Source organism: Neopelma chrysocephalum, unplaced genomic scaffold (genome assembly GCF_003984885.1).
Source record: "Neopelma chrysocephalum unplaced genomic scaffold, ASM398488v2 Primary Assembly neopelma1_71, whole genome shotgun sequence".
Classification (NCBI taxonomy): domain Eukaryota; kingdom Metazoa; phylum Chordata; class Aves; order Passeriformes; family Pipridae; genus Neopelma; species Neopelma chrysocephalum.
The window spans coordinates 15080237-15224415 of NW_020897731.1; the positions used below are offsets into that span (position 1 = coordinate 15080237).

General features: G+C 41.7%; 2 protein-coding genes and 1 long non-coding RNA gene across 17 annotated transcripts in view; 1 reads left to right on the forward strand and 2 right to left on the reverse strand.

Moving 5' to 3' along the window:
* Positions 1–9964: 9964 nt before the first annotated feature.
* Positions 9965–89827, reverse strand: RBM47 (RNA binding motif protein 47). 6 transcript variants are annotated; one of them, XM_027686566.1, is made up of 6 exons: positions 89726–89827; positions 89400–89542; positions 18655–19814; positions 16945–17151; positions 13196–13398; positions 9965–12808 (listed from the first exon to the last, which is right to left on the reverse strand). In XM_027686566.1, the coding sequence occupies exons 2-6, from the start codon at positions 89426–89428 to the stop codon at positions 12557–12559; spliced, it is 1851 nt and encodes a 616-aa protein (XP_027542367.1). In that variant the 5' UTR covers positions 89429–89542; positions 89726–89827; the 3' UTR covers positions 9965–12556. The 6 variants fall into 6 exon arrangements, with proteins under 6 accessions (XP_027542367.1, XP_027542368.1, XP_027542369.1 ...); XM_027686567.1 differs by lacking the exons at positions 89400–89542; positions 89726–89827 and adding an exon at positions 88427–88599; XM_027686568.1 differs by lacking the exons at positions 89400–89542; positions 89726–89827 and adding an exon at positions 54630–54713.
* Positions 89828–112817: 22990 nt separating this feature from the next.
* Positions 112818–126935, reverse strand: LOC113969266. Its single transcript, XR_003534798.1, has 4 exons — positions 124652–126935; positions 123527–123595; positions 116223–116316; positions 112818–116072 (listed from the first exon to the last, which is right to left on the reverse strand). It is a non-coding gene; the product is annotated as an uncharacterized LOC113969266 (long non-coding RNA).
* A 2037-nt stretch (positions 126936–128972) lies between these two features.
* The window catches only part of NSUN7 (NOP2/Sun RNA methyltransferase family member 7), a 21767-nt gene continuing 6560 nt past the window's right edge, over positions 128973–144179 (forward strand). For 3 of the 10 annotated variants that reach the window (XM_027686716.1, XM_027686715.1, XM_027686714.1), the window contains exons 1-9: positions 129272–133559; positions 133930–133988; positions 135363–135493; positions 136495–136647; positions 137892–138075; positions 139659–139869; positions 140490–140633; positions 141175–141276; positions 141805–141922. In XM_027686716.1, coding sequence (XP_027542517.1) covers positions 133247–133559; positions 133930–133988; positions 135363–135493; positions 136495–136647; positions 137892–138075; positions 139659–139869; positions 140490–140633; positions 141175–141276; positions 141805–141922 — 1415 coding nt within the window. In that variant the 5' untranslated portion in view covers positions 129272–133246. Of the gene's footprint in view, positions 129076–129271; positions 133560–133929; positions 133989–135345; positions 135494–136494; positions 136648–137891; positions 138076–139658; positions 139870–140489; positions 140634–141174; positions 141277–141804; positions 141923–144179 lie in introns of those variants that run through there. The other 7 variants (XM_027686713.1, XM_027686707.1, XM_027686710.1 and 4 more) reach the window with 7 other exon arrangements.

A 144179-nucleotide genomic window follows, 5' to 3' on the forward strand; every position in this document is an offset into this window, starting at 1 on the left:
ATTTTCAAAAGTGCTCAAGATGAGATTTTCAAGGACACATTGCTCTAAACTGAGTTTAGTGTCTCAAAAACAAGACAAATGAGGGCTAAATCTTCAGAATTGCAGAGGAGCTGCCGTTGGACGGGTCAGTTTGTCAGAATAACTACTAAAGTCTCCAAAAGTGAGTGTTCCTTCCCACAATGAGACATTATTCTCCTTCTATATTTCAGGCCCAGGAATGTGTAACTTAAATGGAAGCAACTGTATGACAGAAAGAAAGGGGAATGTATAAAGTATCTATGCAAAATAAAAAAGAAGAATGGCTGATTGAACTGCCTTCAGTTTTATTTGAGAGAGAGAGTACTTGTCTGTTGACAGTTACTAAATAAACAGGAAACCTGTTCATCTGCAGAAATCCCCTGAGCTGGAAGAGTCTGGAGGCCAAAGGAGTGCTGGGGCACCATAGATAAACTTGCCCTGTTCTTTCTCTTTCCTGGCTACTGACTTCTTCCAGTGCTGGACACTAAATCTTGGGTTAATCCTGCATCAGAGTCAGCACAGATGCCCGTAAATTCTAACACTGCATCTGCTAAAGAGAGGGAAAGATCTTCCCAGAGAATTAATGTATATCCTGTTAGGTTGCAAATGGTATAGAAACAAATCCATCACTCTGCTTCTTCTACACCATTCATCTTGGGCTACACTGAAATACCATCTTCTCTCTTAGCATTCCTTGTAGTAGCAAGCAAGTTGGGTGAATTCAAACCGCTTTGCAGTTTGGACTAAGCAAGTGTAGAAACAAAAGTTTAAGGTAGTGACAGTTGTCTCTGTTCTGGCAAAAAAATGCCTGTACTACATTGGACCAGAACAGTCATTGCATGAGGCTCCTTATAGTGGGAACATCCAACCAAAAATCAAAATTTCACACGAGTAGTCGCTTTGGCAACAGCCTGCTAGCAAGCTGTCATCCAGCAAGCTGCCAGGGTAAGTCTTCCTACCAAGTGGGGAGGTGTTGGCAGCTCAAACCCACAAGAGCAGAAGTAATGGGCCAGGTCTGCAGTACAAGGCTGACGCTACGGTTGCCCAATGCAGCACTGCTCACTGAATGTGTGTGTGTGTGTCTGTCCTGTTTGGGATGCAGCTCAAGTGGATGCCTCTGAACAGCTTTTTGGCAGAAATCTTACAATGGTTTGCCCAGCTTTATCATTTGCTAGTTCCTGTATCAGTTCATCCTTGATATGGAGCCTTTTATGTCAATTCAATATATCTATTTCTAGCTTTCATCAGTTTGAGCCTTTTATGCCAGCTGCTAGTTGTCCAAAAGTTGCTTTCTTACTAGAAAATTGTAATTACTATACTTACCCTTCAATTTGAGATATTAGTTCATTTGGACCTGGCTTTTATTTTTGACCAATAGATCCTATAACAGTCATCAAAAGCTTTTGTTCCGTCTGATCAAAGTGGAAAAATAAAATGTAGAGAATCACCTCCATTTTCCTTAGCATTCCTCTGCTTTTTGAGAAGAAGAGCCCTATTCCTTTTCTGTTTTCTCTTCTCCACCCTCTCAAGCCTCATCTACTATTAAATCCTATAGTTTGGGTTGCCATTATCTTCTTGGTATAAGCAAAGCCCTAATTACACCGAATTTCTGTACTAAAAGTACTGGGCAGCAGTGCCTTAGCCGCCCTGCTATTTCTGGAGTGAAACAGCTGCTTGAATAAAGCTGCCCTTTGTTTTCCTTGTTGACCTCTTGCAGGTTTTTCCACTCTGTCTTCACTTTTTTCTTCCCCCTTCTGGTTTCATTAAAAGAGTAGCTTTCATCTTTTGTTTCGGGAGGTGTGTGTTCCCATGTGCACATGGGCATGCTGGTCCTTTTGTGCTGCTTTCACGTCAAACTCAACAAAAGTGGAAAACTTGCAGGGAACAAGACGCGAGATCTCTAAGCCCCATCCAACCCCGCGACATCGTCCTGCCCATTACACCGGGGTTGTAATGTCAGACTGCAAGCAAAAACATTCTGGAAATGCACATAGGTACAACTTTGTCAGATAATGACTATACTTCCATCTCTTCTACTCATTTTGGGGCTTATCGATTAAGCAATTCATAAATAGCCAGCTAACAAGTAATTAAAAAAAAAAAAAGAAAAATTACTATTCTAGTAAGACTAGAATCAACAATGGGAAAATACAGGGGGATTCTAGGAAAACCTGTCAAGTTTGATTTATAAAAATGCTTTTAAGTTTATAATTGAACTATCAGAAGCCTGTTCTGAAATATCTTTGTGGCAGGCACGTTCTCTTTTTTTTCCCCAACATAATGTGTCGTGCCAGGATGTTTTAGTAGCCTCTTCTTAAAGACTTGTCATGAAATGTCATTGAGTTATGACTATTTAAGACTATTATATGTGATTGCTTATCTTATACACTTTCAGAGTGTTCCTAGGTTTTGTTAAAGTCAAATTTTGAAATGCTTCTTGGTAGGAATTTTCCATGGTTGTGCTAAGATGAGAAGAAAATACTTCTGCACAGGTGCAGTCTGATACACCGTTCAAATAAGACGCACAGAGGTGTGATGCCGCAGGAAGCCTGTTCATCCTTTATTTTTCATTAACACTTTTGTCTGTTCCCTATTTAAAGGCAACACAGCTTCTGGGGATCACAACGGTCAGGTCAGCTCTCCCTGCAGCTTTCCCCATTTCCAGACATGAAAATCCATTGCTCAAGTGAACTGGAGGTAAACCTCTTAAAGATGAGGAGGTGATTGTAGTGTCTGGGAGCACTGCCATCAGTAGGATCCTGAGATCACAGCAGGAGAAAGCTGGGGGGAGCAGCAGCTGGGGCAGGGCTGATATGTGGAAGGGCTACCAGTGCTTGATGCTTCTCTCACTGATGGCACTTGCTGCTGGCCTACAGCCCCTCCTAAGCATTGAGGAGATGTGTAATGCCATTGTGCAAGGAGCAGGAAAGACTAGGGAGTACGGATGAGAGGAGGTTGGTGGAGCAAACCCCAGGGGAAACACAGCTGGCATGGAATGTGGGACTGTTCTGGGCCCAAGAATTATCTTTTGAAAAAACAAGAATAAACGGGAGCAGGAGAGCTGCCAGTTAACAAAAAATGGCTCATAGAAGGAAATATTGGGGCTGAGTATCAGAAGGAACTTGATGGGAAGAGTCACAGTGCAATGTGGGATTGCCCAATTTCACGTACAAGATGTTCTCTGTGCCAAAGGTGGGGCTTTCACATTGCTCTGCCGCGCCACGCTCACCTGCCCAGGGCATCACTAGGTGTGCTTCTGCCACTGTGCCCTCACCATCCCCCTGTGGACGGAGGCAAGATGAGAGGGGAGCAGATGCCAGGCTGATCCTGCGGAGCTCTCTTGGGCTGCACAGCTCACCCCTCCGCCTCTGTCTGTGCCAGTGCAATGGTTCCTGTGGTGACGTGGCAGACCGCATCAGGAAGCTGAGCCTGGTTAAACACAAGTCCTTGCTCCTCCCCTTCGGCCCGTCCTGGCCAGTGGGGGCTGGTGCAGCCAGACCGGGCTGGCAGCAGCGGTTCTGCCAGTAGGTGCAGTTTGCAGGTGCCTGTGGTGTGTGGAGCACCTGCCATTGCTCTGGGCTGGTCAAAGCTGAGCCAGCTCCAGTTTGGAAACTTGGATGTCATACTCTCATAGCACCTGAGGTGAAAAGCCCTGCTTACCCTGTACAGCTGTCATGTTCCAAGGAATAGCAGCAGTGCCTTTACAAACGTACTTTTCAACTTCAGCTGTTATCTTGCTTAGACCAATGTTTCTATGGATCGAGCAGACTGTAGCAAAAAGATGTTTAAATAATCAGACTAATGTTGCTCTAAAGAAGATATTGGTATGTGTTAGCACGTGGGAGTGAAGCCAAACAGGAAAAAAAAAAACAGAAGAAAAAAGCCACAATTCTCAGAAATCAGCAAGTATGCCACCCTCAGCGCTGGAGAAGACAATCTCCAGTGCCTGGCAGTCTGACAACTGCTATCGCACCCGTCAGTCATTTGCGGGCAGTTCTCTGAGCAACCAGGAAAATCAGCGTGTCCCCTCCGGACCGCGCCGGGGGCGACTCATGTGCTGCAGAGTTTCTCGAATGTGTTCTGTCTCCATTAACATTTTGCCAGCCTGTGTCCTCATCTCAGCTGACAATGCTGATTAACCATTGCCTTGCCAAGGATGCCCCCTAGTCACGACCCAGCCTACACTGTCTCAGGGGCAGGGACTGCTCTTGTGCATGCTGGTCCCTGGAGGTGCTTCATAAGGAGCTGAGTGTACCCTGACCTCTGCCCCCATGCTCCTCTCCGGGATCATGTTCCCGATCCAGGGTGGAGGCAGACGTGTGCCTCTGGTTGATCTGAACCGGCTTTCCCTATCACAGCGCAGCGAGTGCCCTGCTCACCAGGCACCCAGCTGTCATTTCAACAGCCAGTAATATTCTGGAGATGAAGCAAAAGTTTTAAAGCTTGCTGCTTTCCAGAATGATATGACGCTAAATAACTTTCTGTGAGGGTAATTACTACTGCTTTAGCTCAAAAACCAATTGACTTTTGGAAGGTTGTTATTCATACTCCGGTTACAAAAGCAAATAGTGGGCAATTCTCACCTGCAATGAGCTGACATGTCCGTAAGTGCCACAGGCGGGGAGAAACAATGAAGCTCACTGAGTTTTCAAACTAGGGAAGGGTATTTGGTCACAAACAGCTGCCCTGTCCCAGCCCTCCCTATGTTAAACCACTCCGTTGCATTTTTTTTCCTCTTACGGGCAAATCATTTACTGTAATTTAATGATCACAACCACATGAAATTCACTTCCTTGTGGTAAAAAAAAAAAAAAAAAAAAAAAAAAAAAAAAGAAAATAGGATTAAATGTCTCAGTTTATCTTTCCACACAGATCACATGGCCAGAGCTGGTTGTAAAATGTTGAAAAACTAGTTTGAGGTGTAACCAGTGCCAAGTGCTGTATATTTCCGTATTCTCCCTCCCTTTCTATGGCTCACAAAGATGTCACAGAAAGACAAGGAAGTTTGTTTACTCAGGGAGTGTATTTTTTTTTTAATTTAAATTTAAAGTACCATTTATTACTCTTAAATCTAATCCTTTTAGACCTTGGTGGTGTTCTGGTCCCAACTCCGAAAGGAGCAGACTGAGAAAAACTTGTATGAAAGTTAAAATGTGTAACACAGTCACTTAATCAGAGTGATCACACATGCTGCAGGGAGGGGGTCCAGCTCTCGGTCACCCTGGTGAAATTAAGAAATGCTAGGTGAGCTCAGCAGGAGATTCTCGAGCAGCACATAGGCTTTTTTGAAAATAGGAACAGAGATCCCCGTGTTTTTGTGGTATCTGTTCACCCTTGGAGCCAGGTAGGGGGTTCAGGAAAAGGCAAGGTTGATGAACCTGGTGAAAACCTGCCTGCCAGAGGTGCTGAGGAGGTTGATGATTTGAATCAGCATGTGTGAATTTGGGTTCTGAGTAAGGGTGATGGGTATAAAGGAGTTTGGGACTCGAGAGAATACAGTGCCAAACAGGAGCTGATTTTTCTTCCCAACTACAAATTAGAGCAGATTTCCATGATTTCTTTTTCCAGGAGCAGTAGCTCATGTTGGCTATGCTGGAAGCAGCTCCTGGGGTTTCAATGTTCCAGTGCTCTGCCAAGCTCTCGGCAGCTGTACTGTTGCTACTTGGGTGCCAGCATTTCAGCTGCTAACCAGGATTGTGACCCTCTGTGTCCTGCATGAAGGTTGGTGAGCCAAGGGATCTGTCTGCCTGGAGTGAAGCCAAGCTTTAAGGGAATTATTTAGCTTATCCATGTGGCCAGAAAACCCTCCTGCATGGGACAGCAGCCGTAAAGTCAAAGACTCAAGAGACTCAGGATGCCCTGTGTACAGCCAGTGCATGCATAATAAGTTTAATAAGTAACCTCTTGCTATTGCATGCCCTGTTGAGTGCCTGTAAGACACCCTGGTCCATATCCTACAGATTTGTTACAGGACTGAGAATTGCTTGTGGTAGTTATTGCTTCAAAGTTTTGGAACAAAGGACCTGCTCTAAGGGTAGGCTGGTTTGCCTCTGACCAATTTAAATGCATCTTTCTCTCTGCTGGTTAGCTTGAAGTCACTCCTGTGGCTTGTGTAGGCTGTTTGCAGGGATTTATTTCAGCTTCATGAAGATATTCTGGCTTACCTGTGGCTTCCTGCTTCCCACCAGTGCATAGATTGCTGGCAGCAGCTGAGCTAAGGCTGAACTTCCGTGACATTGCAAAAACACACAAGGATGGGCTCAAAGTGCAACCTATATAGAAAAAATTACATGAGTGTGTTTGGAAAAAGGAAAAAAAAACAAACAAAAGCATATCTCACTTCAAAGTAAAAGTACAATGGTGTCAGCCAGAACATGAAAAGTGACCCAGCTTCCTTCAAGTGTAGCAACCACCTGCATGCAGAAGAGCAGGAACAATCAGGGTGGGCACCAGACCACAACCCAAGTTTGTGATCTTGTCTCTTCAAATGCCCTGGGGAAAGACAGCTGTGGGGAGTCCTGGGCAGATGGAGGTGAAGCCCCGGGGCCCAGCATGGGGCAGAACATAAACTGGTGCAACCTATATAGATGAAGACGTATGTCACTATGCTGGGAAGACACAACCATTTGGTGCACATGGGATGTGAGCACATCTGAACATTTTTTCCTATGAAGTTTTCTGATACAGACACAGTCCTTGACTGCTCACCTCCCACATGTGTGATCTGCAGTTTTGCCTGAGCAAGAACTGTGAGACAGAGCTTCTGTCTTCTTTGATTAGGAAACAAGTGAACTCCAGTCCTGGTCTTCTGTCTGGAGAAAAAAAATATCTGATCTAATTCATCAACTTGTCAGGAAATACTTCATGTGGAAATACTTCTACAGTACCAAATTTCTAAAACTTTCCATAGTCTCTTTCCTCTTTGGCAGCTTGAACAATCACAATTGCATGGCACAGCCTGCCTTTGTGCCAAGAGGGAAGGACTTGGTGCCACAAAACTGCCTTTTTTTATTCCCTAGCTTGCTGCTTCTCCCTGCAACACCCTTCCAACCATTTTGCTGACAGGCAGGACTTGGCCCTAAAACTCAGTCAAGTATGATTCAGCATTTAATTGACACACTGGAGCATAAACCCTGACTTTTGCTGGCTTTTAGATGCACAGCAGAGATATTTTCTCTTGTTATGAGGTAGGTCTGAAGTTTATTTATTTTACAGGTCAGCATGATGGTCCAGTTTTGTGGCTGATTGGCACACAGTAGGTGCTCAGGACCCTTCCAGACCAGACATGTTAGAGGTGTAACCCCAGCCACAGAGAGGGAGATGAGGTTCAGCATATACCTTTTTGAATGTATCAAAAGTGCATTTTGCGTATACTTTGAGCTCTAGTGTTTATATAAATGAGATGTTCCTATTTCAGAGTGGTGCTAATGCACTTGAATTTCTTGTTAATTTGTTCATATAGAGGTTGTATCACAGTTGGTGTTAATGGGTGGTGTTTCCTGAACCAAGTCAAAGATGGTTTTTAGCAGTTTAGGACAATACCAGCCAGGGAAGTGCACGCCTGCTCTTCAAGATCGTCAAGAAAGACATTCAAAAGGGAATGGGATCACCTTGGCAGCATTTTGAGTTGTCACAGTGCCTAAGGCCTCAGCAGAGCTCTTGACATTCCCAAGGCAGCAAGGTCAAGTTGAAAGAACAATTGCATTTCTCTGGTCTTGTGTATGTTAATATCCTGAGAATGTCTTGTATATTTCAACCTTACAATGAGTTAATCATTAATGAAAATTTTACAAAACTGAAGTCAGAAATCAGCAGTCTAGGAAAATAAAGAAATTATCTTGTGAAGTGTATCTTTAAAAAAACCCGTGTAGATTAATTTTAATCTGGGGTAGCTTGGATAAAGGGAAAAGGAAAGAGCCAGAAACACATTTCAGTGTGGCACAGTTCTTCATCTCACTTGGAAAGCGCTGCTTTTTGTGAAAGGCGTGCCTCATGTTTGAACACCTGTAAAGGGCCATGGTTTGCTGGGGATTTCTTTCTCATCCAAATGAATAATAGAATCATTAAGGTTGGAAAAGATGTCCAAGATCATTGAATCCTACCGCTAACCTAACACTGCTGTGTTCACTGATAAACCATGTCCCAGGTGGCACATCCACATGCTTTTTTAACACTTCCAGGGAATGGTGATTCCACCACTTCCATGGGCAGCCTGTTCCAATGCTTGACCACACTTTCAGTGAAGGAATTTTTCCTAATAACCAATTTAAATCCCCCCTGGCACAACTTGAGGCCATTTCTTTTTATCCTATTGCTTGTTACCTGGGAGAAAAGACCAACTCCCACCTCGCTACAACTTCCTTTCAGGTAATTGTAGAGAGCAATAAGGTCGCCCATGAGCCTCCTTTTCTCCAGGCTAAACAACCCCAGCTCCCTCAGCTGCTCCTCATAAGACTTGTGCTCCAGACCCTTCACCAGCTCTGTTGCCCTTCTCTGGACTTGGTCCAGTGCCTCATTGCCTTTCCTGTAGTGAAGGGCCCAAAACCGAGCACAGGATTCAAGGTGTGGCCTCACCAATGCCGAGTATAGGGGGAGGATGATCACTGCCCTGGTCCTGCTGGCCACACTATTTCTTATACAGGCCATTGACCTTTTTGACCACCTCCTGGGCACACTGGTGGCTCATGTTCAGCTCTGTTGACCAGCACCCCCAGGTCCTTTTCTGCTGGGCTGCATTCCAGCCACTCTGCCCCCAGACTGTAGCACTGCCTGAGGTTGTTGCAACCCAAGTTCAGGACTCAGCACTTCACCATGTTGAACCTGGTACTGTTGACCTTGGGCCATTGATCCAGCCTGTCCAGATCCCTCTGCAGAGTCTTCCTACTCTCCAGCAGATGAACACTCCTCCCTAACTTGGTGTCATCTGCAGACTGACTGAGGGTGAACTCAGTCCCTTCATTCAGGTCATCAACAAAGATATTAAACAGGACTGGACCCAACACGGAGCCTTGGGGAACACCACTTGTGACCAGCTGCCAGCAGAATGTAACTCCGTTCACCACCACTCTCTGTGCCTGACCATCCAGCCAGTTTTTTACACAGTGAAGAGTATGCCCCTTCATGTCATGGGAAACTAGTTTCTCCAGAAGAATGTTGTGGAAGACAGTGTCAAAGGCTTTACTAAAATCAAGGCAGACAACATCCACAGCCTTTCCCTCATACACTAAGTGTATGTACACTAAGGTCACCCCTGTTAGTTCCCTGGTTTCTCCTTCTGCCCTGTCTTGTACATGGATGTCAGATTTGATACCTTCCTGGCAAGTGGGACCTCTCTGGTTAGCAGGGATTCTGGAAAATGACATAAAGTCATTTACCTCTGCTGCCTCACACTGCTTTTCTCTCCAGAGTTGGTATCTGCAGAAAATTTTCTTGAGGTGGACTTTTACACCAAGGATACAGCCAGGGATTCTGGAGAGCTGCAAATACTGCCAAGAGGCACAGCTTAGCTTTCTGTGCATTTGAAGCAAGAAGCATGTTGAGATGAAAATGATGTGCCAGTCCCCAGTGCTCCTGCCCTGCAGTGAGGACATGCAACCGAGCTACAGGTGTTTGTGCACTGGGTAGATGGAAAGCACAGAGGGATGCCAGCTTCAGCTCCATCCACATCCAGGCATTGACTCTAAACTGGATGCAAAAAGAGATTTAGGCTGTTCAGAAGCTGCTGGAAGAATGGGGAGATATCCAGTATGCATGCTGAGAGGTCACTGTCCTCTGCAGGTGGTGGGGTGGGGGAGCCAATGGGATAGTTCATCTCTCCTCCCTGCAGGAGCTCATGGGGATCCCGACTGCAGTGTCCTGCTCACCTCCTGCCCCAAACACCCTCTTCCCAGCTCAGAGAAGAGCACAACCTTGGCAGAATGGGATGTTGCAATGAAATAACAGTCTCTGTTTTTAAAGAATGCTTTATTCACTACATCCTAGAAATGTACCGTAAATGGAGCAAGAACTAAATAAACTCAGAGGCTTCTGACAATACAGAGAACAGATATACAATAAAATATCTAAAATATCAGCTCTTTTGAGAATAAGGCACACTGGCTTTGTTTTATATATATATTTTTTTTTTCCTTAGACTAGTTTGTTCTTAACCTAGAGATGTTCACATTTCAAGTTATCAGACTTACCTCAGTAGTAGTGTACATGAAATGGTTTAGAAGAAAGTGTAAAGACAGGCATGGGCGGGAGGCTCAGCATGATCTGGCTGCCTGCATTCCCCAGGTCCTGCCTCCCTCCATCCCTGGGTACTCCCTGCTCCTGCCCTGACTAAGGCAGCACCCAGTGGTGGCCTGGGGCACATCAGGGTTTGCCCTTATTGGCTCCTTTCTCTTCCTGCTACCTCTGTGAGCAGCAGAACTCTTGTCCTGCTGGCAGAGAGGATTACTGGGAAGGAAGCCATCACCCTTCCTCCCTCCTCTGTGAGTCAGCTATGGCATGGGGCTGTAAGGAGGCCAGCAGAGGCCCAAAGTACTAGACTGCCTTTTCTTGCCTCCAGGGGTGTTTGTGTATGGCCCAAGGACCCATGGCTGAGCCATGGAAAGCCTTACCTGGAGGACTAGAGGATACAGTGCTGGCCTCCCCCTGGGGGCTTTTCCCTCCTGCTCCCCAGGCTTTGCCCATATCTCCTCCTCTTCCCCTACACAGGGGCAGGTCCTGGGGGCTGAGGTCTGGATGTGCTTTCAGATGGGCAGGTACAGACAATAAAAAGTATCCCAGGAAGGGGCGTGGAGGGGCAGAGTCCGACCTAATGGTTAACCTCACAGTGCTTTTGCTAACGGGTCGACAGGGTCAAGGGGGGCTCAGCTTGTCTGAGCAAGAGCACCTAAAATACAACTGCTCAATTTTGAGGCAAGCAGAAGAAGTCTATTAAAAAGGTCACTTAACTGAGCTGGATGCAGTCTGGAAGTGATTCAGTTTTCAAAATATACTCAATGCGAAACCCCTTTGGTAGGTACTTATACCACAAAAAGTAAAGGTACATTGTTTACTGACTCCCTGCTATGCACCTTGTATCACCAGAGCTGTGTTTGTAGAGATGATGCACTTCATACAAAGGGCAAGATATTTCTTTACCATTTTACTATGTTTTACATTCACTGCACTACTAAATAAAAGCCTTTAAACAGGCCACAAAACACTGCAATAATATATTTACTTCTTAATAAAACAAACTTTTTTATAATATCGCAATAAAAGGTTTTTGTTTTGTGGCAAACCACATACTATGTAAATTTGCAACATAAAATGACTTTAAAAATGTATATTTAAAGATATTTACAAGCTCTATGTCTTAAAATCATTGGGTCTAATCACTCCCACCCCTGATGTGCATGTACAACTCCAGTTGCAGAGAATGGAAATTAAAAGTGGAAGGGAGGCTGGGAGGGGGGCTAGCCCCTGTTTCACTAATTCTAGTATCACTACCACACCTAGTACCTTTGAAATTTCTCATGGAACATGATGGAGCAATAGGTAAGTAATGCTGAATATCGTCTCAGTGAGAGCATGGCTGCTCTTGCCGACAGCAGCATACATTCTTAGTCACTACAACATATACTTCAAAGAATAAAGTAAAGAGCATTGAAAAAGAGCCTAGGCTTTATACTGGATGAAGATCTAAGTCAAGACACCTTGCGTAAAATATCAGCTACTCATTTCTGCACATGCTCTAACTACAAGTAGCTTCAATAAATAGAAAATCCAGTTGTTAAGGAAAACTTGGAGCCTTTCCTTTGCTTAAGACAAGCCTGCAAATCACACTGTGAAGAGGTATGTGTGAGAAGGCTTTTTTTTCATTTTCTCTTTCTCCCAGTCAGTATTAGTTACTTGTGATTTCAAATAAGAAAGAGCAGATTGTATTAATGCCAGCACAAAACTGCAGAGGTCTTGCACATTTTTCAAATTGCACTTTCCAGTATAATTTTTAAATAAGATACTTGTTGTTTTTTTCTTAAAAAACAAAACAAAACAAAACAAAACACTAAGGTATGTATTCCTTAAATATTGAATATATTCTTCAAAATATATTGTTAAAACTTTCCCTAGCTGCTCAGGTGTGCTTTTTAATATATAGCTGATATATTATTAAAGGCACTACAAAATAGACATCTCTGGAGTGCAGAAATTACTAAAAAATAACCTTCATACCACAAATATATTGAAAATATAACTGCTAAAAAAAAGACCCTATGCAATCCCACTACAATGCGTATAAATGCATGTCAGCGGTGGGCTGGATGCATTGAGGTCCTTTGGAAATGTATGAATATAGGCCTGTTAAATTTTAAAAATAGCCTAAAAAAGTTAGTGAAACCTTCAAGCATAGAAAATATTTCAAACACATTTTTCTATGACATTCTTCACTTTCTGCATCGGTTTACCAAGCCCAAATATTTACTCTTTCGCAGACGGTTCTTTCTTCATAAATAGTAAAGTGTTCCTTCAGTGTGTGTTTCTCTGCCATCCTCCTCCGCTGGCAGTCTCAGTACGTCTGGTAGATGTCATGGATGGGCACCTGGATGGTGGCAGCTGGGAAAGCTGGGGGGATGTAGCCAGCGTATCCTCCATAGGCAGCAGCAGCAGCGGCAGCAGCGGCGTTCTTCTGTAGTGTGGCTATTGTTGCTGTTGCCGCAGCAGGTGCCGCGAATGGCACATAACTTGTCCCATAAATCCCGGCTGTGGGGATCCGCTGCACATTGGGAGCCATGGTGTACACTGGCGTGATGGGACGACCCTGAAAGGAAAGGGTAAAGACCTCAAAAGAAGTGCTTAATTTGTTGTTACATCTCGCTTCCACACTCTGAATTGCAAACCCCCTAGAAGGGAAGCAGATAATGGGGGGGTAGGCAGTGCATGCCCTCTTGATTGAGTTATGCCATCCCGGGAGGCTGTTCCCTCCCTTACAGTTTGGGTCCCCCATAGTGGGGAAAGCAGTTGCCCAATGTGCAGATGTCTAAGACAGGTCAGATGAACTGCAGGGCTGTTGGGCACCATAACATCCTCAACAGCATCTCCTGAACAGGGAGGGCAAGAGACTAGTCTTCCCCCCACACTGGGTATACATAGCAGGATGTATGGGAAACGGGATGTATGGGAAGCAGGACTTCCATGCTGAGCTCACCTGGAAGGGAGGAGGCGTTGAGACCGCTGGTATTACAGCTGCAGCTGCGGCTGCTGCGGCAGCTGCTGCACTAGCTGGGTCCTGCTGGACAGCTATAGGGTTGATGATGTGTTCAACAGTGTGGATTTTACCGTCTTCCATCATCTTGGCTGGTGGTGCAGCCTGAAACATGGAGTACTGGGCACCAATGGCAGGGATGGCCACTAGGAGAGACCAGACATACCAGATGCATTGGGAAAGAGTTTCCAGGACCTCATCTCAAAGAGCTCTCCCTCCCAGAAGTGCAAACTCTCCAGCAGTGGTCCTGTGCTGCTCTTACCAGGGCAACTAGCCTCATGTGCATGCAGGAGATCTGGAGCACCTCTGCCCTACCCATGGGTGGGAGCACCATGGCTGATGCATAGTAATGGGCTTGGTGCTAACTGCTTGGTCTGGAGTTTTCCCCCATGCTCCTGGCATGGATGTTTTAGGGCCAGAGTCCTGCTGGGCACTGGGAGCTGCGACCCGGATTTACACAGCCCCTTCTGACAACCTCTTGTCCTCCCCTTGACCAAGAGTGTGGCCTGAGCACAAGGATGGGTAGGAGTGTGTAGTATCCCAGTGGGGTCCCCACTCCAGCTGTTGAGATCAATAGGAAGAGCAGCTTCAGGACAGAAAAATGTGGTTTGTACTGCAGAAGTTACAGGCAGCAACTGGTCTGGTTTACATACTCTCCTTTGGCCAACTCTGTGAAATATCAGCTGATTTACTATTATGCATTTCCCATGACTAGCTTGGCTAAATATGTTTTATCCCATCTGTCTGCTACAAAATCCATCTATTTAATGAAACAAACAAAAAAAAGAAATTGTTCTTTGGAAGTCTCCATCATGCCAAAATTGGACACCATGAAATAATTTGAGCCACAGTCTTTCAGACAAAGGGAAAACACTCTGGTCTGAATGATAGTGTTCAGAGATGGTGAGTTTATATGTGGTTCAAAGCAGAGCTTTGTGGCATTGCTTAGGGAAGAAATGTGCTTTGCTAAGCATTTCCAATAATCACAATAATTGCACATGACCCAGCAACGTATGCTTGTAGCCCAGAAAGCCAGCTATATCATGGGCTGCATCAAAAGCAGCATGGCCAGCAGTTCAAGGGAGGTGATTCTGCCCTTTTACTCAGCTCTGGTGACTGTCCACGTGGAGTACTGTGTCCAGCTCTGGGGACATGAACCTGTTGGAGAACATTCCAGAGAATGTTCAGAGGGCTGGAGCACCTCTGCTGTGAAGTTAGACTGAGACAGTTGGGGTTGTTCAGCCTGGAGAAAAGAAGACTCTGGGAAGTCCTTATTGTAGTCTTTCAGTACTTAAAGGGGGCTTACATGAAAGACATTTTAGTAAGGCCTGTAGTGATAGGACAAGGGGTAACAGTTCTAAACTGCAAGAGAGTAGATTTAGATTTGATGTAAGGAAGGCATACTCTATGATGAGGGTGATGAGACTGTGGAACAGGTTGCCCAGAGAAGTTGTGGATGCCCAGTTATTGGAAATGTTCAAGTTCAGGTTGGATGAGTCTTTGAGCAACCTGAACTAGTGAAATACATCCCTGCCCATGGTAGGGACATTGGGTTAGTGGTCCAAAGCACTTCACTGGCACTTCATGTAGCATTCAGCTTGCAAGCCTTTTAACAAAGAAAACAAAGTAATCAATAAATAATAGGTGGTGGACTAAGAGGTGATGTTGGCACCTATGGGAGGTGCAGCCAGTAAATCAGAAATGAAGCCAAATATGCACATGGGTTTCTTTCAGTGCAATGAAACCTTGCAATGAGGAAGTGTGCAATTCTGTCTGCTGGAAGGACGTGCCCGAAAGCAGTACTCTTGTTTTGATCCTGGAGACTGCAACCAAGGAACTGATCAGGTATCTTTCCAGTAGAGATGTTTCCTCTGCGAGCAGAATACTATTTCCTCAAGCAGAGACCCCCACTCATGAGGTTTTCCAGTTCTCCTTTTACACCGAGTCCACCTGGTTAGCTCAAACCAGTTTTATTTCTGGTTTAAATATCTTGGATAATTTCTCACCAGGCAAAGGCAAAGAGTTCACATTGCTCCATTCTGCAGTAACCCCTAGCAGAAAAGCAGGAACAGGCAGCTGGGGTATTGGGGTGACCTTTCAGGAATTTTCTAACCATTTGCAAATGAGCTTTAAGATTGTTCTAGACAGTAGGTAGGAAACTTTGCAGAGTTGGTACATCTTTACTCCTCTGTTCTGGTAATGTGCTTTCACAGTCATACCTTCTTCATAAGAGAAGTAAGTCTTGCATGTGGTACCTCTCACTGGATCAGCTGATCTGGTTTGGGAAAACAGAACAGGTACTTCTGTGTTCAAAGGCTGTGCTGGAACCATACAAGTGGGGAAGGTCTGATAAAAAAAGTCTGAATCTTAACATGCTTAAAGCGTAGAAACATTTAGACTTGAGGTTCAAGCTTTTGTTTGGCAGTCAAATGAAATACAGACACCACTGATAGGTATTCATTTCAAAGATCACCTTTCAAACACACTTTAGCGATACCTGGAATTCCTGAAGTATCTCTGCAAACACACATAGCGGTAATATTTTCTGATTTTGAGTGGGTAGTTTTCTCAGGAAATCTGATCTGTCTTTGGAAATAGCTGTAATCTTAACAGCCTTCCTTTGTCTCTAGTCTTCTCACATTGTCTCACCCAGCTGTTATGAAGAAGTCTTCACAGCCTTGGACTTGATGATCTCAGAGGTCTTTTCCAACCCGGTTGATTCTATGATTCTGTGATTCATTAGATGCAAGCTGTAGTTTTCACTGACAGTATGGGTCATGTTTTGGGAAACCACGGTAGCTCTATTATTAAACACTGCTTAGATCCTGCAGTTACAGTTTACATGGAGAGGAATGAGGAGAAGACATGAGGACTTCAGTAAGGGGGTTTGTCCCCATCACCTGCAAGGACCTTCTTTCCAAGCTAATTTTCCAAATAAAAATCTTTCCAGACAGGATCCTGAGTTCTTGCAGATCTCCAGTCTTCTTCACCTGGGAATGGCAAGGGCTGAATAGTCAGCTGAGAAAGAGGCAGAAGGGGTCAACCCCTGCCCCAGCCCTTGGGCTGGCTTGCCACAGCCAGAAGAGATGAGGACTCTCCTGTATGCACTGTATCGCTGCAAGCTGGACCCTGAGGGGTCCTTGTATTACTCCTTTTCCATGCTGCTGATGGTGATGGAGGAGCTTGCCTCAGTCAAGGAATTTTCTGGAATGGGAAAGCCCCAGGTCTTTTTCTCAACCTCATAGCACTGGAGAAAAACAAATTTAACAGGGGAGAGTTCAGGCCTGGCTGGAAATCTAGGATAGGAATCTCCCAGGGTGCAATTAGCATTGAAGGCATTAAAAGAGAGGAAGATTGCTCTTAGAAACCATGCTCTAGTGTACATGACTAGATGGAGAGGAAAGTCTGCTTCCTCCTGAGGAGGTGGAAAAGGGGACGGGAGGGGTGGGCATTGCTTCAGCCCTTCTTTTCTTTGGCTTCAAGAGTTCCCAGATGATCCTGTCCCCTGTCCTGCCATGTGCTGCTTGTTTGAAGAAAGCCTGGCTAGAGCCAGGAGGCATCTAGCACTGGGGCCGTCCGCACCGCTGCAGTTGTTGTCTGGCCCTGGAGGAGCCCTTGCATGCCTGACAGAGAGCTTGGCGTGGGGACTTGCCCTCCACCCCTACTTTCCTCCCCTCCTTTCACATACTAACCTGCACCAGGCTTAATGGCCACCGGATTGACGGCTGGTAACTCCAAGTTGGGAACCAGCTCGTATCCTTTCTCTTGCTGTTTTCCTTTGCCTTCATGGTACCTGCTGTAGATTCCACGGCCAGCGGAGTATCCCCCCAGGTAGGAACCCCTGGGGCCCGGGGCTCTGTTGCCAGCTGCACCTCGCCCTCTGCCTCGTATGCTGCCTGCTTATGATAACAACATAGAAGAGGATGGTGAATAAAGGAGAGCAACAGCCCCACGGGGAGCATGATTGACCCCAGGCTGAGATCCAGAGGCACATGCTTAGAGATGTGGCTGTTGAAGTTAGCATGATCTGAGTCCTAGTGAACCTGCTTAGGAAAACAGAAGTGCCTTAGAAGCATCCAGTAAGCCTACGCTTGTTTTGCTTTTGATGTTTCTGAGCATTTATACTGGTGCTCATTTAAACTGTGCAACTCTTGTGGCAAGTGTTAAGGGTTCAATGCACTCAGCAGAGAGGATCCTCAAGGTGATTTCTGTGCATTAGGAACAGCTTCTGCTTTTAGCTGTCCTCCAGAGGAGACCCAATCTTTCAACTGGCCGCAACAGGACCCTGTGGAAATGGTACCTGGACCTTCTACCTGGCCTTTAACCAACTTTGTCCCACCACTTCATATATTTTTACTAGTGTTGTTTGTTTTCTCTCTATTTTATTAGAAATGTGAACACACCCCATCTCCAAAAATATTGCTTTTATTTATCTTGTTAACTCTACAAGTGTTACGACAGTACTTTGACTACTGCAGTATTAATGCACTCAATGATGGTCTAATTGAATATTTAGGCTATCAGTCAACTCCTTCATAGTGCATGGCAAGTACAAATCTGGAAATTGAGGAGAAGCTGAAATTCTTGATAGACTAGGGTTAAAAATGCTTCTTGGTTTACATAAGTACTTAAGAATATATTCATGCTAAACTGCCTGTTACGTGGAAATATACATCAAATTTCAGGAAACTCTAACTCCTGGAAGTACAGCGTAATTGTAATTATAGCACCAGTTATAGCTGATGGGTTTTTTATGAATAACAGATTTTTGGTTAATTTTTAATGACTGTAACTGATAACTAATGAAAGTATACACAATAAAAGAATTATTTTGCACTCACGTGATTCCTTTTGCTTGTAGCTCTCAAATTACTTTATAAAGGACACAGCATGACTGTCATTTTAATGCAGTGGGTAAACAATACCTAGAGAGCTCCTAGCAAAGGCTTTACCTGACATCCCTCCCTTTGGATGACCAGGTCATCATACCCACACTTCCAGAGCACTCTGTCATCATTGCTAAAACCTAGGATCCAGCTTCCTTCTTTGGAAGGAGACATCAGAAGCTGGAATCCTTAGACTTACTCAGAATTAGTACAGCACTCATAATACCCAGATCTCTCTCTTCCCCATCCCATGCTTGGTCCATTATCTCATTCTTAACCATATTTTTGATGCCTCCCTTCTACTAGCCTGTACGTTGCCAATTATTTATAGATAACTACAATTTGTATAGTCACAAATTACAGTGAGACCAAACAGAAATATGGCAAAAATACCTATAAAAGAGTATTTAAGAAAAAATTGCATAGCACCATCTGTCCTTTGGCTCAGGAAGACCTTGGGTTGCATCAGCCTGAGATCAAACCTGCCCATCATATCCCCTAATTGTGCTTACTAACCTTTCACAAAGTAATCTCTGTTGGGCCCAATCAAGGCATTGTATGGATATCCGTAATATGCTAGTGTGTACGGATCACAAGAGTAAACATAATTAGGTTGCTGAGTTACTTCGGACGTTGCTGCAGCCCCTCCTTTTGCTGCTTTCTGGTAGCGAGTGTATTGCTCCTTGTCTACCGGCTTGGCCAAGGTAACCTCCAGGCACGAGCCTTCCAGTTCGATACCGTTAAGGTTGTTCATGGCATGAATGGCATCTTCCCTGGTTGTGAAGTGCACAAAAGCGTAATCACGTATTTTTTTCACTCTCTCTACACAGCCAGGGTTAAACTGACCAAAGACCTTTTTAATGGTGTCCTCTGTGGTCTCAATCATTAAATTCCTTACATAGAGAATTTTAACAGTCTCCATGACATCTTCATCCACATCTATCTCTGGTTCTGCCCAGTCAACAGCAATCTGATGTCCCCACAGCTGGATCCTTCCTGGCATGAGTTTCCTCCTGGCCATTGCTGCTGCTCGATGGCTCTCATACTCCACAAAGGCGAAACCTCTGTTCTTCATCTTGTCTGCAGCACTGGCATACACAATGACATCCAGCACACCTTCTGTCACCTTGGCGATCTCTTCCAGGATCTCCTCTCTCTTCTTCATCTTGGGAATGCCTCCAATGAAGAGCCGGCAGTTATCCACGCTGCAGCACACACCCAGCAGCCTGCCGGGGCGGATTTCATAGTTATTCAGCTCCCTGACTGCACGCTTCGCCTCGTGCTTCTGTGTGTACATCACAAAGGCGTACCCCCGGTTCTTCCCATCAAAGTCCATCATCAAGCGCATTTCGTAGATGCGGCCAACAGACTCGAACACGGGGACCAGCTCATCTTCATAGACATCACGGGGGATTTTGCCCACAAAGACCTCACAGCCACGAGGAGGGTGCAGGCCGTCCCAGCCTGGAGGAGGGCCACCGTACTTGCGTTGCCCATTCTCCTGGATCATGCTATATCCAGTGCGGGCCATGAGAGCCAGCAGAGCTGCCTCATTGGGCGCACCAGCAACACCTTCAGGGACTTTTGTGGTAGACACATTGGTGGAATCATTGCTCATCCTTGCAGTGGAGTCCTCAGCAGTCATGGTGTCAAACTCATTCACAGTCTGGTAAAACCTGGGCAAAGGAAGAAGGAGGACACTTGTTAAAATCTGTTAGCTACCACCAGAATTCCACCTCTCTGTTTTGTTTTCCTATAGTTCTACAAGTTTGTTTTTCAAACTGTGACTAAGGCTGCAGAAAAGAAGAGGAACTAGCCACACCAGCCTGAGGAGTGATACTGCAGAAGGAGTGTATCCTGGACATAGGCACAGCTCCTCTTTGAGGAAGGTGGTTGAGGATCACCTACCTGTACCTCCCTGGCACCAAGAGCTGCTGCCACAGGATGCCAAAGTCATTCTTCAGTTACTCCATCTACTCCTGAACAGCACAAGTGCCAGGTGGCATATTCCATAGTGAAAGATGGCAAATGCATGAGAAGTGTGTTTCCATAGGATAACAGCCCTTTGCTCCTCTAGACCTTCACAGTAACTGCTGAGTACAGTTGAGTACATTTCACACATGACATTACATATTAGCCTCAGGGGAGGACAATTCTTCTTGTCTTGTGCAAAGGGCGATCTGACAAGCTTCTGAGTTGCCTGCTGCTTGTGTTACAATGTCTGACATGTTTGTCTTCCATTATTACAATAGGACTTCAGAAAAGCTGAAGAGAATCATTCCCTTAAGACAGGCAACTTGTTTTAGACCAAGCAGCCAGCAGAGGCCTGCAAGCTAAGCCAGCAAGAGGAAGGCAAATCTCGGAAACCTGATTCTGAGCATTTGAACACAGGCAAAGAGCAAGAAATGCAGATATACAGGAGGAGATCACCATGCTGTTGACCTTAGCTTCAAGGCAGTGGGCTTCCTCTCTGAGCACAACTAAATAACACACTCTAGGACTCTGAGAGTTGTTAATTCATTGACATTTAAAGCTGGAAAAGTCCATCAGACTATTTAATATGAGTGATTGTATATGACGTGGACCATTACATTTTATTGTTATTTGCACACTGAGTCTTATAATATTTATCTGAGTAAATCATATCTTCCAAAGGGACCTTGGCTTTAAGGAATCAAAGAGCTATAGACTCCTCTCCTCTTTATATGGCATGTTTGCTAATCACTCAATCAGACAAGCAAGTATGCTGTATTTCTCATGGGAATTTGTCTGGCTTTGCTTCCAGATAGGATTACTTGTTAAACCTTTCTCTGATAGACTAAAGATTCTTTTAAGACTTCAGCTTTTGTCTTATAGTGATATTTAAGCTGTGCAATCAAGCCACAACTCTTATGTTTTTAATAAAACTGCAGACTGAACTCTTGAATTCATTCACAATTAGTCTTTTTTCACCTAAAATTGTTTGTGGGTCTTTGGGCAGTTCTCTAGAGTTTCAGCTTTTTTCACCTTTCCTATATACAGGGATGAAGAACATCCCTCCTTCTTCTTCCCACATCTCGGTATTGCCAAGGCTTGTTTCTTCACACCTACTAACAAACCACATGGAGTTGGTTTTTTTTCCCTTCAATTTTAACCTCAAATCCTTTATAGAAGCACCTCTTGCTGGTGTTATGTCCGATGTAGCAGGTAAGTCTTGTGTTTATTACTCTTAAATGCCACAGCCTTGCATTCAGCCCTATCCCTTTTGAGTAGATCCCACATACTGAGTGCTACATGATTGGCTCCTCCTAGTTGTTTTTTACAACTCTATCAGCCTTTGCTTCATCCACTGATTTATTTTTCATGTTTTGCCTTCATGACCGATTTGTGGATGGAACTGTCAAAATACACCGATCCTTGTAGGAAACTCTGCAAACCACCATAATAAATGCTCCCAATCTGGGTCTGACAGGCTTATTTTCAAAAAAAAAAAGGACAAAGCTTTGGCCAGATTTATTTATTCTATGTAGTTCTGTTATTCAGAGGGACACAGGTTTCTCTCTGTCCCACAGGGACTCAGATATATATACCCTTCATTAGAACGATTTGGCCATTGCATTGGTTACCATGCAGGCAGGTCCTTCACTAGTACAGCAAGCCCAAGTCCACAGAAATATGGCACAAGATTTAGGCACCTAGGTCTGATTTGTATGGTCCAAAAAATCCATTTAAATCCTAGTAATCTCAGCACCTCAGATTTTTTTTCAGTAAAGCTCTTGAGCTGCCCAGAATTGTGCTGGTCTGTACCCAGAGATGCCTCTGCACCATCCAGGGCAAGCATCACTGTGTTTAGGTCAGCTCCTAAATGCACTTGGGATTGGGAAACCAGACCTCTGAACCATGGTCTGTGGTAGGACCTTATTCTGCGTGTGTTTTTGGACCATGAGTGTTACACACTGATGCTTCTCAGCCATTTTAATTTAAAAATATGGAGAGCAGAGGGGGAGACAAAGAAGATGGAGGGCAGTAATACTGATGCTGATACTCAGCAATATTTTAGAAAACATAATTCCTTTCAAGTAAGGTCTTTCATGGAATTGCCTCAGTTTTGAAAGCTTCTTGCTTTAAAATGCTGTTGATTAACATGTTTCTCTCAGATTCAAATGTTCCCCTGTAACAGTCAGACATTTCAATTTTATTCCTGGGAATTATTTGCCATAATTAAGAAAATTAAGGCAGAGTAAAAGAGTTTCATTTGCCATTTGACAATTTGTTACCAAAAATGTAACTTCACCTTTCCCAGAATGAAAGCAAAGCTTGTTATACAAACACTTTATGGGGAAATAATAATTACCTTTACATGAGCCACCTGTTGGCAAGTGAAGTACTTATCACCCCAACTTTGTCTAAGTTTAGAAATGAGTAATTGCCATCAGTTTTGGGTCAACTTACAAAATAAAAGTCTCTGTATTCTGTTATCTGCAGGGCTTGGTTGCTGGGGCAGAAGTCTAGAAAGCTACAGGTGAGCAATGGGATTGCGGAGTGAGGAGAGGTGAAGCAAAGCCTCTCCTGACCACCAGAAACCAGCTGGTAATTCAGTGGCCATGCAGGAACTGGCATGTTCTCCAGCACTTTGCATTGCACCAGCAGGATGATTTCTAGTACTGGAAGCTGTTCTTGAAGCTGCTTCTAAGTGCTGATGGCCACCTCTGCTGCAGACACTATCATACACTGTTTGTGATAGTGCGTAACTAAAAATTCCTAGTGAACCTAAAATGCATTTATTCCTATCTAATTTACTAGGAACCAAGATTTATGATCAAATGTGGTTTGGGGTTTTTTTCCTGTGCAACTCCGTAGAGCTGGGTTTCATAAGTACTGCCAAGCAAGTTAGCCCGTGTAGCCCCAATTGATTTAACTAAATACACACAACAACTTATTCATTGCCACATGTCACAATCAACACCTTCACAGAGTTCAGATTTCATATACCCTGAGATTAGCTCAGTTGGTTAAAACTTGGTACTAATAATGCCAAGGTCAGTGGTATTAATGCTGATAATGCCAATGGGTACAGATCATTGACTTAAGAGTTGGACTCGATGATCCTTATGGGTCCCTTCCAACTCAGAATATTCTGTGATTCTACCTTGATGAGAAAAAGAACACAAGCATGTCTGATCTGAGAGCTCTCCTCTCCTGTTATTACTGCCTTACAAAATGGGCTACCAATACAACCTAACCTTTTCATGTTGAAAAGCAATCCCTCTCAAGAAAATGGTTTCCAAAAATACCATTTTCTGAAGTGTTCAACCCTACTTGTGCACTTTTTTTAGTCCACGGTAAACTGGTTGTGAAAACTTGCTATCATATGTTGTGGGTCTACGCAAGACATGAGCTAATACTATGGGCCTAGTGGCCTTAGTAAAGCCAAACTGATTTCAGTACATCCACTATGTGTGATGAATGCTAGTAGAGGCAAAAAATTAAGCTACATTAAAATGTAGTGCCTTGCTTGATTTTTAGTCTCTGAGAAAGAAGAGGTCTTGATGACATAGATTCATAAAAGAGAGACAGACAAAAATATTGCTAATGAGAAAGGTTGTGTTTTGGAGACAACTAACTAGACAATGACTCATTATCAGGACCTGAAACAAGACTGTCTTCTTTTCTTCTCAGAAAAAGGTAAATCCTGCTTGATTGTCCAACGCTGTGTTAGATGGATGCTAACAACTGCCAGCCTACCAGGAGCCAGGCTTACGAGCATCTCTGCTCCAAGGACTCTTCCTTGCACAGGTGAACTATCAGACAGAGGTTTCACTGAAACCATTCAAATTTCACTTTCCCTTGCTTACAAAACTCCTTCCCTGCTGCCAATAGGACAGGTGTATATAGTTCTTACCCTAAACATTAATTACCTTCTTTTTAACCTATATTTTTCACATTACAGCTTAGAATACTAAATGGGAAACTTACTGTGTTGGCAGTGACTGACCTAAAGCATACCATGAGCAGGCTGATTAATTGAAGCAGATCTTTTATTAAATACAAATACCACACCTTGATTAACAACAATAAAGGGCCCAATGCTGATGTCCCTTTTGCCAGGGCAAAGGCAGCTTGGGGCCCCAGCGAGAAAGCAATGCCCTAACTTCATATATCAACTAATCCTTGGGCTAGTCCAGATCTGGGCAGTGCCCTGTGAAGTTAGGCAGCTCCTCTGTTGATCCCGGTGTGGTCAGATAGGTTTTTACAAACACAGGGACACAGCAGTGTCCTCAGGGCAGTAACTGTGTGTCCACTTCACTCATGTGCTCCTATAAAATGAGGCTCTATGTTTGGACTTAATTCATCCCTCCAGTTTTGTACTACATAGTACAACATGTGTCCTTTTGTGGGTGACACAACCTCCAGCAGTCACATAGCCTGGGGATGGGCGCCAGCACCATGGGAGGCAGCAGGAGAGACCAGGGAGACCTGTGTTTCTGTGATAACTGTCGGGGGGAGGGGATGGGGGCACCCATCCCCCACTTGCAGACCACGTACTGAACAAACTCTGGCTGAGCTGACAGGGTGTGTCTTCATGGACACTGCACAGCCACCCGCTTCCTTCAAGAAACTGCCACAGTTTTGCATTTTAAACCACAGCTGCTGCAGAGGGAAGGTTGGTTGCTGAAATTTTAAGTACACTCTGTTGGCAGAGGGAAATAACAGCTACTGGTTTAAATGTGACCTTCCAAGTTTTTTAGTTGAAATAATAAGGGAAAACGTTAATCCTGCTGCTGCCTATCAGCAGCTCTGAAAGCATGGCTGTCATTAAAGTTCTTTATTTTCAAAATCTAACTCTATTCTCATGACAACTTTATATACATAAAATGTATACAAAACCAACAGCTTACTAAGAACAACTCTGTAACTTTATCACAAACATCAGATATCCACAGAAATGCTCCTGCTGAAAACCCAGTTTGCTTGTTTAGAGTTTATTGGCTGCACAGAATAACTCAGGGGCCTTGTCAATTCTAACTACAGTAGTGACTTGAGGATTGCATCAAGTGTAATGTGCCAGTCACCTTCCTATTTAAAGATAACTAAAATATCATTATACAACAGTTTTCTTTTTCTTGGCAAGAGTGTCACTCTGTTCCTGCTTATTATTCACATAAATGAGCTGAACAAAGCAGAAATTTTTGATACTGTTGCAGAAGCTGAGCCATGGCGTGCCCAACTGCAGGACCCAGGGCCAGCCCAGCGATCCTGCAGCTGCAGCCATGGCAGCAGTGCAAGGTGCTCCTTCCTAAACTAATGGTGAAATAGGATGTCCCACCTCTTTTACAAATGGGCCTAACATGGCCACTGGCCCTGCAAGCGCTCATTGCCATCTCATGTGCTTTTCAGCAGAACACTTTACCCTGTGTTTGCAATTAGTTTAGGAGACATCCTGCTGGAGGCAGCATCCTTGGCTCCTCTCCATGCACAGTGCAGACTGAGGCCAAGCAGGCAGCAGGTGCAGTAAAAAAAGGGTCTGATCTTTGGTGCAATATCCATGCAGAGACTTCGCCTGATTCCAAATTAATTTATAGTTCAAGTGTAAAAGTGGTTTTCAACAGGAATTGGACCACATCTCGGTTTCCCACCTGCTACCTCTAATGAAATGCCAGTGTCTGAAGCTGAATCTTGTGGAGGGTCAGTGCAAGAGAGTGCAGCATTTCAGCACAGCTTTTTAGTCAAGGACCTTTTCTGAAGGTCTTTCATACAGGAAAGGGAAGGTTACTTGGGATGGATAATGTCTTCACACTTTTACAAAAAGCAGTACCTGAGGCCAACAGGCCATGAAAATGTCTGCAGTGTGTCAGACATATTGCTTTGCCTGCAGCTTAACTGGGTGAAGAAGTTGCCCCAGGCTAGACTAAACACTTCGAAAAGGTGGATTTTCTTAATGTGGATCATTTTGGCAAAACTCTGTGGAGAAAGTGCTGGACTGCATCAGCAGACCTGAAGGGGCAGGAACATTGGCTGGCAACAGACTGGATGAGTAGCTTGTGATGAGCAGCTTGGAAGAGAGTAATCTCAAAGATCAAATCAGCACTAGTTATTGACAATGACATGTCTGTCTGCTGTGCAAGTCATCCTGCTGCCAGCACCTATAAAGCACTGCTTACTCTCAACATCATCCACGTGCCTGAATTAGGTCATCAAACTTGTCCCTCTCCAGCCAGGGTCACCTGGAAGGAATCTTTTGGCTCAGGTGCTGCATGGAACACAATGAGAGGTGTATGCAGCAGCATTTGCTGCACTGAATCATTTCCTGTATATGTTCAGGCAAGAACATGTACAGCAGGAGCTGTACACTGCCCACTAGAAGTACTATACTTAAATATGTAGAGAGCAAAAGTGTAAAGTACCTGACGGATAGGATAAGACGAGCCCACTAAATCCTCAGACTAGCTGCTGAAATTAGGACAAGAGGAAACAGTCTTAAGTTGTGCCAGGGAAGGAAAAATTTCTTCATCAAAAGGGCTGTCAAGCATTGGAACAGACTGCCCAGGGAAGTGGTTGAGTCATGATCTCTGGAAGTATTTAAAAGACATGTAGATGTGGCACTTAGGGACATGGTTTAGTGCTGGACTTGGCATTGTTAATGGTTGGACTCGATGATCTTAGAGGTCTTTTTCAACCTAAAAATTCCCACTTCTGCTAATGGTGACACTTGGCATCTTAACCTAGGGTCTATCATCAGGGTTCTGACCACTGATTTAATTGCAAGAGTTCATATTTCATGCTTAAATTTCAATTTTATTAGAGTCGGTTAGTTGAGTTCCCCTTATAAGGGGCAAGTTAATGTTCTGGGCCTGAAATGCAGTTTTCAGGGTAGATCTGCTGCAGAGAGGGTCTGTGCACAGTTTTCAGTTGCTTAAATTTGTCCTAAGTGGCTTAAGCATGTTAAAAATGGTTGGTTTAAAACTCACCAAAACCTATTGATTTTGTCTTTTTATAGTATTAGATTCAAATAAAGAAACAGAAAATTAAGTGCGATATTTTCAACAGTACTCAGCAAATAGTACTCAGTAGATAGCACTACTCCTCTGACATCAGTTACAAGACTCTAATGGCTGCTATAATATTATATTTAAGACAGTGACGAGCACTACTGAAAATCCTGCTTTAAAGGTCTCGCAGGAATGTTCTCCATGTTCTCCATGAACCAATCAAAAGCGATGTATTTGGCTTAAAAAACTGTAACAAAATTACTAGAACTCTCTTCTTTTGCTTCTTGCTACTTTTAAGAGGAAAACATCTGAAATTATTCTGTAAATTAACATCCTGGAATTTCCCAGGTTAAAGTTTGAATGTTAATCAGATAATTCAACAAGGAATTTATACATTCAATGACTGGCTTCTATGGCATATTTAATCTGGTGTGTGATTCACCTTGCATTATCTGTAAGCACTATCAAGGCCCAGCAGTGAACATTCCGAGTATGAAGGTCCCTCAACGACCCAGTCTCCTGGCTTCAGAACTGCAAAAATAGTATTCAGTGAGATATCAGAGCCACAAGGATCATTGAGTCCGACTCCTGACCCTGCACAGGACCATTCCCAAGAGTCACACCATGTGCCTGACAACATTGTCAGGCTTCACGCTGTGACAACTTCCCTGGGCAGCCTCTTCCAGCACCCAACCGCTCTCTAAGTGAAGAGCCTTTTTCTAATATTCAACCTAAACCTCCTCTGACACAACTTCAGGCCATTCCCTCAGGTTCTGTCCCTGGTCACCACAGAGATCAGTTGCCTGCCCCTCCTCTTCCCCTCACGAGGAAGTTGTAGACTGCAATGAGGTCTCCCCTCAGTCTCTTCCAGACCACTCCTCATATGGCTTCACCTCAAGGCCCTTCACCATCTTCATTGCCCTCCTTTGGACACTCTCTAAGAGCTTAATATCTTTCTTTTTCTCTGGTGCCCAAAACTGCCACAATATTCAAGGGGAGGCCGCACCAGTGCAGAACAGGGAGGGACAATCGCCTTACTCAACCGGCTGGTGATGCTTTGCCTGATGCCTCCCAGGACACGGTTGGCCCTCCTGGCTGCCACTGCTGAATCATATTCAACTTGCCATCAACCAGGACGCCCAGGTCCCTTTCTGCAGCACTGCTTTCCAGCATCTCATTCCCCAGTCTGTATGTACATCCAGGCTTGCCCCATCCCTGCTGCAGAATCCGGCACTTTCCCTTGTTGAACTTCCTCTGGTTGGTGATTGCCCAGTGCTCTCATTTGTTGAGGTCTCTCTGCAGGGCCTCCCTGCCTTCGAGAGAGTCAACAGCTCCTCCCAGTTTTGTGTCATCTGCAAACTCGCTCAGTGTCCCTTCCAGTCCTGCATTCAAGTAATTTATGAAGATGTTGAAGAGCACAGGGCCTAAGATAGAGCCACGAGTCACCACTGGTGACAGGTCACCAGTCTGATGTTACTCCATTCACTGTTACCCTCTGTGCTCGACCCGTGAGCCAATTGCTCACCCACCACGTGATGTGTTTATCCAGCTGTGTGCTGGACAGTTTGTCCAGAAGGATCCTGTGAGAGACGGTATCAAAAGCTTTACTGAAATCCAAAAAGATTACATCAACTGGCTTCCCTTGATCAACTAGGTGGGTTACCTCGTCACAGAAGGAAATCAGGTTGGATAAGCAGGACTTTTCTCTCATGAAGCTGTGGGGACTGTGACCAATGGCTGTGTTGTCTTTCAGGTGGTTTTCAATAATTTCCAGAACAATCTTCTCCATAACTTTACCAGGCACTGAAGTGAGACTGACAGGCCTGTAGTTTCCAGGGTCTTCCTTCTTGAAAATCAGGACAACATTCTCCAGCTTCCAGTCAGCTGGGACCTCTCCGGATTCCCAAGACCACTCAAAAGTCCTTGAGAGAGGTTGTGCCATGACATCAGCAAGCTCTTTGAGGATTCTGGGTTAAATCCCATCAGGCCCCATAGATCTGTAGGAATCCAGCTGGAGCAGCAGATCCCACACAATTTCAGACTCAGCTGGGAGTTGATCATTCTCACAGTCATGGTCCTCCAGCTCAGGGCACTGAGACCCCCTTGGTCCATCATCCATGTTTAAGACAGAGGCAAAGAAAGCGTTAAATACCTCTGCGTTGTCTCTGCCCTGTTTGTGAGGTGACCATCCTCATCCTGTAACAGGTCGATTATATTTCTATACTGCCTATTGCCATTAATGTATTTGAAAAAACTCTTTTTATGGTCCCCCACATTTCTGGTTAGTTTCAACTCCAGTTAAGCTTTGGCCACATGAATTTTGTCCCTACAGTTGCAAGCAAAGTCTTCGTATTCTTCCCAAGACATCTCAAATAATAAAGTAAGAAAACTTTCCTGAGCCTAGCTGTGCTTCTTACCATTGCTTTTTGATGATCACAAGTGAAAATTTGTTCATGCATATATGGTTTTCCCATTATGAGAGTGAAAAATTATCTATTTACCAAAGCACCACCAACACCTAGAGCATCCTACTGACGTGGCCCTGCTTCTACAATGTGAATTCTGTCAATGCCATGCGTGTTTCTTGAGTGTTTTTATGCTACTGCAGTGCCAGGCTAGCCACCTCAGCTTGTACCACTTCTGAAGGAAGTTTGGGTAAGCAAAACCCAGTCTCCTCCCTAATTTTATAATTCACTTTGCTGCAAGTCATTTAGAACTTTGTCCAACAAGTTGTGTAAACCCCTATGCTGTACTGTTTGCCCCAGCTCCATCTTTTACTGAGTCCATTTCAAAATAAGTCTATAACTCTTAGCTATTTCAAATAGGACTGGTCACTGGCTGAGGTTGAAGTTATTACCCTGCAAAGTATTGAAGCCACATGTTGAGGAAAGCTTAGAAGATGAGAGCTCTTATCATTTAGCTCTTATCAGCTAAATCAGGAAACAGCACAACCCTTCCTTTCTTCCCAAATTCCCATATTTCAGTCTAGTCCACATAAGCTATTATTACCATGGTCAGACAGGAAAATGTGTGACATATAAATTAAGGTCAATGTAGTCACTTGGTATGTAACAAGTCTTTCCTACTTTGGATGAGCCATACTTGATGGAAAACTTTTTGTGGTGTTTCTTTACCACAAAGCCATTAAACTCTGTTCTCAGCAGAGATGCTGATACGGATAAGTATGTCCTGCTTGTATTAACTTTTAAAAAGCATTCTACTTAGAAAGTGAGAAGTGTTTCACTCAGGGTGTACTAGGAGTTCACAAGCTTTTGCCATAAGAAAGATAGTAAAAACAATGTTCTGCAACTGAAAATCAAAACCACGACTACACTCATCTGTTAATTATTACACAAGAAAGATAAGACATCCACCTATTTCACTTCTTGCCCCTTCAAAGACAAATCTTACATACGAACGCAGTGATTTAATTCTATCACTGAAAATGTCAGTGAAAGGCTTTGCTGAACTCTGGAGTAGGGGTATGTGTACTTGCGCTTCTTTGTTGTTATAACACAACACTGTCTGTCTGCATAAACATTACAGTAAGATGTCCCACCCCGCAGTGTAACCAATAGTATCTAAAAAAGATCACAAACTACAGTTGCCTTTTCAGCTTTTCTGGTCCAACCTTTTCAGCTAACTCTTCCGAAGATCCCAGAGCGAAACATAACACATCCTGGCTGTTCATATGAAGTCTACTCGCTTAATCAAATTTATTACAACAAAAACAGCTTTGGACTTTTCAGTTTGCCCTAATCTCATGCACTATTTTTATTACAACATTCTCAATTTTGTGTATACCATGTGAACACTGCAACAATGGGGGGCCCAACTTGCAAATCTGCTTTCAGCAGGAGGCCAGGATTCCAGGGAAAGCTGAAAGTGGCTCAATATGTTCCCTCCCCCTCAGGTCACAGAAATGAAAATCAACATAAAGCAAACCACAGTTGGGATGTGAATGCTGGCTGCTGAAAGTACATTAAACTCAAAGCATTTGCTTTAGTCCGTGGCTGGCGGTTTTGTTCTTTTTTTTTTCCCTTTGTGCACTGACATTTGACCCTTTTTATAATATGCACCTTGCACCATTGAAACCCAGTTAGTTATTAATTAAACTCAGGTACCAATGGCTGACTTGTACATATCATGCTTTTAACTGCCTGGTATTGCCCGTGCATGGAGGAGAGGGGGATGGAAGTCAATCGTCTTTGCTGTGAAATTCTGTCATATCGGCAGAAAGGAGCTGCAAAGTGCAGCAATTTGTACCTGACCTCTGATCTAAGAAGTTTGTACAGACCTTTGAACGTTGGATTGAAATTGAGAAACCAGGTTTACAAGTACAAGGAAAAGGTTTCCAGCACTCGGTACCTGTGCCCAGGGTTAATATTATAAATAAAAAAAAAAATGTTTAACCAAGGCAGGAACTTTCTCAGGGGGCACCACTCCTGCACTGGGTTAATTCAAGACAACATGAGTCTACTGAAATTACAGCTCAGTTGGAAATACCTATGGTTTGGAAATGAAATTTCTGTTCGCTCTAGAAAAGGAGTGGGATTTGAGACAGGTATAATTTGAAATTCACCTTTTGTTGACCTTAACTGAGATTATTTTTTTTTTTAATTAAAAGCTGAAGAAAGAAGACAAGGATCATTTGATTCAATATAATTTCTTCAGCAAAGAATGGAGCTGAAATGCAGAATTGAATAGAAATTATTAAAAAGAGTAGCAAAATGGCTACTTCTTTGTTAACTTTATTTATTTTTATACAACGCATTATCTAATCTTGGTTATACAGTATATGAGAAACACATGGAAAAATAATCAAACCAACAATATTACAACAAGCTCTTAATAGACAGCCATGTGGCCTTGCCTTGACAAGCAAAAAGGACACGTTTTGTAGTTCTGTTAGATTAAGTGTGCTAATTTAATTAAAAACCTCTCTCACCTCTTTCATACAATGGCAAGGTCTTTGGTCCAACATCATCAGCTAACACCAACATGCACCACTGTGGACCGTGCATTGGGTGTGAAGGCTTTCAGAGATGAGCTGTGATAACATGATTGAAAAAGATGCCCTTTCTGCAACCCAGCCTGTCTGTCCATGGAGCACTGCAAGGGATGGCCATAACATTTTGCATGACATCTCTCACATGCTCTGAGCACTGGCTGTCATCCATGGCAAGCTTGGATGTGCAAACAGTGAGGGAGCCCTTTACACACACATTTTGAAGCATGGCTTCAATCCCACCTAGCTCAGGACAGGACACCACTACATACAGCTGCTTCATCTGGTCCACATGCAAACTAACATTTTTGTCATTGATTTTAATTGAGCTTTACTTACAACATCTACATTATTTTTTTTCCACGTTTAAGTTCAAAATTCATTATTGTTATCAGCACTGGCCCCAATAAAACAATAAATTAATAAATAAATAAGCGTGAACACATTAGTGTCACGTGTCCAATGTCATATACAAGTCTTACACATTTCACATTCTGCTCAAGCAGAATATGAATAGAATAATATCAGAAGTTGATATTCTTAAAATGCTATCAAATTTTCAGTATGCAGAATGAGTTATATAGATTCATTTGTAACAATAATACTTGCATACATATCCTGCTTGCTTAACCTTCCCAGACACCTTCAATCCACAAGTCCCAAATTTTGTACCAGAAGCTGATAATCCACTATAAAAGTTTGATTTTTTTATGTCAATCTCTTGAAAAAACATAACAAAATACCAGGCAGCACAAACAGACAACGGCAGAGACAGACTGACTGAAAACACAACAGCAAACAGTTGTAATTGGCTACCTTTCAGCTCATTAATTTAAGGTAGTAGAAAAAAATCTTTGAAATATGATTTTGTTTTCTTCTGTCTAAAATATCAGCGGTTTAGTTTTCACTGTTCAGACATTTGCTTTGTTGTTTGTTATGCAAATTCTTTTAGATATTCACATGTTGATGTCTTAGTTCAAGCTTACAAGCAGTTGCTTCCTTCTCAAATAACTCCTCTAGGACCCTCTGAAGGAAGGCAAAACCCCAAACCAACACCTTAATGATGATATACTTTTGGTCTCAACTCCCTGATAAATAAAAACCAGATAAAAAACCCTACAGAGCAAACAAGATTTCCCTTACCTCTCTAGTCCTGTGATCGAAGTGCAACAGGTTAAGAGGACTTGCGCCTTTGCCCGAGCAACCTTTCTTCCTAATGGCAAAAGCCGTGTAACCTGGTTATACAGTTTATGCATCTCTTTATTGGCCAGCGAGCGTTAGCCATTTAAATTCCTTGGGAGTCATTTGTTAAGGGCTCTTAGGCTGAGGCTAAGTGGGTGGGACGGGAGGGAGAGGGGATGTTAGTGCTGCCAGACACAGAGAGCTCTCCAAAGTGGTTTGAAGATTAATAGAAAGCCATCTGCAAGGAAGGGATCTTTGAAGGGAGGGCTGGGTGCAACCTTCAGGGAAGCACAGGAAAGAGAAACCGTAACATTTTTGCAGGTAGGAGGAATTTGAAGAAAAAGATTTGATTCAAAATTCAAAACTTGGAAAAAAGGGAGTGAAACATGTACAAACAACTCCTTCCTAGCACAAGGCGTTGTGCAAATAGTTTGGGTTACTCACAACAGATAAGATAAGAAAAGGGCATATTTTGCTTGATGGCATGAGGCTTTTTCAGTGAAAAATTTTTTTTCTTTATATGTGTCTAGCAAAATTATTTTAGGCTATACTGAATCAATTTACCTTTGGTTGTAAGAAAAACAAGGGGTCTGCAGCTCCTGGACTGAGAGGTAGATTTACTGATCATGTCAGCAGTGGGACGGTAGGAATAACTCAGCCTGTGCTGTGTACCCGACATGCACTGTTTCAGCAGTAAACACGGAACTCCAACGTGTTTACTTGAAAGAAAAAAAGCACCCAGTGCAGAAGTAAAAGCACAAGGGTGGTAAAACATGATTCATGGCAGCAGAAATGGTCTGTACATAACAACGGAGCATTAGGCCCCGGGAGCACTTAGGCAAAGCAAACAACACACCTTCTCAAGCAGCCAAGAGGAGGAACCACTCTGAAACACTCTTTGGATGATGGATTTGCCTGGTTGGCAAATAGTGTGCACAGCCAGCCGGCGGGAGAAGAGGGAGCAGGGCATGCCTTGGAAGATGGCTAATTTCAGGGAAAGGACACTGCCTAAAGGAGGTGAAAAGCAAACAACATATTGCAGAAGCAAAACAATTACAGCTTTCAGTCCTTTTCCAGTTGTTTTTACTGGTATTGCCATTCCTATCTCTGCCCTCCCCCCCATATAGTAAAGCTTAGTCCAAATCTCCATCCAAGCAACACACAAGCTCAGGGCAACAACCTCAGGGCAACCCCATGTGCAAGAAGTGTATTAACCTCTTCATGACAAACCATAAACTGGAGTAGATTCTGCAGAGGAAGCACTGGCAGTTTGTATCAGGTGGTTCTTCATAATAATTTATTCTTGTCCTCTGAGTACTTTGGTCTGGGCACGTAAAACATAAGAGACATCCTCATACTGCTAAGTCAGAGGTTCATCAATAGGGAAGAGGGGTAGAGAAGTCAGCGGGTGTAGAGATAAGAGTTCTAAAACTAGAAGGCTCCAAGTTAGAGAGAGAAATGTGGAAGATCGTGAAGGCTGGCAAAAGAAGTATCTTTGTGGCAGTTTCTGAGAGCGAACAGGAAGGAGAGCTGTTCTACTTACGCTGCAAACCAATAGGTGATTGCTGTTCTGGCTCTTTATACTTGTTTATCCACTGTACTGTGGCTGTGGTGTGTTAGGCACTGTACAAACACACCTGCAGCCCGGATCCAAGTCCCAGAGTGCCTGCAGACCAGGTCTACTGAAGTCTTTCAGCTTTAGAATTCATCTCTGCAAATGTTAGCTACAAAAGCTGCAGAGAAGCAGGTACTCCCTAAGGGCAGGGAAGCTGCAGCGTGGAAATTTAAGAAGTTTGCCCAAGACTATAAAAGGAATCAGTCTCAAAATTGGGGATAAAATATAGGAGATTCTGCCACAATCAGATCCATGTCTCAATCCCACTGATCTCTATAGGGAAGTAAGTATAAAAAATTTAGCAGGTATGAATTTGCAAAATTTCACCAGATTGATTTTTAAAATCAGTGTTGTTCTTTTGCTTTGCTTTTTTCTGTTTGAAAACAAATCAAACTTTTAACCATAAGCATTGTAAAGTAAGTTTGTCTGTGTTGCATGGGGTCTGTGCAGATAGCCCAGCTGAAACAGAAGAGAAAAAAAAGAAAAAAAAAAGAGAGAAAAAAAAAGGAAAGCTATCAGATGCAATTGTCCGTGTGCTTAAATGTCCAGACAAAACTATTCTGTGTAACTGGAATTAAAAAGCATTGATGCTAGTGAGATGATGGGCTCATTTTTAGAAGGCTCTTCAATATACTATGTCAATTAGGATCACACGAGGAGACTGCTCAAACACTTGGCTTTTATTTCGTTCTTTCACTTTTAGCTGCAGCTTGTTGTTAGTGTCCAAGTTATTTCCCCGTTATTGTTTAAAGCAATGAATCTCAGCAGATCAAGGTGCAGGTTATTCTGAGGTGTTAGCATCCCCAGTGGCAGAATTAAAAAATATATTAATTTGTCCTTTTATAAGGAACTTAAGAAAGTTAGGCAGAATTCTGCAAGTGTGTCTCCCAGCTTTCCCTAACATTAGACACCTTGTTTCTTTTGACTTCATGCACACTGTGTTCATAATTATTGCAGGACTCTTCATGTACTTCTTTATGATGACACCTAAGGCAGAGTGGAAAAGTGTTAAGGGCAGAGCCATTTAAGTAGCAAGAATGATGGATTCTGTATACACCACATGCTCCTCTCCTCATACAGCATCCAATGCTTGGGTGTAAGAATATAAAAACAACTTCTTTCCTAATGTACAGGTTGGCTACAATGGTGAAAACTCACCCTATGTAACAATAATATCATAAATATTTAGTTTTTTCATCTTTTTGATTATTGACAGTGAAGCAGGGGCCAAATCCTAAGACAAGTGAAAGGGAACAGTCCAGACCATGCCCATGTTTCCCATAAACCTTCCATTTCCTTTAATTTGTTCTTGTGGTGGGATTGTAGGTGAAAGGTTTTTCCTAAATAATTATTCTCCTGAATACAGTAATAGAAAAAGCTGGATATTTCAAGAAAAAAAAGTGAGATTCACTGGAATATGCTAATGCCTGTCAATGGGAACCTTCTCCCTGATGCAGAAAAGACTTCCAAGGAGTTGGTGTGCTTCCCATCATCTGTCTCTTTTCTACAAGCAGACACATGAAGTGCCTTTCCTGATGTGGTGTGCTGGGGTTCTCAATGTGATGACATGCACTAGTAAAGCACTGGATCTGCTTTCTGAGATTTTTAGGAAGATCAAACCCAAATGCTTTGAGAGATCCAGAGGCTGACCACAGACTCATCATTTTATTGGGGTGATGTCATTATCTGGGTGAGAGTATTTTTTATGAACATGGTAGTAAATAGATTTCAGGAGATATTTCATGATGGTAGCTTAACATCATGTAACAGTGCAGATATGAGCAAGTGAAAGGAGAAGGGAGAGTAAGGAACGAGCAGTGGATTGGCCTTTATGTTTTTATTTGGTCTTCAAAAACTACTGAGAGACTACAGTGTAATGAGAAGGGAATGTGCCAAGTAAAATATTTCACTGAAAGGACACATGAATTTAAGAGTGACCGGCAACGTGTCTAATCTCAATCTCAGAAAGTCTGTATGGTTTATCAGTATATTTACACATAAGCCCATTCTTAGGCACAACACAGCCACAAAAACTAGGATCTCATCATGCAACAGACAGGATTTTCTCCCCTTTCTTTCATTTCCTTCTCTTTTTAACAAAACCACTTTGTATTTGGTGGAACAGGTTCCCACACCTTTATAGAACCATTTTATTGCCTATTTGAAGTTTTAAAGAGACAACACCACTTTATTTAAATGAATGTTATTTTACACCTGTTCTTACACAATGTGAGTTGATACAGAAGAAATTGTCATTTCCTGACTTTCCTAAGCTACTGAAGACCAGAATCTGAGGAGATCCTTTAGAGAACAGTCAGTAACAGGTACCACAACAACTCGGGGTTTTTTTGTGTGGATAGTATACAACAAACATACATCTAATTCTATGTCTCAAATCAGCTTTACTATATTGTCTCTAGAGATTTTCAGAGGTATTTAGGCACCCAGGTAAACACCTGGAGACAACAACTTTACAAGTTCTCTCACACCAAAGCCCTTTCTATGCATAACCTATGTCAATGCTTTGACCTTTATCTTGCCATATCACAGAAGATTCCCAGCAAATGTCTTTTCAAAGATGGACTCCTTGTCTGCTCTGCCAGCTAGTCAAATACTCATCCCACTACGGACATGATGAAGTCACAGCCCTGAAGGTGGAGTCTCAACAGGGGGAAATTTCTTAAAGGACACCTTGGGCTTTCCCCTTTTGTTTTTTAATCCTAGGCTTCTCTGGTTCATGGACAGTGAGAGTTACCCTCATAACCTTTTCAGTCATTAGGCAATTTTTTTTTTTTTAGCAATCGCTTTATTGTCATTCTGCAAGGAAAGTCAGCACAGAGGGTCACCCTAAAGAGTAGGCTCAGTTTCCCCATGTGCATTCTGCTTTTATTTAAACCTGAAAGCAGGTTTTAGGTTCCAAAATCTAAGAAAACAGATACTGAATAAACCAATGGAGTGGAACAGATTTTAATTAGCACATAAAAAAAGAAGGAAATCAGCAAATCCCAACTTTTTTTATATAACCATAGCCATTACATTTCTCTGGCATGTTTGTTTTCCGTTGTAATAAATACAGGGAGGGTTCTGAATAGACATATCTACAAGGGAGGTTAATATGATAATTGCCTTTCAGTCCTAGGGTAAATAAAACACTCTACAAGAAAAAAGTTTTGCCCTCACTAGCCTGATGCGGCTGCTCAAGACCAGTGTTTCACACCACAGTCTCACAAACATGTTAAACTGGTGTTGCCTGTGTAGAGTCCCACTCCATTCTTCCTGCAGCCACTCTACATCCTCTGCATGTGCTGCCACAAGTGTTTGTGTGGCTGCACCATGCACTTACACCACCTGAGCACCTGTGCTGGCAGAGGGGAAAAAGAGGGTGGGACCTGTCCTTCTGCCAGCATTTCTGGCTTAAAGCTTTTGTTGGGTCACAACACTGAGCAAATTCATGGGAAAACAGGGGAAAGGTTTCTTTTGAAACCTGCTGAATCTAGTTTCACAGCACAGCACAGCACAGCTCCTGCTCTGGAGAAGACGATGAGATTCCACAGTGGGGTAGATGAGAGCCTTTCTGTAACACCAAGGAGCTTACTGAACCATTCAGAGAGACCAGAAGGTAGAATAGCAAACTGCTACCCTTGGGTGAATTTTAGTTCTGTAGGTATTGAAAGGGTGAAGGTCCTGGAGGACTCTTATATTGTATTTTATTACATGTTCACAACTTCCATTTCTCAGAAAACTAATTTATTGTCAGGATTAGAAAAAGCAGCTTTCGGTGATGTCAATGGAGTCTGAACTGCCACGCACAGCAAAGGCACCATTATCAGAGAAGTCTGTGTTAAGCAGACCAAGCTTTATAACAGCCCTATGCTTGTCAGAACACCTGTGATGGGACTTCACACAGAAAAAAGCTGCTGTGACTGAGTCACCCATTGGTGGTGGGAGCTACCATGAGTCAGGACTGGGGTCACACCTCTTGGCTCATGGCCATGTGTTGGCACGCGGACTTTGTCCCTGTGGCCCGGCACAGATTCGCCCAATGTTGTCACATGCTCTTGCCTTACCTAACCTCAGCCCAGCACACTGGCTCCTCCTCTGCCAGTGTCTCCATCCTGTCTGCTCCTCTCCACTGCTGACCTTTGCTATGGGCAGGCAGGACTGGGGCTGCAAACCTGCCTTCAGCTGAGCTTTCTTCTCAGCAGCCAACCAAAAAACATCTGCAGGCATGCTGCTCCCAAGCCACTGTGTACCAGCCCGGTTTGGGGTGACTGGTAATGTTGCCAGTCCAAGATGTGCTTCTGCAGTGTGGGAAACAGGATGGATTTGCCTGTTATTCCACCAAATATATTATCTAAAACACAGGCAAGCCCTGGAGCTATGTCTATACCAAGCCACTTGCACAGTGCAGAAACAGTAGTGTAACGTTAAGTGACTATTGACAGGAACTTGGCAAACCCTGTGGTAAAACCACCCACCCTAACTAAACATGCTTAAATGGTAAAAGGGCATTTTCACCTCTGCGGCTGCACCTGGGCTGGGACCCACCACTGGTGTGGAGCTCTTGGGCATCATCTCCCTGAATGCCAGAGCTGCCCAGGTCACCCTGGGGTAAAGCCAGCCTAATTAAACTTGAAAGTGCTCAAGGGATGTGTTAATGTGTAGCTCTCAGTAATCACAGGAAGGTGATTTTTACAGGACTACACTTCAGCTATATAACACTTCTTTCTCAAAGAAACATCTCAGAGCGCTGTTGACATAACTTACCTCGATAGATATTTGACAAGATAAAACAGGCAAGGTGTCTGTGATTTCAAGGACCACAATAGCTGAAATATTTGGGAATGAGAAGAATGGTCTGAATGGCTGTAATTATTAAATCCATTAGTTAAATTGGTCTTTCCCTTCCTCATTAAAGAAAATGTCTTGAGGCATTGACATTACTTAAGTGGGAGATGTGTCTCATTCAGGATGCACCTAAGCCCCACACCTCCGATCTCTAAGGGAAGGTTTGTATCTTCAAGAGGACATTTCCAAATTGGCAACAATCAAATCCTTAAGTTCACATTTAGAAGCTGCATGAAAAGGTCCTGAGTGAGGGAGATACTTTAACTTTGGCTAAAGGAGGGGCTGGAGACACAAAATAAGCTCTTCTGAGCAGTATGTGCACTCTCAGCTCTGCCCTATTCATCTCTCAGATTTCTTGTTATCTGCATGTAGACCCTGGAACTGCCTGAGGTAGGGACTGTAGTGGGTAAGGCCACAATGTTTTGGTGGGGAAGGAGAAGACTTCATCTAAAAAGTTGTCTGCTGTGCTGCCTCTGGGTTCAGGGAAGACATCCTAGCATGTTTTATTTTTAGCAGAGGTGTCACCCATGGGAACTACTGTCCTCAAATGTTGGGCAGAAATAATGCTCACTATGCACCTGAGATATGAGCTGTCTGCAAGGAGGCATCTGCAATTAAACAGGAAATTGCAGCTTGTCAGTGGGTTAAATGAGTGACAAATGACCATAATCCTGCAGAGATACTCTCTTTTTTTTAAAAAAAAACAACAACCAACCAACCAACCAAAACCAACAAAAAAAACCCCAAACCCCCAAACAAACCAAAACAAAATTAAACGAAAAACAAACAAGCAAACAATTAAAAATCTCAAAACTTTAAAAGGTCAGTGACTTCATCCTTCTTAAAAACAAGCAAGGTAAACTCTTAAAGGAAGTACATTTAATTGGTGGGAATACGTACAGGTTACATTTTAAAGGTAAGAGTGTTACCAAATATACAGAGAAAGAGCTGCTATACAGTCTCCATGCAAGCTAAGATGGTTGAAATCTGACCTTTCTAGCGCTGTGTGCTGTCTTCAGAGCACCACTGGAGGTAAGCAGAGACCTACATTTAAGGACATTGCCCTTCCTATTACATTGCTGGAGAGTATTCCAAAAGAAAAATGAAGACATTTTTTGCAGTTTGTATCAGTCTTACCCCACTTGTTTCACCAGTACATGATCTAGCACGGAATCTCTGAATATGAAGATGTAACATATTGTTGTCTAATACATAGAGTAATGTGGCAACAACCAGGTTGTCACCTGTCCTTCACCTGTCCAAATACTTAGACTTCCACATCACTCGTGAGGTCTGAATTTTCTATCTGTAGAAGGAACTATTTGCTCTGTTTGTGTTTAGGGGTGTATGTAAAGAGGTGGTTGAAATTTTTTGTGGTCTATAAGTTTATCTGAATGAAACCAATACATTCGTGGTGCCACATCATCATGCTTGATATGCACAATGTTACATCAGGGATTTGACTTCCCATATGTTTCATGGTATGAAACTGGTGTTATGTACAAGACAGCGCATTCCAGAATATGCAAGTAAAGCCATCAGGTGATGAGGTTTGCCTTGTTTTAATTTCTGGCCTTTGAAAAATGAAGCAAAACCTTTTTCTGCAGAACAATGAAGAGTAGTAAGGTTGTATTGAGGCTTTAGATTCCTTTTCTTTGGAAATTCTCAATTCTTTTGGGAACAATTATTGCTAAAAGTGAAATATAAGTGGATTAAAATTGCCTTTCACATAATTTCTTAGAGTATATTGATGATGCCAGTAAAATAAAAGTAATTTCTTTATGCTGTCACTAAGCTACATCATTTCAGAGAGGAAAAAACGTAATATTTTGACTTTGTGCATTTACTTCTGAAAAGACCATTTTATAGACTTGAAAAGGTTACTTTTGGTCTGTTATTGATTGCCTTAGAAGATTAAACATAACATTAAAAGAACAATTGAATACAGCGCGAGGGTTGCTGTACATGCCCTGTACACCTCCGCAGCACAGAACGCAACCTGGAAGAGCAGAACCCTCCAATGATTGCCCATTTATAACAGGAATGCTCAGTTGTGCTCAGAGCATAGTCAGCTTCAGAAAAGGAAAAACTTTCCCATCTAAAGCATAAGATGGTCTCCTGCACTTAGTGACCAAGAAGACAGATTTCTTTGAAACAGGATCTTCCATAACCACCTCCCCCAAGAACACTTACATTGCGTTTTAGGGATCTTCTCCTTCATAAGAGGCTGAAAAGGGGTGTCTCACTGACCAGGCTCCCTCTGACCCCTTCTAAATACAACCATGACCATAATACTGTCGCGAGGTACGTTACTAACCTACAGGTCGTTCCTCAGCCAGCCGGCAGAAGTAGGCTCGTGCCCTGCTAAGCCGTCGTATGCCTGGTGCCACTGTCACCGTCGCGTCCCCAGCACCCAGCTGTCCACTCCTTTGAGACCTCAGCCAGGGGCTTCGTAGGTCACGGAGAAGCAGCAGGACAGACCTCGTGCTTTCAGGTGCTCTTTTACTCAAAGTATCAAGGGAACCTAAATCATTACAACCCCTAATGATGACTGGAGCTGATTAAAGGGCACTTTACAAAAGGTTCCTCCCTGTGACCGTGTTTTGCCAAGAACAACCAGCTCCTCTCCTACCTCAGCTGGCCAAAGGTTAGCACGCCGAAGTGAGCAAAGTCCAGCAGTAGCTCATGGTTAAATGGCTAAAGGCACTCTGGCTTACAGCAGGTGCTCCAGCAGTAAAACTGCTGTGACACTCAAAGCTCACAGATAGAAACTACTGTAAAATTTGGAATGGGAGGGAGTGCATTTTGGCACAGAAGACAAACAGCATTTGCTGCTGTAACTGAACAAACAGGCAATAAATAGACTCATTGTCTTTGCCCAAGTTAATTTCCCTGTTTGCACATCCTAACGCTTCCTGGTTTTGCTGAATGTGCGGTGTTCCGATCCTGGTTTCCTAAAAATTGTCCCACACCATACCCCTCTCTCCGGGCCTACAAACTTGTGCTATGTCTGCCAGTCTTCCATGTCCACATTCCCATTTGTGGACCTGTGGGCCAGCTGCAGCCAAGCCACTTGTGGGTGGAGAGAGGTCTCAGAGTTCTTGCAGCCTTGGGGAAGCCAAGGCGGAGAGAGATTACATTTGTATGCAGCTGAGGGAGAGGCAGCCAGAGCCTAGCTTTTCCTCCACCCTGAGAAGCAGTGGCCAGCAGGGCTCTACACCATGCAGATGAGGGCACACACGGCCTCCAGCAGTCACACAGCCTGCAGAACAGGGTGCAAAGAGGAGCACAGGAGAAATGCAAAGGTTGGGAGGATGGGAGTTGCTGGGGACATGGGCTAGAGCTGGAATTGCTCTGCGTTCCTGTGGCAATATTGTAGAAAAGGAGATTTAATAAGTTGTGTTATTCATAGATTGGCCAGCTATGATATTAAGTCCTCCAGTCCTTGTCTATCAAATTCACACTGAGATAAGTAGGAACTAAGCATGCTCAAGAGCCTTTGAAGACTATATGGGTGCCTAGATACGGGCCTGGGGAGGTCTGATTTTAAATACCCACGTCTTAAAACAACAACATAAAGAACAACTTTCGCCTTTCAGACCAAACTTTAATTACTATATTGGCCTAGTCACAGAAACCTTATCTAAAAAAGCAGAGTTGCTTTCTAACCCTGAGTAAAAATCAATTTTCTGAGACCATGCTGCACTTTCATTTCATTAAGCACATAACATTTTTTAACCTAGACCTAAAATGGTCGTTCTGGCTTTAAAAACACTAAATTTAGGCTTCCTTAAGTATACTACAGATACAAATGCAAAGTTACTGGAATACCACAGAAGAAATAATGAAAACATCTAAAAGTGTGGCCTAGAGCAGAGAGAGAAAAAAATGGATTTTTACACTTCTGAGACAGGAGGACAGGTATGGAAAATCCTGGATGCTGTTTTTACTATTCTCAGTTCATTCATAGAAGCATTGTCTCCAGAGAGAGCACCTTTCCTTCCTCACCACCTTCTTAAAATGAAGACAATGCACAGAAGGAATATCTTGAAGGAGAAACTTTTATCTTTTTCCATTTTTCAGTTGCTCTTTATAATAGTGCCTAATTTTAAGGCAATAGTAACACAAGAGACATACTCAGAAGGAGCTGACCTTCTAATGAAACAGAGAAGTGACACCTAGGACAGGTAGAAATCTGAAGAGTAGATGATGTCTTTTAATAAAGGAACAATCCCAGTAGTTGTCTGCCTGGTGGTTTGGAAACCCCTGACAGCTAATGTACTGCACGCTACTGTGCCTTTATTTCAGCAAAGGGAAAACCCACTTTATTTATTATCCCATTATAGGACTTTGTTTCTGATGTCCTCACACTCAAAAGAAGTAAAAACACCAAAACAATGTACTGTTTAATATCAAACAATACTCTTGTTTCTCATCAGAACAGGAAAGCCAACACTTCCTGAATTGCACAGCCAGAATGAATATAATTACACAGTTAGACTGGCCTTACCAAATAAAATAAGGAACAGCATGAAAGTAGGGAAAATTTATAATAGGAGCAAGGGGAACCCATGAGTACCTATAAGGATTTTCTCTAAGTGCTTGTCAAGCTAGGAGCACAATGTGTTATAAAACCTGGTGTCAGTTCTCAGCTCAGAAAGGGGAACCAGCAGTTGGAGAGGTGGCTTGGGGAAAAGGAACACGTTGCAGTTCACTGCAGAGTGGCACACAAGCTGCACCTGTTGTAGCTGGGGCACAGGTTGCTGCTGGGGTCTCACAACCCAGGTGGGTTCTCTGCCTTGCTTTGGAACAGTTCTTTTTCTTTGTTTGGCCTATAAATGACATACTGGACATGAAAGTTCTATTGAAGCTGTGAGTTCTTAAAAGAACACTTCTGGTTCTAATCATGTATGCTCTCCACCAGACCTGTGGGTTTTGTTTTTAAAAAAATCTCAACAAGCTGTAACATAAGCCCATAACCCCTACTTAGCTTTTGTTTATTTAGGAGGAACTGCAGATACTCCTAGAGGGAGGAGATTCCTGGTGGAGGAAGTGTTGGACCACTGCCTGTGCTGCACCTCCATCTGACTTGTGAGAGAGCAGGGGAAGGTACGTGTCCTGTCCATTCCCAGCCGATGAAACCCTCTGCCTGCTTTGATCCCTGGAGCAGCTCAGGGCAGTCCCATGGCCTCTGCACATCAGCACCATGTAATAGCTCAATTCTCCAGGTCATTCTCTGTCCTGGTCTACTGAGCATCCACACTGTATCAGTGCTCACTTTTGGGTCTTCTTTTAGAGAGAATCAACCTATTCTTCCTGAACAAAGTCCAATTATGGCCCCAGGGACAGATGAAATGGATTAGCTAGTGCCAGGTGTGGTTGCCTGGGCTGATGCAAAAAAGTGTTCCAAGAGGATTGCTGCACTCACCGGTGACCCTGTGTGACACACCTTCAGTTTGATGACACCCCTCTGCTACACTTCAAGAGCTGCCAGCAAACTAAAAGCAACTGAGAAATTATAACTATGCCTTAGGACTAGGAGGGTCATGACAGGTGCTAGAGAAGACACAGGGCACATGTTATGTGGATGAGCCAGCCCGCTCTGGAGGGGTTAGCAGAGCACCCACAGTTTCTGATGTAAATAATAAATTTATATCAACTTAAACTAATAAAATTTCTGCTACCTACTTTTTGTTTTCCCTTAAGCAACACAGCATAGTTAGTAAACATAAGTAAAAATTCTTGGTTACAAAAGTTACTCTAAACCAAAACAATGTCCAGGAGGCAAAATTAATTTTAAAATCTGAGGCACAAGCTGCAAATGTTTGGTGTCGTACCTCCAAATGACTTTCTGTGATCCTACTGAAATCTGCCAGGAAAAACATACCCTGGGCTCAGATGAGGTGAAACTTGTTTTCCTTCTGGTTTCTCAGAAGTGGAGTAGTTATATGAAATGTAGGCCTACAGCTAAAAGGTTATTTAATTTACAAATGTGAAGAAACTTGCATCTAGCATTGGAGTATTTTAAGGGAGGTGTAAACACTATTATACACATCTCCGTGCCTGCCCCCCTCTCATGGACAGTTGCAGTACAAGTGGTTAAAAAAACCCCTACACAAATGGAAATGGAATCTTCCCCTAGGAAGAGACAGGCAAGCAGAGAAGACAGAGGCACATCATGGCACAGCCTGCTGCTGAGAGCCTTACATCACCAAACAATAGGAATAAAATACTGTGCCATGACACCCAGTTTGCACAGAAAGGATCCCACTGCTAGTAGGTGAATGGAAAAATCATATTTCACAAGCAGATTTCAGCAAGGGGGTCATGCTTTGGAGATGAGAGGCTGAGCAGAAGAAACACGTTATTTCTAAAAGTCAAGTCAAATGCTTGGAGAAAAGCCTTTAAAACGGAGCCACCAGCACAGCTGTGTTTATGGGTCTATTCATCCAGTGAGTAGCTGGCTCACAGATTTTGAGTGCAAGTAATGATTTAACATCATGACCCAAGCAAGAAACTGGAACACTCCAGAAACGATTTTGGCAAGGGTGTACTTAATGAGTCAGAGTGTCCTGTTACTTGATGGCATGTTTTTGCATGGTGGGAGCTATTTTAATTGCTGTATAATAATCTGAGAAGCTGTGAAAGGCTGAATGTTTCCCCCTTCAGTATCTGCCCAGTCAACACCCAATGTATTTTTGCATTGTGTCCTCCTCAGCAAGGCAAAATTGCTGTCTCTCCATTGCACCTATGTGGTCATACACCTGGGTGTGGAGCCACCATGCACATGCCCACCAGACACCTGGGACTGTGAGCTGGTCTGCAGCTCTCCTGCCCTTTGCTCTGTATTTTCCTTGCTTTTAGGACTGGAGAAGGGATCTCGTCTTCCAGATATTTGTGTCTGTCTTTTTCATGTGAGCAGTCAGAGGAATAAATGAGAAATAAAGTGTGTTCATGAATCAGAAATAAATCCGGTTTGAAAGCTGACTTGAACAGATGATCCAGATCAGTACATTTGTTCTAGTGATGGTTTTCTTAAAAAACCTCACCTCCTAGTCTCTTTACTCGATCCCACATTAATTAAAAAAAAAACCCAAACAACAAAAAAAACTTGACCTTATCCATCTCTTACTGATAGAGCTGACAGAAGACTTATACACACTATAAATCAAGTATACGACTAAAAACTAATATTCTAAAATATTTTTATAAGCAAACAGGACAATCTATTGCATATAAGAATACCATCAATGTAATATGCTAATTTGAGGTCTCAAAAAGCTGCCCCCACAGTTAAAATATTTCACATTTATAAAGTTGCTTAATTAAAAAAGTAGTATGTTTTTTACTTTCTTAATCAGATGAAAGTTAGATCTAGAATGGTCAAAAGCCATAGTTGAGCTATGTGCAATGGGTTTTCTGTCAGGAATTGCTATCTTCTCTAATACCAAAACTCCACCTGCAGATATTGGAGTATTGAGTATTAACGCCCTTCCAGAGGCCAGGTGATCAGATGCATCTGAGGAAGAGCAGTGGGAGGTTGCACCTATTGATTTGCTTGAACATTTGTTTGTTAGATTCTTGTGGATGCCCCCCTTACACAAACTCACAGATTTTGCATACTAACAGTCTGAAGGACACAAACCAGTCATTTTCAGTTCTTGCTGTCTTGACACAGAAACTAATCTATAAGCTAGAATTTTAAAATTTTAAAATTACTCAGACTTCACTGACAGAAGCATAACACTAACTTTGAGTAATTTACGTAATTACAACTCTGGAAAAGATGAGTTTAAACAAAACAGCAAACTCCCTGGAACTAGATTGGACAAGCAGAAAAACAAAAGAGAAGACACAGATCCTATCTCCCATAGCTTGGCATGTTAGCAGAATTCTCTTCCCAAAATACTATCAAAATTTGTCTTCTTCAAAACAATTCTTTTTCCTACCTTTTTTTTTTAACATACCTCTCCAGTATATTCAAGAACAAAACCATCAAGCCTCAAAGTTCAGCACCATTATAAGATTAAGTGCCAGTTAATAACTTGCCAAGTAGAGCAATCATGGACTCTGGACACAAAGTCTATTGAGGTTGCTGGAAAGTCCTACATATCCAGGGCTAATGAAGATCTGCACCATGAAGTGCTGTTATGGGGTGCCAGCACAGAGTCCCTTTCCTTCATCAAGTAGGAGCTTAGAAGGATGCTCACCTCTGTAAGGAAAGAAGTGGAAGAATTCATGAAAGCATGAGTTTACCAGGTTTGCTAATGTCCAGCAGAAATTCTAAGATTTGACTAACAATGGTTGTTATATATGGTTTGGAGATAATTCCTTCTTGACTTGTTTTTAACCTAGTTATTTAGTTTTCCATAAAACAAAGCTCTAATTAGACTCCCAATGCAGCAAAGTATCTGGGCAAGTGAAAACAGTTTAAATCTCATCTACATTAACACATTTACACTATGTCTAAAATGACACTTGTGCTGTCTGGGGTGAACCCCACCTGCCTCCGACAAAATGTAGCCAGAGGTCTCAATAAACTCCCTACCACTGCAGTTAATGAAGAGAAGAATTTTCACTGTGTTTTCACGCTGCCCTAAAGACACTCCCAAGTAATTCAACCATTTCTTTATTGAAACTTCCTTGTTTAAATGCAAATGAAGAGCAGAGCTGAGCCTACAGTGTTGAACGAACATAAATTGAAATGCCTTAACTGGATTTTATTTCCATGTCTTTCCTCACTTCTTCTGCAGGGGAAATGTGTCATCATAAAGTTTAAAAGAAAGCTCTCTACATATCCTGCTTCTATTTACAGATGACTGCTCATCTTTCTATTTGCCATTTTAAAAACCAACTAAAAGGAAACACATTCTTCATCGAAACATAACCTCTACGTCTGTGCAGAAAGCAGTCACTTTGAAAAATGCTCAGTTGCAGACATGTACATTATTCCAGTTAGAGTCATAGCATTTGTATGCAACATCAGCATTAACTCACTATTTATATGAAAATATTCTACAGCAGAAAATAGATTACTACTTAGAGTGAAAAAACTTAGCATATAGTTTTCATATTCCTATTCATATTCAACATATTCAACAGCTGTGCTTGACTCTAGTTTTAATGGGGGCTATCTGTAATGATGGTGGTTGTACAGAATCACAGTGGTAGTTTTCATTCTGGCTGATCCGAAAGAAATTTTCTTCAGCCTCATTGTAGCAACTGCACAGCACAAAATGGACCAGGAGGGTCTTCACTGACTTTAGTCCAGGGTGAAACCCTACCAGGGCTTTGAGGAAGAGGACTGTAGCCTGCTGAGCCTGCCAAAATAGGTTTCCACTGGATGTACTGATCATTTCCCTTATCTCCAGATTGTGAAAAGGAGAAGACTGTTGCCTATTGTCAATGAGACAGGCTTGTTTAGGCCCCTTTTATTGCTCCTCAGCACTCTTGTCCTGGATTTCCACTCAGATGACCCTTCTCTACTATAGAGTATAATAAGCCTCTGAAAAGGCAGCTCCACTGAAGTCCAGGCACCTGGACAATCTTATGGCTCCCCCACTCCCTTCACCCACCACTCTACCTGTTTGTTTCTGTGACATTGCTCCCTTTAATGGAATGTTTTTACAAGGTTTTCCTGATACACCAGGTGCCCAGAGCTCCTTTCCTGCCTTTCAGCCTTCCCTCGACCAAGGGCAGCATGTCCTCTCCACAGAGACCTCTGGGATCAGCGATACTCATTTGGATAGATGGGCTTGATCATCTCACACTCCTTCCTATAATACTGGTTTTGCAGTCACTGTGATATGATAATGTCTGTATTTACAGCATTGCACAGTTTCAAACAGTGTACCCCTGGCTAAGAGTTTCCCACCTGACTGCTGAGACAGAGCTAAGCTTTATGTTTCTATACTGATTGACAAGAAGTTCTAAGTAAAATCATTGTGCTAATACCTCCAGTAACCTCCACTGTACCCAGTGTCCACCATCCGTACTGATGGTACCCACTACCAAGCCAAACAAGCTGTCCATGCAGTAATCCCAGACACCCTTCCTACATTTTCATGCAAGTGTGGTGCCTAAATGGGCTTGTAGAGGTCCAAAGGTGCATGCTATAACTTTTTCAGTACTACAGCCTGTTTTTCCCTGGAAATCCATTCAGAGCCATCCTTGACATTATGCCTATTTAATGGCCCAGGCAGGCATAGCCCTTTCAGACATAGCATTTACTCATAAGCATACCCTGATGAAGCCCCTTCAGTATGCAGTATGTAATGGCAATGTAGGTCTCAAGGATAAAGTTAGCATATATAAACATGATAACAGGTAGAGAAGGGTTTGCAGAATCAAGATTTTATCTATTAATCCCACCAATTAACACCAATGGACAAAGTAATACTGTTAAATTCATCCTGAAGATGCCTATCAATGAATCTTCTATTGTCAAGCCCTTAGCTTCAGCTTTATAAAGTTGTCTGCCCACAAAGAGCTAACTACAGGTGTGAAGAGCTTCATGATAGAGTGGCTGCCCTGAGTATTGCTTGGAGAAGCATTAACAAAAGTGCCATAAACCAGGTTAGAAAAAGTTGTTTCTGCGCATTACAGAATATTTACTTAGGAATGTTCCTTTTAAAGCATCTCCAATTTTTCAGGTGAAAGTATTCTGTTCAGTAAAGCTTAGCATGATGCCAGCTGGCAGTTTGTCTAAGGGCTGCTGCAGGGGCTGCTTCCTGTTGCAGTAACAGAGACTTCCCAGAGTGAAGATCCAAGAAAGATGTGCATTTTTTCTGGAGACCATTAAAAATTACATCGCTGCTATAGTGCCACTGCATTTGTCTGATAATATCTTTTCAGGAGATAGAAAAGACTGGAATAATGAATAATGATTGTTTTCTGCAGTTCTTCAGAAGGGGTGAGAAGTCAGTAGAGGATCACTCTTCCCTCAATATCAAAAAGTTTTGGTTTGAACAAAGTCTTTTTGTTTTTTAAATACTCATTAGATACAAGAGAGGTAATCTGTTGACCTCTCACACTTGTTTCTTTCCAAATACAAAGGTAAATGGCACTGTGGTATTTCTTTTTATTTTTCGCTCTTATAGCCTGGGAGATTCATGGAAGAAGAGCGGTAAATCCATGAGTCAGGATACTGTGGTATGACAAGTAAGCCGTTGTTTAGTCAGCCATTAAAAAGAAACATTTCTGCTAAAATTTTTTGCTATTATTTCTACTTTTACCTTCCAGAGTGTAAGTCAATACTGATACTATTGAATTGTTGTTTAATATCGGAAGTAAAAGGAAACATTGTGACCCAGCACTGGGTACGGGAAGGCAGAGCTGCCATTCATTTGGATAGCTATGTTTAATCATCAACTATATGTTGCACTCTGATCTGTGCAACATCTGACTTCTGAGCAGATAGAAGTTCTGAAAGTTATTACAGGAAACAACAAATTGCATAAAGAAATATTCTCATTAAAAGTACACATTGCAAAAAAGGAAAAACTAAATCAAGACCTAAGTGTTCTTTTCTCATTGGCACCATTGGAAAATGCATTTAGAAATCTAGCACAAATTAATTTTTAAAATTAAAATAATTAGTTACTTCATTTTGCAGAAATTATATTTCATCTTCAGCTGCAATTCATGGATTAACACTTTGTGTTATTTTAGCAAAAATGAAAAGCTGGGGTTTCAATGCATTGCTAGTACTCCTGCTCAGATGGAAATGTGCAAGGGTAAGTTTGCTTGTCTCTGATCACTGTCCTTTAAGGTTTGCATTTTACTTGATAATTTCATTCACTGAAACAGCTAATTGACACAAAAATATACTTCTGCAACTGTCTCTGAAAAGGTTAATAGTTTCCCTTAGAAAACTGTTACTCCTATAAAAGACAAAAATCTCCCAGCAAAATTCACACTTCTGCCTTAAGAAAATAAACTACTTAAATTCCAGTATTTTAAAATTGCTCCCAAAGTAACACAAAGGAGCTTTTCTGGTCATGTGGGTGGTGTACAAGTGCACATCTATAGAAAAGATTTTCAGTATTCAGAGAGAAAAGCAGGGAGCTTTCCTCATAGAAAGAATGAGACTTCTGCCAGAGACTGCAGAGCTGCTTGCTCTTCTGTCTCAAGCCCAAAACACCTGCAATGGCCTTATCCAGGTGCCACATGGCTGCTGTGTCAGGGGGAAAAAATAATGACTGTGAAGTTGTCCCTTGGGGTGTGTTCTTAAACAAAGAGGTCCAGCACAACAAACCCCAAGTTACCCACCTGATCCAGGTGATTTTTTGTCAATGTCTTTGTAATAGGGAATCAAGGAAAGCAATTGCAACATCTCACCAGTGGTGTGATACCTGCTACACAAACAAGTACAGTAAACAAATGTAAACCACTGGAATGAGCGCTCAGGTGCAGGAGGTCACTGAGCGCATGGCCCAGATGCTCCTCCTGGCACCCTCCCAGTGACAGCCCTGTCACCCCCCCCCCCCCCAGAGAGCAGGGACCGAGGCTACTCCTGATTCCAAAAGGGCCCTGCTCACCATGTGGGGCTCTGGCACACGTGGGTAAGCTGGGAAACCCTGACATTTTCTGGGAGGGAGACAGTGGAGTTTTGCCATGCCCCATTCTGTAATCCTGGTTGCATGGGGATGTTTGTTTGGTGGGGTTTCTTTTTTTGTCATCCGTTTTGGCATCTCTGTTGAGGGCATCACTCCCTTGTAAAGTATCTGAAGAGATTATTCCCAATTTAATATATCCCCTGAACATGATAATTTCTGGTTCAATTACAAATAGGAAATTTTAAAAAGTGTCACTGTGAAATCTTTGTGGGATCCAGGACATTTTATTTCATATAGGTCTAGCACTAATATCTGTGTCACAGGGACTGCCTTGAAGGGTGAAGAGAGACTTCTTTTTAATTAACAACTCTCTGTAACTAGCCCAGGCTAAGTATTAATCTCAGTCTTTCCACCTTGCATATCCAGAAAAAGATTTTTGCAGACCAGGCTGTCCTCATGATCCCTTGCACAGCCCTGTTCCTTTCAGTCTATGTACACAGGTTTAACCAACTGAAACTTGGTAAAAAGCTGTGCTGAGAATGAAGCACGGGGGATGAAAACAATTTCCTTTATTTTAGCTTGCAATAATATGTTATTATTTGCTGAAATAAATTAAATTGTTCATAATTTACAGATGGCTATGGCCCCCTTGACCCGAAACCTGCCTATCTGGTGGTGGGGGTTTTTTTGACTCCTTGATTCAGAGACAGAAAGGGATTGGTTTTGCTCTGAAAGAAGTCTTCTGTAGAGCAAACAGGACTCAAAGACTGAACAGATTTTGTCAACAGTCCTATACCTTACATTTAAGTCACATAACGTCTCTTACAGTCACCAGCTAGAACCCTATCTTTGTATGCAAACAGACAAGATAACATTGTCATCACTATCTTTTGTTTTACATATTTATTTTTTAAAAATCAGTCACTATGAACTCTGAGATAAGATTCTGCTGCTTTTTTTAGTCATTGCAGAAGAAACTTCTACATCAATCCAATTTACTGTCAAATACTGCAACCACTGTTCCTGGGAGGAGAGGACAAGAATCACACATCACTATGACACACATGAAAATAACAGGATTTAATCATAGTCATGCTTTATGTCTACACATTCACCAATAGACTGAAACTATGGTGCAGCCTTCACCAAATTTTTTCTTGAATCATATTTCAATCCTTTAAAGTAGAAACTTGTAGGAATCCAATTTCTTTGTTCTCTACACTTTTCCCCTGCACTTTGCTTTAGGAGTTTTAGTACTGCTAAGAGTTGGAGCCACACTTAGACTACTTTTAATAAAGTAAATGTGTTACCACACTTCACTACTACCTGACACCCCTGAGCAGTTACTGAGCATTAATATCACGTCATGTGCAAGCCCAGTTAGCCAACACATCAAGAAAATCTCTGTCACATCAGGGAGGACTGAAGCAAGCAGCAAGCACAGCTAGGGACAGACACCAATAAACTGAAAGCAACAGATTTTTTTTTAATCTACTTCTTGCATTTTGTTTTGCACACAAAACATACTGTGAATTGTGAATACTGACTACATGTCACTCACTTCACACTGAGCCCTCTTCAGAATTATTTGTCAGTTACCTGCGGTGTCAAAGGTAGTTTTTGAGGAGTCACTAACCATTTGTACTTATATAAAGACACATCCAGATCAGCAAAGCACACATGGAGGATGGTTCATGCATGAACGAGCCAGTTTCCACTGGGTGGTAGAAACTTTCAGTCACTGAGCAAAATTAAAACAATTATTGAATGTATTCATCTTCACCTCTCTGAATAGCATATACATTCTTGGAACTTAAATCCTGGTATTTTTCTGTGTCTACTGTCTTAAAACATGGAAAAAAATCTTGAAAAATGGAAAAAAGTCTTTAAAAATTGGTCACTTTGCCTATTTTTGCAAAGCTCGTTCAAAAATCAGCAAGTATTTTTCAGCATGAGTCACCACCCACAATCCTGTTGCAATAATTGGTTTACACATTTTCATTAGAATCTGACTCCTATTCCTACTCTTCAGTTAGAAGAAAAGCAGAAGCCAGCTGGTTTGAGTTAGTTATGCACTAATTTTGTTTGTTTGAAGATATAACAAAATCCAAACAACTAGCTAATCAAGTGTGGGTTAATCAACCCATGCTTTAGATGACACCATGCAGTCAGCTACTGCTCATGAAAGCAAACTGCAAAACAACAAGGCTAACTCCTGACTTCCAAGGACAGAAACTCTGGCAAACCTTATAATGCTGCGCGGTTGCCCTTCTGCCTTTCAAAGCTGGGAAAATGAAAGTGGAAAACAGTACCTGGGGAGAACCTGGAGTGTTCCCGTGGGTGCTGGTTGCTGCTGGGCTTCTGCTACCTGCCTGCCTCCCCGGGCAGCCCTGAGCTTCCACGGCCTCGTCTGCCTGCGCTGGTCAATGTTTTACCAGGCTGTGAACAACACGTCCCACCCTCCCTGCAAACACCTGTGGGGGAAGGCAGTGCCGGGACACGGGTGCAGAGCCAGTGCTGAAAAGATCACCCCTCTTCTGCTTGCCCTGTCCACCACAGGAAAAACAAAGCACACAAAAAAAGGGAAATCTACTAAGAAGGGGATCTAGGAAAGCATGCCATGAAGGGGAAAAAAAAAGTACATAAATGGTGCTATTAATAGATAATTTGTGGCAGGTAAATCACGATAGCCTTTCTCCATATTGTTCTAAGGTTACATGCAAGCCTAGGCATGCCTTGCTGAGAGCTGAGAGGGAATGCTTAATTTGTGGGAGTACAAAAATTTCCAAGTAAATCTTTGGCATAAGAGAGCAGTCATTCGAATGACAGCTGAAACTTCAAAATGACAACAAAAAGACTTGAAATAGCATGATGAAATAATGCAAAGGGAGCCTAAACATGAAGACGAGAAAGAAATGGCAATCTGTGATGTTTTTCTCTTGCTCCACTCCTTGGCCTCTCAGGAGTGTCTCAGAGTTAAAGCTCTACCTGTGCTAACCAGAGCTTTCCTACTCCCAGCAAGTTAACAATTACAAGCAGAGGGCAGACGAAATGGGCTGGCAGCCAAGCGCAACGTTGACAAGGTGCCTCTGCAGCTCCCCAAGGAGGAGGGTGGCTGCTGTCATGGCACAACCTCTCTCAAGGACTTTTGAGTGGTCTTGGGAATCCGGAGAGGTCCCAGCTGACTGGAAGCTGGAGAATGTTGTCCTGATTTTCAAGAAGGGCAAGAAGGAAGACCCTGGAAACTACAGGCCTGTCAGTCTCACTTCAGTGCCTGATAAAGTTATGGAGAAGATTGTTCTGGAAATTATTGAAAACCACCTGAAAGACAACACAGCCATTGGTCACAGTCCCCACAGCTTCATGAGAGGAAAGTCCTGCTTATCCAACCTGATTTCCTTCTGTGACGAGGTAACCCACCTAGTTGATCAAGGGAAGCCAGTTGATGTAATCTTTTTGGATTTCAGTAAAGCTTTTGATACCGTCTCTCACAGGATCCTTCTGGACAAACTGTCCAGCACACAGCTGGATAAACACATCACGTGGTGGGTGAGCAATTGGCTCACGGGTCGAGCACAGAGGGTAACAGTGAATGGAGTAACATCAGACTGGTGACCTGTCACCAGTGGTGACTCGTGGCTCTATCTTAGGCCCTGTGCTCTTCAACATCTTCATAAATTACTTGAATGCAGGACTGGAAGGGACACTGAGCGAGTTTGCAGATGACACAAAACTGGGAGGAGCTGTTGACTCTCTCGAAGGCAGGGAGGCCCTGCAGAGAGACCTCAACAAATGAGAGCACTGGGCAATCACCAACCAGAGGAAGTTCAACAAGGGAAAGTGCCGGATTCTGGAGCGGGGATGGGGCAAGCCTGGATGTACATACAGACTGGGGAATGAGATGCTGGAAAGCAGTGCTGCAGAAAGGGACCTGGGCGTCCTGGTTGATGGCAAGTTGAATATGAGTCCTGGCAGCCAGGAGGGCCAACCGTGTCCTGGGAGGCATCAGGCAAAGCATCACCAGCCAGTTGAGGGAGGGGATTGTCCCACTGTTTTGCACTGGAGCGGTCTCCCCTTGAATATTGTGCGCAGTTTTGTGCACCACAACATAGGAAAGATAATAAGGTACTAGAAAGAGTCAAAAGGAGGGCAATTAAGATGGTGAAGAGCCTTGAGGGGAAGCTGTATGAGGAGCAGCTGAGATCACTTGGTCTGTTCAGTCTGGAGGAGACTGAGAAGAGACCTCATTGCACTTCCTTGTAAGGGGAAGAGGAGGGGCAGGCACTGATCTCTTCTCCGGGGTGACCAGTGAACCCAAGGGAATGGCCTGAATGGGTGGTTTTGGTTGGATATTAGAATAAGGCTCTTTATCCAGAGGGTGGTTGAGTGCTGGGCCAAGTGTTGGACATGATGATCCTTGTAGGTCCCTTCCAACTCAGCATACTCTGTGATTCTATGTTAGCCTCTTGGTGCCTTGCTGATCCCCCAGTGGAAATAAGAACACCACAGAGCTGGTTTGAGTCTCAGCTATATGGCTATCACCTCGGAGACCCCAGGCAGAAAGAGGGGCTTTATCTGAAAGAGCTTATCTGGGCTCAAGATGCTTCCTAACCAGCTCAAGGGAGCAGGAACTTCTCATAGCAGTCTTGCTCCACCTGGTAAGGACAGCTGCTCCCAAAGAGGTGCACTAGGTGAGGAAGGAGGAGGTCCAGCCAAGCTGTTTCTCTTTTCTGCTTGGATAAGGAATTCATTCAAGATCTCTCAGATCTTCCCAGAAAAATCTGGGTGGAAGAGACAATGTTTCTGTGAAAAGGTCTGCTTTTGCCAACTTGGTGTTTCCTGGTTGCAGTAGCATTTCAGCAAAAGACTCTGGAGGAGAACTGCCCACACATTTTCATCAGATATAGTTTTTATCACTGCCGTGTTGCATGGTATGGTCCAGTCTTTGAAAACTGAGGCTGCAGTGGTGAGATTTGGAAGTGGAAGAGTGGCACACTGGTACTTGAGTTATGGAGCCAGCTCAAATCTAGTTTGCCTGGCAGCATAGACAAGGTCACTGCCTGTTATGGGAAGGTTGTTCAAATACTCACTTTTCCAGGGTGCTAATACTTCTACAAATCGTGTCAGCCTGGTACAGTCCTAAGAGAGTCAAATAGTGTGTAGTATTGACCCCCCAAGGCCAAAGGACTTCAAAGAAACTCAGTTATCAGTTGAAGCTGCCAGGTGTAGCTACCAGAGAAAAGTGATGGCTTTAGTACAATGCATCTATAGTTGTATCATGTCACCCTGGGCAAACAGAGCAGTGGAAAATTTGATGGGTCCTCCTACTAAATCTGCCCTTGTAGATAAGCTGATATAAAGCAACATAAACCAAACTTTTTTTCATTGTTGCACAAGCAATGAAAAAAATTCTTCCCTGTATAGCTACTACCTTGTGAAAACTCAGTCTGTCATTCACACATTTTCCTCTCTCAGAGATGAGGTTTTCACAGCTGAGGTCTCAAAGAGAGGTGGATGCTTCTCAGGTGGCTGAGTCTGCCCTTGTGTCACCTGGTCCAAAGTGTCTCACACTATGCTTTCGCAGATCACTCGGAGTGGGTTTCTGATTCATGCATTGCTGGCAAGAGGGTCTGTGACCCACAGAAACTTGGCATTTCCGCCTCTTCTCAGCATAAACCTTTGTCACAGAGCACAGGTTTCAAGGGCAACGTAACACTTGCATATTTACTTACTGCAAATGGAGGAGGTGCTGGGTGGTACGGCACATAGACTATAAAGTCAAACATTAATTTAATACAGACACCACATAACTGCGGACTGGCTTGGGAGTAAGTAAAAGGTATGGATGTTAAAAGTGAAAAAGCACCTAAAATTCAGAAAGCACTTTCAATGAAACACCGATTTACCTTCAAATTGTTAGCAACCTTAACAAAACAGAGAGCAAAAAACAAAACTGAAATGTGGGGGATCGTGTAACATAGGGGAAATTTCTGTGAATCTTAAATGGGGTTTAGTTTTGTTCCAGTTCTCTTTCAACAGATGCCTTTGTATTTCATCCTGCAGGGCAACACTTGCTTTGGAAAACAGTACAGGCAGATCCAGAGAGTGTACTGCGGAGGCTTTGAAAACTTTCCATTCCCAGTAAAGAACCTCCATCTGAGCACATGGGGCTATCAGGAATATGTTCAGACCCATCCCTAAGCAACGTGTTGAAACCACCTCCCCAGGAAATACCGGTACAGCGCTGATCACCTCCGACAGGAGGAACATCCCCTCCTTCTGGAGCAGAAGGACTAGCAACTACCTGCTGCTAAAAAAACAAATGGGAGGGGAAAAATAATCCTGTGAGCTGAGGGAGATCTTTATCATACAGGAAAACAGAAGAGATCTGAAGCATGAATTGAGAGGGCTCTTTCAACAGTGGCCTGAACATGGTACACATGAGGACACCTCTACAGCTGTGGGTTTGACTGGCTGGCTGGGCTCTTGGAAATCCTACCTGGCCATGCCAGCAGTGCAAGATCTACAGCTCTGCCATACCTACTCATCCCTTTGGTCCATAATTTAGTATCTTGTGCTGAGCTTTCACAGCAAAATACCCTATAGATATTCATCTACTGGGGAATGAGTCCTTAGCACTGGACAGACAAAGTACTCCTCCAGATTATAAAAGAGATAGTAAGGGAACTATTTATTAAATGCCACTGCTAGCTGATCACAGAGCTGTTTGGCTAGTGGTTTCACTGGATAAGAGTTTCAGTCATCACTATTCCCTTGGAGGGAACAGACCTTGCAAAATACACAAGATATGTGAGAAAACTTGCTCATGATTCAGAGGGAAACTCAGTGTTGATGGGAAGGAGTATTTACAAGCAGTTTCTGTAAAGTTGCTAACAAAGAATATGCAATGCTGATATAAAATCATATGTCAGGCTAGAAAACTCCCTAAAAAAAGACTTTATTCAAAGAACAAACCAACACATCCCACCTTTCTTGTTCACTCCCTTATTTGCAGCTTTTTTTCAAAATAGTATTATAAAACCTTATCATCCAAAGCTTTCAGGGAGAATGACCTGTTTTGTAAGACCAGACTACACTAGTGATTTAGCAACTTCACAGTGCAGACAAGTATTTCAAAATATTCCCTTCTTCACAGCTGTTCAGTCACTTTTACATATATTGCTGCATTGCATGATGCCACCCACAGTTGCTCTTAGGAAAGGATCTTGGAAACACAATGGTTTAAAATCACATATGTGCATTGCCCATGGGTTTGATTTTAATGCAACTGTCTCCCAGCTAAGCTGCTTCTGGGATTTCCCTGATGGGACAATTTTGTGTGTACAGGGAGAATCTCAGGCTCAGGCTTTGGTGGTGCTGATTTAGTAATGATCTTCACTGGGCAGTCAGGAGGGGTATGTGTGGTTTGAACGCTTTAGCAATGTCCCCATCATATCCCTGGTCCCTTGTGTCTGCTTGTGGAGACCAGTTGCAGAGGAGCAAATGGACAGGTTATCAGTGGTCTGGGGGTAGATGCCTCGTGGAGCACCCGTGGCATGTGGAGTGCCTGGCAGGCACACCTGCTCTGGCAGCCATCAGGATGGCATTGGGTGCAGGTAGCAGTGTCTGTAAGTGCATTGGTGTGTAGAGAGTGCAACAGAAAAATACCCTGGCAAAGCTGGAGAGCTTTTCAGCTGCAGTGGAAAATCATTGTTATTGCAGGGGGAAAACCAGTGTGTATTAAACTACATTTTTAGAAGAGCCCAACTCTCACTTTAGGTACCAAAATAAGCCTCCACAGAAAATGGAGATCCATAGATTACCTGGGCACACAGGTGCCACAGGAAGAGTTATGAAGAACAGAGCAATTTTATAAATAAGATCCTTTGCCAAGGGGGCTGGCAAGAAAGCTGGTACCTCTCAGCCTGTGCTCAAGCACTGCAAACACCAGCCCAGGGCATTGGGCTTCCCAAATTCCCATGTCCCACAGCATCCAGGCAGGGTCTATGGGGACTTTCTCACAGCAGGTGCCACTTACCATACAAATGTGCTGCCAGATGTGAAGGACAGATAGACTATACAGTGCAATAAAGTATTGCACATCCTTATAGGTTTCTGTGACTATTGCCTACAGAATGTGAAACTTTTAAAAATTAAACAACTCTAATATCAGCACAGTGTCTTTACTAATTTTTCCCTTTAAACGGCTACTTCTAGGAAGAAAATTTTTTTCCATCTACATTTCAGTTAAGACATATTGAATTACTTGGTTAAATACACTTATTATGCATATGAATTAAATAATTAGAAGCCACAACTTGATACATAACATTTTTTTTCTCTGTAGTTCCTTTAAGATAGGAATAAAAGTGTTTATGTTATACTGGGGAGTATTTTAATCAATATCTATGGACTGTCTGCCTATATCTATCTATTAATTTATTATCTATTATCTATCTTTATGTCAAGATACATTAGGTTTTAAAATGCTTTGTGAGAGCTGACTGGGCATGTGAAGCTCTAAAAAGTAAGAACTTCTAATAAAAGTGAATAAATGCGTTGCTAACAATACCTTAATTTTACTTTCTTGGGCATTAACATTGGAACTCAAAGCCTGTAGCCTGTAGCCATTCTAGCATCAAGAGGTCTTCTTAGCACTGTCCTTAGCGCCTTATGTTAAATATGAGCAAATATTTGCCATCAATTTCAATGCCTAACATTTGATAACATGAAACACCTTCACTAGACTCCACAAATGCAGCTAGTTGCTTTGAATGAACCCAGGAGACAAGTAACATTTCTATTTTAAAATAACACTTAAGAAGATAGTACATACAGATATTTTATAGCTGAATGGAAAAGCTGGGTCTGAATCAGCCTTTCCAGAACATACTGCCAAGTAGATGAATGAAATATTTTTTGTTCTTATTTGCTCTGTTCAAAACCTCAGAGGAGATTTTGATACAGATCTCTGTGAGACCAGTTCCTAAGGACTGTACTTACATATTTGGAAGCTATTATTTACTGCTTAATTATCTCCATGCAGCCCAAAATATCCCTAAGCTTCAGTACGCAGATGCCTTTAACAGCACATCCACCTCATCACCAAATTCAAGGCATAAGAAAAAACATTTGTAGAGGAGTGGGATGAAGGTCTGAAGGTCTGATCAACACAGTGGACCTCTTGCTTTGTGGTTTTCCTATCATCTGCCCATGACAGGTGTCTGGCTGTCTCTCATTCCTCTCTTTTGCGGGAACTCAACAGAGGGTTCCTGAAACAGAAACAGCTTGAAGGGAAAATGGTGCCTAGAAACAGCAGCATGGCTAAGACACAGCTGGAGGTAGATGGGTTACAACAGAAACATGAGTTAGACTGAGGACGCCTAGAATAGAGTCAGTGACTTGATAATTGTCTGAAAGGAAGTTAATAGAGAATCACAGAGATTAACAGACATGGTTCAGGAAGAACAGGAGTTGCAAACTGCTTACAGGACGAGTGATAGCTGCAAAGGAAGGCAGGGTAGAACTGGAAGGTGTCTTGCATGTAGAAGAGATAAGAGGAAATCCACAATTTCTGGAGGGAAATTAAAAAATAGGATGAGGCAAACCAGCTGCTGGGTTGAGGTAAATTGTTTTAGAGGGACAATTGATGAGACATAGTAATGCTTGTGAGAAGGGAGAAAATGAGGGTTGAATTGGAAAGAGGAACTAGTAAATACAGGATGTGTAGATGACAGCTCTGAAAAAATGCATGTGAGTCAGGTAAAAGAAGAACATAACCAAAAGGACATTTAGTCTCTGGGTGAAGGAAAATTGCCTGCTTTCAAGCCAGGCATCTGGCACCATTGTACTGGGTGCTGGAAGCCATACTGGCTCAAAGGCGGAAGAGATGGAGTCCATCTAGAGAGAGACAAAAGGAAAAGAGCCAAGAGGGGACAGTGCAATGGAGTCCACCCACAGAAAAAGGAGGTTAGGGACAAAATTACTCGTGTGGTGCAGCTGGTCCTGGGACAGCTGGAGGGATGCAAACCGTTCAAGAGGAACTGATGGGAAAACCAAAGTGATGAGAGCTCAAATTAGAAAATAAAGTACCTATGGGGGCCTGATCAGCTGGTGGTCATTTTTGTGACCAGGATAACTCATGAAGTGAAGCAAAACACTGAGGCTGAGAAGGCAGAAAGCTACCAGGGACATGGGACATCCAGTGACAGCCACTCTGCTGAGAAATGAGAAATCCTCAGAACAGTTGGAGAGAGTCTGAACTGCAAAATATGGGGAGGAAAACAATAGGAAGCAGCGTGTCTGCAGGTGGTTATCCAGAGGGAAGAAAGACAGGTAATGCTGAGAGCAGGCTAAAGGGGCTTGAGGACACAGCAGTCCTTTGTTGACAAACAGCAGTGCAGTGTCAGAGACAGATGCTGCTGCTGCTGAGGACGGGCTGCTGATGAGGCAGCAGGGAGAGCTGGGGAGGACTGGGCCAGCTGCTGCCAGGGTGAAAGGAGGAGCAGGAACTGGGGGGGTAACGGTTGAGGAAATAAAATTAAACCATGAATCTTTTTACTGTTTATGATAAAAATAGCCCCAAGCAGATTTCCATACTTATTAAAAATCTTCACATAAAAGGACCCTAGGAGAACTAGCAATACCCTCTCTACAATAGCTACATCACATGTTCAAATAAAATATGTTGCTAAACTTGTTTCTTTCCTACGTAAGGACTAAAACCAGATATCATTTACTCCTTGCACACACAACCAGTAACAGTTTATGCTTGTAGAGTTTCTGTCTATTGTGTTAAAACTGGAGAACTGAGTAACACAATGTTCTGTACCAGAAAACTGCAGCATTTAGCCAGTCTATCAGTTTCCCAGAGCAGTTTTATGGTATTTCTATTTTTTAAGTCTTCCGTTAACACTGAAAGTGGATCTGTTTTTCCATGTGAAGGAATGATTTAAGAGATAATCTGTAATGCATACTCCGGCAAGCACATTGATGCATTTTCTGAGCTCAGTGGCAAATTGATCTTCAATCTGGCTGTCCTGAGGCTCGCAGCATGGCTAGTGGGAAAATCTTGATTCAAACTCTGAAGTTACAAAATCCGTCTTCCTCCTGTTTAGATTTTAGAATTCAAAAACCTTTCACCAGATTATGCAAAATTCACATTGTAACATTTCGGTTTAGGTAGACACTGTATTTTGAGAACTGACGTACAGAACCCTGCTCTACTCACTACTATGAAATCAGGAGCTGTTTGATACATGTATTTCAGTGAAAAAACTGCTATCTACTTATAAACACAGGCATGGATATTTGTGGTTGAGTGGGTCTCAGTCTGGCTTAGCTGCAGGTTACAATTCAGCTTTGAGGCTTGGACTTGATTTACATTAAAACTGGAATTACACAGTGTGCTCTCACTAATCTTTGCACAAGATGAAGGGACTTTCAGGACCAGTTTGTTCTTGCAAGACTTCTGCTTAGAACAAAACTTCCCAGAGGACAACAGTTTGCATTTGAGTTGAGCTTCATCTGTAATTGAGCCAGATCTTAGAATCACAGAATCATAGAGCAGTTTGGTTTGGAAGGGATCTTTGAAGGACACCAAGTCCAGTCCCCTTCAATGGGCAGGTACATCTCCAACTAGATCAGGCTGCTCAGACCTGTGTCCAACCCAAACTTGAACACTTCCAGGGATGAGGCATATACCTCTCTGGGCAACTTGTTCCAGCATTTTACCACCTTCATCATAAAAAATTTCTTCCTTATATCTAGTCCGAACTTACCCTCTTTTAGTTTAAAACCATTATCCCTTGTCCTATTGCAACAGGCCCTCCTAAAAACCTGTCCCAATCTCTCTTTTAAGTCCCCTTTAGGTACAGGAAGGTGTTATAAGATCTCCCTGGACCCTTCTGTTCTCCTGGTTGAACAACCCCAACTCTCAGCATTTCCTCACAGGGGAGGTATTCCAGTGCTGTGATCATCTTCATGGCCCTCCACTGGACTCACTCCAGCAGGTTGATGTCCTTCCTGTGCTGAGACCTCCAGAGCTGGATGCAGTACTCCAGGTAGAGTCTCATGAGAGCAGAGTAGAGGGGGAGAATCATTTCCCTCGACCTGTTGGCCACATTTCTTTTGAGGCACCCCAGGATATGGTTGGCTTTCTGGTCTTTGACAGGACATTGCCAGGTCATGTCCAGCCTTTCATCCACCAGCACCCTTAAGTCCTTCTCTACAGGACCACTCTTAATCCCTTCATCCCCCAGCCTGTATTAATACTGGGAGTTTCCCTGACCCAGGTGCAGCACCTTGCACGTGGCCTTGTTGGGCCTCATGAGGTCCCCATAGACCCACTTCTTGAGCCTGATCCTTCCGGGTGGCATCCTGTCCCTCAGGCATGTGAACTGCACAGCTCAGCTTCATGCCATCTGCAAATTTGCTGAGGGTGCACTCCTTGGCTTTGTAGTTTCAAAATGGTCACCTAACCAGTGAGGAAGGAGAACTCGGATATAATTAAAGTCAGAAATTAAAAAAATAATACTTAGTTTCACTATGGTTACTGTGACCATTTTGAGTGATACAGTCCATTTACCTGATCTCACACATAGTCATCTACTTGTTAAAAATGTAGGGATGGGAAACTGGGAGTCTTAGCCACTTTTAAAGAATTTCTTCTTACTAAAGTACAACACTGTCTCCAAGAGTACCAGCAGCAAGTACCATTCATCCTCAGAAAAGTCAGAATGCTCTCATCTATTTAATATTTAAAATCAAAACCAGATCTAGATAATGAAAAGTGTTTCCATACCCTCATTCATTGCTCAGGCTGGCAGCAGGGGCATGAGACTGCATAAAAGCAAAGAATTGCAAAGGACAAGAACAGGTCCAACACAATAGAGAGCAACGTCTCTGTTGTGTCTGGTTTGGGGCCAGCCAAGGCTGCATCTGAAGGTTTCTTATTTGCCACTTATATTTGCTTCATTAAAAGCAATAAATTATCTCCTGCAAGACGCTGGGTCTGTTGGAGCCACTTGCTGTTGCAGTGTCTTTTGCAGAGGTACAGCACATAGCTGGCACGAGCCTGCCCTCCCAGCTGGCACTGCCTCTGACCAGCCTCACTGCTCTCTGCAAGCTCATGTCTAGGCTGGGGCACTGGTTCAAGAGCTGGACTTGAGAGCCTGCCACCAGGCAGATCTCTTGTGACTGTCTCCCACCCCAGTGTTTGCTTCCAGCATGGCCGGGAGAAGGTTGGGAGAGCAGGCAGTAGCTGGGGAGTGCCTGCCAGCCCAGCTGGGCTGAGCTGTAACCCCAACACATTCAGGGAAAGGTAAGGTGTTTCTTCACGACAGGCCTCTCTCAGGAATGAAGGCAGTGGCATGTTGGAACACCATCACTCCTAGATAAAAACAAGTGAGGGCAACTCAGCCAATCTAAATAAACAGAAGCACAGACAGAGGAAAAATTGCACCTTTTGGATTTGCTAATATTCTTCATGTGCACATTTGATACTTAGATGCTATTATAATGGATGCTACTGCTCAGTTACTGATTGAATCCCAGTTACTGAGCTCATTTCTAGTTCTTGGTTGATGCTACTTCATTGGTAGGTTGAACAGAATTTCATTGGCTTACAGTTAAGTAAATCATCAGTTTACAGTACTAAGCTCACTAAAAACATGCACCAGGCAGAACGTTGATGAATATAAACCTATGGGATCACACTGTAAATGAGCCTAAAATTCCAGACTGTGAATCAGTCTGTGGACTGGGTGGCAGAGCCTGTAGTGATCTTTTGCAAAAAATGGCACATGATCTAAGACTTGTTGAAACTTCATTTTCATCAGCATGTTAGTCAATGTTTTGGGTGTTAGCATCTTGCTGATTGCACTCTTCATTAAGGAAAAGAAAATAAAATGGTAGCTCATAGTTCCTTTGGTGTGCAGATCTGCAACCTGTGATGCTGTATTTCTGAGGGGGAGAAGCAAAGGAGAGATGGATATAAAACCCCAGAGTTGTACTGAGGAATTGCCACTGTTTACACAGAGCTCACTCCATCCCTTCACTACTCATGATGGTGTTGGTTGTCAGGAGCTCTGAAAGCTTCTGGACTTCTGCAGCCACCAGAGCTGTTGGTGGGTATTCTAAGGGAATTTATTTCTAGTGAGCAAACAGTCTAATGTGTCTCATTGAGACATCCCTTGAGTGCTGTATGGGATAAGCCAACACAGGGAATCCATGTCTGTTTAGTCCTAGAGGCTCTGTTCCTTCTATACGATAACTGGAAATGGAGGCAAGGGTGTTGTATTGCCTTAATTCTGCTAAAATCCCTCCCTTGCCATCTGTAGGCCCAAATGAAGTAGTATATGCAAGGAAGGAAAGAAGATAAATGATGTTCCAGAGAGGATGAGAGGAATTCTCACAGCCTCATCAAAAGCACATATCCCTGAGATATAGAAACTAAATTTTCTACTGATTTCATTCCAATTGAGTGAAGAAGGAGACAGTGGGACTATGGCAGTCACTCAAAAAGAGGATTCAACCCTTTCATAGTATTGGTGACATTGTTTTAGAAACCTGTGACTCCGAGATCTTTTTTGCCTTGTGAATAAGATGCTGAAGGAATGTTCAAGTTAAATACCTGCATTTCTAACATAAAAAACCCGATATCATGCTCAGTCATGTAAATTAACATATCAGTCAGAATCCACTGAGTTCTCTGGGATATCAGATTATGATTTGAGAAAAATTCTTTTAGCCTAATGAGTCTGGATTCTTTAGTAGAATTATGCTAAATTTGCTTTAACAGAGTCAAGGTAGCTGTACTATTTCAGATACATTCTTATACTGTGCTTCTTATCCGAGGGCTTCACAGCAGAGCTTCAAGCAATGGGACTAATATCAGGAATAAGTTGCTTTATCCCCTCTGAGACAAACCCCAAAAATGCTATAGCAGTTAATGTAACTTAAACAATGCGGATACCACTTATAAAACTTCTTATAAAAGCCTGTATTCCAGAGAGTACAGGTATGTCCAGATCTAAAAAAAGTCTGCATGAAAACATGCCTTAACTGCCTGCAGCCACAGCAGGAAAACTCACAGCTTATGATGACATGTATCTGTGCTCACATTTGACACAATGCTTATGATTTTGTGTGTGTATGTGTGCACAAAAACCGCAGTATCACTTTTTAAAAAAATGTTTGTAAATAAAAATTATTATATTTTTTAAATCTTAGAATGCTTATTTAAATATTTTTTTCTAAATTACTAAGCAATAGGAATATAAGAGTGATTTTTTTCTTATTTCATAACACATATTGCTTGTACTATGCCACACTGGCACTCAGATGATAAACCAGCAAAACACAGCGCGCCAGAAACAGCTTGTCAGAGTTTCCCCTTCTCACAGCTTCAGACTTTAAGGCAATGAAATTGCACTGATGCTTTAACAAAGTATTTATCATTGCTGCAGTATAAAAGAGAGGGATAAATAATGCTTGTTTTTTCTGGTGGTCTGAAGATAAGCAAGTTAATTTAAACTACTGAGTACAATGTTCTGTGCTCTATGTTCTCAAGCACAAGGGCACTACAAGTTTTGCTGTATTGCTGTGATGTGTGTTTTACTAATTTAAGGGACAGGGGAAGAACTCAGGGCCATTTGTTAACCCACAAACTTTTCAAAAATTATTTTAGTTTCATATAGGAAAGCACAGAGCTCAGTTCTGAGTCTTCCTGTGCACAAAAAGAAGGACAAAATGGGGCAGAGGACAGAGAGCAGAAGGTGCTCTTGGCTAGATCAGTCTTGTCAGGCTAGTTTAACAGGGTTAAAAAACCTTCCTAGTGTAAATAACTGGAAGCACTACTGCACATGTGGGCAGCACGGCTTTGCAAAGCATAGCCTGCATCTTACTGGACCCCAAGGCAAAATACACCACCATGCAATGCTGCTCTTGCCACTGAGCCCTACTCCTACTATCTTCCTACGCATCTAGTACCTATAGCCATGGTGTAGGCTGAGGGAATAACCTGCTTCCCCACAGGTACTGTGGTACCACTGCTCCTTGCAGTGCTGTCCCCTCCAGCTCAGGTATAGATGGAAGTAAAAACACCTTGAATTCATCTACACATCAGAAAACTGGTACACAATTGACTCACCATCCAAATAAAAATACAGGAACAATGTTATTATTTCAGATTTTTGGGGCTCATGTAGCCAAGTAACCTGTCTGCAGCAGTGACCACAATCTGATCCCTGCAGAATAGCAAAAAGAGCATGAACAGAAGCGATCTTGCCTGCAAGTCTTCTTCCAGCCTCCAACCATTTTCAGCTTAGGGGACTTCTTGAGCCTGATCTAGTTTACCCAGCGGTGGACCTCTCTTCCAAGTACTTGCCCAATCTTCCCTTGAGTGTCTGAAAAAAATTGCTGCACCTGTCACATGCTTTGGGAAAGAATTTCACAGTTCCAGTATTGCTGCATGAAGAAATGTCCCCTTTTATTCTGAAAATGGCTCCTAAAGCTTTGTCTAACACTTGCTACCCCTTGCATTGGAAGAGACCATGAACAGCTCAATCCTACTCACTCACTCCATACCACCCTGGATTTTACAGACCTGAATCAAAGAAATACCCCACAGTGGTCTCTGCCTGAGCCTGACCTACTCAGCCAAAAGCTGAGTATCACATGTATGTTTTCAGTGCTTGTTTCCAAGGGATTAGGGAATTTACTAAAATGTTCTTGTTGCCCAGGGTCCCTACACATCCTTGCTGCAAAACTTCATACTCACTGGTTGGACATTGAGCATGCTGAGCACAGCAGCCACGCAAAGCTTGGTGTGGGCCAGTGACCCCAAATATTTAATCATCAGTGTGTAAGTGCTGAATTGATCTCTTCTCACAATTACTCTCTTCATAGTATTCTGCGAAGTACCAAGATTTTGCTTTACTTGGTCTACTAAACTTGGGCTACTAAAGCTAGAGATCCCCTCATTATTTAGAGGCACTCAGTAGCTTTCAATTATACTACCTGGCATCATGTTTCCTTTCCATCACATCATTCTGCCACATTTTCATTTGGCTTATGGCTTGCTTTCAGTTAGCTGTAAGTAAGACAGAAAGTGGACTTTTTAATAATATGAACATCATCAACACTGCAAGCACTCAGATATTTATTGCTGTCTGCAAATTCTGCATGCGATGTTACTGAGACAAATAACAACTGACTGGACTCTGCAAGCTCTTCAGTTGCCCTCTGAAAGTAATTAGGAAATGAGCTCAGTCAGTAGACTTTTAAAAAAGCTGGCTTCCTAAGGAACAATTTCTAATACTTCATGTTTTTGCTATTTTAACTTCTCTCAGTAAGTGGTCTGCAATGGAAATCCTGCCTGATCATGCAGGTCTTGTTCAGGCAATACACCTCCAATTGATTTTACATCCATTCATCAGAATGATTTTCTTCAAAAACTGATTTTATGTCTAGCTAGAACACAGACAAATATGTTTAAACCAGGCATCCTCTGTTTACATGTACACCATGTGGCTACCCAGTTTTCCTCCCATACTGGGACAGGAGGACATTTTTCATTGTTTACAACAGGGGCAGCTCATCATAACCACATCTGTAAAAACAGCTTGGCCAGCCATATTCCACACAGGTCTGTGGGTGCTAAGGCATCCCCAAAGGTCGTTGTGCCCTGCTCACTACGCAAGCCTTCCAGGCATCTGCTCCCCTGCTGAGGCAGGGCCACCCGGCTCTGAGGGTAAGCACTGGCTTCCTAAAGAGGAGCAGCTGGAGCCAGGGACAATTATGTGGAGAATGTTGGGACAAATGTATCAAATACCTCAGATTAATTGGCAATCAATTAAAGCTGCTGCCCAGGAAAGCTCTCATGATATCGCAAAGTCAAGCTGTAAAGGATAGATGTGGAGGGCTCAACTCTCAGCAACTTTAAAGTTAAATGAAAGATATGCTGATATTATTTCTCACTTATTATGTCTATGTTTTGAGATTCTCCAAAGCAAATGTAACGTGAGAATAGGCCAAAAATAATTCCATGGCAGTACACTCGATGGGGTGAATTGGTCAGCATTACTTCTACTAACACAGATGTTTCAAAAACTCCACAGTGGCAGACACAGCAGAGGAAGATAATACTGCTGGAAAAGTGCAGTGAAGTGATATCCCTGTGTCACCACTTATGGGCTTTCCCTGTAGTCTCAGCTAATCACAATATTGCTCCTATTTCCCCAGAAACCTGCTTGAGGAGCACTGCTAAATGCTTTACATAGCCCCACAAGATCCCTCTGAGAGAGACTGCTGGAGAAACAGCTTGGACCCTAGAAGCACTTAAATGCTCATGGGTTGGCTTTGCACAGCATGGCCCTGATTCTGTGGAAGAGCTAGTCTCAAGTTAATAATTACGTGTTTAGCATATTATGCAAGCATTTTACTCTTGCTTTTTCACTGGTGTACATTCTTCCACTTTGTGATAGCCACTCTTTTTCTCATTGACTTCATGCACTAGAGGAGCACAGGTCCCGTTGGCATCAGCATTTTCCCCCCAGGACTGCCTGTCCTGCAGCAGTGACCCCGTGCTTCCTGGGTTAGGACCCGTATGCTGCTCAAGCCATATTTCTTCTGGATTCAAATTACTGAGATCAAAAGTTCAGCAGGTTCAATCCTCAGTCTGTTACTGTGTTTATTTGTTCCAGTAACCTGCCAGGTCTTCACCAATTTAACCAATCCCACGAGAAGATCCTTGCCTCTCTTCAGAGCTGGCTTGACTTTTGCAAGCTTTGGAGGGAAAGCAGAGACGAGGGGCTAGTGAAGGATCACAAAACACTGTTTGAAGCCAGCAAATTACCATTAAAGAATGTTGCCCACTTATGTAGAAAAACTGGGTGCCAGCCACTCATTGACCTTGCTATTCAAGTTCTGCAGCCTGCAGCAAAGGGCTCCTAGAATTAGCTCTCCCAAGCTAGTGGAGAGACACCTCTGATGTTTGAAATGGGTTTGCCTTGGGGTTGTTAAATACCTGCTCCATGTGATTGGGCTAATGAAAAGTTTTTAGCCAAACAAATCCCTGTTTGTGAGGGTATAAGAGCTAAGAGGATTAGATGTTAGTTAAAGTAGACATAACTGAGAAACAAAGTTGTTGCTGTTAATTCTAAAAAATGCTACCCTAGTGTGTGGGAGTGAAAGGAGTGCATAACAAAATTAATCTGTGAAGCAAAAGATGACTGTTAAATCAGTTATATCCCATCAGAAATAGTGCTCCTTTGAATTCAATATTACCATGTAACAGGGGAATATATATTTATTCTACAAACAGATGGCAAAACCAGAATTAACTAAAATTGGCCTTGATCTCCTGTATTCTTCTTGTAAAGGAAATGTAGGTATTTTCTGTTATTTTGTAGGTTTACTACCATAGCCCATTGACTGTACAGGTATATACCAGTAGTGCCAGAATCTGGCTAAGCACAACACAACTCCACAGTTCGATCAGAAGGATTGTCTGCTACTAAATTGGGAAACTGGCCAAGTCTCATTGTTGTTGTACTGACCAGCTGAGAAGTCATTGCCTCTCAATGACTTGCTACCCTGTTCTTCCAGGGGTGTCTCAGTTATAAAGTATCAGCTTCTTTTGCGTTTCCATGGGAATCAAAAGTCAACAGTTTTCTTCTTCTGATAAGGAATTGCTTGCAATAGCACCCCCAGTAAGAATAGATTAGGGAAAACTGAAGTTAGAGTAACAGTATATTTGTGCTGAACAAATGTTTCCTCCCTACAAAAAAACCCCACCAAAACCATGCTATTAAAGCCTTCAGCCTCCTCCTCCCACTTTGAAAACAGACTCGTGTCTTATGCCTGCTTAGAAATTCTTGACTTTACTCCCAGTGAAACTGTTTGGTTCAGCAGCAGCCAGCAGCCCTCTCCATCAGCATCTATTGCTACCTGTCATTCTGCCTTGTTTCACTGCTTCTTTCTGGGCAGACATCCCATGAATCCCAGGTTTTTATCTTGATGACTCTGTTCTCCCCTACCAGCCTCATTCTAGAACACCTGCTACCACTAATTATACTTTTATTTGAACATAAATACCTTGCTTGGGGACATAAGTATACACCTAATTTTGGAGCCTCTGAAAGAAGGCTGTTGTGCTGATCAGTGCCAATAAGGAAGGAGGAGATGTAAGAACTACCTCCACAGAAGTAAATGAAGTCAAATCACATCAGTGAGCTTTCCTGGATGCTGGAAACTAATTGCACCTTGTAAGGTCCAGAACCGTCCCTGGCACACTTTGGACCCATGTCATTTAAATACCAGTTGCCCAAACCAGAAGGCAGATATCACTCTCCCAGGCAGAGGCTGGGAGTTAGGGTGAGCTCCGGATTGTTCCTAGCACACAGTTTGGTTGCAGTCATTTGGTTTTGGCAGGCAAGACAGCATCCTCCTCTGGAGGCAACAAGCCTCTGTGCCAGAGAGCGATTCTAGGCGTGTTTGATTTACTAGCAGAGATGTAGCTAATGGGCAGCAGAGATAAAAAACCAAACCCCTCCTATAACAACCAGAACAAAGAAATCTTTTACATCTGGAAATATTGAGGCAGATGATCAAATAATTAGCACTGTAACACGTTTGTCCTGCCTGCAGCTAGAAGAACTGCTCTCTGTGGAAGCAGGAATGTGGTTGAGCCTGCAAAAACGTGATAAGGGATCTATACCTAATATTTTTGGATGATCTGTTACCATCACAAGTAAGTTTTCATGGAGTTGAAGGAACATTCAGGATTGAACTCCCAAGGAAAATCTCCCTACTCTAACCAGCTGAGGATGGCTTGGCAATCGAGGGCCAGTGCCACATCTTTACTCCTTCTGGGAAAGTGAAAGTATCAAAAATAGAGGTGTAGAAACAACCTTTTTTGTTTATATCACAAGCTGACCCTGGAAAAAACAATAACAAATATTCTTTTTACTTGCTTTCCTTAACCAAATAAAAAGGTCAATTTCAGTTTAATTTTTTTCTGTAGCACTTTAAAAGTTTCTTCAATTTCCACATAAAGTGCTCGAATTGAAAAGTGGAAATATTTTCCTTGGAATTTTTATTTTTACACAGATCAGACTGTTTTGCAAACTTGACCAGAACTTAAAAATGGTTCTATTTTTACGAAATCTTCACTTTTTGGTAAGTATGCTGTTTACACATATCTTTACCCTAGCTGGAATCCTGATGAATTTGCATATCATAAGGAAAAATGTACAGGTACGGATTTCTATGCTGATGTTTCATCACATGGGTGGGCTGATGATGGCTGTAGCTATGAAATACAAATGTAGTATATACGGATCTTGCTGATCTAGTAGAAGTATTAAATAGCATGTTTCCTGGCCCTTTTACAGAATGATGATTCAAGCAATCCGTAGGTTCCTAGGCTGCTGCACAAGATCACAGCATGATCACACGTGTATGATGGCATAAACAGATGACTAATAGCAACTGCATTTTCAGTCCCACCCACATTTCACCTTATTTTTTAGATCACATAACGCCTACACACAATGCTTGGCTAAGACTGACAAACACAGAGTACAAGAAAATCAATCTGTTGTTTTCTATATGTGTGTATTTCAGGAGGAAATAATAGCTGGGGTTTCTTTTTCCTTTTTTTTTTTTCTTTTAAGGAAATGAATCTGAGAAAACAACAGACAAGTGATAAAACTCATTAGTTGCTATAGGACTTCAAATGCTAAGTCCTAGCACAGATGCAGGTAGGATTGGACCAGAGCGGGAGACCGCTGACCTATTCAAAAATATTGCTGCTTGGCTTCCCAGTTGGGCTGCCATCAGCTCCAGCACACACCATGACCTTGCCTCTGTTGAGAACTGGAAGAGTATTGCCCTTGATTTGAATGGAAGCAGGATCAAGCCCATCCCAGACAATTTCATACGCTACGTGCTGGTTGTGCATGCCAACATTATGCAATGGGGTGAAAAATGAAAACCTGTCAGGCACAGAACTGGTGCACTCAAGGACATACTGTTATTTGTTTTGCAGCTTTGTCACTCTAACAGGGATTAACAACATGCCATAGATAGCTGCCATGATAAAGCCAACCAAAATGCTTCATTTTCTAACTTTCAGAACAGGATCTAAACTTTTGAGGGAAATAGCTTGCTTGGCCTCAAGTTTTTAATTTTTAAAAAATCCTTAGAAAGCATTTACTTTTTCCAGACTTCTCTCCCCACTTTTCCTCTCTTTTGTCCCCCAGCTAACACAGCAGCAGATCGAATGCGCCTCTCAATTCCTTTATTAATTATTTTTTCAACCAAGTTGGTAGGTATTGTAAGTCTCCAATCTTCGCTTTCTGGAAATTCTTTGCTGTATTACTGCATAGCAGAGTGGTGTGACAAGGATAAAGAGATTAGAAGTAATTTCATATAACTCCTTCTGTCAAAATCTGCAGAGGGCTTTTACTGGTAACTCTGAGTGTTGCTGAAATTCTTCATTAAAAACTTTCAATATATGGGCAGGAAATCTCTAAGCACTAAGACACAGGGTAACCAAAACAGAGGGAAAGAAGGAATTTTGAATTAAAGTCTGAACAGAGAGAATACAAAGGAAAAAAACCCAAAACACTGCTCAAGTACAACAGTAATAATGCAAGTTATCTCCAAGCGGGTTGGCGCCAGTTCAGCTTTGAAAGCCAGAAAACTACATGCTGATTTTCACCAGTTTCAAGTAATTGACCATAACCACTGTAGACGCAGGCTCTCCCTGCCACCATTGGACAGTGAAGGTAGCTGTAAGCTTCCGATGAATGGTCACTACTACAAGCTGCCATAGCCCACAAAAAAATTCAGACTTGTGTTTTCCCTGTTTGTTGTATCAGCATACTGTACATACAGTCTAGACAGGCAAAATCTGGCCAGCAGATCAGGATCTTTTCCTAGTAAGGTGGTCAGGTATAGCCTGTAGTTTTGTCAGTGTGGGAAAGCAAGAGTGAAGCACAGGGAGAAGAAGGAACTACATACGATCTGGCCAACGCAGCCAGGCCAACCTGCAGACCTGAGCAAAGCTTTGAAGATAAGAAGAGAGTGGCTTGCATTTTCTATGATTGTCCTGTTAAATGAACAGGGGAGTGGACAGACATGAAATGACAATGACAATCCTTCACTTTTTGAGAAGTTAGTATCATATGTTACAGAGCAATCATCAGGTATTGCAGGTCCTCCTCAGAGCCCGTGACCTTGCACAAGAACAGAGAGTGCCGGTGAGCATGGGCACAGGCGCGTGAAAGGGAACACACTGCTACCATGATGGGTTAGGAGAAGAGTTTAAATGCTTTGCCCCCTATTAGAGGTGCAAACTCTTCTTCTGTTTTTTTAGGAGGTCCTTTTGTCATTCACCCATTCTCCTCCTGGCCCCACAGATCCCTGACTATGCAGTGGCAGGGAGCTGGCATTTCCCCACCCCAGCCACTTGCTCTGGTGCACCCTGACACAGCTCTACAGCCCAGGAGGGACTGAAGCATTGCATGGCTTTCCTTGGGTACCCTCCAACCTGACAGGTGGTACCACTTCCCTCACTCCCATGTTTCACCAAGTGAAGGTGCCAGCCTGGGTCTGGGTGTATCCTGCAGACCTGTGCATGGGAAAGCAAGTGGTACAATATGCTGATTCCCCTGAGAAGTACCAGAGGTTCCCTGGAGCACTTCATATTTGGAAGATGGGTGCTGAAAACTGGATTTCACACTGCTCCAGACCCTCATGGGAGACAGTGGCCTCCTTTGCTCTCCATGCAGTATAGGGGGTGGCCTTGCTCCTGCAGAGAACCTGGACTCAGGCACCAACGGTGGCTGCTGTCCCCACATTCTGCCAGAGGCAACAGGGTGACACAGCATCTGATGCACTTCGAGAAAAGGGAACTCACAGCTAAGGAAGATAAAGAGGCTCTTGATTACAGCTTTCTGCCCTCACCCTGCACATGGATCCTGTGTATCACTGGCCAAGTCATTTGAACCAAGCATTGTACAGATGGTGACCAACTGCATGTTCCTTGTTTTCATATGGGGACATTTTTTGGTCTGCAATTTGCTTGCAGATGCAACAAGCACATAGAATGCAAACGAACTGGCTGGGAAATGCACTTTGAAAATGTGGATCTTAAGCAAAACTCAGTTTTCTGGAAAGTAGAGTCATGAGGTAAGAAGTGTGACTGACTCATACTGGTAACTGAAGTGCAAACAAAACAAGAAAAGGAGGTAATTTGTTTTGCCTCAAGGTAAACATTTAATTTTTGGATTCTCTACCCCATTTCTATTTTTAAATTTGGTGAAATTTTTTAAATGAAATTTCATTCTAAAGCAAAAAAAATGTGGTTGCATTATTTTGAAAACATGGAAATAACACATCAACTTATTTGCATAATTGTATTTCTGATCACCCAAAATAACCTCTTAGCTTGACATAAGCCTGTAGCTAGAGATTGTTTACCCTAAAGCATATTGTTCAGTGAAAATAGCCTTTATCTAAGCAAGTTCACCTGTGCCTCGCCCTAGCATCCAAAACTGTATGGTCAAAACTATGGCAAACTGTTTAATTTATATCCCGTGTCCCTATTTTTTTAGTAAATAAATATCAAATGGTTGTTGTGCAGATTATCTTATTACTGTTTGTAAGTATTTAAATGTTATAGCAATGAACACCACTATAAAGTCCAAGAGTAATAAATCTCTCTTTAGAGCGAAGCAATACAAGAACATGAACAGCAGAAGAAAAAAAAAATTAAATATTTAAAGTCCACTGACCATCCTCCTTTTTATGCATGGTATATGGCAAGAATCAGTACCGAATGTGTCAAAAACCCAGGATCATACTATAATAATACATACCAGAAGGCAAATTAGGATTGTGCAGACTATAAATCTGGCACTATCTGAATTCCACACTTCATAAATTGTATGAGTAGGATATAACTGCACAGTTTTCTAAGCTTCTCTGTATCTTTTTTTAGGATGCAAACTGAAAACCAATCCCGAATTCCATCATGGGGCATCCTGCTGATGCGTGTGCCACCAGGGGGGCACGGACTTCTGTTTCACAAAGTAACAGTAAATGACCGAGGCAAGGCAGCAGCAGCAAGAGGGAAGAGGCGGGGGGACTCCTTCTGGCTTCCCAAGGGAAAGTTGGAGTGGAGAACAGCCTTGTATTCACATCCCCAAGCACTTTTGTTTGGGCTTCGTCCAGACTCCTTGGATGACCTACCCCTTTCTGGTCCTACTCTTGTCTAATACCAGTGCCCCAAACTCACACCATTTCCTTCCTCCACTCATTGTCTCTAGCCCTGAGACCCCCTGCCTGACTGGCTCTGTTTGCAGCCCCCCTGTGTCAGACTTTGATCCCAAATGTGCTGTCTTCCTGCCCAACCACCAGTTCTCAGTCACTACAGTTTAAGTTATCCCCTCAAATCTCTCTTTCCATCAGCCTTCTGATTCTTCATCAGCTTTTCCAGGCAGATAGTTTTCTTTCCTCTCCTACCTCCATGTCTCTCTTCTCTCACTTCTCCTCCCTTCCTGCTCTTCTGGAGCCTCAAGCCCCAGTACCTGTTTTTTGCTTGCTTTACCTTTAGATGCCCTATATACTGTTCTTGAACTCAGGGCACAGAGCCCAGGAATCTCACACCAGACCTGCAAATCAAGTCTTGGTCAGAGCATAGGCAGTGTGAACAGTAGTTTCTGGGACTTGGATGTTAAAAGTTGAAGTTTCTACTAAACACATGGAAACTGATTTTCAAAGGTTTATATCCTGCTTAGACCTGGGTGCCCCTGCACAAGAGCGACTTGAGGTCAAGTCACCGTCCTAGGAAGAGGTTGCAAAGGTTTGAAAAAAGCAAATTCTCTAACTTTGATTTTCAGAAACAGTCAAAACATTTTAGGCTAAGAGACTCCTGGGCCTCTATCCAGGAAAATGAAGAACAATTCACAGGCCCCAGGCAGATATTTTGCCATGCAATGTTTCAATGCAGGGAATTAAAGCTTTGCAAAATTATGAACAAATGGAAATACTCTCCTACTAGAAAATGCAGGACATCCTGACTAACCTGAGTTGCTCTGTCTTCCTCCTTTTACACTTGCTTGTACAACGGGAACTTTTGGATGTAAAGTTTCATGCACTTGGAGCAGTTACAGTCCCAGATCTCTGTAGGTTATATTGTGTGCAGTTTTTTTCCACAGTGGGCTACAACAGTTATATCTATTTATTAACACTAAAGCTACAGGTCCTTTAGTCATGCATTTCAAACTGCTTTTCCAAAACCAGTGATTTGAAGCAGAAAACTGGGACTTATCACCACCTGCACCCTGGGGACTCATGGCTTTCCCCCATCCATGCATTTTCACAGCAAGTATTGCTCACTGCTCTGGCAGTGGGACCTCACTCTCACTTCACAGGGACGCAGTTGGATCATGAAATGCAGCCGGTTGGGCAGTTCCTTGTCAGCTTGTGCTATTAGTGGTTACAAAGACCCATAAAACACCAGCAGTGCTTCCCAGAGTCCCCCTCACCCCAGGGCTGTGGGGATGCTGAGGATAGTGTAGGAAGGGTGGGTGAGAAAAGGAGCCCATGGGCTGCCAGAGTTTTGGGTTATATGTCCAGCTGTGATTGGCACCTTCCCTCATCCTTTCCCAAGGCTCTTACAGCACAACTGCCCATACACAACTGTCCAAGCCTATCAAAATGGAGGCATAAGCCAAACACAGAAAAATCCCTGAGATTTGCCAAAGCTCCCCACAGTTTGGTCATAGCAGATCCTGCTACAAGGTGTCACAACCCTATGGGATGTTCAGCTATACCGACAGAGACCAGTAACCACAAAACGGATATCCACAGCAACCAGAAACAACCCACTTGACTGTGCCATTGTTAACTTGGGCATGTAATTTTCTGTGGAAAGGCAGGGACGTGAACCCAGGTTTCCTCAGTTTATACGGGTGCTTTTCCTGCAAAACCAGTCATTCGTATACTTTTCACTTCTTGCCTGGTTTGTTCTACACCTTATTGCACATATGCATACAACAGTAAATGTGAATTCAGAAGGAACCTTCACTAAATGATGATTGACATTTGCAAGAGCTTTAAGAAAGCAATGATTTTGGCATCAGTTACTTTCCAGGTAAGGATTAACAAACGGATGAGTTAACCACCACCTGATGTTCTTTGTTTAAACCAGGCCACGTTTCAAAATAGAGACAGCTTTCAGATTTTTTTGCAGAAAGATCGTGCTTTGATTTGGAAATAGGGAAGCACAGCAAGGATTGCAACATGAAACCAAAAAGATTAGATGAAGAGAAGATGTGATAGAAGTGGTTTGGATCTATAGAAGGAACAACAAAATGCTGTTCATCTCACATTGTCCCTGTCACAGTGCTTGATTAAGAAGACACAGAAGCAGTGCCTGCTTGTCAGAGGTCAGGCAGAAGATAAGCCCTTCCCGTGCTTTGGTGGCTGGAACCCAGATTCAAACAATGTGGACATGCAGTGAATATGAAAGCCTGGTTCCTTCCCCTTGACTGTCATTCAAAGCTCCTGATGTTGGCAGGTAGGGAGTTCATCCCTTCTGCTTTTCCATGGTCTCAGCATCTCTGCATCCAGCTGTCTAATGCTCTGAACCAGCTTATATAAACCTTGGTGCTCCATAGACCACTCACTTTGCATCCTTGCAAACGTGCATCCTGTGCTGGGATCCCCGACCACGGACCCAAACTCACTGATTGACACAGACAGAGCCAGTGGAGAGTGTGAAGGTCCCAGAAACTGGCGCCAGTGTCAGAAGATGAAGGTGAACATCAGAGGATAGGGAAGTGGTGAGCGAGCAGTAAGTGCTCCTGGTGGCCGTATTGCACCATATGGATGGAGTTCAGCCACAGAGGAGTTTTGATTCTGTGGCTTTGGCCAAGTTTTGCTTTGAACACAGAACTCTGAAAGAAACTTGCACAACAGCAACTAGCAAGCCTATCTAATCCTCTTTGCACTGGCCTCAGCTCTGGAAAGGGCTTGTCCAACCTGTTTGTGGGTATTCCTAGGGCACAGGGGACAGATAGCCTCATATCCACCCTGAAGTGGCACGATTACAGCTCCCAAACTGCAGCAGGATCCTTTCTGATTACTTTGGAGTACAAGAAAAAGAGAACATACAGGTTGCCTATGTATTAAAACCATGAAGGTGCGTCCAAAGTTACTATGAACTTACATCTGGCTTTCAAATCCCCTGCGCAGTGCCTGTTTTGGGTACCAGCAGCATTCACAGAGCTGTAGTCTTTAACTGATTTTCATTATTACCAGTATGAAGCTTTATTGCAGACCTAACCTTCTAGGCTTACAGATACATGGTATTTTTCATAAAATTAGGTTTATTACAGGTAAGCAGACTGCACCATCAGCAGTTTTGCATTAATTTTCTTTGGACACCCTGTATTTTTTACACAACTTATTTATTTAGATAAAAACCTGTTGTGTCAGTTGGAAAACATAGAGGGAGAGATGCTTCATGATAGAATAAGGTACATCCCTATTACCTCTTCTATATATGCAGTATATTCTTTAACTACTTGTCTCTTGTGGCACTCCTCAAGAGTGTATTTCTAGTGTATCACAGGAGGAGAGGAAAAAAACACATACTTCCTGTCTCTCAGTGGGGAAACTATGGCACAGTGGGGGAAAATGATCCCATTGAGATCATCCCCCTGAAAGAGAAGTAAATATGGTAACGGACAGACTGATTTATATGGATACCTACAATGAATGTACTGTTTATATATTTATATAATTATACAAATATAAATAATTTTTTTTTAAAGATCAACTATCTACAAATGCAAATGCCAGGATCTGGCTCATATTTCAGTTTCCTTGGTAAAGGCCAGTGGGATGGACACCACAACAGTGGCAGCAACCTGTTCTCAGCAATCCCATAGCCCAGGGGCCAGCGGAATCACAGATAATGCCTTTCAAATCCCTAACATCTTTTAAGGGTGCCTTTCTTACCACTAGCACACCACCACAAACTCATCTTTAGGAGATGAAAGGAATCAAAAAGATGCTGTTAAAACTCCAGATAATGCTCTAGATGGGAAAGGTGGGGGGGGACGGACTCAGGGGGATGGTGAGGAGGTGGAGGGGGGAAGGTGGGAAGTCCCTGGAACTGCTCTATGAGAAAAATACTTTCCCTGGGCTTTTTTCATTGATACAAAAGCCAACAGACAAGGCCACCAGTGCCTCCAGTTTAGCAATACTTAAACGCACCTACTCAGGGCTTCTGGCAATACATTCCACATCCCTCAGAGCTGCAGGTTTTATACAGAGCCCCATATATCAACCAGACAGTGACCTGATAAACTTTCACCGAGACAGGTGGCCATGGGAATGGTCAGGAATTTGCACAGGAATTTCAACAGGAATTTTCTTACTTAGACTCATAAGGTCAGCAGACAGTAAAAACTGAAACTGTTTGCCAGTCTGTCTTGTTGCTTACCAGAAATGTAGGCTTGCAGACAACTACCTGCAGAAAACCAGAGCTTTCTGGAGAAATAAAGACTGACCATGGTCTCTGCAACAAGGACCTGCAACCACCTGTGACAAAACATAGGTCAGAGAAAAGACCTTCCAACATCAGTGGGGGCTCCAGGGGCCACAGGCTGGCACATTACAAGGCAGAGAGGAGCAGAGCAGCACAGTCACAGGAGTGTTCAGGAACTGTTGCCTGTCTTGGACCCTGTTCCCACTGATCATACACCACAGGAGGCAGGGCACTCTCCTGACATCCCAGACACCCCTTGACACCCCTGTGGTGCTTAGGAAGATTTATTCTACACCCACATGTCTGACCTGTGACTCACACAGGTAAGTTGAGACTTTGAACTTCAGTATGTGTAAGAAGCATGTAGAAGCCTTTTTGTTTATTATTGCTCAATACAATTATCCTCTATGAAAATCACTTTTTTTCCCTTCCTTGCAGGACAACTGTGGCCTGTTAGGGCCATGCCCAGGTTGAAGCTTGCTTCTGGGCCCTGGGGTTGTGCAACGCCTCTGGGTATGTCTGCAGCCACCCTGGGCCTGGGTTCTCAGAGTGAGCAGACAACCTTGTCAGCAGCATCTCCTCTTCCCATTCACTTCGTAAACACTGACTAAGACACCACACACGGCAGCAACAACAAGCATGTTCAGATCTCCTTGACCCAGACTGGGGTGCCTCCAGCTTACTATCCACTGAACGTGTGCTCTTAGCAAGTCAGTGTCTTTTCTTCATGAGGCCAAGAAGCCAAGGGCAGAATCCCTCTTCCAGAGCCACAGACTGTACGATATTCCCAAAAGTTTGAATACACTGACCCACTAAGTCTACCTCTGCTTGCAGCTTTACCTGTGACTATGCTCCTGTGAGCTTCAGGCACTGTATTAGTGCTACCTTTAAGGAAATACTAATGACAGTGAAATGCCTCCTGTGGGGACTAGCACTCACATTAGGATATGGATAGCAGTTTATGAACTCCGGTGGAATTTCAGCATACACAGTCAACAGAAATTTTACTGCCAGAAGCATGCACATGACGTGGACATGGCCTCAAGTCATGGTAATAATGTTAATATTTTATTGAGGTGAGCTGAATGCACTCTTTTGTTGCAGAAACATCTGTAGGACATGTCCCTGCGTGCATGTTCATGTTTGACTCCGTCTTCTCCCCTTGTCTTTCATGCCTTTTTTCCCAGCTCTGGCTCTTACTCCCTTCCCAAGCTGGAGAGTTCCCTCAGCTGCACCCTGATGCTCAGTCCTCATGACCTGTTTGTCACCCCAGCACACCCTTCAGCTTTAAAGACCTGTTAGCCACAGTCTCTTCATACTTCCCTCCTTACAGGTTCTGAAATCTTGAGCATGGCTTTCAAACCCTAATGAAGTACCTCTGTCTCACATTTTCTGTAACTGGGATCAGACTCAGTGAGTTGACATTTTCTCTGCTCTATCCCTCCTCCTCCTTCTCTTTTCAAGGATCCCTCAATTCTCATTTCCTCCCTTCCCTTCACAGCAGATGCCTCCCCTTCCTCCAAGTCCATCACCTTCCTCTTCCAGTTTTGATTCTCCATTTTTCTCTTTTCACTGTTGCTGATTTATGCTGATGACCCATATCACCCCCCCGTCATGCTGTATCCATCTCACCTATTCCATTCTCTGCTGCTTGGATCTTTTCCTTTTCCTAAAAAAACACCAAAATAACCCCCGCTTCCCCCTTCCCCCCAAAAAAAACCCAACAACAACACAGGAACAACAACAACAAAAAGCCTGTTTATTTAGACAAACCTGTTTATTTGCCATGCACTGTTCAGGCTCGAGGCTCTCTACTGCTGAATTTTCCCTGCACTAACCATTCAAGTGGTCCCATTCAGCACCATCCATTAGCCTCCCCCATTATGTCCCACCATTCAGCCTTTCTGTGATTTCCACTCCATCAACCCTGATGCTTTTTCTTTTGCTTTTAACCCTTATCTTTCCACCAAGTTAAATTGCAAACTCTCCCTACATTTCCACTTCCTTCAATTTGCTTCCTCACAATATCCAGTCCAGCCAATGCCCCTAACCCAGTTTTTCTGATAGAAAGAGTGAAAGACTAGCCATTGCTTCCAGCTCAGCATGGATTAAACAGAGTCTCTAATACCCCCACACTCAAGGGATACCCAAAGTCCCTTTTCTCTCCACAGCGACCATTTCTCTCTGTTTGCAGGAAGGGCACAATGTTTATTTGTGCAGCCTTGCTTTCAAGGTACAGCTAAGATCTGTTGATGCTTTCTGCTTGCATGTCAAAGACATTGGCTATTCTATCTGCCCTTATAGCTTAGACACTTCTCTGGGGTCTCACCCTCACATTAGCTCATTAATGGCAACATTCTTTCTTCTGCTTTTATAACTGATCTGCTGTTGATCTACAATCTTGATCCACTGTTTCATCTTCAAAATACTATTTCAAGGGTCATTTTCATAGCTTTGAGTGTGCCATTCTTTTTTTGTGCTCCTGTTGACCATCTTTCCATTCTCTAACAAGTAAAATAAAAGGTGTCCTTATGCACAGCGCTTGCAGAGGCAGGCAGAGCTGAAAAGCACAAATGAGTGCCTTTTGGAGCTTTTGAACACCCGCTTTATGCTTCCCAACAAGTGCCTTTCTGTTTTCCCTCATAATTCCTCCCTTGGACTACCTCCCTGGTCACAACTGCAGAGGAACTTTGCTCACCTCTCCTAAATTCCTTCAAAAATCTTTCTCTTGCTGCTGAAATAGTGCAACAACAGCCAGTCTGCTGGCATGCTGTGCTCACTCTGTACCCAGCTGACCCCCTCACCACTTCCTTGTGCTCCACCCACATTTAATCCATCTCTTGCCTCTCACCGGGTATTTCATGCATAAACCCCACATGGCAGTGACAGTCCTTCTGCTCTGCCTGCAGAGCAGGTACACACACAGCAGAAACACCCAGGTCAGGAATCCCAGGTCTATGACACAGCAATCATTAATGGCATCTTGAATGTTACTGAGAACTCAACTTGTTGAAACTCAACCTACACCCTGACTTGTGGTGGAGCTTACTAAGTTTCTTTAATAAAAGATAAAAATGCAGAGGAAGTATTTCAGTTTATTTCAAAGGCAAAACTCAAGCCCATCCATTGGGTACTCAAAAGGCCAAAACATGAATGCAAACCCTGAGCTACATCACTTGGCATTTTGCTTCTCCAGAGTAAACCTCCCAATGGCCCTCACATTGGCAAATATAATAGAAAGCATTTTGGTTGTCAGTGGTTGGTTAAGCCATTCCCCCTTTGGAAACAGATGAAAGTTTCTGTTGTCTCATCATTGGTTGAGGATTCTTGTGCATTTGTAGTTTCTTTCTATCTCATGATAAATAAGCATGACTGTGCTGATTTTGTCTCAGCTTTATGACCTAGCTAGGTGAAAGATAACATCCAGACTCTTAGTATGTAAAACACACGTTAAAAATATCAGAAATCTCTCTCTCCTTTTCAAATAAAATCTTGCTTGTGATTATGGCAAATAGAAGACTCAAAAGGTCAAAAAATGTCCTCAAATATCTGGTAGTCAGCTTAGCAGTTACTAAGAAGTTGCTTTGCTCTGTTGAGTTTACTGTGTCACCAAAACCCTACCAGCCATAGCTATACAAAGCCTGCATTGTCTCAGCAAGGCTACTGAGATGTTCCTGATCTTGGCAAGAGCTAGGTGTACCCAGAAGCATTTTATTGAAAAAAATTACAACAGCAGAAAGAAATATTATTTTAGGTCTCATACTGAAAAGATAAAGGTCAGAGCCCTTCCTTCTGCTAAAGGAGCCTATAAAAATGTTCCATTCACAGGATTCATTTTACAACCTTGAAAATTGCACTTAAAAATCCCCATATGAAACAAATTCTAAAGTGACTACAATTTAATAAAGGATTTGCAAGCTTAGGTCATCAGCAATTTGGAGATTTCAACTTCTTGACAAAAAAGGCAACTACACACACCTATATACAGGCATGGAGATAGACTCTTCGTAGTTAATCTGTCAGATCTGCTTCCTTGCTACAAAGCAAACTTGATCTTTTTGTTCATCCAAGTAATTGATTTTTTTTTTTCAACAGGAACAGGATGTGGCAACGTTTCTTCACAAAGAGCATATACTTGCCCCTACTAAATTTCTCAATAAAACAGAGCAATGTTGTTTTGGGAGGCTATGCACATATGATCAGGGCCAGCAGTTTGAATTAAAAAGCCAAGATTATGGGTTTTTTTCACCTACAGGTGTTGTATAATATCTGCTGGAGTTTGTCACTCAAACAGTGCTGTAGGCTCCTATGGTAAACCAATGGGTACTCACATATCCACTCCAGAGTAACCCCTAGATCTTCTTCTCTAGCTGTAGGATATTAATAAATTTTGACTATGGCATTGCCAACCCAATGAACCCAGGAATTCAGTATTCACTTATGACCATACAAATCAACTTCATTTGTTGTCAGAGCCACTAAAAGCCTATGATGGTAGAAGCAAGAATTGACATCTATCACCCAAGTGATCTTAATTTTTACAGGGGGAAAGAGCTGACAGTGGAAAAATATATCCTAACAAGCAAAAAAAAAACAACCCTCTGCCTTCTGTCAGATGGTGCCACAGCTTTCACATAAGAGGGTGTAACATTTCACAGAGCTCAAAGTGAAGGGGTTCTGCCATGTGGAGAAAACCAAAATTCCAAAATGTGGGAAGCTGCAAAAGCAGACCCCAATGCCAGGGGTAGCCCTCTGAAGCCAGCCAGGCATGGGCCACACAAGGTCAAGGTTTCAGACCAAAATGCCATAGAAACAGTATTCCCTGCAAGCTCTACCATCTCCACTGCTTATATTACATACTTTTATTCCAAGGTTTTCAATGTTTTTAAAATCTGTTGTATTGAAGGCAGCTCATTTCTTTACTTTCTAAAGTTTCAAACAAAGATTTTGCATCCCCAGCTGTAGCAGGGACACTCAGAAATTATTAACAACCCTATTTACATGCCAGTCAACTCCAAATATTTCCCTAACAATTCTTAGTATGTGTCTCAGAAGAGGTCAGACCCCCAAAAGCAGGGGAGGGAGCTAGGTTCTCCCCGAGCGAGGAGACGAGATGGGAGCAGCTGCCCTCGGCTCCCAGCAGGATGCACAGCTCTGAAACAAGCCAGGAGAGCAACCTCTCCCAGGACGGGAATATGCCGAGGAGTGGGGAGAGAGAGAACGAATGTGCAAAATGAATGTTTGTCTCTTGGTTTATCTCCCAGACAGCAGTCTGTTAGCTTTAGCTTCGAGTCTGCCGGACACCAAGCGGCCCATTCCTGGCGTTATCTCCCCTTGCTCTCTGAGAGTACATGCTGCTTTCCAGTTTTCCAGCTGTATACCAGGCTCCGCTTAACACCTCCTGTGACCTCTCGCCCCCTCTGGCCCGGCACCTGCGGTGCGGGGTCCAGGGCGCAGCCCCCGCTCCGTCCCGCGGCCTCCCGGGGCCGCCGCGCTTGCGAAACGAACCCAGTTCCCCCTCTCGCATCATGTGAACTCGGCCCGACTGGTAAAGAATAATTGCAGGCTTGTCCAAATTATCATTTGCAAAGTCTAGGAGGCACATAAGAGCACCGATACTCAACTTGCGTTAGCCTAAGGCGTCTCATTTCAGCCTGGTCTGATGCTCCTGCCCTTTGCCAGGTCAGCCCAGTTGAGCTGATAATATTTAGGAGGGATTTTGCGACCTGTTAGGTCCCAGCCCATCTTTAACTACTACAATAGTTTGGCTTTAGCTCAGAGTTTTCTTTTACATTCCTAAGAAGAAATGAGCTGTGTAGCCTTACCTCTAAAATAAAAAAAATAAATAAAAAAAATCTGCTATTTCTTTTATTGTGAATAAGGAGACCTGGTATTTCTCATCTAATCACACATACCTCAGCATGAAGAAGATGCTTAACCTCCTGATAGATACATGGATTTTAAATGGTCTTCAGAAACTTTTCACATATAAGATTCCATTCTTATGCTAATGTCTATAACAGACTGGCAGAGAGCAGCCTCAGAGCCCTCTTGTCACTTCCCTGTCACTTGTACCACCGATCTGTGTTCTGTATAAACTACAGTATTTTAAATGTTCAAAAAGAAGCAGCTATACAAACAAAATACTCCTTCCGAAATTGTATCCACAGACATTAGGCACATCCAGCCGTGGTTCTTCTTTGACAGGGAAAAATATACATCTTTTAATCTAAAACTCTCAGATCTGCAAATCACTTCTCACTCTATCCTTATTTAATACCTGCTTCTGCCTCTCATCTCTCAGCTGTCTTCAGAATCATCAGAAATCTGTCACTTGGAAAGAGTCAACAAAACTTCACCAAGAACTTCTGCAGTCCTCTCCATTTGCCTTCCCCCCCTAAAAATACTTTTAAATGTGTTTTCTGAGTGAACTTCTGTTTGCTTACATTGTCAACCCAATCACAGAAGAGTAAAGGACAATCCAATCCTCAGGTAAGGACAGAACGAGTGCGGAGCAAACCGAAAAGCGACAGTACCTACCTGGAGCCCACCTCAGCGCCCAGCACCATTCGCAGCAGCGGCAACGTTTTGGGGCAGCGACCTAACGCATTGTCCTTCCTATCGCGCTGCTCAATGAGAGTTGAGCAACTCCTTGCACTGCTGCTTGGAGCAACAGCTCTCCAGCTCTCCCAACGTTAACCCCCTCTCTTGGCTCTTTTTTTTTTTTTACAGAGTTTTTGAGCACTAAAACTTGCAATTAGTACCAGCTAAGCCAAAGCCCCTGCTCGCCCCTGCCCTAAGCCGCACATTCCAGGGCGCTGAGCGGGGTCGCTGAGCTCCCTGCCGGCACCGCGCAGCTCTTCCACCCCAGACCCGACTTTCTGCCTACAAACTCGATAAGGCTGCAAGAGCTCAGGAACGCGCACGGAAACTCGGACAGGGGAAAAATTGGTCTGTAATCCACAGCCTGGGTGGGTTTTATTATAGTCCTCCCCCCTTCCTCCTCTCTCTCTCTCCTCATTCACAGTAGCAAGGTTGTCTCTTGACTACTCCCTGCCTTAAACTCACCAAACCAGATTTTTACTCCCAACACCTTCCCGTAAATCTGAACTGAAATTTTACCCTGCTTGCTGAGCTTCGGCTGGCTGAGGGCCAGTACAGCATTCCTGTTGTTTTAAGAGGGCAGATTAAAAAAAAAAGATAAAAAAGAAAAAAAAAAAAGAGAAAAAAAAAAAAAAAAAAAAAAAAAAAAAAGGAAAACCAAAGAAGAAGAACGAAAGGAATAAAAGAGAGAGGGAAACCTGGAGAGACGCAAAGGCTGGAAAGAAGCAAACTTTTAGAGCACCTTTACTCAAAATACTGTGAGAGGGAGTGATTCCCATTTTTCTTTAAAGAGCTAAACCAGTGTTGTTTTTTTTTTGGCAGTGTCAGTCTTGAGAAAATACCCTTCTGAGCAATCTGCATCCTTCAGGTAAATAGATATTTGTAAAGAAAATAAACCTCTGGTACTCACCTGAAGGACATCATCACCGGCATCAGCATAGCAGGGAGAGGAGCCTATACCTTTGCCTGATTCAGTTACCCCAAGGCAGTGGTAACTCTGGTTAAAGAAGTGCCACATTTTACACTTTTCTGACCTAAAGTTACATGTGGTTTCTAGAAAAGGAAAAAAGATAAACCAGCTTATAAAAAACCCCACCAAAACAAAAAAAAACCAAACCAACCAAACATCAACCAAGCCGTCTTTTAACCTCCGGGTGATCCCTCTGACCGTTGTCTGGAAGGCTTAAAGAAACAATGAAGCAAGACTGTAAACTTTCTCACTCCCTTTTACATTACCTGTCTGTGCCTGGGTATGGGCTTTGATGTATTGAAACAAAGCACAAGACCTGTTTATAGTAAACGAAACCAACCAACAGAGAGATCTAATTCAGACTTGTGACTAAACAAACTGGAACAGGAAGCACACACCAGCAGATATTTTTTTTTAAAGTAGTAATTCCTGCTTGCATTGTCATGCAACAGCAAAAAAAAAAAAAAATAGAAAAAAAGTTTTTTGCTTCTCCCTTCAGTTACTCTTGTTCAAATGCAGTTCTTTTTTTTCTTTGTTTTTTTTTTTTTTTTTACTGCTGAAAAGCAATAAAAACCCAAACCCAGAAAAACTGAAAAGACAAATCCAAAAAAACCCAAGCAATTTTCCATCATATATATGCAAATACTTAACAGAACAACATTTACCACTAGTAACGATCTCAAGATCTTACTCATCTATTTGTTTCCCTGTGTAGGACGTTTCTGCAACTGATTAGTGATGTATCCCCCACCCCAATTAACGTCTGTAATTGATGACTAGATGGAGGATCTTCATCTAGGATAGCTGGACACATCAAACCTCCAACAGTAGACTAGAAGTCCAGCAAGTTAAATCTTTAAAGAATAAATAATACTGGAGGTACAAACTAGTGAAAGAAATTGTTTTTCATAATACTTCCTAATTTTAAAAATAATTCTTTTTATTCTTAATTAATTCTTAGTAATTCTTAATTAAAAATTCTTATTAATTTTTCTGAATTTTAAAAAGAAATATTCAGAGTTGAGTACCCACTATGTTGCTTTGTTAGTAGGATATTACCTATGCTTTTTGAAAGCACTTTGTCCTTCTAAACATGTATTTCTCTAATTGTATTCCTTTTCCAGTAGAGAAAAATATCACAGGTTTTACCTAAGCAAATCCACCTTGACTCCCTAAGAGAGTTTTGCTTCATGCAGAAACCAATGAATCAAACTACTATTGGGATAATACAGCTCAGGGTCAAATGTTGCAAAGTTCAAGTTAATAGTGTGTTCTCTCTATCATAATTCAAAAGTTAATAAAAGGATATGATTGCAGTTTTAGCAAATGCATCATGAATAAAGAAAAATCTTTCATAACATATTTGTATTAATGAACAAATAATCATGGAGAAAATTTTCATAAAATACTTGAATTAAAATGAGAATTCAGAATTAGCAGCAAACATTTTATGCAGTTAAATTCTGTAAAGAAAAATAGTCCAGAATAGCAAATAATGAGGGTTTTAGTGATACAAAAATCTCTTAAGTATTCTATCATACTTTTCTTTAAAGTCATGATCCATTTGTCCAAAGTGTCGCTTCCCATAGTGTCCTCATCCACTAAGTTTGCCAATAAAGGTCTCAGGCAATCCATCTCATGTAGAGAGAACTTATGCTGCATTTGCTCCATTTAGAGGAGCAAAATTGGCATTTCAGGCAGTAGTAGTTCCTTGCCAATACGTACAGATTACTTCTAAATTAGTGCCTCTGTAATACATTGAATAGTACAGAAAATGGAAAGACATATGAACACACTGTCCTGCATGTCCAGAACACAGCTATACTATCAAAAGTCCTGGGTGCATCAGTGTGGTAAAGCGAACTATTTTAAGGTTTGTTGCTAAAAGTGTAGCTCTGCCTGTTCTACTGACTCTTCACATGTGCCTGTGGGTCTTGCCTGTGACTGGTATATCTCTGAATAATAAAAAACTCATCTTATTGTAACAGCTGTATTGGTTATCCTACCATGAGACACCCTTGTCAGTGCTGGTCAGACTGGATTTGCTATCCTCTCCAAAAGCCAGTTTCACACCTTTCTGGTTGAGGATTCAAATAGGCTTTCTTGGAAGATACCAAAGATAAGGAAGAGTTTGACTTTTTTCTTAGTTCAGTTCAGCTGCACATGAAGAGCATGACAGCGCAAGGGGAGTCCAGTTAGAGCTAGTGCCAGACAATTGCTCATCCAGCAATCAAAATACACTTTACTGCTGATTGTGTGTGATGAGACACTTTCTGTGGACATTTTTGACGTTTTTTTTGACATTAGAATAATTTTTCTCTGTCTTGTTCCAACTGTATAGTTGACAAGGTGTTTTAAGGGGTTGTCACCTCTTTACATAGGAAGGAAAGGGTGACCCAGATGTAATTTGCTGCAGCACCCTCCAGCCAATGGGTTAAAATGAAAGAGCAGTCACAACCCTGCAGCATGGAGAAGAGATTTCCTGTTCCTCTGCCAAGCCATGGTAGGGTTTCTGACCAAAAGCAAGAATTTAATGAGTCCATAGCAAAGCAAATTAAGCTAAGCGCAGCATGATTAGACTGTGAACACTAATCTTTAAAGGCAATAGTATTTGATTAAGGAAGGCGTCCTCCAAAAGTGATGTTAAAATTGCAATAAAAGACATCTGGCTATGAACATTCAATGTCAGGGGGATTGGGGTGGTTTTTTTGGGGGGTGAGCATGCCTCCCAGTTTGTAATGCTTCCTTCTGAATATGGCTTAGTGTGGTATCAGTTGTGTAATACCTATTGTGCAGTTTATCACTACTGCCAAGAGCTGACTTTACTGCAGCAAGAAACTGCATGTTGAAAGTTTGGTGACTGCATTTCATTCAGGAGATTATGAAAAAACTTTTTTTTCTCTCTCCCTCTCTCTAATGGGAAAACTATAAAAAACGCAAGTGAGCGTGTGTTATTCAAGAATGAATGTCTATTTATCAGAAAACTAACTGGAGAAGTAGAATATTTGTTACTTTTACAAAAAGTTAAAAAGCCTCTAGTTCAACTCGGTTTTCTAACACAGAATGTTTTCTAGTACAAGTTAAATATTTGAATATAATTCAGTGAGCAAAGAGTCTGTAATTAAGTCAGTCATCAGACGGTGTTTGATTTTTTCCTAGTTAAAGTTGAAGCTTGGAGAGTGAACATTTCTGTTAGTAATCTGTAAAATCGTGCCCTTTCTTTGTAAAAGATCTCAATATGCTTAGTCAGTAACACAGGACCTTCTCCTCCAGAGAAGGTGGAGTTGATCTCTCATATTTTCTCATCTGCTCTGTTTTCTTTCTGATACTTCTATGCAGTCTGTTTACAACCCCAGTCACTGTGGCTTCCCTCAATCCCCAACATCTCCTCCCATTCTGTACCTCTTGCTTTCCCACTTGGTGGTTTGACTGTCCTAGCCCTCCTGCTTCTTTTATCTACACACATTTCAGATTCAAGCCTTCATTTAAACTGGTAATGTCTCAGCCCTTCTCATTCTTTTCTCCATCTTTGCCTCTGCCTAGCCATGACTCCAGCAGCACCAGCCCAGGTCATAGTAATACTTCTTTTCTGCAAGTAACCTCATGCATTCTTCCAGACTGTCCTCACGCCAAATACAATCTCCAAACAAAAAGAAGCAGGTAAAGCCACTGGTGCCTTTTCCTTGACTCCCTCATTAAGGCTGTCTGTTGTGATAGCAGCGAGAGATTCTCAGTGCTGTGTTTTGGGATGGGGATGACATGCCTGGAGGTGTGCCCTCATCTGGCACTGGCAGAAGCTATGCAGCCTGCCTGGCTGTGCTGCAGCAGCTGTCTTCTCTTTGCCCTTCATCTCACAGCAAGAACTCTCCTCCACCTCCAAGTCCCAGCTCTCAGTCACTGTGTAGCCAGTTACGCCTGTGCGAGCTGGGTACAAAGAAGTCTTTTGATTTTAGGTTTGCATTTGCTGTGTGCAAGAGCCCCAATCACAGAGATGCAGCCACAGTGGCTCCAGGGCTGCTCCCCTTGCCCAGGACCTTCGAGCTGCCAGGGTCTCTGCCCCCAGCAGCCCCAGGGTGGGAATGGCACAGCTACACCCCTCTTTGATAGCAGCGGCTCTATTTCATCTTTGATGTAAGCCCTTTACTCAGGGCAGCGGGCATGTCTGGTATGTATGCCACGTGCTCCTGCTGCGTTTAGCTAGAAAATACTCTTTGGGGGTTCCTGGAGCCAGAGAGGTAGATTGAGGTGTTTTAGTTCAGGGCTGTCTGCATCATGCATCTTGGCTATATGTAAACATGCCCTTACATAACCCTCCAACCAAATCCACAACTCACAGAGTGCTGCAACAAGCTGCTGCTCTTCTTCTCTCTTGATTTTATTAAAACTTTGGAGGGAAGAGAGATCCACACTTTCACAGACCCACAGGTAACACTGCCTCCAGCACAGAAATAATAATAGTAATGTAATTTCTGTTATTATTATGCTAAACTCTCTCACACATACAAAGTGGTTTTTCAGTCCTCATAATAAAATGAGGACCTGGCAATGCTAGGGCAAAACCCTCTTGATGTAGTATTACTCTCCTCTCATAATTTCTCAGATCAGAAGAGCAGACAGTTGGCACAGTAGATCTTGGAGACGTGCTCTGCTTTGTGGACGGCTGAGAATTCACAGGTGAAAACTTGGGCTCTCATTTCATAGTAAACATATTTCTTTAGCTAAATACTGGAAGCCATCGCTGGTGAAATCAGAAACTGGGTAAAGTCACAAGGCTATGTGGTCAGACTTAACCCTGCCTAGGAGTCACACAGTGCTGGTCTGGTATTTACTCTGCAGTCACTTCTCTTGGAAGGGAAGTGAAACAGGCAAAGTGCAGCAGAAGCAGTTCAGCAGGAAATTATCGTTATGTACCAAAGCAAGCCCTAAGAACAGAATAAAAATCAAGCCAAGTAGAATTCTGCTATTTATTAATCCTTGTAAAAGGGGGCAGAGGGAGGAGGGGGAAGAAAAGAAGTTGCCTATATGCATAGCTTCTCTCTCTTAGCACACAAAAGAAGCAAGGTCTGAGTGGCCACCGAGACAACATCAGATATCACTGTAGTACATGTAGGCACTTGAGTGCTTGGCTGGGTGTGAGCTTCTGTAGAGGTCAGGGGAACAACTAGGAAGGTTTGTGACAGTGGGAAAGAGGGGGTGCTCACACACATCCCATAATAGTCATGGGTGATTAGCAGAAAAAAATGTACTCAAATGACTCAGGGACTCAAAAATAATGGTGAGAGCTGAACCCCCTCCACCCTCCAATGGACAGAAGTGCTCCAGCAGGACATGAGACACAGACTGTGGGACTATAATGCAGAAAAGAAACCCATCAAACAGGAAGGTCACCCAGATATGCAAGATCTCTGTCCCACATAAGACTTATGTTAATAAACACTGATATTCCTTTTGACATATAGCTAGGAAAAATTAAAATGAGCACTTTCTTTCCCCCCAACAAAACCAGGAAAAATTATTGCAATTCAGACTATTTACAAAAATATTTAAGCACGTGATTTCTGGGACACAGAAGAAATCAAATAATAATGAAATAGTTTATTTGCAGCAACAGATGATTATAAACTAGAATGCTCCTCCCCAGGCTCTTAGTAGGACTGTTCACCTGCACTGCTGTACACTTTCCATCTTCTTCTCTGTTCTCCGTGTTAGCAAGCAGCACCTGAGCCCTCAGTTGTCTCCAGTCTACCTACCCACCCATGAATATCCATGGTGTTACAGAACGATTTGGGTTGGAAAGGACCTTAAAGATCATATAATTCCAACCCCCTTTCCATAGGCAGGGACATCTTCCACCAGATCAGGTTGCTCCAGGATGTGTCATCCAGAACTTCTCTGGGCAATCTGTTCCAGTGCCTCAACTGGAGTTGAGGCATTGTGAGGAGTTTCTTCCTCAAATCTAGTCTAAATCTACCCTCTTTCAGTTTAAAACTCTTAAAAAACACTTTAGGTAACACTTTTAAATAACACTTTTTTGTAAAAATGTTCAGTTTTCATGTTCTTGACCTTCTAACCCTAGAAGGACATATGCTCAAAGTTCAGGAGGAAATTATGGTTACGTTTGCATTTGCCTTGGTTTTCAGCAAAGCTCTGCATCAATACTCAAATTTGGAAACTGCTCTTATTTCTAATACCCACTCTGGTACAGGAGCTCATTAAATAATGGGTGACAGATGTCACAAACCAACCTCCATGAGATCAAATTAATTTTTAAGTAATTCCTTAAAATACATATAGAATAAGTAAAATATATATGGTATAAGTAATAACTAATAACAAAAAAGGTAACCCTTGCTGTTTTAGCTTTCCAGTCCAGGTGCACTCTATGCTGAGGAAGACCTGTTGAAAAAGTCTATTCAGATGATAAGTTCTGTGGGTAAAAACATGGGATGTGATCCACATTTGGCAGCACTTAGCATAACAAGATGCTGATCCAAGGCCAAGTCCTTCCAGATCTACAGTAAGATAAGCTGCATTAGTGATCATAATAAACATTGTCTCCTCTGTAGGTTTTCTCCTCATTTGAAACATTTGGCAGGTTGATTAATTAGAAGAAAAACTAATGGCTTAGTCTGGTCTTAGTAAGAGAAGGTCAAATAAATCTGTATGCCCTAAAATAGTCTCTTCCCAAGAGAAGTAAGAAGTACAAGTTGCCACAGCCCTGATGACTTACACTGCTTGGAAGTCAGCCACCTCCTGTGCTGTGTAATGAGACTCTGCCATCCCTGTCAGACTGCTCCTACAAAAATAGAGAGTTTATATGAGTTTCACAGGCGTTAATTGTGGGGGCTTTAAAATTCTATTAGCTTAGTAATTAGTGGTTTGCTAATAATTACCTTGACAAAGCCAAAATATCTACTGGCATTATAGACAGAATTGTTTTAAGCAGGAGAGACAGAGACGAACACGGTGCACAGAGTCAGCAGCACTTTCCCTCAGGCCAATGCTGACAGGTCTGTGTTTTTAGCAGAACTTTCTACTGCAATGGCCAAGGTGCTTTTGTGGGTTTGCTTTGTTGTTGTTTTTTTTCCTTTTCTCTTCTACTTCCATAATCTTTACTACACTTTTCTTTCTTTCTTTCTTTCTTTCTTTCTTTCTTTCTTTCTTTTTCTTTCTTTCTTTCTTTCTTTCTTTCTTTCTTTCTTTCTTTCTTTCTTTCTTTCTTTCTTTCTTTCTCTTTCTTCCTTTCTTTCTTTTTTGTTTTTTTCTTTCTTTCTTTCTTTCCTTCCTTCCTTCCCTCTCTCCCTCCCTCCCGCCCTCCCTTCCTTCCTTCCTTCCTTCCTTTTTCCAAAATTTGCCACTTAAAATTGCAGGTAGCAAAAATAATAGATTCTACCCAGCATGCAGCAGCAAGTACAGAAAACTAGAAGTAGGCTTTAAGCACCTGTGAAAAGGTTTCAGGCAGACACCATGCAAAACCCTATAGGGCTCTGACCCTATTCCCTCCCATCTGCTACCACTTCATTAGTACAAGCTGAAGTTGAATCAACAGAGAAAAATTATGTAAGCACTCCCAAAATGTTGTTCAGGTCAAGTCATCTAACTCAGCATAAATAGCCCCTGAGCTACCAGCGTGGTGCTACTGAAGGCAGCGGGGAGGAAATGTGTGGCTATTGAGGAACAGCCGCCACCTGGGAACAAACCCATTCATGCACACAAGCTACTGCAGTGGCACCAGCTTCATGCCATCACACCTCTGTTTACATCAGCACCATGAAAAGTTTCACCAGGTGAGATATTTTTCCCCTTTCAAAGCAAGGATCTTTACTAAAAAATTGAAATTTTCATTCAAGTTTGCTCTTGTTCTTAGTTTTCTTGTGGAAGATAAAAGGAAGAGCAATGATGACAATGGCTTTATAAAAATCTCAATATCTGAGATGTGGTGTTTCCATTCTTCTTTAATATAAACATATATCCACTGAAGCACATAAGAAAACAGTAGTTTTACTACAGAGCTGGGTTGAATACTAAGGAAGTTCATTGGGTTGAATTCTCTAAACTAACAAGGTAGGAGGCCACCTACCAGAATCCAGGCTCCATTTTCCAGGCTCCATGTCCATAAATTACAGCTATCACAAAAAGCATCATTCTGAACAGAGATCCTGCCATTAGCAGCTAGCATCCTAGTACAATTGTGGTAATAATTGGAAGAAAATAGTCAAATATTCCTGAAAATTTACATGGCAGGAGAATTTTGCACACCAATCAACGAGCTCTGCTTGCAGATGGAAGGATGCTTTTTTCCTACCAGTTGGCTGCAGCCCTGCAAACACCTGGCTACTTGAAAACCAAGCTGGGCACCTTTTGTCCTCATGTTGTAACAGAGTCACGATACTGGAAAAAGCTTTGAGAGGTCATACTGTGTGTCCCCCTTCCTAAAGGGATGATCAGTTATTCCCACACTATTTCCGTCAGATACAATCTCATTAGTAATCACTGTTAATTATGAGCCTGGAGACCATGTTGTGGCCATAGTGCCTGCAGTGGGGACTGTACTGTCCTGATGCATGATACTGTAGGAAAAAGATCCACCTCTCTGTTCCTTACGTGAGATCCACCTCTCTGTTCCTTACGTATGTTGGCTTAGAGGATATCAAAAAAATTCAGAGGAGAAGGGAAGTAAACAATAATTTACACTAGCAAAGAGACAGGATTCTGAACACAAAGGTAATTTTTGTGGTTTGTGTTTCTTTTAATTAGGATTATATTTTGTAATAGTGATCATGGAAGCAATGCATGACATTTCCTAGCAAAATCACTCAAATTCCTGCAGGAATTTTTGCGGTAATGCAGCACTTTCAAGCATAATGGACTTAGATCCACAAATTTGCAGCTTGTAAAGTATCAAAACTATAGCAGAGAGATTCAGAATCACAGAAAGAAAACTCACTTGCTCTCATTTCAGCTTCTGTTTCTGCAAAAACCTATAATCACCATGTGTGTGTGATGGATCCAAGCAGAAGGCTTTTCCATGCCTATTGGTGTAAGGCAGGAGCCAAACCATGAGGTGTTCACATTTTGAATAGTCCAAGGAGCTGCCTACGCAAAGTAACAAATAATGAATAAATGTGCTAGACAGGATGGCAAATGGCTGAAGAAATGTCCTTTGCAGAGGCAGAAGGCCTAGAGGGTGAGAAGAGGAAAGGAAGGAAGGTCAAGTGACTTATTCAGCTTCTTCTGCTGTTTTGGATAAGAAAAATATTTTCTTTGCACCAAGTCAGCAAAAGTGTTTCCTGACGTCTTGAACTCTTCGCCGCTGTTTCTTTTCCCAGTGAAAGCAGCTTTCTAAAGGGCTCCAAAAAATGTGGGTGCTGATCAAAGGAATCTTTTAACTGTCCGTCTCTAAGCTTCATGCTGACTCTGTTGCTAGAACACCCAGGCACTTTCCATCAGGGATGCTCCTGTGCCAAGGGTGAGCTTCACTCAAAAAGCACTATTGTGCAGGGAAGGTAAAGAGTGCAGGGAATGGAGCAGCATGAACCAGCAGCAGGGCAGAACCTAGGAGGAGCTCTGATGTGCAGAAAGTCAGGTGCGAGTGCCTGATTTAAACCAAACTCTTAGACAACTTTTCTTTGAGCATTCAAGACTGTAAGGTGCTTTTGGGTTTCCCTTCAAGGTGAGTCTGTAGCAGGGAACAGCTCGGTGTTGTGCTCTCACTGCTGCTGAGCTGCTGTGAACCTACTGGGTTTTAAACTCATTAGTGCTGTGAAACAGCAGTGAAAATATTTCTCTGAGTAAATCAAATGGCAAGGGAACCTGGGGCTGGATTTGCCTCTGCTGTTTCTGAAATGTGAACGGTAAACTGGGACTTCACTCTGCACTCAGGTAGAACCGATTTTACTTTTGTGGGACTAATTGTTAATAATTTCAAATTTTTCCTATTTATGCCTTTTATTATGCTTTTAGTGACAACAGGTGAAGTTCTGCAGTGCAGTTGCCTAAACTGAAAAAATCTGTTTGCACGATTTGTAGAACTCTAGGAAAACAAGATTGAGAAAAAACCGTAAATATTTTGTATTAATGTAAACTACTCTATTCATTAGTAAGATTCAGACCCGGGTTTCACCCTTGCTCCTAAGTCTGAAATGAGCGAAGAGGACAGTGCGGGGAGAGGAGCATTCGAGGGCTGGCTAGTCCCGCTGCCAGAGGAGGGGGACACAGGACGGTCGTGCAAGGGGCGGCTGCTGCACGGCCACCTTGTGCCATCCTCCTCAGCATGTTGTTCGGTAATGGCTAGCGTCAGTGAGAAAGGCGGGCTGTACCTTTCTGAACCTGCGGTGAAGCCACTGTCCCTGCACGCCCTGAGGCAGAGCGGTGTTTCTCATCCAGATTGCTAAGTGGTGAACGTCCTCCTTACCTCCTCCACACAACGATTTATATCCTCTTAGGACACTCCAAACAGACAAATTATTACTAGCACACGCAGTGCCCTGGATAACCTGAGTGAACTCATCACAGTAGATTTGTATTTTGTTTTTCAGGGTGCTGAGCAGTCCTTCCAAGACTGGACAGCAAATGGCCGCTGCGGGTTTTCCCCCTGCCGCTGAAGTGTGGCATTGCTAACACACGTCTTCCCAGCCAAACTTTACCGGTCTGATTCTAAACTTTATGTGAACCTGGATCAACTGCACCTTCCTACTTTGCGTTATAAACAAACACCATGCAGCAGCACCCCATGACCTGGTGTTTTAGGGAGATGGCCATCAATGAAAAACTCTAATGAAAAAACAGCTTTCACCAAATCTCTCGATTATGTGTTCATTCCATGTTCTCAAACTAGGGGTTTTTACCTTATTTTTTTTTCCCCCTGCTAATGAGCGCTTGAGAATTTGATTTAGCTCCTTGGAATGACTGCCACTTACTGCTAGAATGTTAATCTGTCTAAACCCATTCAGCTCCTCTTACTTGGAAGTCAATCACCTGGAGCCTGCATTTCAAAGAGATGCTGGCTAAGGCAGTCGCAACAGCAGAGATGCTTTGGGACAATTCCCATAGCTGGGAGTAATCTCGGGAAACTCATAGCTACTAGACGGAAAACAAGTCTGTGTTGAATTCCTGGGATAAACAGAACTGAAGTCATCCCCGGCGGAGACCAGAAGCGCAAATGGCGGGGAGACAGGAGGCTGCCGAGCTGCAGCTCACACATGGGATGCTGCACTGGTGTGTTGCATCAGCTCTTCCGGGGGACAACCTTTAGTTAATGGTGCAAATAACAACCAGAGAATGCATAGGGAAACCAGGACAGAGGAGATATGCCAGGACACAGTTGGAGCTAAAGCTTTAAAGTGTCAGAGGAGGAGTTTGGCTTTCCAGAAGTAGAGAGATGATTTAATTTGTCTTGTACATTTTTTAACCCCTGTTTGGAGGGGAAGAAAATGCATAGAATCCCATACAAAATGTAGAAGAGAGGGGCATCACTTGGGGCAGTTGATGTACTGGAGCTGTGTGCCTGTGATCATCCCACTGTGCTATTCTGAAAATGTTTCTCTTTTAGCTTCCTTAGCATGCTCAGAAAACTCTGGCTGTCAGAGCATGCTGCCCAGGCCAGAGGCGCAGCCACAACTGGGAGTAGTGACTAGGAGAACCAGGATCTGGGGGTTGCATTGGGAGTGGAGGGCACCATGAAGTCTCCAACTACCATAATTGCTCCTGGGCATTGCCTTGCATTTGTTACATGGGAAAAAGTGTGTTTCACCCATGGTACACCCCATCTCTGTCACTGTCTCTTCACTTCCTGTGCAGTTCTGTGATGGTAAACTCTGTATAAACTGCACCCTTGCAGAGAGAAGATGCAAAAAAAGGTTGCTTTGCTACTGCTGTAGAGAAGCAGACTGGTCCTGTGATCCCATGTGCAAAAGCACATTTTGGGAATAAGCAAATATTCAGAGTGATTATTTGCTCTCTAAATAAAATGGTTCTTTCTAAATAAGAAATGTATATTTGGAGTGCATCTCTAAAAACCTTATAAATAAGAAATGCAGAGGGAAGGTCACAGCATGTATTTTGTCAGCTTATGCAATCCTTTATGAAAAGACACAGTCTGAGATGGAACTGGGATTCCTTTAGGTACTCATACATTTATCAGCTGTCCTAGTTCTCAAACAGAAGAACACAGAAAATTAGAAGCCAAAACCATCATTATTATTATTGATTTATAAGCAAAATGGAAGGTTATGTCCATAAAGCTTAGGAGACCTATGTTACATGAGACCTAATATTACATGACCAGCCTTATACACTCACTACAGAGTATGATCAGAAGTATATTTTAGCTGTTGCATATAAGCCTGCAGTATGCAGGCACTGTAATAACCTAGTATCTAAGTTTAGAAGTAAACTATCTTAAAATTACTTATTAGTTAACAAAAGTGGTCTGAGGGATTAAATACAGCAATACTAACATGGTGTCAAGTTCTACTCAAAAGAGGGTTTTGTTCTTTACTATGGAAGAGCTACATTTGTGAATTAGCTTCTAATTTTACATAGACTTCAAGGGGAAAAACTCAGAGAAGAGTAATATATTTTGCTTCTAAAAAATTCAGAAGAAAATTATGGATTCAAAACTCTGCAGTTACCAACAGTGCACCCACTGCTAAGTCCCTCAGGGGAAGGCCTGGTACACAGTAGCACAAGCAACCTGCTAAGCCTAAGTCCATCAAATAAAAGCAGCTAAAAAATGGCCATTTTTGTCTCTTTGACTGCCAGGATTATTCCAACAACAAGATGTTTCCAGGAATGAATCTTTGCTGGAAAACAGAAAGAGCATGAAGTGCAGCCAGGTTTCTAAGCTATGGCTTATATGGATGGCTTTGTTTTGTGAAGCCAGAAAAATTTGTCCCTGCTGATGTTGCAACCATACAGCACCATGAGTCTTTGTGTGTGAAGAAATTAATGTCTTCTCCATTTATTTACAAAAATGCTTGGTTAAGCAATGGAGAGGTTGTAGGTACCTGTATAAACACAGAAGCTTTCTAAACTCTTTCAACTGGAGAAATTATTTTTAAAAAAATGAATAAATCTTCAGCTCATCTTCAGCTCACAGGTTTTAAGCTTTTTTTTAAAGTTGTAATGATTGTAATGATTTGTAATGATAAAATTTGATTTTATTTATCTGAAGTCTAAAAGCAAAGCTGGTTTTTGACCCACAAGAGTACTCAGAGCTTTTGGCAGTAATGAGAAGATGATAAAGCAAAGCTATTTAATGCCTGGATGAAATAACCAGACCTGCCAAAGAAATTCCTTTTGGAGGTGGAGGATGGTGGAGGAAGAACAATCTTCAGGCTTTTCTTCATCTGTCATTGTGGCTGAGTGACAGATGAGCACCTTGTACCAGTGAACCTATGCCTGCACGACAGCTGCTTTGCACACCTCTGCACGGAGGCAGACACCCTGGGCTTGGAAGCGTGTAGAGGGGATGCAGGTCTCCCCAGCCTGGCCACGCTGTGGTTCTGCTGCTAGTACAGTCCCTGCAGAAGGATTAAAGGACCTTTTATATTTGAATTACCAAAAACACAGCCATTCTACAGCCTGCTTCATCCAAGCCATTTGCTTTTGTGACAAAATGAGGACCAAATACCTACATTTTCTTGCAAATGTTTGTAACAAAGACTGACTGAGGGAAAGCACACTGGCAAAGGGTATGGGGACTGGTATTACATATTTTGAATCACACCTGAATAACTTTGTTTTGGTTTTTTTTATATTCACAGATTTTTCTGATGCTTCTACTCTATCTGTTAAGTAAGCACAGGCACAGATGGTGCTTAAAGCTCTTGCCAGCTTAGCTATGTTGTAAGAAGTGCAAAATTAATGACTCAGCCTGTGCAAGAAAAAGCCAGTGGTTTGGCAATTAGACTGTCAAAATAATTTTTTGCTTACTGTTAGATCATATACTATCAACACACTGTTTTTCTTACGTACTACTGTTATAAACTATGCTGGTAAAGAAATACTTCAACTGCTACAAACTACCTTGGTCAGAGGCTCTGACACTCAAAAAATGACACCTTCCTAATGAGAGCAAAGAGCTGTTTAAACTGTCACTCCACAAGGATATTTGAGCTATCTAATTTTAAAGATCTTTAAAAAGTATGTCAACCGCAGGCTTGATCTTTTAATATTTTGCTCAAGTCCCATTCTCTGAAAAGTAGAGATTTCTCATTAAAAAAGGTTGTCAGAGACTGGGTTTAAGCTGTAAGCTGATCTGGAATTTTTTTAATAAAGTGGCTATTATTTGCAGAAAACTGCTGAGTAAAGTTGTTCATTTATATAATCCCATCCTATATTTAAAAACACTGTAATAGTGTAGAGTTAGGCAAACATTTAACTGTGAGGTCTTTCCAAAGACATGCACCAGTTGAACTCCTGTGTGCAGCACTGGTACAAGTTACACTCCACTTGCCTCTGTGGTTGGTACAAGAACTGAAACCCCAGCACAAACATGACTGCTAGCAATTTGCAGGTATATTCTCCAATGCCAAGCAGTTTCAGATGTTCTGAAGAACATCAAGATCCAGCAGCACCATCTGAGATTAAGAGTCTGAAACACTTTGCATGGGAAATTTTCTTCCCAAGTTTCAGCGGTCTGAAAATGTCCAGATAAACTCCTTCCTGCTTAACTTGACATCTCCGGTGCAAACTCCTCAGCTAGGCTGGTTGTCTTCTGCTTACACAAACATCATGTCTGGGAGCTGACCTCACTTGTGTTACTTAAAGAGAAAGGTATTCTGGAAAAAACCTTCTCCTATGATTTTCTTCCATGTGTCCCAGCCTGGGGGTTTGAAACCATGGGCCAAATCCCAGCCATTACCAATGTCAGGAAAACCCAGAAAACAGTTGACTGTGTGAAAATTCCTATGTTCTTTCCCACACTGCTCACCAAAACAGTTACTAGGAAACACAAATCATGCTTGTATTGGGATGTAAAACTTCTGACAGAACTATTGAGTTTCAAAAAAGCAATACAGAACAGCAACTGGTAAAATCAAGCAAAAGAGGAAAGCATGGCTTTAAGAAGAAAATAAAAGCCTGAGAATCCTCTTAGAAATGAGGCTCATTCACCCTGGTGAAGGGGGAACAGCAGGCACAGCCCAGACATTTTCTCCCCTCTCCACCAGAGCAAGCAGAGCTCCCATCCCTCCAGCTTGATGGGGCAATTGAGCTTTTACCACACTCTGGTCTCTTGCCAACCCCGGGAGCCCAGCACCTTATCTCCAGGCAGGTTAGACCTCTTGGGTGACAGCCAAGCTCCCAAGTTCTCCAAGTAACCACTGGCTGCACCAAGGACAGCGGATCACTTGTTCGGCTCCTGATACTAGCAAAACCTTCAAGCCCTTCCAAGAAGGGAAAGGCCTTAAGAAAAAAAAACAACCCAACAAAAAAATCAAACACAAAAAGCCATCAAACCAAAAACCAAACCCACAAAAACACAAACCAAAACGGATTCCATGGGACAAAAAAATGGAAAAAAACAGGAAACGGTACAAAAGTTACAAGCTCAAAAATTAATCTGCAGAACACTGGAGGGAGAAACCAAGCAGAGTGTCCCTGAGAGCACCCACCACTCCTTGAAGCTGTCCAGAGAGGCAGTGGCCATGACAAGTGTGCTCTGCACAGGGAAGAGAGAGAACTAGGTGAGGACACAGGCCACCATGGTGCTCACACAGCTTTCTCCTCCTGGTGGCTTGTGTGACCAGTTTGGCCAGGACCAGAAGGAGGCTAATGAGGAGCTCCTGGGACGATACTGCTGTCTCCTTCTGTCCCTTACACCAGGACAAGGGAGCTTTTCTGTTATTAAGGGTCTAAATATCTCTTCAAACTCTCTGTCAGGCCACATAGCAGCCCTTATCTCAGGTGAACCCCCATGGCATCATCCCATGAACTCCACAGCGTGGCTGTATGAAATGGTAGGACAGGCCTCTGGCCTCATGTTTTCCTGCTCTGACCTGGAAAAAGCTATCTGGAAAGAACTGGAAGAGGCTGATACAGAGTTAAAAGCACTCTTTTCCTTCCCCTGACCCCATCTGATTTTAAGAGTGCATATCAGAACTGGAGTATTACCTTGATGGCAATGCAGAGCTGCTCAGAAGCAGCGGTTGCCTTTGAATATGAGCTCTTTAGAGGAATATGAATTCTGACAGTGTAATGCCAAGACCAGGGAACACCCTTCAAATTTAAACTCTTTGTATTTAACAGAAAACTGTTCAAAAACCCTCCCTGCAAGGCTATTTAAGGCAAGTCTATTAAGGTGGACCTAATAGTGCTATGCAGAAACAATACAACTCACAGGCTCCAAGTTACAGGGAAACAACCTTGTCTTCCTCATAATGAGTCATATCACATAATAGTGACATAACTCATTTGGGTGACACGGCAATTGAAACCAAGAGTGCTGTGCTACTTTGCCGCAGCAGGTGTTGTGCTGTAAATGCAAATTATGCTTACAGGGTTTGGCTTCTCTGCAAGACCTCGGTGGTTAGTTACTGCTGGTAAGTGCTGATCCCTGGGAGCAAGGGTGGAAAGAGACAGAACTCCAGCCTTTGTGCCTTCCCGAACAGGGCAGGAACAGCACAGGACACGCTGAGCCTCAAGCCCCAAATTTAAAGGATTGCGGTCAACTAGGGCTAGATCTCAGAGTAGTTCCTTTACAAAAGCCTTTAAAATGATGACTTTTTGGTCTTTTGTCTGCAGGCATTCCTCATAGCCAGTACAACCAGATAGCCATTCCCGTAAAACATGAACAACAGAATTCAGAAATACGACTCGCATGAAAGGCTTCAGACAAACCAAACAGGTGAACAAAAGCTCAATGAGACCCTCTTTGGCCTGACAGCTCTCTTCATAGATAGGCAGGCTTTTGTTTAGATTCTTGGCATCTTGCAAGGCAATAAAGGGGATCTAATATATAGGAAATCTAGAAGATTTTTATTTCTCTTTTTTTAAACATTTTATAAAGCACTCCAAAGCACTGACTGGGTATAGATCACTTCACCCCCATCAAAGAAAGGAAACACAGTTATGCAAAAAAACCCCTTTCATTGTAGAAAAACATTACTTTCCAGTGTTGCAAACACATCATTGTATTGAACAAAAGTGTCAAATTCATCAGCAATAGCAAGCATTTGTAAAGTATTTGGGGAAACTTCAGTGGCATTAAAACATAAGACCTAGGGAACCTTTCCTAAATTCCTTCTGACGTGTGTAAAAATTATACTGTTACACCTTTTTTTTAACCTTTTTTTTCTTTTCTTTTTTTCTCACTTTTTTTCTTTCTTTTCTTTTTTTTTTTTTTTTTTAATTAGGGCTTTGCAGGCCGTATCCACTCTCCTCAAAACTCTCAGCTGGCTTTAAACTAAAGATGTGCTTATTTTTGACGAACAATAGGGGAAACTTCTAACCAGCAGCATCACTTGGCTATTTTTCTTTTGTGCTGGTTGTTGAAAGATAGATTGTGAATGCAGACAAGTGAGCTATTCAAAGTCAGCTCTAGTATGGATTCCACAGATCCAGCAGAGTAGCAAAGGCCTTTTAACAAATCCTGCAACATTCTATACAAAATTGAGAAGATAAATAAAGCTAATGATGTAGTTTAGTGGAAAAAGAACATGTGCCAAATCTATCACTGTCAGGAAACACAGGTCCAGAAATTCTTTGCCTTTCCTCCCCATATATAGTAAATTGGGCTATCCATAAAATGGAAGACTTGGGAACTCTTGAATGGCAGAAAACCATGTTAGTAACCCCAAAAAAATGCCATATGCCTCAGTGTGAAGGTCTCACAGATAATTCTTCCTGAACTTTGGAATCTGATTGCTCAGAACAGTATGCTTTTCCTGGAAATTGTTGGTTTGATTCCAGTTTGGGCAGCAGCTATCATTCAGCTTTGGCAGTTCAGCCACCACTGGCTACCAGGGAAGGTGTCCTAGCAAGACAAAATGAACCTGAGTGCTGGGGGAACGTCCACATTAACCCAGAACTTCAGCATTGCTACTGTTGTACATTATAGCACATCACAAAGGCTGCATGGATTCTCCTGCTAAGCCACATCAGGTGATCACGTGCAGGTGAGGCCATTTTAGAAAAAAGAACATGTAGAAGACGCATCAAATACTTACCTGGCAGGGGAGACACCATGATCAGACAGGTTTTCCCTGGATGAGGCTCATCCCCTGCACTGTCCCATAGCATACTCTTGGAAAAGCTGGCAACCCACAGCTTGGGCACGTGCGCTCTCCACTGGGTTAAGAACTGGCTGGATGGCTGGGCCCAGAGAGTGGTGGTGAGCGGTGCTGCATCTGCTTGGTGGCTGGTCACTAGTGGTGTCCCCCAGGGATCAGTGTTGGGCCCAGTTCTATTTAACGTCTTTACTGATGATCTGGATGAGGGGATCAAGTCTACCATTATCAAATTTGCAGGTGACACCAAGTTAGAGGGGAATGTTGATCTGCTGCAGGGTAGGAGGGCTCTGCAGAGGGATCTGGACAGGATGGACAGATGGGTCAAATCCAACGTTCGACAAGACCAAGTGCCAGGTCCTGCACTTTGGCCACAACAACCCCATGGAGCACTACAGCTTGGGGACAGAGTGGCTGGAGAGCAGCCAGGCAGAAAGGGACCTGGGGGTTCTGACTGACAGCAGGCTGAACATGAGCCAGCAGTGTGCCCAGGTGGCCAAGAAAGCCAATGGATCCTGGCCTGTATCAAGAATAGTGTTGCCAGCAGGACCAGGGAAGTGATTCTTCCGCTGTACTCAGCGCTGGTGAGGCCACACCTGGAGTGCTGTATCCAGTTCTGGGCCCCTCAGTTTAGGAAGGATGTTGAGGTGCTGGAGCAGGTCCAGAGAAGGGCAACGAAGCTGCTGAAGGGCCTGGAGCACAAGTCCTATGAGAAGATGCTGAGGGAGCTGGGGTTGTTTAGCCTGGAGAAGAGGAGGCTCAGGGGAGACCTGATCGCTCTCTACAACTACCTGAAAGGAGGTTGTAGCCGGGTGGGGGTTGGTCTCTTCTCCCAGGCAACCAGCAGTAGGACAAGGGGGCACGGTCTTAAGATGTGCCAGGGGAGGTTTAGGTAGGACATTAGGAAGAAGTTCTTCACAGAAAGAATTATTGGACATTGGAATGGGCTGCCCAGGGAGGTGGTAGAGTCACTGTCCCTGGAGGTGTTTAAGAAAAGACTGGATGTGGCACTTAGTGCCACGGTGAGGGTGACAAGGTGTAGTTAGGTCATAGGTTTGACTCAATGATCTCAGAGGTCTTTTCCAACCTAATTGATTCTGTGATTCTGTGAAATGTACATAGAGAGATGAGAATCTTTCCCTGCCTCAAGGTATCTCTCCTGGTCACATGCAGTTAGTGGGAACTTCACTAAATGAATGCTTCCATCCATTCTCGAGTGATGTATATAAGCACTTCTGGTTTCCTCATCTGGCATAACAGTACAGTAAACAGTAGCTTAACAGTCTTTCCTTGCTTACAGGGCACCAATGTGGTGAAATTCTGTCATAGTATAATTCTGACTGAATATTCCTGAATTTTGACTTGAGCGGCTTACTTATTTTCAAGAACTGGCCAGATTTTGATGACTTCCTAAGATGGTATAAAGTAATCAAAAAATCCTACGGAAGAGGCAACCAAATATTCGCCTTGTTAGAGATAAACACTCACCACTGTCCACCTTTCACAGAGCAAGAAGTCTGAGATAAAAAGCACACCAGGGTCTCACAGCCTCTTCCAGATCTGCAGCTGCCCAGGTACCACTGTAAGCCTGTGGTTCCATGGGTCTTTTTTTTCAGTAGCACTGCCAACATAAGCCTTTTATCCCACGTTTTTAATTTCTGGTGTTACTTTCCAGCCCCCATAGAAAATTTAAGGTTTGCAGGCATAACTGATGGGACTGTATGGTGGTGGGAAGGAGGATCTAAGAGATGGGGGAGCTGCCTGCACCAGCACAGTTCACCAGGAGAAATGTCCTTGGAAACACAACCTAAGGGATGATCAGCTCTTTCTTCCACCCCCTTTTTGACTACAATGAGCAGTGCAGAAGCACTGTCAACCCTTGCTTCCCTCTCTGCCCAGCTACTTCTCTTTTCTTGCATTCCTCCACTCCTGGTTGAATCCAGACAGTATGTTTAAACATAATGAGAATTCAGAACCCTTAAGAACACAGGTAGTGACAAGCACAACTCTTGTAGCAGATGCCATATCTTTGAAGAAAGAGGAGGTGAAATTAAAAATAGGTCCAATTCAACATTTCTGTTGCACTGGAGCTGTGCAGGGTTGAACTAGTATGTAGAAAAATGTACAGTTCAACTTTCTCTGTTTAGGTTAATTCTATCTTGCAAATTAATTTCAAAACTTTACTGGTAATAAAATTCTTATCCAGGCCTATAGTAGACTGGTGAAATAATACTAATCTCTATCTCATTCTCTGACATTATTGAAGAATGGCTCTTTTGTTTGATATTGGGATATATAAGGAAGCTCATATATTAAGAGAAATCCATTGAAAACTGTGATGAGAGCTACATAATGCAGGTCTTCAGCTTCACTAGCACCAGAACCTGCAGATTTCTGAGAGCAAAGTGAAGTGCAGACATTTGGTCTCTGGCTTGTATAAGCTCACTGGATAGATTTGCCTTGATTCTTCAAATGAAAAGCTTCTCCTGTTTCCTAAGGACACATCTGAAAGATGCATTTGAATGGAAACCTGTCTCAGCCTACCTCTTCTACATTGTCAAATCTAGCATTTTCTAGTGGTATTTGGCATCATTAGCAACTCCTTTATGTATCACAAAGCCTTTAGAAATCAGTGCAGTACTAGTTCTAGTTCAAGACTTCAAAGTAAGACCACCGTGACGTGTAGGGGAAGCATACACAGATATATATATTATCTAATTGGAATGAACTAACACGGATGTTCCTAGGTCTACTTTAGTGGTAATTTCAAATTCACCATGCACAGGAAAAAGGTCATGAAGCGCAACTTTCATTTTTTGTCATGGAATAGAGATCTGGAGAACAGAACAGCAAAATCTAGATCACCTGAATATTACAAGCAACAAAGGGCCAGATTCACTGAAGTTGGTTTAAGGAAGCACAAACACTACATTTTCTACCATCAAAGCTTCTGCTAGCCAATAAGATTTCAACTCTGAAACCACAGAGCTTACTCCTGCCATCCCAATCACGTATGGCCCCAAAAGGGAGTATATAGCTTCTTGGTCAATTCTGGACAAGATAAATAGGGGTCCTTCTTTTTCCCTTTTTATTTTTCTGCAAATCTTTTCCCATTGAGTGGCTCTGGTCACTGCCACTGGTTTCCTGAATTCTCTGCTCTTCAGCAGATGGGGGTGGTAGTTGGTCTACAGTTTCACAACTTCTGACTAATTTCTAACTACCTTCTCGTGAACTGGAAAGGAAGAGATTAGGAAGGTGGGCACTCTCTGCCTCTGAGGAATTTGGGGAGGATTTACATCTGTAGAAATCTCCTCCTGTAATGCCACAATCACGGGGTACCTTCAAGTTAATGCTTGGTTAAAAGCCCAAACAACTGGAATTTGGGCTAAAGTAGTGATGCTAATGGGATCAGCTGCATGCCAGTATATTTTTGCCATGACAGGTATAGAGAGGCATGGATAGTTTACTCATTGACCTAGTGTAGTGGGTCTGACTCTTAATGACTGCTTTGGAAAACAGTTCTGAACCCTGCCTTTTCTGCCACATCCAGATTGTGCTCTCCTATATTAAAAGCCACCACAAAGAACCCTCCAAAGCAGTGGCATCCAATATTGAGCCTCTTACACAACCTAGATGCTTTAAGTATGAAAAGCGAGGAGCTGCTGGCACACTACCGTACTATCAGAGGAGAAAGTGGAGTTAAAGGATTTTCTAAAGGGCAAGGAGTTGTGTGGCAACACGGAGCACGTGTGATCTGCCAACAAAAGCAGTAAGTGGCATCAGGCATAGGGACAATAGCAGGAAGTCAGAACACTCCTTGCAGCACAAGAAGGGGGAAAAATTACATTCATCAATTACCTCTATAGATTTGCTTTGTGAGAATGTGAAACAAAGGCAAATGCTTTGATGCTCCGCTTTCAGGATCACTAAAAGCATCCTGGGAATCACTGTAATTGTTATCCTCAAGTTCCTCTCAACCAATAATGTTCTGCCTTCTCTTCACATTAGAAAGGAGTGGTTTGCTAGTTTTGTGGCAAAAAAAAGAGGAGGCATGTCAATACAAATGATGCACAAACAATGCAGCTGAAAGTTCAGTAGTGATTATTGCTGTTAGGTGCATTTTAAGGATTTTGTTAATAACAAGCATCGTTTCAGTGGCCCCTACTAAACTAGCAAAGTCCTTATCCTCATGAATGTGTGCACATGTGCATACATGTGTGTCTGTCATGATTTAAGGAATACATAAGTGATTGTAATAGTTTTCAAGGACATGACTGTAGTTTTGACCACGCCAGCATTGTACTGCTCATGACATCAGAGCAAAAGTGGAAGTGCAAAAAAAAAGGTGAAGAGGCCACACCATGAAACTACCTTTCTTGGTTAGCTAGTTTGCTACCAGAGATTTCAGTTGTGGTTGTTACTTTGAGAACATTAATGCATGACTTGGCTTGAGAAATCTGAAAATTAATAACTTTGCTTTTAACAAAAACTTGAAAAATGAGGTCAGATACAGTTTGGACTGGTTAAGATTCCCCAAGAATAAAGTTACAAATACAAATAACCCCAAAACCAAATATATTATTAATTATCTATCAGGGAGCTAAAGGGAACATAGTAAATGAAGATAATGAAAAACTGTAGTAAATACACAGCAGTAATTTATCATTTTTGGGAGCAGGGTGGGGATGGGAAGAAGTGGGGACTCTATCTTTGTGTAGACCATTATATAGAGATACTCCATTAAAATATAATCTTTCTTATTCTAGTAAGAAATGCCAGAATGAGACTCCACTTCAGATGGCAATAGCCATTCACTACAAGAATCTGTATCAAAGAATAATACTTTCACTATTCTTTCCCTCATATTAAAACCAAGCAGTTCTCGTTTATTAGATCTACCCAGTTTCTTATAAGCTTGGGGAACATAACAACAGATATACATTTGATACAATATTACTTCAGAAATTTGACACAGTTGACTGTGCCTAGCACAGAAAGATATAGGGATTATTTCCTTAACAATCTTATCCATCAATGACAATAATTTAAAATGATAGTCCATGAACTTATATTTTATTGCCTTTAATTTGTGAAGTTGAGCTAAAATCAAGCCAAACTCTGAGTTTATCTGACAGTTGATGATCTCTTATCTTTTAAAATCAAACACCATATGATACTTATTTAGATCCACTTATATTTTTATTAGTCATGAAAAAAATGCTTTCTGTTTACATCCACATCTATTTTATATAATTAGAATATCGGTGGTGAAAAAATTTGTCCAAGTCCTAGACATATTTAGACAGCAAATTTAGCATACTTATTCTTGATTAAAATCTAACAAATAATTATGTTACAGAGGTGGATTTCTAAATCTACGCATTTCAAAACTAAATCCATGGAGGAGGATCACTGCTCTTACTAGACCCTAAAACATCTTGTCTGTAATGTTTTAAGTGGAAGCCTGGAGCTATACTCAAATGAAGACACAACTTATCCCATCTTTCAGGCTGGAGATAAGGTGATAGCTAAAAAAATACAAGTGATGAAAATCACTTTCTTTGCAGTCTGAACAGGGTGGCAGATAAGTTTTGTTTCAGGAGAGAGTAAACAAAGGAAGAGCTCCCAGAAAAATGAGTGTAAGGAAGATAATAGTGCACATTCATCCCTGGGTCTTAACTGGACTTTGAAGTAGGACTGAGTCCCTGCATTTCCCTAGGCACATTAGCTCTGGCAGAGAAACTGGAAAAAAAATCTGGTTGCCCTGACTTTAGAAAGCGCAGATGTAAGGCAATCTTCAGAAGCAGAGCAAATCCTTCACAATAGTATCAAATGTAGATCCACCTTTTTTCCCCTTTCATATTTTCAAATGCCAGCATTTCATGCAGTGTCTGCATGTGTGCTCATGCAGTTATCAGGATGCAACTGCACCAGATTTACACCCCAAGATCTACCTGTTTCCAGCCCAAGATTCTCGCCTGAAAATTACCAGAAAAGTTAGGAAAAAAAGATGCCAAATGCAATAGATCTTCAGTTTCCTACTTAAACACAAACATCTACAACAATTTCACAATATTTTATACTTATCAGGATCTTGGGCAGGCAGAGATGGGGAAGTTCCTAGAACCGCCCCCAGCATGGCATATGTGCAGCTGCAGCCTCCTTACATCATCTCCTCCTCCAGAACCGTGGTGATCCTGCCTGTTGAGGCAGAGGCAGCTCCGTCTCCTATTTTCTTCCTTTTCAGTTCAAGACTTGCACAGCTCTACAAGGACATCTCCCAGCCTGGCTGCTCTGTGGTTATCCCTTGTGACCATGTCCTGTTTCCACCTGATCAAGTAGCTCTAAACCAATAAACATGTTCACAGTGACACATGCTGAAAGTTCACCCTTTTGATTAAAGAAAAGAGAGGATCTGACATTATCGCCTAGTCTGGCATGGCAAGCTTCCAGAACAAGCTCTGGCTTTGCCTCACCCATTCTTTGAAAAGGAGATTTGTCTGTCTCAACCTGAGTGTAACAACTCTGTGTGTGGCAGGACCCACAGAAATTTATCCTCAGTGAAGTGGTTGCTAATGTATCCTTTGACCATGTGATGAAGTAGGCAGATAAGACAAGCCTCACCTCTGCTACTTTTTTATCTGTATTTAGAAGCTTATCAGGCTGATATAACCAGTAGGCAGAAAAGCATAAGGAGAATACACTGGTAAGTAACATATTCTGCAAAGTGTTGTCGACTTTCATGAGCATGGCTCTGTAGTTTTGAGGGAGCATTGAGCAAACCACCCAAAAAAGACTATTTCAGAGGCAGTGCTAGCTGTGAAGTCTGGACTCATATCTAAACCCAAACTTTGATAAGTAAAGACTTGGATATCTTCTACCCGGCCTGAAGGCTGCTTCTGCTTCACAGCTTCAACGCACACCTAACGAAAGAAGTTAGTGTGTGACAGACTATGCCGGAATGCAAAGCTCTACCAGAGCTGCACACAGAGCATTTATAAAGGGGATTAAGGCAAAAAGCACAGTGTAAGTATACAGTTATTGGGGTGTCAAATAACTTTATATTAATTCCTTGTGCATGAATGTCAAATGCTTTCAGGATCTGGCCAGATATTTTCTGGTTTATTACAGTGCCCAGCTTGGTAAATGAAAGGTAATATGTCTTGGTCTAACAAATACCTAATGAGAGAGGGGAAAAAGATCATCATGACACTGCACAGTTTGAGAAAGAGACATGAGGACCAAAGATAATAACCAAACCAGCCAGCAAAACCTAAACAGATGGAAGTTACTGGATAAACTGGGCATGAGTAAAGCCAAAATCGTACAGAGCTTTGTACTTGCTTAACTTAGAGCAGGTAAGTTGTCTATTTGCTGCCATTGTTTCCTGCATCTACTTGCAATCCTAGTACCCCAAAAGTACAAAAGTGTTTGTGGGCACAAGAGTAGGAATGAAATCAAACCCATGTAGGGAACGTTCACATGATCTGATCCTGACAGAGTACTATAGTAAGATAAATGAATAATAAGAAACAAACTTCCATGACGAAGAGTGAGGGTATAGGCCGAGATACAACAGCATGATGAATACATTTTAGTAATGAAACAGACCAATACACTGGTAAGGTACAGGAAAAATTACATGCTGAATAGATAGCTAAACTTCCTTTTATCCATAGTTAAATATCTATTATCATGCATAGTCAATTAATTTAGGCTGCCATTTCAGTTTCCTTTGCTTATTCTGTTTGCTTAAAAATACTGCACTAAGTAATAAAAAGCTAAACAAACCTATGCTTTCCCTTTCAACCACATTTATGTTTCTTTTACCTGGATTTGCACAGCTCAAACATGTACTCAGTTATTAATGACTGACAGCTGAAACTCAGAAGATTTACTATTGATGAGCACTCAATACCAGGGCCTGGAAAACACTGTCTAATTACTTGATAGACCTTTTACTCCTCTGCAAAACGAAGACTAAACTAAGATAGTAAATAAGTGTCTCATAAATGTCTTGTATTTGACCTGTTGTACAGTAGCTTAGACAAAGGGGAACTCTCCTGACAAATGATCCCAGGTCTTTTTCTTTAGACGTCGAGAGAAATTGTCTCCTTGTTCCTGCATCTCCCCCTGCTGGACGAGCGGCAGAGTTGCAGGAAAAAAAAGGAATGAGTGGCTGCTTGCTCCCTGTGTTGTAAGCAATTGACAAGACCAGTCATTTTCCCGAGTTGAATGAAACGTTTCATCGTTCAATAAAGAGAAAAGTCTGAAAACATCTGCAGCCATAATGCAGAACTAAAATAGTGCAGTTATATGCCAGTAGTCTTCATGGAAGAAAAGATGTTGCCTTCTGGTTTGCATGCTTGACTCTGAGATGACCCTATAGCAAGAAAAAATATGCCAAAATACCCTGATAATTACGGTGATACACGCATTAGTCAGTACCAGCCCAGACATTTAGTTTCATATCACTCGGATGACTAATTGAAAAAATAACTCAAAAGTTAGTATCCATATTACAGCTATTGACCTCACAATAATTGTTGCCATGATCTGTGGGACCCCGAATGTTGACCCTTTTATCCTGTCAGCTCTTTGAATCTAGTTAAATTTCAGTTCATGACCTGCATATAGAAAAAACAAGGTCTGAGAAGTTTGCCTCTCAATTAGCACTGTGATTTCTGCTCTATTTCAGAAACAGCAGAAACATGGTTTGTTTTTTTTTTACATTTTAATTTATCTTAATGGAAAGGTGGTGAAAGTGCTGAGCTGCCAGTCCTGAAGACTGGGATGTACTATTTACCCAGAGGAAAAAAGCATCCAAAAACTAGCCTTAGCTTTGCTATAGGATCTTACAAAATTTTCATCAAATTTTTCCTTTGGAAAACTGTGCATAAAGTTACTAATGCAGGAAATCTAAAACACTGTTGAAAGTTCAGGTTTTCCTCTGTCTTATATGTCTTCTTGAGATGTTCAAATATGCAGAAACACTCTTCATGCCTGCTAATCTGAAGCCCTCACATAAGCACTCTTTCTATGCTAGAGCTTGCAACGCTTTCTTTCTCCGTTGTGGTCATGCTAGAGAACATTTTCGTTTTTGCCAGGACATTAGTGGTGCATGATGAGTTTCTCTGCAGTTGGTGGTATCTTTTGGCCTATTTTTGCCGCCTTCTTCTTCACAGGTCTAAAAAGTCTAATTTAAATTCTAATTAAAATGGCTTCTTGACTGCTGTATAGCTGGGCATACTCATCGCACAGATGAAAAGCTATGTAATGCTAACTATATAATATTTTCTCCTAGTTTTGCTGTATTTATTAACTAGTCAACACTTGAATGTTTTGATGTATTGCTGAGACTTAAATAGAATCTTTAAAACTGTAAGGGGAGGGTGCATTTTCTAAATTTAATGTTAAAATGTTTCATACCCAGCAAGTTGAGGAATACTTAAATGAAAGTATGAGTCTTTCACCGTACTATAATAAGATCAAGTTCTAAGTACACTTCTGTTAAAAGTGCCCAGTGAAACGGATGGTAGGAGTCCTAGACAAAATATTCACAGAAAAAATATCACAGATTCACAGTGCTACAGCTCCCAGCTGTCTGCTACCCTCTGAGTGTGAGCCCCTCTCGGTTCTGCTGATGGAAGAAAATATATGGGCATTTTCTATCGTCCATGCAATACACTGCAGCTTAGCTTGAACTGCCTTGCGCAACAGCTTAAGTTAAGCCATCAGACTTTGCACTGACGTGGCTGAGGAGTGCCATTCCACCAGTGATATCTGGCACAGAGGCAATAACAAATCCTAGGATAAGAGGCGTGGTAAGAAGGCATTAGCTCTAACTCATCTGCTAATTGAATGTATGTCTTAAGCCTAGCTTTACTCTGCCATGAAGAAACATCATATGTCCTTACAAACTATTGGTTATATAAAAAGGTGAGATAAATGGAGAATGCGCAAGTAAAATGAGGCTTTAGGCCACTTCCCATTCGTTCTGTGTGCTAGTACAGAAATACTGAACTTTGGCCAGAAGTCAGCCAATGCTGTGCCACTGTAGTACCAATGAGGTGGATGGGTAAGGACATCCCTGGTGCAACAATGGGTCCTCAGCCTAGCTTAGAATTTGAAAACACAGTGATGACCTGCAGTGTCATACGTCAATCCACACACGTCACATGTATGAAAGCACCTTTATATTGTCGCGCATGGGTTTCCATGGAAAGATCCCCAGTGCCATTGTGCCCCATCTTTTCTTGCTATCCAGGCTTCCCTACAGGGCCAGAGTAAAGCAAAAAACGCCCTGCAGCACTGCTGGGAAGCTCGAAGTGCCTGTGACACTGCCCATGCTCTCGGCTGTTTGGAAACGAAGAGGGGTTGGTGTTCCAGCAGAATCTCGGGCCGGAGTGCCGGGGCTGGGCCGGGAGGTGGCAATGCCGAGCCGGGCACAGGCGCCTCTGGCCCACGGGCGCTCCCGAGGGCACGGGAGGGCATCTCTTACACCGGTTAGAGCTCCCCATCTGCGTCCCAGTTAATGACAGCTCCAGCACGCCCAAACGTATGGGGACTGATTTACTGTTTGGATTTTGGGATGCACTACCCTGCAGATAATCACTTTTCTCCCAGCAGTCTGAATGCAACAGCTAGCAGAGAGCACTTGGCTTCACAGCATCTCCTTAATACCTGAGGAGTTTTCTGAAACAGCTAATGACACTGTTTCATTTGAATAAAGGCGGTATTTTTTTCATTTGAAGTGATGGCAATGGATGAGAAACCCAGCAAAAAAAAAAAGTAGATTGGCATGAGGGGCTCAGAAAAGCTCTGATTAATTTAAGCTTAGCTAAAGAGAAGCTTAGTGATTTTTATCATATTTAAACATTATGTTCCAAACACAGAAAAGTTGGATCTGCAATTTTCAGTGTGGGACTGAATCTGAACACTAACACTGGGAATCACATTAGGTCAGTTGCAGATGAGATTTGAGCTCTGGGCTTCATGATTTTGGCCCTAACTCTGTTTTAACCATGTGTTATGTCTCCAGTCACAATTTCTTAACAGTGAGTAAGATCTTACTAAAGCGTGTGCTTTTCTATTCTCAGAGATCAGAGATGTCACTCATTTCTTTGATCCAACAATTTCAAAGAGTAGAGAAATTTTCTAATTTGACTCCAGGGCTTGGATTCCAACAGGGAGAGATATAACGCAGAACAAGGAGAGTTGGGATATGCAGCGTTAATGCAATCAGATAACTAAGATGTCTGATGAAACACTGCCAAATTGACAATGTCTTCTATTGAATTTATATACATGCTTGGTATGGTAAATTCAGTGTAATGTTACAGACTTTTATTGTAATGTTTAATTAAAAAAATATATTCTGGCAAAGTTCAATTTGTGAGTATTGTTCGTCCTCTGGAATTTCTTCCCATGCTAAGAAACAGAAGGCAGTATATTTCAATTTACAAATGGTTCAATTCTGGTATCAGGATGCAACTGTGGCCTGAGCTCTGCAAGGTAAACTGAAAGAGTCTGAACACTGCCAGGAAGTAGCAGAACCATAGGAAATTCAGCACCAGAATCAGATCAGGTTTTAACTATTATTAACTACACTATTGGCTGCAGTGAAGTTATAACACAGCTCACTAATGCTAATCTTTTAGATGATAAGAGTACCCCCTATCCCACAAATGTCCTTTCCACACATCGTGGGAGCTTTCATATCAGGGGTTACTGCTGAGCTGTAAAAAGAGTATGAGATTTTTTCTCTAAATGGGTCGTTGGACTTCATCCTGTGAACTTGAAATACAAACTTGAGAGATTAAATCTGGAAGGCTTCTTATGAGTAAGAAGACGACAATGTTCAAAAGACAATGTTCAGGTTCGTCATTGGAATATCACTAAAATTAGTGATATTTCTAGTGATTAGTGATACCACTGAAATCAGTGATATTATTTCTCATTCTCACTGGTATACCTCAAGTCAATTAAGTGGCTAATTAAGTGACATGAATCTGCTACATTAATATCTTCAGGCAAAAGTAAAATACTTTTCATTTGTTCTAGCAACCTTTATTAGTTTTTCTAACTGCCGGTCACCTGAATTGACATAAATTAAGAAAAGATGCAATTCCATGTAACAGAGACATTTTTAACTGAAACTGGGTGAGCTGTTTTTTGCCTGTCCAGAGCTTGCTATGATAAATAACACACTGCTGAATCCCAGTGGAGTTGATCTGAATGAACAAGACAGGGATTTAATAAATTAGAAAAGAAATATTAAATAATTGAGGACTCTTTCTGTAACTTAAACATAAACCTATTTGAGCTCTTTTTTCAGAAAAGAAAAAGGTTGCCTAGACTTGCATCCCTTTATTTTCCTCTCACTGATACTTCTACAGAACAAGGGAAATTCAGAAGCCCATATAAACTGCTGTCAGGAAAACCAAAACCTTCAAACTGCCAAATAATACATTGATATCAAACAATTAGTGTTTCATTCACCTATGTAACAAGATGAAAACTCAGGTCCCTGCAGTGCTTCTATGATGATTGATAGTATCACTGAAGGTTTTAACAAGTGAAAGAACAGAGCAGCAAGAACCTTCTATGTCATTTTGCAAGTTAATGTTATGACATCCTTTGCTAGCATAGCAGAATGAGTGCTTCACAAAAAATATAATGTATGTAAAGCTTTGGAAAAAGGAGGTTATGATAAATGGGAATATACTCTCAATCTTTTATTTTCTCATTCTTTTTTTAATATTTTCCTGTTAGTTTTCTGTTAGTATTTTGAATATAACTGTTTTTTCTCCTATGAAAAGCAACTCATCTAATTCCAACAGTCTCTACAGAAACCTATAATGTTTGAGAATGATTACTAAGTTGTGAAATGCTAATGTACACAGTGCTCTTTGGCTTGGACCAAACTAGCATACAGATATAGAATCAGTGAAATTTTAAGTGGAAGCCTGATGGTTGTTTTGATTTAGGACAGATAAGCACACTGCTATTTCTGTTCAGGGAAGTTTTGTTCGGAGAGCTAATATGATCACAGTAGTGCACAGCATTCCATATCTCTAGCTATTAATGTTAACAAATTTAACCACTCAGAAAGTGCAACCTTATCACCAACATCCACTGAGTAATGCACAAAAGCAAATAAGCCATGAAATCACATGCAAGAAATACTCAGACCAGTCCTCAATGAGTATAGTGAAAATTGCCTAAATCCTTTTATGCTAAAACCACATGGAAGAAAATTGTCTTCTTCACTCCATGATAGCCATCCCAATATTGAATTGATGCCTTTGTCCAGGATGGAAAGAACAAAAATCTATCCACAGCCTGTAAGACTGTTTTTCTGAGCTTGTAGCTTGTATGTCTCTGTCTACTTTGACAGTATGATCGTTTACATGAGGCACATGCACTGTTCCTCGCCTAAGAGGTTATTATTAGACACATGAAATCAGTTGGAAGGCTGTTTTCTAAAGCCTGCCCCACTTTTTAAAGTACTTAAACACTGCAGGATACAGGCTAGTGAAGTGCCAGACTTTATAACAGGTCACTGCTGTTCTTCACTCCCTGAAAGAAACTGGGCTTACAGTGAGGAACACAAAGAGAGGAAAGGACAGTCTCCAAGCGCTAGCAGCATCCTATTACACAACAAAAAGACAAGCTTAAAAATCATCAGAGTATGCAGGTTACCTGTTCTACGGATGAAAGGTCTAAAAAAAGCCACTAATGTGAGATGTGTCAGGAGGTAAACAATGACAACTTGCTTCTAATTTCAGGTTATGTCCTGAGCAATATTTAACTTCAGCAAAACACTGGAACACTAAATGCAGTTCAAAACTACTGTGTGTTCTTCATCCTCCTGGCTTTGATGAATACTCTTATGTTGCCTCTGCTTGTTGAGTGAATTAAACTCTTTTAATCTCTGGTTGGGAGGACTGTCTCATTTCTGCTTGTTCAAGAACATGAAAATGCAACTGTGACTTGCCAGGACTAAGAACTTGCCTTTTCATTATCTCTGTTTGCTAGGTATTGGTGAGAACACAATGGTCTTACTAAGAAACTTGTCAATTCATGCTATTAACAGACTATTTTGTCATTATTGCTGGAAAATTGCAACAAAGTATTCCAGAGGGGAAAATGGACAATTTTATGCACCCACACTTATCAAGTGAGTTGCAAATGGTAAAAAGAATAAATAGGAGCACAGTGTGTTTCTTATTGCTGTGACTGCATAATAGATCAAGCAACCTCATTCCCAGCCAATGATTTGGCGATGCATATGCCCTGCCACAATAGCTGCAATGAAATTGCACTGCTTAAGAAACATTTTTCACAAATCTGCTTCACATAAAATATATTTGAGAGGGAACTCATTGATCTTGTGAATAGGGCTGAATTAAGTTAATTTTGAGTCTTAAAATGGTTGGCAGTATGCCAATGAGGGTTAGACTCCCAGACTTCTCTACAATATTCCTATCTGAAGAGCAGTGCCAAAGATTTCTGAAACAGGAATGAGCTTCACCAGTGCAGAAAATTGCATACAGGCACTGTGATGAATGCTCTTAATCAGAAAGGTGTCTGTAACACACCTGTATTTTAAGTTGCAAAGTCAACATCTTGACATTCAATTGAGACTTTTGGTTGTTACTAAGTTACTTAGTTTTCAGGCAATGAAAGTAGGAAAATCCTGACAAAGATGCTGATTTTCTGCCTTAGTTTATAGTTAACAGCCTAATGGTATAAAATTTACTGGATTGTACCAATAACAATAAAATTAATATAACAATTAATATAAATATATAATTAATATATAATAATTAATATAAAATTAATATAAAATAACAATACTAATAACACTAATACTACTAATATTTGCCTTCAGCTCTGGAAGTACAAATCTCCATCTTTTTAAGCTTTACAATTTTCTTATAACACTGCCTAACACATATTATAAACTTTTAAGAGACATGAAGATAATCTAGGCTGAAAAGTGTGCTATTAAATGATAGCAAGTCACAGGGAAGACTACTGGAATGCAAAGTTCATCTCCTAAATCACCCCTGTATTTACAAGGTATCCTGTATAAACAAGCAGAGCTGTAAGAGCTGTTTTATCTGGCAGATAGTCTCAGTTTTGTAAGTAAGGGTCTGGAGACAGTTACAGATGGAAGAATTTGAAAACTGGAATTCCCCTCAAGAAAAACGAGAAAAATTTAACCAAGCTAGGGAAAGTTCTTGGGCGTATCACTGATTGTGCTAACAATAAAACTAGGCACAGTAAAGTGGTGCTTGTAGACATTAGCAGCATGTGTTTGCGCTTGGTTTAGACCACAGATACCTTAATGTCTCATTTAGAGTTTACCTGGGCCTTGATACATGACTTATACAGCAGAGATAAGATCAGAGGAGAGACACAGGCAGCAGTGAATTTGGATTTCAGGTAGAACTAGCAGGCATAGATTTGTGGTCTCTTTAACTAAAACTGTCATCATAGTAAGAGGGGTACCAGCAACAGAGCGGAGTGCCAGAGTCGGGGAGGCAACAGGCAAAACCCTACAACACCCGTCCTCCCACAGAACTGATACTTGCCATTTCCTTGTGAATGGAATGGAAGTAATTTGGAACAATCGGTATAATAAACTAAGGACTCAAAACTGACATCACAGGTGGATATTGCCTTGGCAGAGGCATGGGACAATAAAGGCTGATCCTGTATCACTGAACTCAGTAGGAGTATTTAAATTTAGCTTAGTGGATGCAGGTGGTGAGAGGGAATGCTGATAGGGCCCCAGGAGCCTAATTCTGTCCTGGTGTCTAGTGTTACCTGTGCAGGGGTGCTGGAGAAGAAGGGTCTCATCTCAAGTTCTCCTAGACATTCAGATTGTTTCTGAACCTAAGTCATAGGAGAAAGGAGGAAAACAGACAGTAAAAGTGTTGAGAAACACTTTACACATGTTCCACAAAATACGTACTAACAAGGCAGGTTTTAATTCTATTTTGCAGCTGTAGGGATGTGAACAAATATTCTGAGGTTTGGTTCATTATGCATTTATAGCTTCACGGCTCTCCATTCTGTATAAGTGTGCTTACCTATGTACCAGATGAAAATTAAAGGAGCTGTTTATGTCACTAAAACCTGAACAAGTTGTCCCTGACAAGTAAAAGAACATTTTATCTTACACCTTGCCAAACCACAAAGCTACTGCTTTTTGATGTCAAATTATCTGACTGTGCTTTACTTCTCTGTAATGTATCTGCTTTATCTTCCCGGCAGACACCTTTGCAATTTTAGTAGGATTTGCATAAATACATATTGTCTTGCACAAATGGTTTCTATGGAATGTATGCAGTACTTTTGGGGTTTTTTTGGTGAACTGTAAACTTTGGCAACTGAGGTGACTTATATGTTAAATCCTTACATATCACTGTAATTAGATTACACAGGGAAATATTTGTACTGGTATTTACTCTCCTGTTCTTAACTTCAAAGAATAATATTACAAACATATCTCTATTTATTTTAAGATCATCTGAAAGTTTTTGGGAGTTTTTGTATGGATATGTCAAACTCTAGATTTGCTAAAAAACATTATTTTGATAATTGTCCATGTATATCAACAGGAATTTTTGCCTGTCTGTCTGTGAAAAGCATTTGTGAATAGAAATTCTTGAATCTTAATGTTAGCAGCAATGATTACTATATTAGCTAGAGGTCGTAACCACTATAATTAAGGAATTCAGCTTTGCATGTTCTTGGTAAATAAACAATAGAAATGCATTTACATAACCTATACACCAATGAAACTGAAGAGGAATGCTTTATTAACACCCAGGCTGTTGTACTCTTACAAAAAATCAATAATAATAATAATAATATTTGAAGACTTGTAAAACTTAAGGTCATGATTGCCACAAATGTTAATTACTGATGCAATGATGGCCATTTTACCTTGCTTCTGTGTGACTGAAAACTCCCCCTATTCTGCTCTGCTCCTTCTCTGATAGCCTCTGTCTAAAAATTTTGTCTCTGTTTCCTCTGTCTCATTCCTGTTACCCCTGAAGCAGCTCACATTCCTCTATTTCTTTTCCAAGCTCCTACCTTCTTATAAATAGCAACTATTCTGGTGTCTGATCTTCAGATTTCTTCCTCGGCTTTTCTCATCATCAACTTTCCCTTGTCCTCCACACTTCAAATTTCTAAAATAATTCTTTAGTTATCCCACTCTTTTCTACCAGGGCATTTGTTACTCTCAAGCCAACTCCTGTTAGCTGTTCTCTGCTATTCTGAGTTACAGTCGTGGTCCTCCCAGCTGTAAAACAAATAGTCAGAAGAGTGAATATGGTAGATTTATAACATTCCATATCAAACCAAACTTGTCTTTCCTTATTATAAAGACTTATTCAAGATTTCTTGTAATTGTTATGAGATAAAATTAAATAAAAGCTCAGTTGTTGAATGCAGAACATATCCAGGCAACCTTTCCAGTGAACTGTTCGTTATTCTGAAGCCATTAAACATTTTGGGACTCATTTGGCCATTACCTGTAAAAATAAAATTAAAAAAATCTAGAAAAACTAAATGTAAAAAATGGTTTTTTGAATGAACTCCTTACATTTTTTGGCTGGATTTGCAACTAGACTAGAAAAGCAAAGGAGGACGTTTTGTTTATCAACTGTATTTCCTCTGTCCTTTCCTTTCAGCTTACAAGAGAGTCCAGGAAGCTGTTTGTGTATGCTTGAACGGCATTTAACTTTGAAGTTATTATACTTCATTCAGATTCCTTTCTAACTATAATGAAAGACACTCTGCTATAGAACTTAAATCTTCCACTTCTGAGGCAGAAGAACTGACCATAACCAGGATACCAATGAATATTTCAGAAATTTACACTAAACTTAACACTTCAACAAGAAGGAAAGATATTAAAAAAAAAAGAAGAATTTAAGGTAACATCTCATATGTCTTTCCCCACCATAGCTCTTTAAAGGTTTTAAGTTTAACATACGGTAATTATTAAATGGTTTGATGTGAACAAAAGACAACCTTTTTTTTGAGTCAAACAAGGTATTACAATGACTATTAGTTTTGAACCACCAAATTTTTAAACATTTCTGCAACAAAATTATTATCAGTTTCACCTAAACCACAATTACTCACAGAGTGATTAAAAGGGACAAAACCGTTGAAGTCTTTGTTCACTTACCAACTCCAAGTTGCTATATAATAGATCTGTTTACACATTAATTTTGCAACCTGGGTTGTGTCAAATAAAACTGGCACCCTTCCTCATCTATTTAATCCAGTCTGAAAGAGCTATCAAAACAGAGCAACATCACACAGGATCAGGTTCCATGGCTACTAATAACAGTGTGGTGCTAAATACAGACATACCTGTTACACGTGGCATCCTGGTATATATAATATATGACTTCTTACTTGCTTTAGATAAATTATTTACTGGTCTTTCATTATGAAGAACTTCACAAGCCAGTAATCCCAAGTTCCTGTGGATTCAATGAGTAATGAAAACTTCTACAATGTGAAAGACTTGGATGAATTGAAATTCATATGAAGTGATCTCCTAGGTATTGCTATACCATGTCAGCACTTGACACTTCACTTGAAAAAGTTCAAATATTTGGTGTTTCTTGATTTCTTCAAGAAATTCAGAGTTTCAGAAATCAGCATGGACAATATCAGCATGTAAGATGTTTGTGGGTACTACTGGCTTGGCAAATTTTGGTCTTTTTGCCTTTGCATAATTTATTATACTTGGATTGTAATTTCAGAATATAAGGACTTTTCTCAGCAACAACCTGGACAGGGAAGGAAGCAACGAGATATGATAGTTTGCCAATCCATGAAAGTATTCATAGTAGTGAGAATGAGGGAAGCGGTATAAATGAGGGCAGAAAGACCTTATGAGACAGAGCGAGTGGTCAGTAAAACAACAGATAAAAATGAGATAAATTATGTACATAGGGAAAAAAGAGCCCTGGCTTTAAATATAGGCAGGTGGGCTCTGAGCGGAAAGTTGTCACTCAGGAGCAAGATCTCATTCCCATAAAAGTATCAACTCAATGCACTGTACCATCTTTGAGCTACCAAGTTCAGGTTTTACCATATCCAATCCTTGAGTCCTACTAGATATACTTTAAACCAGTAGCTTACATAGAAAAGCCTAACGGCTTTCTATTCTATTACTCACCTTCAACGAAACAAATTAATTTACAAATTTGACATGACTTAGCCTAACAAACACATTCAAGTATTACAACTGGTGCAGGAAAAAAATGAGATTCAACCTTTTATTCTTAATGTTCTACTCTAACTATGTCAGCAGTTCATTCATGCACCACTTTGGGGGCTGAGGCTGCAGTTCAGTGCACTTCAGCGAGCCACTTCAGCTCCCACTGAATTAGCCGTAATGAGATTGCTCAGCTTCCAGAGCATGCTATGCTCTATGAAGAAAGGGCCCAGATTAAACAGAATACTGCTTCTTTTTTACCTCCTCCATGAATCAAAAGAACACAGGCTAAAAAGTCTAAGGAGTTTTAAGGGGGCTTTCAGTGAGGGGGCAGTAGTTAAAAATGTCACAGACAAAAAGGAAATGAGATGGTGGTGCTAAAATATATTTCCTTCTTTCAAAAGACAAATAGCTCCAGGTACTGAAAATTCTTAGCAGAACTCTTAGCAAAATAAAGTACTTCAAAGTGAAGGTGAAAAAGTAGTACACAGAAATTAAATTGACATTGGGCAGCAATTTCCAGTTGTCTTCTAAAAAGAGCTGTCTTATCTATTTGGACAAAACGAAATAAACAGCATAAAAAACTCCTGTCCATCTATACTGTAGTTAGCATTGTGCCCTATTGATGCACACAACCCATTAATCATGTATTCCACCACTTCATCAGGAAATAGTCAAGATTTGTTTGAACTGCTATGTGCAAAGTTTACCCAGCCTATTTGGCTCACTTTGTAATTAACTGCTGCCATCACAATTGCAGCAGCCATGCTGGAGCATGTAGCAGATCCAGACCAGAAAGGTGTCTTTGTACCATCAGCAAACTTAGCACCGTTTTTAACTCTCCAAATTTTCTAGTCCTGATGCACACAACTGCATAGAGTCATAGCTTGGTTTGCTTAGATATCTGACAATATTGATACCAGAAAGGGATCTGGCTAACACCCAAGTTTTTCACAGGAATAACAAGCATTGACTTGTACATTTCAACGCAGCTTGTTCCCAAAAACTCTGCAACCTCACAATTTGTAAAAGCACATATGTACTAAGGTTTATACTGAGCTTTACTAAGTGTGCAGCCAACCTAGACCAAAGCCTTGATCACCTAGCTTTTGTGCAGCTCTGCTACAGATTCTTCTGTGAGGTCCTGGGTAGGATTGTGTTGGAGAAATGACACACCAAAAGTCATCACAGATTTTAACTGAATCACAGGGTTTTTCGCTTTTTCAGGAGAATTTAAAGATTGTCCATGACAGCACTGATGTAACAGGAACAAAGTTTATAGGGAAAAAGCAGCTTTCTGACAAGGTTATGGCTGATTGATTGATTATTGGCATAATTTCAATTACGGCCTTTTTTTTTTTTTAAATAAAATTTTTGGAAACAACTTTAAAGCATGCTCCAATTATGTTTCCAAACTCTCAAAAGTAGAGGTTGAGACAGCTCAAACATTACAAGACCATGGTGCAAGGTAATACCAAGCAGCTAATTTCAAGCGCAGGTGAAATCCCAGCACTTTATCTGGGGCTATTGCCCTGCTTGGGAGATACCCAGTCCTGTAATTGGCAGGGTTTCGATACAGTTACAAATGTGAATGTCAGTAACATTTGTCTTTAAACGTGGTCATGAGCTTGCAAGAACTAATGCCATTTGGGGGGGGGGGGGTTCTGTTTTTTTGTTTGGTTGGTTTTTGCTTTGTTTTGTTCTTTTTTTAAACCAAACCAAAGCTGCAAAGGGAGCGTGGGAGCACCTTTTGCTCCTGCGACATGGATTTTCGCAGAGGTCCGTTCAGGGAAACCTCGGGAAAAACCTGTGTGCCATACACTCCCCCTCCCCAGCCCCGGGCAAGCCGTTGCCAGGCTGCTTGTGCCTCCCGGTGGATCCTGAGGGAGTGAGGGGCTCGGCCTGCCCGCTGGGGATGGAGCACGGCCGCCAGGCCCCGCTCGGCGCCCGGCCGGGAGCGGGCGCCGCTGCCTCCGGCTCCGGCTCCGGCCCCGCCGCCCCCGGCCCCGCGGCCCGAGCCCATGCCCGGCCCGGCAGAGGGGGCTGGCGGGGGGCCTGGGCAGGGGGACCCCCCGCCAGAGCACAGCGCTGGCAGCGCCCCTTCCCCACCCCAGCGGCCCCGCAGGTGCGTCTGGGCCGCGGCTCGGCCGGGCGGGTGAGGCGAGCGGGGCGTGCGGGCCCCGCCGGCAGGGCAGCCCGGAGGTCCGGCTGCCCTGCCGGGCGTGGGGCGAGCCCTGCCGGGCATGGGCGAGGGGGGTGCCTGCAGCCCCAGGGAGGCCTCCCCAAAGGGGCCGCGGGCGGAGCGGCCCAGCCGGGTACGAGCCCCGAGGACTCGGCCCAGGGAAGGCAATCTTGGAACGTTTTGCCTATTTATACAAAGAAGTAGCTTTTTTTCCCCCCCCATTTTTTTCTTCTTTTTTTAACTGCTGTATATCTGTCCTGTGAGTCGACTTAAGGTGTATCTCCTAAGTAAAGCGGAGCTGGGGAACGGTCTCATGGCTGACTTCTTTTCCTGACTCTCACTAATCTTCCGTCCCCTCCGAATTAGTTGACTGTAGCTAGGGACAGCAGAGGCTTTGGAGTTCTGTGTCAGACAGTTGCAGTTGATGTTAGGAAACTTATGGGGTCATGTGTACTCATAGAGTTAGTAAGACAAAAACTACCATGTATATGTATGGCTGTCAAGGATTTACTGTTTGTTGGTGTGTGAGGAGCCATGTTCAGGGAGTGAGAAATAGGTTAACTAAAACATCTTATTCAAGAGCTTTCTCAGAGCATGAGCATAAAGTCTTTGTTCTCTCTCACCCATGTTCTCTTCAGGTGCTCTTCCAGTGGATTTCCTGTGGGCTTAGTCTTAGATGTGTTGAATGCTTCAAACACAGAGCCTATCAGAGCAGCTGAGAGCTCCGCTCAATCTTTGGGTGTAAAAAAGATAGGAAGAAATGTGAATGCCTCCAGGCCTCGTACCTCACACTGCCTGACTGTAAAGCAGTATAGTCCAATTTAGTCACCCAGTCTCACCCCTAGTTCGCACTCTGCTATTTGAAATCTGCAGTCTTCTTATCTTTATTGCTATTGTTCGTATGTGGATACAGTGACTTCTGTTATGGGAGTTTGTCTGTATCCGTAATTACAGGTGTTTTTGGAAGAGAGTTTTGTACATCCCTTTGCACAGATAAGGTATGCAAGAAGCACCCTGCTACTGGTAGTGCTTGTTGAACTGTTGTGCTTAACAGTGAGTAGTCCTGATCATTGTCATCAGTTTAGTGGACTGTGACTTGGAAGCAGAAGTGGGGAGAAACTTTCTTGTCTGTTTTCTGTGCTTTCACAACCTGTATCATCCTGAGATAGGTGCTGTTTCACACAGGAACTCTAGGTGTCATGGAGAACAGCTGCCCAGTAGCTGTTGCCTAAATCTTAGTCATGGATGTCTTTAAGTTCCCTTGTTTTGCATACCCTATTATTACTCTAACTTGTAAATTTCATCAAGCTTAAGGAAAACAGTGTGGAATTATGTTGGCAGGAACTTGGAAACTTTATTGCCACAACAAGTTTCTACTTTGTACCTCTAGTTAGCCAGATCACAGAGAGTATGTATGTATTTTTAACATGGAATCGGTGTGCTAAGACTGTAAGGAGAGATGCTGGATTTGGGTCCAAATAAGGTTGATTTAGTGTGTGTATGACTCAGGAATATTATAAACTTTTATTTTATGTTTTTCTGTCCTCACATTATATCTCCACCTGCTTTAGTGACCCCGTAACACAACAGATTCATGTTTCATTTGAAAAATTTCTTAACTAAACAGTGAAAAAGAAATACTTCTGAACTTTGAAGGCCATTCTGTTTTAGTAGTGTGATAGCTTCCTTGGGACCTTTAAAGGTTTTTTCCCCATCAGCTGCATAATCTGCTTGAGATCCAACTCATTTCTTCCACAAAGGCAGGATCTTTTCTCTCTTCTCTGGGAAGCTCTTCTTCCCAGCTGAGCTTCATATTAATCACACTTGGTGTACTCTGCTTGGCAGAGTGTTCAGTAATCCAGTGATTTACAGTGTTGCAGCTGTGCAGTGTATCTGCACAGGGCAGAACACTGTCATCTCATCTTTGTTAGGGTGACATTTATCTTTTGGAAAAGTATATTCATCACATCATCCTAATAGTGGTGTATCTTGTGGCTTGGCAAAATCAGTTGTGGCAAAGAAGTCACAAAGAGTAATTGGGAACTCTTCAAGTCTTCGAAGTCCTGGCACCACAGACATAGTTCACTTGCTACATATTCTAAACAGGAATATTTATGTTCACCTGGAGAAGGGGTTCAAGTTCCAGGTCCCTGTTAGATGGTGTCCATGTTTCTGTGAAGTCGTATACAAGTTTGCTGGTGACATTAGTGTAAAAGACCCTGAAAGTATTTATGATTTTTTTCTTTTCTAAGCACAAGAGTTTCTGTTTGGTTTAGATAATCTGGTACTTTATTCTAGTGAAGAATAGTGTTTTCTTTTGATAACACTGCTTATTCTGTTTCAATATAGCTTCATACAATTAATTTATGTTTGCTCCATGGATTCATTAGCGCTACATCTAACACTAGAGATGTTGGAGCTAAGCTCCCACCAGAGGAAACTGTTTGCCTGAAGCCTTTGCAAAGAAATGGGAAGAATTGCTTTGATAGTGTTAGCAGTTCTTAGTTTTGGAGAGCAAATCCTGGGGAAGGAGAATGAGATGTGGCCTCCTCCAGGTGAGCTGCCAGAATTCAGGAAGGAACACTGGTCAATTGTCTGGAGCATGCTGAGCTGTTGGACACTGACTTGTGCTGGTCATGGAGAGGGGAGAAATGGGCTGAGTGTCACCTATGTTCGGGAAAGGGAGTTCGAATGGGGGAGTTCTGGCTCAGTATGGGGCATTTCATGGAAAAGCAACGACTTGCATTCCTTCTTTCCCCTCCAACTCTGTGCTGCCATCCAGTGTTGCCACTATGGTTTATTGTGATGGTGGGCAGGAAAGGGAAGAGGAAAAAAAAGCGTGCTGAGCAACTATGTCTGGCCTGGGGAGAAGAAGTATGTATTTTACCCTGAGGGGTGTTGGGGAGTGCAGGGAAAAAGCTTGAGAATGCTACTGAACTAAATTATGTAGCAAAAGGAAGATCCTTTCCATTTGACCAGAGTATCACCTTTTTTCTTTTATTTTATTTTTTTTTCCCAGACTGGCAAAACCCCCAAATTCTGCTGTTTTATGCTGTTAGTTCTAAAATATTTATCAGCATCAGATCCATGCCCGACTTTCTGTGTTAAAGCTGCTAAGTTCCTCACAGTTCTCTTGTATTATTCTTCCCCAGACAGTAAGACTAGTTTGATTTTTTAAAAAAATAAATATTAATTCTATCTTTAAATTTGTTCTGGCTTAGGCCTTTTCTGAACACCTCCCAGTGTTATCATAAAAGCATGTTATAACAACCAGAGCAAGTAGAGTAAATCCAATACTTTAGATGTGTTTTATGTGGGACTTTAGCATATTTTTGCATTCAGCTAACACTGGGCCTTTTTATTTTTCTTTTCCTTGAAACCCCATTCCATCTCTGGGGAAGGTAGTTTTTATTTTATTGTTTATGTAGGATGTGTAGAGAATTTAAGAAATGCATATGAGATTATGGACAGTCGGATAATACCTTCAGAAACTCTCAGAATGGATTTCCTGCATTTAGAATTCTGCTGTTTAGGTATTGTGTTAAATATGTAACACTTAGGTGATCTCTCTTTTCCACTTTTAAGAACAGATGTGCAGGTTAGTGGACAAACATTTGGAATTCACTGCAACTCTTTTCAAGATGGTTTTTCTTTGGAAGACATGATGTCTGCTTTGAAATTTCAGTGGTGTCTTTTTTCTTAAAGGAGAATTCCTAGTAAGAGATTCTATTCTGTCTGCAATACTAATGCTTCTTATTAGACACAGAGAATCAGATCTCCCTGTACAGTCTGTTTAGGATCATTTATTGTAAAGCATTGACTTCTTTGAAACAAATAACAGTCTTTGCACACGCATTGGTGAAAACAAATAAGGTAAGAAAACTCTTATAAATACTTCTCTGTATACTGTAAGATTATAGATGTATACAAGTGTAGGTGATACATGTTTTTGCAACATTAGAGCCTAAAAAAGAAAATAAGTTTTATTGAAAACCTGAAAATGAAGGGAAAAGTTTATTCTAGCAAAAGAAAATTTCATGATTCAGTGCAAATTTTTTTTTTTGCAGAGGCAGCAGGATTGTGACTTGCACTTACACAGTCAGCAACTGGAAAAATGCCAGATTCTAAAAGTAACTTGGTATCTTCACATGAGGATGTTATAAATGATACGTCAGACTTGAGTGAAATTAAAATTTCAGATGAAAAAGGACCTGTTGCAAAAAGAACAGTGACTCTAATTGAGAAGGATGGCTATCCCGACTCCGTATACATGAATGCAGCTAAGATTTTTCAAGGCATTCGTACTGAAAAGAGTAAGGATAAAATGCTAGTGCGGTACGGCAATAACTCAGAATCTCCTGGGCTGGCTTTTAAAGATGAGCATTCCAGGCGTGTATCTTATGAACTGGCTTTCAGTGCTCTAAAATGTAAGTACAAAACTTTTCCAACAATTGCCAACAGAAATGATGCAGCAGAGAAAACACAGGAAAGCAACATGTTCAGTGTCTGCCTGACAGCAGAGATCTGAGAAATTCTTTGTTAAACTGCAGGTTATTACAAGACTACTCATATCCCTCAAATAGTTAAATATACCTGTGTTATTAGCGTTTTGTGAAATCAAACATTTAAACCCTATAAGTTTTCATGTAAAGGAATTATATAGAGTTGCTATTCTTTGTGATTGAATTTGCCCTTAATTTTCATGATGTTTAAACTTACAGTTTAGGTTTTCTTTTTCTTCCCTAGAATTTAGTAGATTTCATAGCATAACTTGTCAACATTTTCTTTTTTTTGCAGATCAAGATCTTCTTGAAGAAATATTGTTAGATAGTGGTGTTTACCCATGCCAGTCAATAGTAAGTGAATGTTGTTTTGAGGAAATACATTTTATATTTTTTACACTGATGTAATTAGAATCTTTTCTGAGGATTCTGCAACATTCTTCAAAGCAACCTTTGTTGTTTTGAACTATATGACAGCCTCAGACTGAAATATTGCTGACCATTTTAGATAGTTGTCCAAAGCATCTGTCTCCAAAGTACTAGGTATGTTGTTTGTGAGATTCTGTTGCACCGTACAATCCTTTGAAGGGAATCAAAACCTTCAAAGAAAGAAGGTGGGAGAGAGAGCCATAATCTTTACTGCAGTGTAGTACTTGCTCAGTCAGATTGTCCACGTGCTTTCCTTTCCATCTGTGTCCCCTTATGAGCAGGGAAAAAAAACATGTATCTTTTCTGTCCTTGGGAGTTAGAAAGCATGGAGTGAATCACATCAGACAAAAAAAATGCATTGAACCCACATTTCATTTCCTGGGCAAACCATACTGTATACGAATATTGTACTGGCAAAAATCGGTCCAGGTTACTCTCTGAACATACTTTCCTACTTTGACATGAAAAGAAATTCTAGACCTTACAGAGTAATTTGCTGTTCCTTCCAGTTCAGTCTTTGATGGCTATGCAAATTGCAAGATGAGCTGATGTTGTTTGTGGAGATTGATGTGAGCAGGCAAATGATCTAACACATTTATCTTTCACTTGTTTTTGTAAGGAAGTAAGACTTACGTGCTAACATTCTGTGTTGGGTGGTATTTCCCTAATAACTTGAGTTTTCTAACTAATTTTGGTCATATTTGTGAGAAGTTGAGCATTTTAGAAGGCATAATAACTGTAGGAATTTCATGGAAAGAGGTAGACAATAGTAACAGAAGTGCTGTTAATTATTGTCCTTAAGCAGGTGATGCTCCCTCGTGTAAAAATGTAGACATGGAAAGGAGATTTTACATAAATCCCAACAGCAGAACAGTTATTACAATTGAGCTTATGGGTTACTACATACGGAAGAATCCCACAAGAGATGAATTGATAGACAAGAAGTTTTTGTTAGCTTTGCTATTCAATTCCTTAACAAGGAGAAAACAATTTCAATGGTTCAATTCTGATAACATTAGAAGTTGTTAAGATGTAGTGTTTTATCTGTGTATGGAGAATGTTTTTAATTTTGATAAGCTAAATAACTTACAAAATATGTATTTTGAGTTTTAAAAAAACACAATCTTCAGTGTTTTATTAGCTCTCCATAAGGAATTAACTTTTGTATTCTTGCAAATAAGCATTTCACTGGAGTTTTTAATGCCTCTTACATGGGAGACTGCTGTTTGATATGGATCTTTTGCAGAAGTAAGGTACACTTTGTGTCACTTTTGCTATCCAGATGCATTTCTGTTGCAGCCAGATGAGTTAACCAGCTTGCTTGTTGTGATGCTTTATGACCTACAAGACCGAAAGTTTGGAGCACGAAAGATTTTTGATGAAGAGGAACCTGTAGAAGAAGTTCAGGAAATAGGGCATTATTTATATAGGTATATGTGCAAATAGCTTTTTTTGTTGATATATATTAGCAAAAATGCAGATTTGTATAAGCAGTACCTTTTAATAATAGTTATTAAGCATATCTTTTATTTTCAAATCTTGTGACCTTTTTAAATTTTTAATGAGAGCCTAGTTTGAAGGGAAACTTTCATATTTATATAGTTAAGAAAAACACAGCTAACAAACCGTCCTTATATTATGGATTATTTTACTAGCATCTTGTCTTATTTTGGCATTGTTGAAATTTTTTCACACAATTTTAGGAGAGAAATTAAATATTCAGTAAATGTTCACAAATATGAGTGTAATAGAATCAAGAGGTCATGGAAAGGAATAACATGCATCTATTTAGCAATACCTCTATTATGGAACTTTGTTAAATATTTATTATTTTTAAAAATTAGAACAAAAAAGAGAGTATGTAAAATAAACATTTTTATATTTATTATTTCGTTAGTCAGATGAGGAACTCTAAAGGCATTTATTAGACAAAATTCTGCTGTTGCTGGATTTAGAGTAGCCCAAAAAGTTCACGAATATCTTAAGTGCAAGGTATTGCTGAAGGGCAGTAAGTAATATATCTCAAGTGGTTCACCAACAATTTTTATTTGCTGTGAATTATCATGTATCAAGAGCTTGTGTGGAGAAAAGACTGGGCATGTTTTCTCTGACTCCTGGTTGCCATCATACTTGTGTTGGTGTTGTTTCTGTACAACAGGTCAGCTTTCGTCAAATGCTCATTCTGCACATGTATGTATTTACATTTTCAAACATTTGAATGAATCTCATCCACAGATGGAAGTTCCAAAATATATTGGGTTGGGGTTTTTTAAGCTGTTTGAGAAAGTGAATGTATTTGAGAGTCACCTGTCATAATTCCAGTCCCACCTGCATTTAAATAAAATAATATTAGTTGTGGACTACTGCCTTGCATCTACCATTGTCTAGGATAGGAAATGTTCCTATTAAACTTATGACTATGTTTTTGTAGTTATAGGACCAAATTGGCAGCTGCACTGGCACGATGTCGCATTAAATATGATGCTCTTTCAATTGAACACTTTGTACCAGAAACCATATGGAAGCAGGAACAAAGGGTTTCTGCTTTACCTTTCTATGTTTGGATAAACACATTTAAAATCAGGTAAGGACTTTAAAGTATCATTTGGTATTGATGTTTTACATATGAAGTGATATAGGTTGCTCCATACTTGTTTTAGAATTCTCAGGTTGTATTTTTACCAGTAATTTAAACTTCTTACAGGAAAATCTGATTAGTCCAGTTCCATTGTGTTATGTTTGCTTATAGTTTTTATATGTTGCCGTAATGGTATTCATACCCTGTAACAAGGTTGTGAAACAGTTTTTCTTGTTGTGGGTTGCTTATGTAGGTCTTTAACCAAAAAAAACAAGGAAATAAAGTTAAAAAAAATATGGATGAGTGAACTTGGTGACAAAAGATAGAGGAAACATCTTTAAAAGTGGATGTATTAGTGTAAGCCATAATCTTGGCAAAGGTGTTGAGGTAGATGCAATACTTAAACTGGTGTTCATTCTGTAAGGATGGTGTAAACTTGAAATAAAAACACACTTTTAAAAGTTCTTATATTCTATAGACTACTTAATATAGTCTATGCATCACTATAACTGGTGTTCCCAGTTCTGTACTAACTGATACATGAACCATACGAAGTTATCCTGTTATCTGTTTTGTTAGACAGGTAATCCATTTTATAATGTTTTCAAGAATTTTGTTTTTCTACTCTGGTCTTGGACCAGTGTTTGATTCTCAGAAGATAATGTGTCTTACTCTGTTTGTGACTTTGCAGCCCTTAAATAAGACTGGACTAAAAGCTGCTGCATTCATCCCACATTTACTGTACCATATAAGGCTATGGCACTGTTCAACAAACAAGCGTTGCTACATATACCTTTAAATCTTTATAATATTTGAATTGCTAACCTCAGCAGTTATGCCTTCATTACATTTACACAAGGATTCTTTCAGTTATCAGCCATTAAAATCATTGGTGAGTTGGGCTAAATTGAAAGCAGTTGAAAGAACTAAAGCATTCCAGCAGTAAATTTACTACAGTGTCTCCTGAGCACATGGACATTTCTGTTTTGATGCTTTGAATCATTCTCTGGAGACACGTACATCTTTCTTAATTTATTTTATCAGACTTATTAACTTAATTGTTTCAAACCAGAACTTATATGCTTAAAATATGGTAAGTTCCCCTCCTACAGGCAGTATGGCATTCTATACCTATGTATGTATGCATACATATGCACACACTAATAGAGGTAAAAATTCATATAATCAATGTAAATTATATTGCTTAAGTAACTCTTGTATATTTAATGGTCAGAGTTGTATGTTAACAGCCTTGAAGATGTTATCAGAGATTTGGAGACAAAGGGACTCACAAAGGTTGAATCTGTGTCAGACTTTGACCATTATACGTATGCCATGGACCAACACTGCCATGATGTATTGGTTTTTCCTTCCTCTCTTAAAGAAGAATTGCTTAATTTAGATCTTTTTGCAGATTGCAAACTCTTACTGCAGGTGAGTTGATGTCACCCTTGAGTCAGATGATCTGCAAACTTAAGTAATTGCTTTGCATTAGAATGAGGTCGTGTATTGTGTGACTATCCTATTAAATCAGTCAGGCAGCAACATGGTCTCCTAAGGTTTGGGTTATTTTTGGCAATTAGAAGGTTACAAACTCATTCACTTACTAAATTTAGCATGCAAATGTCAATGCTTAAAATTGATATGTACAGTTAGGTTAGTAGAATGTTTTAAATTTAATCTTAAAACTCTTGACATTAAATATAAAGAGTGATCAAAGAGGGAGTCTCACTTCTAAAAAATGTGAGGAAAGTGTTGATGTATCTCTATGTGCTTTCCCCCAGTTAGTAGATATTGGTGTGCTATTGTAGTATTTCTTCCTCTTCAACTGCATGTTTGGGATGGAATGATCACACTTCTTTGTATGTTGTGCAGTGTGGTTCCTAGATCTCCATAAACCCCACTGGTCTTTTTCCTGACTTACTGTCATTAGACTCTCCAGGCAAGATTGGTTGGAAGTTCCTGTTGTAGAGCAGTGGTTTGGAGTAACCATGGAACAACACACAACCACGAATTATCTGAACTGTCTGATGATTCTTGAGTGCCTAGCAAAAACATTTCAATGGGCATTTTCACTAGATGCTTAGCATTGTCGGGAAACTTTAGCCTCAAAATTTATTGCCCGACTTAAATAGTGATTCACTATTCAATACTTAATTTCAGTGTGTATATTTTTAATAGAAGATTTACAGAAAAGGACAATACATGAGAACCCCATAGGTGATGGGAACAAATTCTGAGTATTACTACTTAAAAGTGTTCAAAATGAGGAAAGAAAACTCTCAAAACCTCTGTCTTTTTGGTGGGGAAGGGTGGTGCTTGAATGCTGTGAGTACATAGACAGTGATGTGAACTTAAAGGCTTAGCACTGTTTTCCCACCCTTCCATTTATTATCAGTGTTTGTCAGATTTGGTGCAAGACATTGTGCGTGTGGTCAGTATCTTTACTCCTTGCCTTTTTAAGTAATTTGATGGAGATGATGTTTTTTCTTAATCACCACTGGTGTGAGGCCATTGACTCCTTTTGAGTGGTCCCTGTGTTTTCTGCATTCCAATCTGGCTCTGTGTTGTTCAGATTTCAGCAAAATTTTGATCTTCAATCTGTAAGGATTTCATTTCTCCTGTAATGATTGTCAAGAGCTATGTGAATAGTTTTGTGTTTCTCTCTTAATTCTGCCTGTTCTGAATTGTGGCCTATGTTTGTTCTTTTCTGGCTGTTGTTAGGAGTTCTTCATCCCTCATGGGGATGATATGCATTCTCTCTTTTCACCTATAGAGATATTATGCTTTTTTAATGTATTATTTAGAATTAAGTTATTTAAATTTATTGAGTAACTGTTTGGATTTGTACTTTTTTTAATTCTGTGTTAGGAGCTATCTCTGGTTAGTTTTTTCCTCCCTTCTTTCCCATTTCCTATGAAAACAATTAAATACTTTGCTAATTTGGAAAAGAAGGTTGGCATTCATAGAAACCAAAATAGATGGTTGTACTTAATTTTTGTGTCATTGTTTTCTAGGATAAGTCTCGCAGCCTTGCTGTACACTCTGCACAGGCGCTGTTGCATGCAGGTGATGACATTATAGTGGCTCACACAGGTTCCTATCTGACCATTGCCCATATGTCAGTGCTGACAAATCATGGCATGTCCACAATTTTCGTTTGTGGTGTGAAATCTTCAGCAAAAGAAGAAGAACTGAGGAATATTTTCAGTCATATGGGATGTGAAAGTAGGTGCTGAAACAGTTGGTATGCAAAAACTATTGTAATACAGATGTTTGTGATATCTATAAATAAAGCATAATTCTATCAGAATTCAGAGATCTCTTCTTTGAAGACTCGGTGAGGGCAGTAACAACTTTTTTTTTGTCACAAGGTGTACTGACAGCTCTTCAGCTACAGTCAAGTTAATTGAAGGTTGCAGATTAACCATGTCATAAATGAAAGCTCCTGAAATGTCAAGAAGTACTTACTGTATAGCAGTTGGTGTAGCTGGTAGCTGGGAACTTTTGGGTCCATTTATTTGGGGCTTTGGCTGTTGCTTTCTGATTTCGGGCTGTTTGAGTGTTAATTCAAAACACATGTACTTGTCCAGTTTATGCAGAGGACACGATCAGAACAGAATGCAACAAGACCCTGCAACCCCATCAGCTGTCTTTTCAGTGGAAGATGCAGGTCTAGTTAGCCTTTCAATCCATTTGAAATCCACAGGTTATACTTTGGAGGATCTGGGTCTAACAGGCTCTAGCTCTGTCAAAATCTATGTAACAACACAGTCTCTTCACTTGTATTACCTGTAGGTAGGCTTGCTTGCAATGTATAACTGTTGAGTTCTTCCTTTATTTTGCAGATATTCAGTTGTTGCATGAAGACTTTACTGAGCTTGAACCAACAGACCGAAGACTTCAAAAGGCAAAAGTTATTTTGCTGCTACCACAATGCTCTGGACTGGGTGCTGGCAATCCAATGGAGTTTATTTTAAGTGAACACAGAGGTAACTTTTGATACGGAAAAGCTCATGCTTTCTGGTAGAAATGAATAAATTCAAGTATTGTGGTCTAGACAGTGTAGGTACTTCAGTAAATTGTATCATTTTATTTAAAAACCCTTATTTTAATTACTATAAAACGTATATATTAACTTGCATAATTCTCTGCCTGCTTCAAGTTGGCAGTATGAAGTTTGAGGGTTATTCTGGGGAGCAGAATGTATATATTTTTTTAAAGTAAAAAGACTTTAGGCAGAAAATGTATTTCAATATACCAATATGTATATTATTTTCCATTTGCTTACATTCCTTTATTGACTGTTTGTGTAAGTCTGTTCACTGTACAATTTTCATTAAATAGAAGCAAATAAGAGGCATCAGTAATTACAGGTAAAGAAGGAAAGCAAATAAATTAGGCACTGCTTGGTATTCTAATTTGTAAAACCTGCCTTCTAACTGCACTAGTAACAACCATGTCTGTTTCTGCAAACAACTGAATTTTAAGACACTAAGTTGCAATACTAAATTTACAACTCTCTACTTTTAGATGCAGGATCGCTACGAGACCTTTTCCAGGGATTTGTGTCTGAGGATAAACTCGGTATTCTTGCTGAAAGGCAGTTTAACGAGTTGATTCATGCACTGAAATGTAAGTGTGCTAGTTCTCCAATTTCTTGGAGGACCTTGTACTATCAATTCCATTGTACTATCACCAGTTTTTACATAGTAAAAATACATGGATTACTCTATTAATTAACAATAAGCATGTAACCAAAACCCCTGAATAATGATCGCCTCCAATCTGAAGGTGTTTCTGTGTCCTAGTGTTCACCAGTCTTCAGCATTGCGTATAGAACTGGCTTGTGACTTAGTCATACTCTGATTTGGAAGTGCTGCAAATGTAGTCAGACTCCATCTGCATGCTGCCACTTTCTTCCCCTCTCCTTTTGTAGCTGTGTGAAAAGATAGATACAGCTTTGAATTTGTGCTGTGATCTGCAAATATTTAACATTTTAATTATTAAAAACCACTAGAGTTTGCATACTAATGTGTGCAGGAGGGTATTCTTATTGGTAAAAGTGACATCCAAGCATAATTTTTGTCATGCTTTCAGTCCCTACCAAGCCACTGTCTGTATGAAGAATCTGAACAGTAGAAAATTTGTTTTGTTTTGTAGTTAACAAAGTACAAGCTATTGTTTACTGCACTTGTTCAGTTTACCCACAAGAAAATGAACTAGTAGTGAAAAAAGCACTGGAATCTGGAGTGGAAGGAGATAAAGTACAACCATATAGGTATGGAATGAGTAGTTTTATCTATGGAAAAATTAAAGTATAACTTTAAATTATAGCATAATTCTTATCTCCCAGACTGATATGTCTTGCATTAAATTAATATTTACAATAGTTTTTGCTGCCTGTCATGCCATTTTTTCTGATGTTTATGAGAGTACTTAGCAGTATTCTATTGACTTTTTCATCTAATAGTTTTGTTCACCTCAAATTGAGATGGGAGGAAACCATCACTGGTTGGAAATAACACTCTTCTGATAGAGCTATTGCTTTTATCGTATCAGTATTCAGAGAATGAAGCTATTTAAAGGTAAAATGGAGACTAGAAGTCAGGGAACTTGCTAGCATGCTCTCAGCTTCTGACCTAGAATGATCAGTTTCGAAGGAAAAAGGAATTAAATCTTAAATTGTGAGAATAATATAGAAGAATAAGAACACTAGCTATAGGATTGCTCATCCCTGTATTCAGATGAATGACTTGTGGGGAGGATGGGTTACAGTAAGAGATCATCCTGTGCAATCATAACAAATACAAGTATATATGAAAAAAGTATGTGTTATGTATACTTTATATGTAGTTAAAACCTGTCTGCTGTCACCCCTGTCAGACAGAGAAATCGTTAGAAGGCTGGTGAGTACTTTCTGGATTTTCCTTTCAGTCACAGCAGACAAATGCAAACAGTTGGCACTCACTTGCACATAGATACAATAGATGATTACGAGATGTAGGTTAAGAGAGTGTATGTTACCAAAAGCACAGCAGAGTAATACCATATTTTTAGATTTTATATTACCTTAGATGATGTTAATAAGCTGGCTATCACAGGGAAAGGTACTGTGGCTCAAGATATTCAGTGTAATGAAATTTTGCATGATTAAAATGGTAAATGTTAACTGTGGCCAGTCCGAAGAATTTTGAAAAGTTATATATTATTCGTAAGGTTAAGACCTAGTGCAACAAAATGCATCTTTTTTGCAAGTCACTGATAATTGAATTAGCCTGGTTGAATTTTTACATTAAGTGGGATTAAATCAGGGCTTGTCTTGCCAGTGATGCTATGCTAGTCCAAAAGCATCTATGACTCTTGCTGTAAACTGTGTTTTCCTTTGGAATTTGAAATTTTGTGGAGTCTGTCATGTCTTGATCTTTATGCAGCTATTATGCTATGGGGAGAACCCAGGGAACCTTGGAATGTAATGGTCTCCAAAGTAGTTGAACACAAATAATACATAAATTCGTAACAAATATAACAGAATTTGTATTTAGAAGTTCTCAGAGCTTTAAATATTTTAGAAAAAATTCCCCCTTGTGTAAAACACCTCCCCATCCCCCAAAGCCAACCCAAAATCTGTTCAGTGTTTTGCAGAAACATCATGAAACTTGTCAAACCACCAAATTATACTTTTACTTCCAAATACAAGGCCATCTCAGATGGTCAGAAAGGGACAATAAAATTACATTAGGATTTTGGCAGACCTGAGAAAATTTGTGACTGAAGACTGATTGAGCTCCATAAATAACAATTTCAGAATTGTCATGCAGTACCTTGGATGTTTTCATGCACAGTTCTCACTACAGTAAAGTTGCTGGTAACCAGCATGAACAGAGCAGTAATGCAACACCATAAATAAAATGTATAGTGTGATTATGCTTGTCTTAAGATGTCTTATATGGCTCAAGCCATTTAAGATGCATGTATTACTTAGAACAATTCCTTTTACACTTTCCTTAGAACTAATTAGAGACCCTACTCGAAACAATGCAGTATAAAACAATGCAGTATAGAATGAAAAAACTGTTGCAGAATTACTAGCACCAGTGTTTACAGTAGCGTCTTTGAGAGGCAAGTTACACTAATAAAACATCCTGTACAATCATCACAGGTCTACTTAATATTATTTTCCTTTTCCAATAAAATCGAGGGCTTTCAAGAAACTTTTACACCACTTGTGCTTATGTGCATTATAGCTTTTGGAATTACTCTGCAGTACTGGAATAGTGCTGAACAAATTAAGGCTCTGCTGGAGTTTGGGATCATACAGCTGGTCTTAGGGCTGTGCACTTGTAAGGGTGATTTTAAACATGTACCCACAGGCTAAGCTGAGCTTACCTTAAGGATATGACAGTTTATAGCAAAGGCTTCACCTAAAGTAAGAGTACACATTGTGAACAGGTGTGTTTAGAGAGGAATCTAAACCACTCATGCATTTCTTTTTGGTGTATCAAAATTGAGTTAATTTCTGCATCATTTTTCAGGGT

Excerpts from the sequence above, each read along its gene's own strand:
- RBM47 (XM_027686564.1), bottom strand. The coding sequence starts at position 33,371 with ATGCATAAACTGTATAACCAGGTTACACGGCTTTTGCCATTAGGAAGA. Across the intron at positions 19,815-33,258 it reads TCGATCACAGGACTAGAGAG|GTTTTACCAGACTGTGAATG; the intron begins GTAAGGGAAATC and ends TCCTTTGCCCAG. Across the intron at positions 12,809-13,195 it reads CAACGCCTCCTCCCTTCCAG|GGTCGTCCCATCACGCCAGT; the intron begins GTGAGCTCAGCA and ends CTTTCCTTTCAG.